The following is a 118566-nucleotide window of genomic DNA, read 5'->3' as shown; positions in this document are numbered from 1 at the left end:
TTTGCACACTGGGTTTGGGGAGAGTGAGAAGAGGTGGAAAGCATCATCCAGGGAGCAGATCCGGCAGTTCTCCAGTTTCAGATGGCCACCAATGGATCGGCTTGTTCTCAAACACAGCTTGCTCCATGCTTTTATCCCTGCTCCCTGCCACTCTCTGCAGCAAATGTGACACTTCACACCATCTCCTCACAGAAACCAGGTCAGGAGTTTCCTCTCATGAAAAACAACAATGCGCTGTCACCCTGAATAGCCCTTGCTGCAAGGGTGGATGGGTGTCACCACACCAATGCTGCAAACATATCAACCCTCTGCAGGGCCACAGACCCCAGCTGTGCACAAGCATGCAGAACCCCACCCTGCCACGTCTGGGTGGATAGCCATGTCATGCCTCTAGGGGCAGAAAAAGATTTTAAACTCTGGCATCTCTTCCTGATCAACCCACTCCGCTGCAAAGCCACAGGGTCACTATCCTGATTTGCCCTGGGCATTTCTTTTCCACCAGCATGGCACATCACTGACAGAGATGGAAGGAGTGGAGAGTTTAAACCCACATCATCACCAAAAAAATATATATTTTTTAAGCAAGGAACAGCAATGTGAAACACTTCTCACAGCTGTTAAGGCCTTCTTGTAGCATTTCAGTTTGAAAAAGCTGTTGGCATCCCAAAGTGAAATTGTGAAATCCCATTATTCTGGGCTCCAGTTGTCACCCCTGTTTCCCCAGTCAGCTGAGCAGTGCTGCTCCAGCAGGCACACTGCTGCTCTCACTCCCCTCTGCTCAGCCCCTGAGGACAGGCTGTTCCTGGGGGGCAGGTGCAGCACACACAGAGCCCACCAGCTTCTGCCTTGGCCGAGCAGGAGGTGATGCCTGCTTTCAGCCGCTCCTCCCTCTGCATCTGCTTCTGGAAATGTGCATAGACTCAGGCTTGGGATTTTCCAAATTTTCACCCTGACTGGTTCATGGGCTGCCATCCAAAGTCTGAATTCATGTCACGGCAGCTGATGGTGCTGCTAATGGATGCTGGGACCATGGGACTGATACAAAGTACTATGCCATCTCACCACGTTCTAGGTAGGCTTTTTCTTTCACTAATGTGAGTAGCTAAGATTGCAGAAGCAGCTTGTGCTGACGGAGAGTGAAAGAACCTCATGTGTCTGTGTGTGAAGTTATTTTGTTCTACAAAATCCACTAAATTATAATCACAGTAGGTGATCCATCCATTCACAGAGTTTGAAAGACTGGGGAGGGTTCAGGATGGGAACCAATTTCTCACAAGCTTCATTTCCCCCAAATGAATTTTACAAAAACCAAACAAGTGAACAAACAAACAAAATGGCCCAACAAAAAAGTGTCTTCCTGGGGAACGGGGGAGGAATAAAACCCACTTAGCTTTCCAGCAGCTGCTGTGCTTATTTCTCAGTGCTGGATGGCCATGCTGCACATTGTAATGGGCTCCTGAAAATCTGGCAGCTTCTGGAAGAGTTGCATAGGTGGATGATATACCTGTTAGTAGAGCCTGTTCACGAGCTGCAGGAAGAGGAGCTTGTTGAACTCCACAGGGAAACTGTCCCTCCCCCAAGACAGACATGAGGTAAGGAGGGAAGGAGGAAGGGCAGGCCATGAGGCCATGGGTCTTGCAGGTTCAGTTCTGTCCTTGGACCTCTTTTACCTCAGAGGTGGAAAGGCTATTGTCCCGTGGGAGAAAGCTCCTCTCCCAGTACTGTGGAGGTCAATTTGCTTGTTAGCTTGCTTTTGAGGGAGTTGACGATATCACATCCATGGGCATGATGTTCCCCTTTGGGGAGCAGCTGTGAGGCAGTAGAGCAGAACAATTCAACCCACTGCTTGCAGAAACTACAGATATTCAACATTCATTCATGTTGGCCAAGTCCCAACACAAAATCTATGCATCAAAGGAACACTGTAACAGATCAATTTTTCTGGACTCGTGGACAGACCCCCCTCTGAGGAGCTGCTAAGCTAACCTCACATTAGTATAGTACCACTGGCTTCAGTAAAATTACATTAGGAATAAACATAGCCAATTAATTTCTACCTGAAGGGTGACTATGACCCCTTTCCACTTTTTCCAGAATGCCCACAGGGAAAACAGCCCCAGGCAGGCTCAGCCCCAAGTCCCCATTGGGTCCCAGGTCCTGTGAACCAGCCTTTGGTCCCCATGCTTACCTGGCTCAGTGGAGAGCGTAGGCCCAAGTGCATCACAGGAAGCAGCAGCACCAGATAGAGATATCACTTAAACTATATTTCGTTTCTGACATTCCCTGGATCCAGATCCTATTCCTACAGACTTTATTCAAACCACTGAATACGAATGAAACACGATCAGAAGGACATATCCCAACTTGAGACTTACAGCACTCTGGTAACGTAACATCTTGGTTGTGGTGTGGCACTTCAGAGCCAGCCCCTACAGCAACTGCAGCAGAGTAGGAGCACACTGCAGCAAAGTCTGTACCCTGCAGCACCAGGCAGCACCCTGGTGACATTAGACAGCAGTACTGAAGCTGTGGTTGGAAAGGCTGGAAGGAGAGCTTAAAAGGCATAATTCATCCCACCTGCTAATCAGCAGGTGCTGTTTCACTGGCTAATTTTCTGATACCTAATTTTCTTAAACTTCCACTTAATAAATCTTTTCCTGCAGTTCTCACCCCATGGGCATCCATCAGTTATTAAACAACTCTGCAGCCTCTTGAGTGAAGAGACAACAAAGAGGGCAGGGACCAGCTGGATTTCTAATGTGCATTTTATGGGGAGCAAAAAGGAAAAGGGGGTGACAGTAGATGAACATCAGCTTCCCCAGCCTTAATAGTGTGTATTTGGCTGGAAGGCCTGGCCTTGGCCATAGGCTCAGATTTCCTCTCACCATCCTAAAGAATGCCCCTACAGCTGCTCATCCTGACAACCCTCTCTGAAACCTCCCTCCTTGGTGTGGAGTGAGACATGACACACAGAGGGCTTAAAGAAGTACCACATCGACTGGTTCTCCACAAGCAAAGTGCTAGGCACTATGTGGGAAGCTTCCACTGTGCTCAAAGATAGATAAATGGGTGCTGATGTGTCTTGATGATCAGGTAATCCAGATATTCTCACACACTTCTCTCTCTCTCTCCTTTTTTCTCTAGTTCAGAAAAGCTGGAGCACTTTTAAGTACTTGACAAGTATATTGACAACAACTAGAAAACACTAAATAGCCCAAACTAATTCTCCAGCCTTGCAGCAGTAAGGACTCGCCCTCTTCTGGGTTGCATTAGCACCATGAAGGGCCACAAAGAGGAGCTGGTAGCATTCCTGCCTCCCTCCTTCTGATATATGAGGAAAGTCTGCTGCTAAATGCAGTGCTGAGTCTGACTCTCAGCCCATGGAAAACTGCAATGTTTAAATGATGTATGGAAAAAAATAAAGCCATCTGACTGCAGAGATCCTCCTAATTACTGTCCCCATCATACTGACAACCACCCAGCTCTGAGCTTCCCAGAGGGTGATGCGTGCTGTCCTGCTTTCCCTTTGTAAGTGACCAACAACTCTGTGAGCTCCACTCACTTAGAAGAGATCTTCTGCACCAGAAATAAGGACATGGCCACCCTGACAGACCAAGGCACTGCTTGCACCTTTGGCCCTTTGTCCGGGCCAAGTTCAGAGCAGGAGTGACATACTCGCTACACAGTGAAAACTTCTACACCACCACTCAAGCCACGGTCTGGCAAGCGAGATCAAGCCTCTGGACTTGGTGAAGAGAAGGGTACAGATAACAAGCCTACTTGTGTCAGGAAGGACATGAGAAAAAGGAACAGAACCAATTAGACTCACCAGTCAATGGAGGAGAAGTAATGGGATTAAGATACAGCAGGGAGAACTCAGGTTAGATACAAGGGGTAAGGCTGTCCTGAGAGGAGCAGATTGGGCCACTGAATGACCAGCCAAAGGAGCCATCATCACCAAGGCGGACATGACAGAGAGCAGACACAAGTCTCAAGAGGAGCAGGCACCTGACCGCTGCACAGCCCAGAGCTGTGGTGGGTGATGGGTATGTGCCAGGAGACAGGACCACTCCACCATGGAGAGGCCACGTGCCAGAACAGGGACAGGCCATCTCTGGGTACCTCTGCTCGCAACCTGAGCCATAAGGAGAAGCACAGCAGCTGCACTTGGCCCAGGGCACTGCGTTTTCTTACCAACATGTCGGAGGAAACCCCTTTTGCTGGTAGTGTCCCATGCCAGCAGTAGTGCCAGGAGATGGAAGGGAGAGCCCAGTTTTCTGCTCTGAACTTTCCTGCCTGACTAGACACATCAGGACAAACCCTAGTTTCAGTTTCTCCTCTTCAGCTCCACCACTTCTCTGTCAAGCCACGAGACAGCTCCTGTCCCTGCTGCCCAGTCCTGCTCCCCTACCATGTCCAAGTGCAGCAGCCCCCTTTACTGAGCGTGAGGCATGTCTCCACCCTTGGGAGAATGGAACAGGATGGACCAGGGGGGCAGCGCTACCAGGTTCACTTGGGTAGCAGGGCCAAGAATATGAGGGATGGGATCTCTGAGAAATCCTGGCATGCAGTGGGGAACACTGCCTAGAGAGGTCCCACTTCTCAGGGTACTGTGGGTCTGGACCAACCACAGACTGTAGCACTGGGACTATAGCTGGAACCTGGCTGCAGCTGACACCATGTACATGGGGAAGGTGTTCAGCAACAGGAAGACTGTATGGATCCTGTAGGTCAGAACAGCAGCCATACCTCAAAGATCCATGTGTCCATGTGGAAGACTACCTCCAGAATAAGATTTCACAGGTGAAAATGGGGCCAGAGGAACAATGCCAGGCACTCTCATGGAAAGCCCCAGAAAGAGCCAAGGACACGGTGCCTGAAACTCTGCTGTAGGTGCTAAAAGCTGGGGGCCATAGAAACCCTGCTAATCTGTCCCTGTTGTGAAGACTGTCTTTGCCCCAGGGAGCTAAAAGGCCTGCCAAAACTTAGATAAATCCATCTGTCCAAGGCACCTTGGAAGCTGGAGATAGAAAGATGAGCCATTACAGCCTAATTTAAGCAACTGCAGATTTCAAAGAGAACATGTCAGGAAGAACAAGCAGGGACCTCATTCCTCACTAATGACCCATTGCAGCTCCACTGTCTTAATTCAGTGGGACATACAAGCACACACCATTATCTCCCTGGAGTCAGGAGGACACTCCACATTGGCCTTGGCTTACATTAGGCCCTTGGAGAGAGAAGCAGGAGTGCACAGCAAGCCAAATGTCATTACTAAGCAAGGAAATACCAGGGCTGCTTTCACCCAGTCTGAATCTATGCCAAAAATAATGAGAACAAAATGCAGCAAGGGATGGGCAGAGACTTTATGCTTCTCTGTCCTCCAAGGGACCCTCTTCTTTAAGCCAACATCTAGCTCTGGTAGTGAAAGTAAGGGCAGATGCTAAGACAGAATCATAAACAGAGTGAGATTTTGAGAGACTTCCTGTTCAAATCACTGTTGTTTGTAGCTTAGCACCCGAGATCCAGGAGGACAAGCTGACTCAAAGGACAAGAGACACTAACCAAGATATGCAGGGCACAAAGAGCAGAACAGACTGCTCGGTGGGAAATGAAAAGTGGAGTCCTACAACACCTGTAGGTGCTGACCACTCCAAGCTCGCCAGCAGGACATGACTTTCAAAATAGGACCAGTGTGGTACATGGGTGCATTTGCAGCCCCTCGAGACCTGGGAGGCAAAGCAGTACAGCAGCATGATGAGAGAGACAGACCCCTCATTAATAGCTGGCAGGAGAAGATGCCTGGAATAAATACAGTGCCTCATTGTTTGCCCTTCTATGACAGATGGGGAGGCAGACACCAACCACAAATGCCCAGGTGCCACTGAACTTGCCCTTGTCACCCATGATGTGCTGCTCTTAGCTTTCATTCTCCACAGCTGATGAGGGAAGCAGGGCAAAGCTGAGGAGTTGTGCTGTCTGGAGAAATGGCTGGCTGATTTGGCATGCACTCCCCAAAGAGCTGACTGAAAAGGAGACGGCTTTTCTGAGAACAAGGACACAAGAGATCTGAGGATGTGTTTCTGAAGGAGGAAAAACTGTGTGTCTGCATGCTGCAAACACTGTTGCAGCTTCAGTGGTATGAAGCCTCTTTACCCAATGTCACTGAGATTTGGTGACATTTCCAGCAGGGTAGAAAGGGCAGCACAAAGCTCAGAGCAAGCAAGGCAGAAGAACCCAGTAGCTAATGAGCTACACAGAAGTCACCTCACTTCTGACAGCCTGACACCTCCCTGTAAAAACCTCTGTCATGCAAAACATTTCATTTTAATCAGGTTTTCCTCTAACGTATTCCCAGCCTCTGTTCTGCAGAGCATCCCTCTTGGCAGTGCCTCCTGCACGGGTCCTGCACCTATAGTGGGGTCCCACCGAAACGGAATCCTTTTGATCCTCCTTTCACCAGCCAAAGTTCCCAATGCTCCAGCATGCTTTTGCATTTGTCTCTCCTATCCCCACAGAGCTCTCTGCCAAAATGAGGCTTCCAGGAGCCAGAAGCTCTGAGTCCACAGCCGGAGCCCAGCTGGATCTCATGCAAAATACACTTATGCAGACATGCACCAACCTGCTGCTCCATTATCAATAGGTGAACTGCAGCTGAACCTACCAGAGCCTTGATCCTTGACTGAACCAACTAAGACTCATTTCAAAGCCAGGTAGGGTCCCCAGCCACTTGATGTGCCACCTGATACCATGATGTCTGTTCCAGTGCCATCCTCTTCCCCTTCCTCAGCTCACCAGGGGCCTCCCGTTTTCTCTTTCTGGCTGAGCCCTCCTCCAGTAAACACATCAGTAGTACTGCAGATCTCTGCTCCCTGTGGATTTGCACATTCACCCCTTCCCTGGTGCTGCATGCCCAAACAAAAAACCCTTTAACAAGCTGACTCACAGCTGGCACACTGAAACTTCCTAAGGAGCTGAGCACTGGATCCTCCCGAGGCAATGCCATTCCCAGCAGTGAGAAAAAAGTAACAGTCGGAGCATGGTCTAAAAAAAAAGTGGGGAGGGTGGGGAATGGTCAGGGGGGAAGGGGAAGAGGTGGATTTGTGGCTTTCAGCCTTTGCTCTAACCTGCCATTTAGCTCCATGTGCCTGGGTACCCATGACCTTCTGTCACAGGCAGTGACACCCTGCTCTGAGGGGCCTCCTCCACTCTGTCTCCTCCACCCTGTGAGGGGTCTTGCTCCAGTGTGGCAAGCAGGGTGGGCAGAGGCGCAGCAGGGTGCTTTTTTGGTGGCTGCTGGTTCCTTGGAGCACAAGACAGCCTGGAGCCAGGGCTGGGAGCCAAAGCCACCCCCTCCATGCATCAGACCTGTCATTTTATTTCCCCATTTGATACCATGAATTATGGTTTTGCAGTTGGTTTGGTTGATTTTTTTTTTTTTTTGCATGTGGTGATTGGTCTAGAGTTCTGTGCCATGTCAGGGGGAGCATCAGCGTCCACCCCTCTGGGAGGTCAGAGCCACAGTGGGGGAAGCTTTTGCTGGCTGCCAGAGCAGGATGCCACGTCTATTCCATCCTGATGTCCTCTTAGGCTGTCCCCCTTGTGCTCCTCTCCCCAAATCCTGGGCTGGCTTGGGCCAGGCAATGGACAATGAGATCTCACCGCCTTCTGCTTTCACAGTGAGGTCTCCACGCAGGACCCATTGCGATGGAGGTGACGGTGGTCGTGGTTCAGGCAGCCTTCATTGCGGTGTACAATGAGGACAGGGAAGTAGAGAGCATCCTGATAAGGAGGGGGGTCTTCCTCCTCCACAGTCACCTGGCTGGAGAGGCGTGTCTGCTCAGTGGGGCAGCTCTGCTCGTTCAGGCTGCCACTCCGGCTCTGCCAGAGGCAGCTGCGGCGCGAGCCGTACAAGCGGCCCAGGGAGAAGCGGCTACTGCTGAAGGGAATCCTGGGACTGCCATTGCAGATGCTCAGAGCACTGCGGGAGAAGATGGAGGAGCTGCTTATAGTCCTGTGGCACCGCTCGCAGTTCTGCCGGTAGCCCCCGTAGCGGCACGCGGAGTAGCTGGTGCAGCCGGAGAGCCCCACCAAGTCCATCAGGACCGCTTCTGAGTAGCTGGGCACCAGCTGCTGGTTGGATCGTATGTGCCACTCCAGCTCGGTACTGTCCACCGTGTTGACACGGGGCATCCTCCGGCAGAAGGAGCGCTCCTCGGCCGGCGTCACTGCCACGTAATCAAACCCAAAGAGTTTTTCCACGTGGTAATGGACATAGGAGGTGCGGTACTCATTTAGCACCCGCAGGGGCCAGGATAGGGTCAGCAGAGCTGCCACCCAGAAGACATAGTGAGATACATACCAAGGCAGGTTGTCTGGGTCAGAAAAGGCCACCATGTATTCCTTGAAGTCCACATTTTTGAGGTGCATCCCCTCTCTGGCCTCCATGTAATCGTCTAGGCCCTCGTTCTCCGTGAAGAAGCGGGCTCGCTGGGTCAGATAGGAGTTCTCAGACTCCACGTTGGCAAAACTGAAACACTTGGTGAAGCGGAGCCGTGTGGCTGGGTAGCTCTCCAGGTCGATGAGGTCCTTGGATATATCCTTAACTCCACAATTGGAATAATCAAACTCGGCCTCTGCCACGTGGGTGTTGACCCGTTCATGGTACACTTGGGTGGTGGTGTAGGCGTCCCCATTGCGATAGCGGGTAACCTGCCGGGTCCTGCGGATGTAGTGGTAGCTGATGGCCTTCCACCAGATGCAGGGGGTCGCCTGTTGCATCCGCTGCACGCGCTCGTGCACGCTCTCCACATCCACTTTGTACTGCAGCTCGTTGCGCGTGTAGCAGTGCCAGCACTCCACCAGGTACACGACATAGAGCATCACCAGGAAAGCCAAGGGGATGTAGACGTAGCCGTTGGAACAGGGGCTGTCGTGGTACATCATGGACTTGCCCTTGTAAGCGCTGTCAAAGGTCAGCCGGGTCACCTTGGTGACATGGCACCAGGTCATGGCTCCCATGCAGCCGTACATGAGGAGGGACAGCAGCAGGCATTTCCAGTGGGACTCTCGGCACAGGGACTTGCTGAGAGACTGCTTCACTGGCCGCTGCTGCTCCGGGGGACCGGGGAGAAGGAGAGAGAAAACAAGAGAGGAGTCAGTAGGCTGCAGTGGCAGGGGAAGGGGAGCAGGCGGCAGGGTGCCATGGTAGCACCTATAGCTCTGCAAACAGAGACCAAACAGCAGATGCTGTGGGGCTCCTGGCCTCAGCGGGCAGGGCAGAGGCTGGGGTCTCTCACGGGATGACAGTCATGCAGTGCAGGCAACTATGACCCCTATCTCCATTTCTGGTGCTCTGCCCCTCCCTGGGAGACAGAGCCCAGCTGGACAGGGCAGAGAGTGGCCAAGTACAACTCTGTCAGCTGCACCCTGAGCATCTCCCTTCTCCAACGGGGAGTAAACCCTACCATTGCCACTTCCCAGGAAGAGCTATTGGAGCACAAGATAACAGTCTGGGTGATCTCCTCCACATTCCTCAGCTTTTGCACACACCCCACCAGCAGCTCTAACTGATGTCATCCCACCAGAACCCCTCACCACAGCTCATCCCACTGCACACAGGTCTCCCCCCACTACCCAGTAATGACCAACATTCCAATTTTTCCACCAGGGCGGCACAAGCTGCTGGTGTGCCTATAAGATGGAGAAACAGACCTTCTGCAGCTGGGAAGGTCTGTGTTTGGTAATGACAATTCCCATTACAACACTTGGCAGCCTAAGGAATTCTGAAATGCTTCTCAAGTGCTTTATAAACCATACCAATGAGAAAGTACTTTTCCACGATTGAAATGGAGCCACCTCTGGTAGGAAAGAAAGCAAATATGGAGTAACATCCTAAAAAGTATTCCGGATGGAAGGGATGAGCACCCTACCAATCTGCAGCAGCAAGGAGGGCAAGAGGCCACTCACAGCTGCTGGCAAATGTGCCTGCTTGCACTGAGATTCAGCTGTGACAGTCCACACTTCTGAAAAAAATGGTCTTAGGTCTTTCATGGTAAGGAAAAGGCAGAGCTTCAGTAACATGACTTTTTAAAGGGAGTGCACTGGTGCCTTTACCACAGTAAAGTGCAGAGTTTCACACAAATCCATGAAAAAAAACTTGGTTAAGGAAACCTCTGTCACTGCAACACTCTGAAGTCTCAAGTATTGATCCATAGTCTGTGAGATCTGACATCATCCTACCCAAAGAAAGAACAAAGTAACTATTTGCTTTCTTATACAGAAGATTTCATCCAGCAATCTCCAAAGGTGCAGCCTGAGAGAGGGGGGTCAAGAACACCAGCCTTGTGCAGATGACACCAAATTCACTCAGAGGCTTCAAGTTTTGCTCTCCCTCTGCACCTGGAGGCAGCAGCAGCTCCTGAGCTCACCTCTGCCGTGGCAGGGGCCAACACCAGCTGTAATGGCACTGTTCACAGCACTGCAGTCCATGCCTGGCTCCATTACTCTCCATTCCTGAACATGCTGTGCTGGAGAGGTCTCTCATCCAGGAATCCCAAACAACTGCATGGGCTCACACTGCTAGAAAGCAGGAGGGGCACTTTCACTCTGGCATGAAAAGGAAAATTAAAGCAAGAACCAGAAATCACAAGGCCACTGGCAGGTCTAGGACAGACCTGTGCCTCTTCTTTCCTCTAAGAAATGCATCTTGCTCTTCTGAAGAGCCCCTCATTCCTGGCTTCTTGCTTGAGAGTCCCACAGGCCAATCCTTTCTCCCCACCCTTGTCAAAGCCTGCCAGTGGGACTTTCTGTCACTGCACTCAGGGATCCTGCCCAAATCTCCAGCAGAAGTTTTTCTCCTAGAGGCATACAGCTCCCTGCCTGCCCATCCCACCAGCCAGCCCATGATGAGCAGAGCAGGATGCATGTCCAGAGAAACCACGGCTGGCAAGGGGAGTGGTGGCACATCCCACTGGCAGTCCCAGTGATCAGCAATGCTGAGCACCTCTCTTTGAAGACACTAGCTGAGAGCAGGACCTGGAGACAGAGCCCAGGGCTGGCAGGTGGGATGGTGCTGGACTGCAGGCAACTCGGAGAAGTGCAGGGTGGCACTGCTGGCAGTGCCATGGACACATTTGCAGCCCAGTCCTCCCAGTGCAACTGACCACTACAGCAGCCTCACAGTCATGGGACAAGAAGGCAACCCCAGGTAAGAGAAAAGGAATTGAGGAGAGGAAGGGGGACCCTTTCAGGACTCAGAGCAACCTGAGCTGTGCTCTTCCTCCTGCAGTTACAAGAGCCTGCTCAGACCCCTCTGTCTTTGCTTGGCTGCAGCACAGCTCTCCCATGCTGGAATACTGTACCACTACCCAGGCAGTTAGAGGCTTCCTCTCTCACTGCTGCCTTCTGCCTTGCAGCTTTCCCTGGGGTGAGGAATTGTGAGGAACTAAAGGAGCTGCTCAGCCAAAGAAGGAGCATGGGGAGGGTTTGAACAGGGCCCTTGGAGTGGTACATGACAAACCTGGGGTGTCTGTGGGGTGTGAATGCTGAGAAACAGTACCTTGTTTAGGAGGCAGATACACAAACAGAGCACAAGGAATAAAGCAAAGCATCCAGCTCATTCATTTGCCAGCTGGGGAAAGGGCACCAGAATGACAGGTCTTTGGACACATCTGTCTCAGAAAAGCAAATTCCACCTCACAGTCAGTCCCCAGCCCTTCACACTGTGCACTGCCTGTGTCACAGGAGATGGGAGATGCTGGCTGTCACCCTGCAGGGATGTAGGCAAGCCCCACTGCGGGTACCCGAGCAGGGCAGGGAGCATGATGCAGCCCAGGCTTGGTTCCAGGAACTGTGTTAGCAGGGCTCTAGTCCATGCATTAGTCTCCTCCTAGGACTACGCAGTATTTAGATACTGCGGCGCTTTTACGGGGTCACACTAACCCCTGCTGTAAACTGTTTACAACCCAGCTTTGTCCTAGGCTTTTAAGGTAAAGCACATACACCTCAGCTGCACTGGCGGGGTTTCCGAAAGCTGATCAAGTGCCAATGATGGGATGCAACCACAGCAGAGACAGAGGAGGAGCCAGATGCAGAGTCTAATTCCAGTAGGAACTGCAGCATCCTTGCTCCTCTCCTAGGCTGCAAAGGGCTCACAGGAGCAAACAATCACCTCCACAGATTCCTCCGCAGAAGCAGCTGAATAAGATTGTCTCCTTAAGCTCTTAACCAGCCTTGAATAAGTCCAGCATAGCAAACAAGCAGATAAAAAAGCTGGGGAAAGAGAAATGTGTCTCAGAACAGTGTCACTAGGAGAAGAGCAGGCACTGATATAAATGCTATCGTCATCTGCCCGCTGCAGTCTGATGGAATGAGGCAAAAGACTTGCCCTACTTCACTGCAAACAAGGTTTCCGTCCATCACCAGGAGCCTCCTTCATTGCTCAGGCTCCAGCACTGGAGACTGGTAAGCAAATCTGCTATTGCAGTGGAATGAAACATCTCTGCAGTGCTAGGGGGCAAGGCTGGCCATAGCTTAGCTGAATCTGTTTTGGGATCCCAACCAGCTCCCTTCTCTGTGCTTCAGTTCACTTTGTGGAATGCATGGGGTAACACCTAGCAGGCGCTGACTGAGACACATCTCGGGAAAGGCAAGGGGTAGGCTGCTGCCTGGGCCTCCCCTCCCAGTTGTATGGCACTGGCCTCTGACACTGCCCCTGAAGTGAACAGAGATGGAGGCCCACGCCTGCAGTTGCTGCTCGGGATGCATGGAGACGGATGAAGGGGATGGAAGGGATGACTCACAACCAGACGTGAAGCAAAAGGAGACACCCACAAAGCACAGGGCAGAGGCACTGTTTGCACTAAGCTCCTTTGAGATCTAGGGGATCCTCTTTTAAAAAAAACAGCCTCAAGGGGACAAACATGCCCAGCACCTCAGTGGCCAAGCACATGAGGCAAAATCCCTTAATCACCCCTGCAACCTTGACCCTGTAACCTTGACCCTGAAACAAGAATTAAAACCCTTCAAGTTCTTCAAGCTACTCCCAGTAACAGCCTGGCCCTGGCCCCATCCACTGTCCCCTTTTTTAACAAGTGTTTCCATGTCATTACCTCCCATGCCTCTCACCTGCCTCTCTCTGCAGATATCTCTGTGAAATCTCCGATTCACCTCCAGAAAGCGAAACCTTCATATTTCAAATCAGCCTGGGGTTGAGAGGGTTAGGTGTCTTCTAGAGACAGCCCTCTAGAGGGCTGAACAAACAATCCAAAAAGCCCCAGAGCAGCAGCCTGAAGGCCCAGGTAGCTCCCGACTGCCAGGTGGTGGCAGCAGCTTGCAGGGGACTCCAGAGGGACTCCTGAGGATCAGTTTCCATGGCTCTTCCCCAGGATTCACTTACATCATGCAAGAAATTAATAAGCCTTGATTCCTTTGACCTCAAATCCCCAGAAAAAGGGATGTAGGGAGGATCCAGTCATTTCTAGGAATTACCAAAGGCTCTGGACAAACATTGGCAACTCCTGGCCAGGATGGTCCCAGCAAATACCCACAACACACACCCATGCCTACAGCCCAGGTTCAGGAACCACCTGCCTACAAGAAAGAAGTGGCTCAGACCCAGGCTGGCAGTGTTGCCAGCTGCAGAGGACATTGGAAGGCTGAGCATTGACAAGCCAGGGAATCCTGCTGGCAGTCAGCTCCCACAGCCATACCAAGCTCTCCATTTTACACAGGACCTTGGAGGAGGATTGGTTCCTTCCATCAGATCCCACCTGAGCAGCAGGACAAGGACATGTTTTTGTTTCTTCCCAGGCTGAAGAGCTTGTCCCTTGGCTTCTCCTACCCTCCAAGTATGTACTGATGAGTGAAATTCAGTTCGCCACCACTAAGTATGGGCGTAGGGATGTGACGCCAAGATGGAACAAGGGCTCAGTCAGCTCTGGTTAGTAGCTCTTGCTACTTGCCTTGCTGGGACAAGATGAGAAGCACCTGTAGCCCTGCCTGGCTCCTAGACACAATGAGATATCAAGATGAGACACCTTCAAACAGGACACGGCAAGTTTCCCATTTTTCCAGACATCTCCTCTGGCTTCCCACTCACTCTGGCCAATAGACCCTGACATGTGGGACTGAGCCACACTGCAGGGACACTCGGCAATGTTGGTTCTGATACAAATGAGGACATTGCACAGCCATATGGCGTTACATAGGCACTAGAGGGGAGGAGGAACATTCTCCCCTCCTGGTAGTTCTGAAGACAAGAAGATTGCACTAGGTCAGTCCATGAATCCAAGCTTGCCACTGAAGTCTCTCCTCATGGCATCAGATGAGACACCAGCAAGCATGGCACCATCATGAGAGGCTGCAGCTTCCCTCTCCTCCATCAGCTGCTTCATGCAAGTCTGTGATAGGTTCTGGCCACAAGAAGCATGACCTTAGCCTAAACAGAGCAGATCATGGAATACAGTCTTTTTGCCTGCTGCCATGGAGTATTATACTGACACCCTTTTTGGCAGCCACCACAGAGTAACTGAAGCCTGGACAATCTTATAATCCCTGCAAACCAGGGGTCACTGTAGGTGAGGGAAACTCATCTGGGCACTGCCCCTACTACACTTCTTTCACTCAAACTGGCTCTTGCTCTGGCATCTCTGAAAAGTGTGCCGTCTTGAAAGTAGAAGCAGCACTGCCAGAGCAGCAGCAGCAGTAAGAGATCACACCACAGGGTACAAGCACGTCCTCATGCTAAAAAAGCGCCTCACAGTTTAGCTACCCTTGTCAGGATCTGTTTGAAGAACTGGGCTCAGATCACCAGGAGTTGTTGAATGCAGGCAGGAAGAGAGGGACACAGAGTATACAGCATTTGTATAACTTCCCAGTCCTTGGACTTCAGCATTCCTCTCCTGCAATTATTTATATCTAAATATAAGTCTGTATATATAGAATAACCGTGCATGGGCATGCATGTTCTGCCCAGCCAAGAAGGCAGAGAATACCAGGATTATGCAGTACTCACAAACTGCAGCTCCTCATCAGTAGAAGGGGAAGTGATGCACCAGCTTCTGAGTACCCCCCCCAGGCTGCCCTTTGAGCTGTGGTTTCACCAGACAGGGCAGCCCACCACATCAGGAGCATGTTGCCCTTCCTACACTACCTAGTTGCCCTCCATGGCTCAGTAGCCCCATGGCATAAAGTGAGTCCCACCAGTCAGTGCAGTTACCTTCTCTCTTCTTGGGAAGCCCAAGCTGCAAGCAGGATCTGTAGAGGCAGACAGAAGGGCTGGCACTCCTGCCTCTCATCAGTGCTCCCAAGGCACAGGGCACCCTGCTCTTGACCCTTTCTGGCATCTGCTGCCTGGACTCCAGAAAAGTCATCTGCTGAGGAAGACTGCAGCACACCTGGAGGCAAGGCTGTGCTGGTACCTGACCTGTCCCAGTCTGCACCTTTCACTTCTCTAGCTGGGACCAAACACCAGCAACAGCCCCTGGCTTTGCCATGTCCCCAAGCCCTCTTCTACCCTGCTGCCCACTGCGTCTTGCCTCACAGTGACCCAGGCAGCTGTGTCACATCCTGGATGCCCTCAGAAGCCAGCGCACAGCAAGGAGGGAGGTCTCCACGTCCACTTCTCCCAGGCATAACAAGCTCTGCCCGCGGCAGTAAGCCCAAACGGGGCCCCGCGCTTCTCGTTTGTGATTTTTTTCCCTTCCTCCTCCATCCCGGCCACGCCAGCTCCGGCCCCCGCTCCGGACGGCGCTGGCTGCAGTTTCTGTTCCAGCCCTGGAAGCTCCGCAGCGATCCCCAGGTGACTGGCGAGCGATGGAGAAGAGGTGCGCTGGGGCAGCCCATCGGCGGCGCGGACCGACGGCTGGGTATCCTCGCCCCCCAGCCCCCAACCCCCCCCGCCCCGCCGGCCCGCAGCGCATCCCCGGGGCCGGAGTGGGGCGAGAGGGGCTCCCAGCCAGCGGGTTCGTACCTGTGCGGGCAAAGCCCGGCCCAGCCCGCGGCTGGGCGGTCAGCGAACGCGCCATGCAAAGCGGGCGGGGAGGGATGGTGCTAGGGGGCAGCCCCGGGCCGGGGGCGGCCGCTCTCCTCACCTCCTCTCTGGCCCCCTCCGCCTCCTCCTCCGGAGGCACCGGCGTGCTGCTGCCTCCCTCGCTGGCGGCGGACGCCGAGGCCGGGGGGGACATGGCGGCGGGGGCGCCCCGCTGGCGGTGCCTGCGAGCTGGGCAGCTGCATTATCCTGCCCGCCGCCGGGCGCTGCCTCGCCGGGCGCCGGGCGGGCGGCGGGGCGGCGCGGCGGGCGGGCGGCGCGGCGGCATCGCCCCCAGCCGCGGCTCGGCGGCAGCGCTGGCCGCCCGCCGGCCCGGCCCCGGCCCCGCCGCAGCGCAGCGCCGCTACACGCGGCGGAGGGCGGGCAGAGCCGCGGTGGGAGGGCTGCGGCGGGGGCGGGGGGAACGGCACGGGGATGGGGATGGGGATGGGGATGGGGATGGGGATGGGGATGGGGAAGGGGATGGGGATGGGGAAGGGGATGGGGATGGGGATGGGGATGGGGATGGGGGCACGGCGGGATCCGCGGCCGCCCGAGCGGAACGGTGGATGACCTTGAGGCGCCGGCCAGCAGTAGAGAGGGAGGCAGAAGCCCCTCCCGAGCCCCACAGGAGCGGATCTGCCGCCCGGCGCTGCCGGGGAAAGCTCCTGCTCTCAGCCGCGCCGAGGGGTCTTCAGGCTGGCTTCGGTCCCAGCTGGACAGCTGATGGAGAGGTGAGGGGTCCCGTGGGTTTTCCTTCCCTCGGGATGAAGCGGGAGAACCGGGAGCACTTCGCATGCGCCCCGTCTGCTTTTCTAATCTGTGGGCACCTCAGCTGGTCGGGGAAAGTGGGGCAGTGGTGACCGTCAGTGCTGATCCTGGCATTCACGGAAATCCTTAGGCTGGGCAGGATCTTCCCTATTGTGATCTGCACCGGGCCCAAAGATTCTCACCTAGCTATTGCAGAGACAGCTGCAGCTTATTTCTCAGCAGGGAAATGCTTGATTACAGGGATGTGTGGAAAAGCCTCTTTGGACCCTCAACCTAAACTGACAGGGGGGACACACATAGAGTTTGGGAAGGGTCTGTACTTGTCAGGGTCTGGATATTGCAGGTACAGCCCAGCTTCCCTGATAGTCAGGAAATCAGGTGTCTCTGTAGGTGCTTCCCCAGATCCGTACTGGGGAGAAGCATAAGCTACAGAATTTGCTGGAAACTTCTCTTTTTCTGAACTCTGAGGCTCAGCCTTGGCTATGGGATGATTGGCATGCACTTGTCCACTGTTGCCTGGGATGAGGAAGGAACAGCATGTAGGCCTGATGGTCTCACTCAAGGAGATGCATCCAAGGGGAATTGCCAAACCCTGCTTCTTATGGGAATAGATGTGATGGCTGGGGGTGCTGCTAAAGGAGCTCATCTTCAAAAGAGGCTGGGGATGTGTTTCCTCTTGCCTTTCCCCTGTTTCCATGGGAACAGCAGCAAACAGGAGCAGCCTGCTTGGAATTTCGCTGCCTACCACTCAGACACCCCCTGCCCAGTCAACCTGTCAGACTTTGGCTCTTGAGAGTTTCAGACTCACCCTCATATGATGGATCCCATGTGTCCAAGGAAAACTCACACATGGATGTGTGTCATGGCAGAGCAAGGCAAAGAGAAACAAGCCCAGAGCTGCCACAGTTTCCTGTAGCAGCATGTTATTCCATGCACACTAATAGACAGTTGAAAATAATTTGCATTCCTATATGCATTTCTGCTTTTTATCAAATGTGACCTCAGCTAGACTAAAAAGTGCCTGGGGGATTGCCCTCCAGGAAGAGCACTTGTTTTATCTCAAAAATGTGAATATCATACAAAAAGACCAAAGCAGAAGGGTGAATAGGGGGGAAAGGTGGTACGGGTTTACGTCTTTGCATTTAATAGCCCATGGTGTTCTTTTTCTCTAAGGAATTTGTCCATTTACTTTTGAATTCATTTTAATTTTGGACTTGTCGGTGTTTCATGCATTCTGTGGCAAGGAGTTTCACAGCACACCCACAGACTCAAGGAGCTTCCTTTGATGTGCCCATTTATCCACTAAGACCAGCCCTTGGGAAGCAGGCTGCTGCCATCCTTATGGAGCTACCCTCAGTGCAATTTATTGTCCACTGGTGGAGCCAGTGGCTACTGGTGAGCTAGAGGTAGAGTTTTTTGTGTCAGGCATCCTTGATACTGGTCCTGGCAGCATATTTTGGAGACAACACGGTCAAGCACATCAACAGCTATGCTATTTTTGAGATGAGGTGGCACAAAAGAGGTTATGTGCCCTGCTTTGTCTGAACTGAAGTTGTGTATGTTCTCAGTCACTTCCTGAGGAAAACAGATATGTGGCAGATTTCAAGCCTTGGGCAGGTACCCAAAGGCATGGCTGATAATGTGTAACAAAGGACTCTCAGGAATGGGAGAAAGAAGACTATATATGATGCTTAGGCCTTTCAGAAACTAAAGCAGGATGGACAGCATCCAAGATTGTGTTCTGTGTCATCATCAGAAGGAGGACCCAGAAGTTGTAATTACAATACACTGCCTGATCCACTCAATACTTCTTTTCTTGGGGGCAAGAGACAAAAATTTGTGAGATTTCCCCCCAGTTTTTCCTGTAGGTTTCAGGATGTTCTAGTGGAAAATCATGTTGGAGAGCAGGATATTTCTGGGATGGATGCCTTTCTGATATGACAAAATGGAGGGAGGCTTTTAAGACACAGCAACTGAAGTAGAGGTGGTGCCCTTACCAATAGGTTTGTTCTTCAGAAACCCTGTACCTGCCACCCTGCAGAGACATTCATATCTGTTCCAAGCAAGCATAAAGCATGACATCATATTAGCAGGATTCATTCACTTTCCATAATGCATCAAACCACAAAAGGTCTCACTCTTCTGTCTCCAGTAGTTACAGAAAATTGCCTTTTAGTTCCTGCTTAAATATTAGTTCCTACCCATGAAGCAAATTTGCATTCAATTTCTAAAAAAAATTTGATGGAGGCTGCATTTTAAACCAGATGGCTGCCATAGATAACCTATCCTTGTGCTGGTATTTGTAGCCTAAATATAAAAATGGATTTGACAGCATCATATAGATATATATATCGTTTTGTTTAGCTTTATTTTTTCATTAGACCAAGTGTGATCAAGACTCAGTCTTTTGTTCCAAAGCAATCAGTGATTCCTAGTGGGGTGATGATTTTTGTCTCTTAAGAAGATGCGTGGCAGAGAATCCCCTTGTGTTAGGATGCAGGATTTTCTATGCTCAGAAATTAATGCCTATTCAATTTAGAAATTTCAAGGATACTTTGTGCTGGCTGCCTGAGCCTTCCAGAATGTGTCACTCCAATTAAATTACTCCTTATTAATGCAACAAGGGGAGTGTGGGTGAAGGAATGCACCTCTTGCTCCAGCTAAACAACATCCATTTGCCACTGCTGGTCAGTGGTGTTGACTGTCTGGGTGCCATCTACCTCTGAAAGCTTCGTCCTCAAGGAAATATGTGCCATTAGTTGTGTTCTCATCTGCTGCACTCAGACTTCATGTCTCCTGGGAGGAGATTCAGGTGTACTTTTTTTATTGTGGGAAGGAAACCCCCAGGTGACTGGGGAGCTCATTTCTGTTTAGCATCGCTAACAGGGGTATGCATCATGACTGCAGACCCCAAACACTCCAAATCTTGAACCTCATAAAGTAGATGGGTTTGTAGCTGCTGCTCTGGGGCACATTTGACTGAATAGAATTGCTGGCATTGAAAAGTCTTTGATCCCCATTCTGATCCATTCTTTTCCAACAGGCTGGCTGTATACAGTTTGGTTTGTTTTCCATCCAGCCTCATGAGAGTCTATTTTGTCATCATCACAGCTTTTGTGAGGCTCCACAGAGATTTCTGGGTCAGGTTAAATCACTTTCCTCTCTGCAGTAGCCCAGCAGGATACCCAGGGCCCTCCCTCACATCCCCCCTAGAAATGAGAAGTGGATTCAGCACTGCCCAGATGCTGTTTGACAGTCCTCAGGACATTTTGTCCAATATAAGTCCAGAGCAACGGCAACTGCCTCAAGTGCCTGGAAACTGAGCCAAATCCTCCCTTGCCAAATGCTTTGTTCTCACTTAAATTTTTGCCCCATCACCCCCAGAAATGAATAAACCACAGAAACTAATGTTTCAGGGAATTTAGTCTGTCTCTAGTTACGCTCCCAAGAGCCACCTCCCTAAAAGCAGAAAACAGGTTTCTGTTTGCCTTCCCCACACTGAAGGGTAGGAGTTGACATATCCTGACCTGAAGAAACATCCCTATCCCAACAAGCTCTCCCCATGGACCTGGCTGTCAGGGAAGTTGCTGTTCTAGGGAAGGGGGCTAAAACTCACTGCATGCTTAGGGGTCATTGTATAGGCCAGGTCTGTCAGTGTGGCCAAAGTCCTGGGGAATGGTTGCAATCCTACTTTCTGTGTGCCCCATCACCTGGGCAACACAGACTTGGTCATCACTTGTTCATGGTGTCAGAACTGCTCTGTCCAATGGGATGGCCACCTGCTCCTGCTCAGCACCCGAGTATTTCAAACAGCTCACTCACCCTCACCTCCCCTCCCTTCCACCCTGCTCACCCCTCTCTTCCAGCCCCTGCCTGGGCTCCTCACATGTTTTCAGTAGTACAGCTCCCCACCAGTCCAGTTCCCAACTCGCTCTGATGCAAGTGTGGAGAGACACAAGCCTTAATTCAGTCTGGCAGCCGGGAGGTTTAACTCTCCTGAAAGCAGAGCTAAGCTTGCATGAGTAATACCCAGCCACTCAGAGCACTGCTGGGAGACAAGGACTGGGCTGGTGGGGGTGCAAGGCTGCAGTGAGGGGCTGAGGTGATGCAGAAAGCAGCTCAAGCAGAATCAACTTAAAAATGAAAACCCATCCTCCCTTCTACCAGCCATCAGGTCCAGTGTGGCAATGCTGAAGCCCAGGAGCAGCACTGGAAACATCTGTCCTGTGCTCTCTGGCAAGGTGAGCTGGGGCATGCCTGGGTGGGTTGAGGTTTTTGTTTTGTCTTGGGAAGTCTCTGCCAGATGAACTGTACTTAGAGAGCCATGAATAAATTATAGCCCAGCAATGAAGCACTGTCTTCCACAGCTATTCCATGGGGAGGGAGGAGCATTCTTCATTAGAGATGTGGCCAGACAGAGGTTATCAGAGCCACCCTCTGAAGTGAGTCTGTCTCATCACTAGCTATAAAGAGAGCCCCAGGTGACAAGATTTCTCACCTAGGGCACAGATTCACCATCTATTTAAGCATGGTTTTATTATCAGTTTTCCAAGACCATCTGCCACTCCTTCCCCATTCATAATCACATCTGCCATCTCCTTTGGGAGAGCTCTGAGCACACACACACACATGAATACATAGTAAGGGCTATAAGCCATGCATTTGCCCACATGCAAGCAGAGAGCATTGCTACAGCAGCCACCAGGCTGACAGGAATTACACAAGAGGGATATAATTTAGAATGAAGTTTTGTTAAAATATCTAGGGGTTTTGTTCATTCACTTTGTAAGGTTGAGGATTTTTTGTGCATCTTTATACTGATCACTTTTTGTTTGTGGAAGTGAATGCTGTGGCCAAGAGTGGAGTGAGTTAGGTGTGATCCCCATTCAAGGGATTAACTAATCCTCTTGTCCAATTTCCTATACATCACACACACTGTGAAAGACAGAAGGAGGTAGAAATTTCCCTGTTCACTGGGACTCTGTCCAACAGTGGGAGTCTTCTCAGGAAGGGTGTTAGTTGGGCAACTTGCTGACCACCTACATGTAGACAAACCTGATCTGCTCCAGGTTGTGTCACCACAATGACACGATGGCTCCCATACATTCCAGGAGTGCACAGTGCAAGTATGAAAGGCATCCAACACAGACTACAAGGAGAAAAATTCTGGCTGGAAATAATCCCATATTGAAAAAGCAATCAGATGCCCAGAGCAGCATCCCTGGAGCGATTCAGTGACCCTGTGACTTCAGCCAGACTTACCAGGAGAGGGCAGCCAGTGCTTTCTGGGCTGACTACCCCAGAAAATGGGTAGCTGAGCAGGACCTGCTTTGAATTGCTCTGTTGGAAAGCTTGGCCTTGCTTCTGGGCATAGCATCTCAAAAAGTCATGTTCCTCCTTTCCTTTATTGGAGCAGAAAGTGAAGTGACCCAGTTTGGTGCACTACAGAACTGATTTGGTGTCAGATATGTGAAAGCACAGTCAGAGAAGAGAGTCTGCTGTCTTCCCACAAATTTCATTACTCTTCCAGGGCTTCTGCTTCCCTTGAATGTCCAGCTCACAGGCTGAGCTCTCTGAACTGGAGCTGGAGCTCCAGACGGGGGTCCAGGTTGTTGTTTGGGGTGCCCAGCAACATCTCTGGTGAGAAGAATGCAGAAGGAGCTTCCTCAAATGGGGATCTGGCACCTTTCTTATGGACTCGGCATTTCTGATTTCTGGGGATGAAGGAAAAGGGCTGCATCCCCAGGGAATGGGGCAGCTCAGTGCTCATATGGAATGAAAGTGGACAGTCTGCATAGGGGGAAGGTAGCACCAGTCACATTGCCTGGTATGAATTATTGTGGCAATAACTGCTTATTACAATTTCAGGTGACCAATATTGCTTACAGATGACAGGACCTCAGCTGGTAAAGGACCATTATATTTTCTCAGAACAGACATTGACTGGGTAAAATTTCCATGGGTATAGTTTTCCTTTCTCCATAACTCTCAGCTGCTTTTCACTTATTTTACCCAGTTAACAGCTCAGAGAGGATACTGGTGCCAGGCCAGGCCTTCATTTAATTTAGTCAGTCAGAAGGCTGTGCTTGGGAACAGGACATTATCAGGGACTCATGCCCAGGAGTCTGGGTAGCTTAGGTGTTCCTCTCCATGTCCATACTCTTACCTGATGTGCCTCGCAGCGCAGTGTGGTGGGAAAGCGCTGGTGCCTTGAACAGCGTGTGATGACACTGACCTCTAGTGGGAATAGATCCTTTCCTCTTTAGATTTTCCCTGCAGTTTTAACCATTTTAAGTGATACATATTAAAGGGAACTAGAGAGACCCAAGAACGAGAGCTTCGTTTTTTAAAATCTTCAAAACTAAATCAGAACATCAAGATTTGCCTCATATTATTTAATTATTTGTAATCCCTCTACCACTGTATTCAATACATGATAGATAGATATTTATGCATATGTATATCTCTCTGTATTTAAAGCCTCTGAAAATTATGGAAGTCAAAAACTTGCACAGCCAGGCAGAAAAGCTCTCTCTTAGGAAGACGACATGAAAGGAAGCCAAGCCTTGCAGAATGAGTAACAGAAGGCAAATAACGGGGCAAAGCAGCCAAGTTCCTCTTTCAGACTTTCCAGTAAAATTGTCTGAAAGGTTAATAGAAGCACACCCAGTCGAAGAGAGCTGGCAGAGATGGTGCCTGAGCTGGGTGTTAGTGGGTGTAGTTGAAAGGTCAGAGCAGAGAGTGGTTGGCCATGGATGCCTGGGGTGCATAGCTGATGTCAATGAGGCATGCCTGGTCTCCCCACTCAGCTGCAGTAGACCACAGCAACACAGCCCTGGCACAGCACTAGCCAGCTAAAAGAGTTCAAGACACACCATAAGCAAGCTGCAAGATCACAAACTCCAGATAAATTCCCATCAGCAGCAGAGGAAGGCCACTTCCAGGGGCTACTTGCTAACCAGAGGTGTAAGATTGGACTGTAGAGTCCCTGGTGGTGGGTCTTGAATTGCCTTTTTGCTAGAACTGGTTCAGGGCTTACTATTCCAGGTTCTGTGCTTTGGCTGAACTGTTCCTGGACATGTGCTAGTCCTGGAATCAGGATCCACACCTATTTCCCAACTGGAACAGCACATTGCAATATAATCAAGGCGTTACTGATGCCTGATGAAAAGAGAAGCTGAAACTAGTTCACAGAAAAATTAAATCTTTGTGTATCACCACACAGGTTTGTGTTGATTTGACCACTTTATCCATCGGAAAGTGCACAAGAAGCCATTCCATGATGGAGCTGCATCTAGTATGTTACTAGAGAAAATGGTAAAGGCATTCAGAAAGGCAATTGGTGGATAACCTAGTAGTAGATTCTATTAATTATGTGTGTAGATCAGGAAGAACAGCTACAGGTGGAGCTGGGATGCAGCCATCACCAGGGTGTGAGAGGGACTGACATTGATATATGGTCCAGATCCCCATACCGCACTGGATGGAGCTGACAGATGTCGGAGAAGCTCCTTTCCTTCAGTAATTGTAATCTTGCAGTGACATAGTGCCAGAGACACAACTGGAGACATTGAAATAAATCTTGAGCATGGGAAGAAAACTTGTGACTGGAAGTCATTGATGCCAAAAGAGACTTATCTGTCTCCCTGCTGCTGCCCTCACACCCCAAAACCTTTCTTCCTGCAAACCCAAAGCAACAGCTGCAGTGTGGGATAGGGAACTATTTGTTGCTCTGCATGTGGTTCCTGTGAGCCCATCCAGTATCCATCACCAAGCTCTTCCCAGGTAAGTTTCCTTGCAGGAGATTGTTCCCCTCCTGCTCAGATGAACTGGAAGAATGGGCATCCTGCACAGACAGAAAGTCATCTTGAACAATAAAAGCAAAAAGTGAAACTGATTTTAAAGCATCAGCTGTGTTCAGAGCCATCTAGTTTGTCTTTTGAGGAAAGCCCACTGCTTGGGACACTGGAAAGTAATTACATGACATCTATGCAGATCCATAGGAGTTCTGGCATTGGGAAGAGAGCGCTGAAATGCAGTGTGGTAAATCAATAACAGGCAGTAAGCTGGGCCTTCATTCGATCTTCTATTTTCAGCTTTGATCTCTATATCTTAGCTTTTATTGTGTGAGCCCTGGTAGCCACTCTGGGCTTTGAAAGGATTTCTATTTTCGACACAGAAGGGTGGTGAGTAGTAGCTGGACCAAGAGGCTTGTGCAGCCAGCTACAGTGACCTCCTGGCTTCCCCTGTAAAGGCAGAAGAGATGAGAAGGTGTCTTAGTGAGTGGAACAGTTTAATGTATACACATGGGAAAAGCAAACGCCTTGTTTGCACCTCTGCTACAAGTGACATCCACCACATTGTTTCCCACGGAGCCTTGCGGCTTCACTCGGCACCCGCACACGCACCAGCATCCTCACACACGCACCGCCGGGTGGGACAAGGTCCCGCTCCCTCCCCTAGCAGACCTTCCTGCTATTAAAGAACCCAAACCAAGCGGGCAGGTGGTAGGCAGGCCCAGGACAGACAGACAGACAGACTGCCCGGCCTAGGGAAGTGCAGCGTTACCGCCTCCCTGCCCTGCGCACCCCAGATTCCGGCCCCCGCCTACGCCGCCGCCCTCTCGCTGCTGGTGCTCTCCGCAGACAAGGAGGGCGGGGAAAAGCAGCCCCTCGTCGTGCCGGGGCGGGGCAGGGCGGCGGGGGAATCCCGGGCAGGCGGGCCGGGCGCGGCTGAGTCAGTGCGGGCAGGGGCAGGAGGAGGCGGCGGAGGCGGAGCCGTGGCGCCTTAGATTGTGCGCCGGCCGCCGCTCGGTGGCTTTCCGGCCATGAGCCCCCCGGCAGCGGGGCCGAGAGCGGGACCCGGGCCGGGGCCGGCGGACGGCGGGCGCTGAGCCATGTCGCGGGCGGCGGGCGGCGAGTGCCGCGAGGAAGCGGCGGGCTGGGAGGGCGAGGACGGGCAGTGCGACTCGGGCATCGAGTCGCTGCGCTCGCTGCCGGGCGGCAGGGAGACCCCCGCCGCGCCCGAGGGCCCCCCTGCCGCTCCCGAGGAGACCCTCGCCGAGGCCGCCGCCGCCGAGGAGCGGCTGGATTCCAGCTATAGCTCCGGCGCCCTGCCCGAGGCTCTGCCGGGGGCTCCGGGGGGCCGCCCCGAGGAGCCGCCGCCACGGCCCGAGGAGCTCGGTCGGCAGCAGCTGGCCCTCACCTACCTTTCGGAGGACGGAGACACGTGAGTGACCCTCGGGCAGCTGCGAGCGATTGCCCCCCAGCCCCGGGCTGCTCCCCTTGCAGCGGCGGGGAGCCGAGAGACAAGCCAGGCTGTGTTTGCCGTGGTCTCCAACCCTCTCCCGAGGAGCATCCGCTCAGCCGTGTTGTTAAGGTCTCCCGGGCCCCTGTCCTAAGAGCCTCCCGCCTTGCCTTAGTGTGCGTGGATGCTTGGCATTCCGGTTTGGGTGGATGACCCCCCTCACCCGCCTAAGGTATCTCAGCCACCCTGAGAGGTATCTGAGCCAGGTCCAGCTGAGTGAGCAGGAAGAGAGGCACCCCAGGCTGCCTGGCACAGAACGGACCCATCATGGGAAGCCCACCTCCACTTGCTGTGGGGCTGCTAACAACTAGAAGAAAGGGGAGAGCAAATCAGGCCTCTCCTCTGTCTCTTCCCCAGAGAATGCAACGTTTCCTCCACAATAGGGAAGGCTTGGCTGCATGAGATGGCACATAAGCAAGTCCTGAAACAAGATTAGCTGTGCAGGGCAAGACTTTGCGATGGCTGTGTTAGGCGCTGCTCAACCAAGCAACCCAAGAACTATTTGTTCTCAGGTGGGAATCGCCTTGCTTTGCCAACTTGCCCACAGAGCCATGGCTTTTGGCAGAGCTGTGACGCACACCCCAATGTGTGGCTGCCCTCCTGAGCTTCTGTGACAGAGACAAGTGTTTCTCTTAACAAGGAGGGCTTCCCACATCCGTAATGCCCTCTCAAGGGCAGAGGCATCACGATAGAGTTATTTGGTTTGGCTTCTGGTAATTACCTTCAGGTAATCACAGCATTTTTTCCTGTTGTACATTCCCTCGATGGAAGGTTTTCATCATGAGTGTGCATGCAGTGTGAGCGAAGTGTTCTCACAGCTGAGGGCAAACTTTGCCCCAAAACCAGGCTAGAGTTTAATATTGAGAAGTGGTGCAAGAGGAAGAGAAACTTAGAGGCACTGACATGATCAAGCAAATGTCTTTGATAGTGAGAGCAGCAAGAAAGCTCTGTCCTTGCCTGGCAGAGCACATCTGGGTTGAAGCTGAAGATGAGCTGGGAGACAGCCTGTGTTTACTTCCCTGTTAGGAAGGAATCTCTGCATCTGCTAATTAGTTCATTAATGCTGACTCTGGGATCTGTTCTGAGGGTTGGCTGGAAGTCTCATGGCAAGCTTAAGTTACACTAAACCCAGCCTCCCACACTCCCCAGACAGGCTTTCTAGTCCTGTCCTATCTACAGGCTGGTTCTGTGGCTCCTCAGAATGGAGGAGTTCTGCCAGTTTTCCCAGCTCTAATGCCAGAGCCAAGGTGCCCATGGAGAGAACCAGGTGTCTTTTAATCAGAGCTGTGGAAGTAATGCTTCCCACCATGTTTGTCTGTCATGGTGTGCCTGGGGCTTCTCACTGTTTTATTAGTGAGCCCCACAGATGCAGCTGGTTGGAGATGCTTTTAGTGCTTGAGGCTGTCTTGTTTGGTGCTTGAAGCCCTTTGTCTGTCAGACTTGCTTGGAGAGACCTAATGCAAACATCTTATTAACTAGGAAAATATTAATCAGTGGTGCCTTGGTTACTGTAGGCAGGAGAGGATCTCAGAGGTTGCTTTTGCTATTCTGTCTTCTCTCACTCCCAGTGCATTTCAGAATAGGAAATCTGTTAAGACGGAGGGAGGGAGCTATAGGTCTGCTGGTTGTGCAGCTCTGGGCTCACCATGGAGGCAGGCTTTCCTGGGATCTACTCCTACTGCTGGGAAAAAAAGCCCCGCTCTTGTGGTTAGAGTGGTGAGGCTGTGGATTTGTGCCTCTGCTATTCTTCTCTCTCCTCCTGACCCTGCGGCAGAGGTAGGTGGCATTTATATTTAGAAGTGCTGAACATCTACCACTCAGGTTGATGCAGATGGGAACTGTGAGCACCCAGGAACTCACTGAACTGCCACCGGTTTTGTATGTGAAGACAAGTCAGGGCTGATAGTAATGCTGAAATCTATGGTGCAATTGCTCATCCAGTGACAAAAGGTCCCCAGAGAGAAGGGATCAGATGGTCACAGGCTACATCCCTTTCATCTGGCCAGACAAACCCATCTTCATTTCTTCTTTTCATCTCTGTCAGCAATGTATTTCCTTGTGTGCCTTTTTTAAATGTCTGCCACAAAACAGCTCCAGGCAGAGAATTAAAATCATACTATCGTTATATTTCAGAAGACTTGGGGAACTACGCTTTCCTGTAATTGTAATTTTGAAAATACAAAAAAGTTCAGGGGTTTTGCCTAACTAGTTCCTGTTTGCCCAGATGCCCTGGCTGGTGCTGAGCTGAGAGGAGCACTGGGCTTACACAAAAGTGAGCTGGCAAAAGTCTTGGCTCTACGTCTGACAAAAATCTTCACTGTCCATAGCTGATTCAGGCTCACCCACCTGTGCCATCTAAAGGTGTGTCTGTGTTTGTCAGCCTGGCACTTGAAGGGTAAAAACAGGAGGTGGAGGCAGAGGTGAAGAGCACGTACTTGGGCAGTTGAAGTGTCAGCAGGATCCTCCTTGGATACTTCCCTGCCTGCCTCCAAAAGAGATGAGCATCAGAGCAAGGCAGGATAAAGCAATGGGTCTAAAACTGTCTCTCCCTGTGCCCAAAGTTAGAAGGAGTCTCACTTTGGCAGGAAGGAAATTGGCTAACAGGAAGGATGGGGGTATAATAGCCAGTGAAATGTGTGGGTGCTGTCTTCCAATAATTATTTGCCCAAATGTCATCTTCTACATGGCTCCCAAGTGCTACTGGCAGCCCCTCTACCTCAGGGAATTCAGAGCCACAGTAATAAGGCACATTAGTCCCCAGGAGAGTGTGGCTCAGCTGTGAGGGCAGGAGAAATCAAGCATGAGGAGTGGGGTGGCAAGCAGAAGATCGTGGGTGCACTTTGGACAGTGATCTGTATCCTGCTTTTTGTGTTGACAGGTAGAGAGGAAACCCTGTGCACTGAAGTTCAAATGGTCTCCTCCAAGAATCCATATTTTCCTTGTGACCTAAAACTCTAAATATCTGTCTCTTCCATGTAAACTAACGCCTTTTCTGCTGATTTGGGTCCTGATGGGACTGCTTTGTGTGGAAGTGAAGAGAGGGGCTTTCCAACTGTGGGCCTGGCTGCCTCTGAGTGGACTGCAGGCAGATTTATTGTTGTGCCCCAGCCTCCAGACCACCTCAGCCTTTGTGAGGATTCATTGAGGAAACCCTGTCCTTCCCATCTTCACCTGGCAGATGCACAGTTCCACCATCCTGGGAAAAGGATGAGTGTGGGACCAGCTCCTTTGAGGTGAAATGGGGTGTGAAGGAATCACCTTGTGTCCCAGCACAAGAGAAAACCTCCCCGTTTCCTTGGGCTGATGTCAGCCTCTGCCAACTCTGGAGAGGCAGAGTTGATTCATGAGTGTGTGAAGTTAAGCAGAGTTTCCTCTCTCTAGGACTGTGTAGTCTATGTTAAACTGCAAACCATGTTTTCCTTCCTACCCATGCTAGTCCTTGGGCCACATGCCACTTTCTGCCATTGTGCCTGATGTCATGGTGATGCAGAGGCTGGGGGCTGCACCTCTGCAGGAGAGTGACTGTCTTCTGCATGGGTCTCTGTATGCAAAGCAGTGCAGCACCTCTGTAGGGGTGAAGGTCGAGGCACCCCAGCTTAATCACAGAAGGAAGACCTAGGCCTTCTTCAGATGGAAAATGGGACTTTGTGGTTTTGGTTGGGTGTGTGTTTCAGGGAGGGAGGGGAGCAGAGGAAGCCTGACTTCCTCCTTCTACCAGAGACAAGTGGTGCCCCATCTGCTGATAAGAAATCACGTGCCAGTGACTCGTGGGCTGAAATGCCTTAACAAGGGCTTGGGGACAGCTAATCAAGTAAAATCAGGGCCCCATGGGAGCTGATGTTCTGAACTCTTCACATGATGGCGGTGAAGGGGCCTCTCTTGCCTGCACAGGTTGTTGCTGAGCATGAGGCTCATCTTCAAGGGGCCAAGAGCCACTTCTAACTATTCATTGGCTTGTGCCAATCATAACCCTCTCCAGTCATGTGGGCTTGGGCTGAAGATCTTCCCTGAGCAGGGGAATAGAGGTTGTCCCCATTCAGATTGTCTACTCCAGTTTGGCTGCTTTCCCCTGCTGTACAAGGGTGTTGCTGAACCCTTGTGCATCTGGGGGATTGCTCAGAGTGTGACAGCAAAGATAAAAGAAAGGGAAGAAAGGAAAAAGAAACAGGGGACTGGAGAGACTCAGTTTTAGGAGAAGGATTAAAGAAGTCAGATGCGGGGTTGCTGGTCAGGCTGGGAGTGGCTGGGCTGTTGCCAGCTGCCCAGCAGTGGGATGGCCATAGTTAATGGGAAGTGGGGATGCTCTTGGTTTTACTAGAGGGTCTTCAGAAACCTTGCTTAATTGTCAGGATTCAAGTCCATCCCAAGTTATTCCCTAGCATGCTGCCAATTGTGGGGCATTAGAGAAAGTGAGTCCTAACCTGGGTCTGCCAGGAGGGAGATTTTCCTGTGTCCATCTCCCTGTCCCTGAACTCTCAGCTCTTCCTCTGTGTGTGCTCAGGAGTTTGGTAAACAGGAGAGCTTGGTGTCCCTCTAAGCAAGGCCAGGCAGCTCTGCACAAGTTGCTTTGGAATGCCGCAGAAGTTTCTGGCTGCTGCAGAGGTCACACACATATAGCCTTGGCATAAAGTGGGTAAGTCCTGGCAGCCTTCTGAGATCATGCATGCAAGAGGTTTTATTCCCTGTTTGGATGACTTCAGCCTGGCCTGGAGGAAGTTTCTTCAAACTTTCCACCTCCCTAGGTTTGCCTCAGGGTTAGAGACAAACACAGGGAACTTCAGCACAGAGGAAGGGAAAGAATAGCTGGAAATTTCCATGTTTTGGGATGCAGAAGCCTGGCTGTAACAGATCAGCCAAGGCGCAGAGAGCTTCAGGTCCTTGGACTCTGCAGGTGGGCTTGACTGCTGCTGGGTCAGGGTTGGGTTTAGGTTTTTTTAGTATAATGTGAAAAAATGAGGAGTCAGACATGACTGTGTAGGAAGAGGTTCTAGGTTCTGAGCTGTGAGAGTGGTTACTACGTGCCTGTCAATGAGCTGTGTGGGATGCTCTCTGTGTCACAGAGTTGGGAAGCCCCTCTGACTGGGGCAGATCCAGAGCTGAAGGGGGGCCCTGAGGTATCTTAGACTCACAGCTCATGCCTCATTAAAAGAAAATCCTAAGACAGTGAGGATATCTGTGGGGTTGTAAATGATTGCTAGGGTGTGTTGTACAGGCTCTGGCAAAGTCCAGGTGCTTTCCTCTTCTGACCTCACGATATCTCTTTTTGTACAGAAACTGTAGAATGTATTTGCCTCTTAAGGAGTCAGTTGTGAGTTTGATCTGTTTGAAATGGACTGTCCACAGTCAGTGGACTTTTTGGGATGTTTACTGTTTTTACTGTAATTGTTCATCATGCTTCTCTGATGGTGATTGGCCCCTGCTTGGGTGGGCTGACCTGTTTTCTGATTTGGCCCATCTGTGCCTAGATAGTAGCAAACAGGCCCCTTGTTTGCAGGGAACAGCCCACATGCATCTGATGCTTAGTGCTTCTGCAATCCCAGAGCCACCATCTGCTCAGAAATGGAGCAAAATTCTCAAATATGTGGGTGCAGAATCTAGAGGCTGGGAGGTCAGGGTACCTTCTCATCCCCAGCTCACTGAAAAATGAGGTGTCCAGCGCCCTTCTGCCTCTCCTGCCAGTCAGCCTCCAGCTGCCCTCATTCTCAAGCACTCAGACCAGACCCTCTGCAGAGCACCCCAAGAAAGGTGAGACTGTCTCCTCTGCTCACCTGTCAGTTCCCACCCCTCACTGTGGTCCCAGGAGCAGCAGGCTGGGAAGCAGCTGCTGCCCAGACTGGAGATTAGCAATGCTGAACCCAACGTGGCTGAAAGGGCTTTGCATCCCTCTAGCTGCAGCCTCCCTCCAGTCCCATCCCAACTCCCCTCTCCACTCAAATTCAAGCTGTGCCTTTCCCAGAAAAAGGCTGATGAAACCTACAGTGCAGGAACACAGAACATGGGATAAGGCAGCTGAGATCCACTGTTCTCTTGGAGCTGCCAGAGGGCAGCTGGAACAGCTTTATGGAGCTGGGCAGCATTGCATTGGTATGTGGGGAGGAAGGAGGGGAGCCAGGCTGGGATGGTTCAGGGCTACAGGGCAGGATAAGCTGTGCTTGCTAAGCCGGCTGGCAGAGGTTCATGCTGGTGGCTGAGGAAGCGGTTAGCAGTGCAGGTTACAGGGCTGGAGCAGGAGAGCAGGGTAAGTGTGGAATTCCCCTGCTGTTTTCCTCCTCCCTTGCTCTCTTTTCTATTGCTGCTGGGGCCATTTCCTCCCCTGAACAGGTTTCTCTTGTGTAAATTGCTTGCATGATCTACTGCTCCACTCAGCCAAAACAAGGAGCTGGGAATGAGCTGTTCCTGCTGCAGGCAGAGACCTTATCTAGAGGGAAAAAAATTGTCAAAGCAAATTCAATTGAATGCTGGATACCCTGATTTAAGGTGCTTCTGGGGTGATATGGTTAAGGGAAAGGCTGCTTTGTGGACAAGGTGTCTTGCTCTACAGATGGGGGAATCTGCATGGTCAGCTCCTTTTCTAAAGAGATGGGAAAGGATAGCCAGAGAACTGGTGAGACTTCATCAGTTCTGCTTGTGTGTCAGAGCTTGGTGTCACCCCTTACCCTGTTCTCGTGCCTCCAGTCCTCATGTGTGGGAACTTTTCCTACTGGACACTTAAGGTCACTCAGAAGTTGGAGATGGACAGCACTGTGGAAATGGATGCTCTCCTGTGCTTAAGCTAGGACCACTTTCGGCATGGCATGTTCATTCCCTGGGATATCCCCAGGGATAGCCCCAGCCTCTCTGCTCCAGGGATTTTATCTCTCTGATGATGGGTGGAACACTGGGGCCACAGTGAGGGGCGGGAACCGACAGGTGAGCAGAGGAGACAGGTGCCAGGTATGTCCTATGCCTTGGAGATTCAGAGTGTTGAGTCCCCTTATGCTGGGACAGCTGGTGAGCAAGTGGAAAAGCTGAGAATGAACCCAGAAGTCTGTACTCCTGCTGTGTTTCCCTTGCTCACAGCTCCTCATCCCATGCCCTTTTCAAAACTCCCTGTTGCCCTTTCTGACAGTTCCACCCCTGTGGCTGCAGCCAGAAGCACTGCAGGCAAGAGGATGGGGAGGGAGGGAGCAGGCAAGTGTAGGAAAGCAGAGGAGAGATGTGTAGGCAGCCCAGGATGGGCAAGGATCTGAGTATGGCAGGGCAGAGGGCTTGTTCTGGCAAGGGCACACTGCTGTGGCTGAGCAAGAAGAGGTTCTGGCAGCGAGTGGGTGTCTCTCCCTCACCATGAGCTAGCTCTGGCACACGACGTGCCAGCATGCAGCAGCCCATCAGCAGCTGGACTGTGCGACTGTTGTGACACAGAGAGTGGTGTGCTTGTAGCCTCGGTGGAAAAAAGTGAAGATTGGTACAATGCCTGCACTTCAGGTTTCCTGAGTTAGGAGACAGTCCCAGTTCCTGGCTGGCAGCACTGCAGTGGCACAGAATGCCTCAGTGCTCATGTGCTCATGGTGGGCTCCTCCCAGCCCACTGGCCATGTGATGATTCTCCCAAGTAGCTCAGGTTCTTGCAGCCATTTCAGGAAGTTGAGGGCTGATAATGAGGAAAGGCAGGAACGAATGCAGAAATGAAAGCCCAGGAGGAGGCTGCATCCGGGTGGAGAAAGAAGGGGGAGGGTGGAAAGCTATCCTTCAAAGCAGGCATATCCCAGCTGAGAGGAGAAAGCCAGAGCTTTTCAGGAAAATGGCCATCCCTGTTGCCTGTGCAGCATGGGTGCCCAAACTAACTCAGTGTCAGCCCAGCCCCGAGTGGGTCCGCTGCCTTGTTGAGCTGCAAAGGCAGCCAAGCCAGGAAAAGTGAGATACTGGCTGTGGCAGAGGGCTGCTCGGGAGTTTCCATCTCCCCCGGGTGACTGCCCCACTCGTCCCTATATGATAGTGCCGTGTGGTGTGGGTAGTGACAGAGGGGCCCGGGGGATTCCTGGGGCACAAGGGCTGTCTGCCGTGGGACACAACCATGAGCACTGCTCTCTCCCCTGGGAGCCCAGCATGGCTCTGGAAAGCGAAAGCACCAGCGGTTTAAAGTTCAAGCTGAATTGCTGTGGAAAGTCCCTTATTTGAGCAGTCTTAACTCTGTTGTATCTGAAAAAGTCAGATCCTTGCAGCCTCTTCCCTCACTTGGTGCCTGGGAGCAAGTTTGGAGAAACAGGGGCTGTCCCTGCAAGTGTGCAAAGGACACCTCAGCTAAGGTGCTGCCCAAGGGATTGATGCAAAACCCAGCAGGGAACCTCCCTACTGAGATCATGCCTAAGCTAGGGTTCCTAAAAGCCTGATCAGGGGAGGGCTGTCCTTACAGCTGGTTGCCTTGTTCCTGGGCTGGGCCCCTTGGCTGTGCCTCTGCCTCATGGTCCATGGAGGGTGGCCAGACCCTGTCCATGGGTCTGCATGGCCCCTGCAGCTCTCTCCCCTGCTCTGGGAGTGCTGGCAGTGAGGGGGCACCCCATGGCTGTGCAGAGGCAAGCAAGTGTGGGTGGCCTCCCCCTTCCAGTGGGGAATTCCCTGCTGCAACATAACCTGGGGCTTCCCCGGGGACAAAGCCTCTCCTGTTGGGCACAGCTTGTCCCTGGCAGCAGGGTGGAGAGGAACTGGCCCTGTTTTGCCTTCAAAATCAGATTTCAACTGAAGATGCCTGGGGTCCCAGATGCTGTCTTGATCTTCAAGTAGGACTTAGGAGGAGGTCAATAAAAGACATTCTTGGGGACTGGTCTCTGACCTTCTCAGCAAATTTATGTCCCAGTGCAACTGGCAAAAAGACAATCCCAATCCCACTTCTTGTCTGCAATGCTTTAAGGCCAGGTGTTGTTCTCCTGCCTGTGGAGGGATGTTCTCTATGCCCCACATTGCTGGTGGCATCCCAAAGCTGGGCTGTCTGGAGAACAGAGTGTCTTGCCAGGGCTGGCACAGCTCTCACCCTCCATCTCTTCACCCTCTCAGTCTCCATCAAAGTAGCATAGATGGCAGAGCCCAGCCTTCAGTTTGGAACTGGTTCCTTTCAGAGACAGAGGCCACCCAGGGCCTCTAGTGTAGTGGTGAGGGGTCAGGGGGCTGAGCTCATGTCTGCCCTGCTGTGCAGAGTAGGAGATGCTGCCTGCTGACCATGGTAGCCAGGTTTGGCCTGTGGGGGCTGCCCTGTGGTGGGAGGATGGGCCCTTCAGTGCAGGGGGCGTGGGAGACAGGAGGTTGGCAGAGGGGACTGGAAATTCCCTCTCAGCACTGCCTCTGTTGTGCTCTCGCTTCTCTTCTGACTGTGCCGGGGCCTGGAAATTAGACCAGTCCTTGGGCTGGGGGACTCGGGTGCCTGGCCACCCTATGGCTGTGGGGACCACAGTCCTGAGGACCAGAGTTCCCTGCTTGCCACCAAGCTCTGACAGATGCATCTCAGGTGTCCTTTGTGCTTGTGGGCTGTGTGCCAGCCCTGCCATGACAGTGCTAAAAGGGAAGGATGTGGGGAAGAGAAGAGGAAATCGGTGTGGGACTGGCAGATCAGCTGGTATAGGGACTGTGCCATGCAGGTGATCTTGGACCAGCACTGGGCTGCTGCCCAGCTTTGACTGTTTGCCTTTGTGGAGGGGAAAGCAGAAGTACAATGTGCAGCTGGCAGTAAGGAACTGGAACTCCCCAGGTAGCTGCCATAGCCCAGACATCTCTCCACAGCCACCAAACCCCGCTCCTGAACTTTGGGAAAGACATCCCAGGCCCTTTGGACCTACACCAGTTGGAGGCCTGGCTTTGGGCAGTACCACATTGAAACCCTACACATCTGTGAGGTGTGAGGGAGGACCCTGTGTTGCTTAGCAGGGACAAGAGGATCTGTTCCCCGTGAGGATCAGAGTGAAGGACTGCCCTGTGGAGCCTGAGACCATGTTCCTGCCTTGGCCCTCTGCTGAGCTTCCCAAGGGAAAGGGCAAGATGCAGGACCTCTAAGCTGGAGGGAAGGAGACTGGAAGAAGCAGGGAAATTTTTCTTCCCTGCTCCTTCATGCAGCAGGGAAGGATCTCTACTCCTGGGCATGGCTGATTTTTCTTTCTTTTCTCTCCTGTCACCATTAACCCCTTGTAGGTTGGTTCATCTGGCTATTATCCACTGTGTCCCAGCTGTAGCACTCTGCTGCATCGCTCAGCTACCCAGGGAGGTGCTGGAGATCCAAAATGATCTTTTCCAGGTATGTTGTTGTAATAGACAGAAGATGGGAGAAAGAGAAATGCCATAGGCGGTTCCCTGGATAGCTGCTCAATCCATCTGCCCCTTCCCCAGAATCCCACACCTGCTTCCCCCAGAGCATGTGAAGGTCCTGTGTGTGTGTAGTCTCTTTGCACGGAGGGGAATAAGAGAGGTGGAGATACCTGAGAGAGAAGTGTGACAGCTCCCAGCACTGTGGGGTGAAGAGCTTCTTTGCAAGGCCCCAGGACATTGCAGACAGCCATGGAAGAGGCATGGCTTAAATTTGGCAGGGTAGATAACTTGGGAGAATGAGATGTCTCCATGGGTGATTCATGAGCTGAGGTGCAGGGGAACAGCAAGCCACGTGACCACACCAGTGTCAGCCACATGTAACGTCACAACAGGGATGGGGGTGTCCCACGTGGCGGTCAGCTCTTGCTGCCAGGCTCACTCCTGGAGACTGGTGGGGCTCATCATACCTGGTGTCCTACGGGGCATCTTCCCCTCTCCTAATTTCTCTCCAGACCCCGCTCCACCTTGCTGTGTACCTGGAGCAGCCCAGCGTGATCCAGGCACTGATCCACAAGGGAGTGAACCCTGGGCTGCAGGACCGTAACGGCAACACCCCGCTGCACTTGGCCTGTGAGCAGCAGTACCTGCAGTGTGCCCAGCAGCTGCTGAAGGGCCCAGCCACACCAGATGACACAACTCAGCCCCGTGGGTACTACCAGGACCTGCAGCTCCAGAACTGGCAAGGTGAGACATGGGGACAGTGCAGTGGCAGAGTTGGTGGCCAGATTAGGGCAAAGACCATGAGATGTGTATGCAGGGATCCAGGAGCACAGCAGAATGGGAATGCGGATGGGATTGGTGTGCCCCAGGGTGGTCTGGGCTGACAGTGACTCTCTCTTCTGCCCCCTCATCACAGGCTTGGCCTGTCTGCACATCAGTACTTTGAAAGGGAACATCCCAATGATGTCTCTGCTGCTGGAGAGCGGCGCCAACATTGATGTTCGGGTAAGACTGGGCATGGTGTGATGTTTTGTAAAGGCTGGGATGGTGGGTCTTTCCTTTTGGCATTCCCTTCAGCCCTGGGGCAGGCACTGCTGTGAGGCTTGAGAGCACTAAATTTTGAGGGAGCAGAGTGTAAAGATCCTTGAGAGGTTGTTGGGTGCTGTGACAGAAATCAGGGTGGGGACTGCCCTCTGCACCCAGTCAAAGGGGTGTGGGTGGGTGCTGCAGGGCCCAGCTGAGGGGGCCCCCCACCCACAGCCTTGTGATCTGTGGGTTGCAGGAGGGCACGAGCGGGAAGACCCCATTGCACCTGGCTGTGGAGTGCCACAACTGTAGGGCTGTCCAGTTTCTGCTGCGCAATGGGGCGTACGTGGATGCCCAGATGTACAACGGGTGCACTCCGCTCCACCTGGCCGTGGGCCGCAAGGATGCTGCCATCGCTGCCATCCTCTCACACTCTGGGGCTGACACCCTGCTGAGGAACATGGAGAATGAGACAGCTCAGGACCTGGCTGATGGCAATGATGATGTGAGTCTCTATGGGGGGAAGCCTGTGGCTCTGCAAGTATGTCAGGAAGTTCAGGAGTTAGATGATTAGATGGACCCTCCTAGAAGGAGTTTCTAGCTGTTCCTATCCTTCCCGATGTATTGTAAGCATTGGCTCTGTGATGTGTGTGATAACTGCCTTTTGCCTTGAGCCCTAGGAATAGCCTAAATAGGGCTTCTTGGTACTTCCCTGGGGATGTGGGAGGCTGGAGGACTGGGTAGGGGGAAGATTTGGGCCCCTACACTCCCTGGTGGAGACACAACCCTGGTTGCTTACATGTCTATACCCTTGATCTTTGCAGCTCCTTGCCTTGCTGCCCTTCGATGACCTGAAGATCTCAGGGAAGCCTGTTGTGTGCTCTGAATGAGCAGATGGACTCCTTTGGCCCATTGGGCTGCCTCCTTCCTCGGTGCTGCTGCCCTGCTGCCCACTGGATGTCGCCTGTCTGCAGTTCAGTGGGAGCAGAGACACTTTGGGAGACTTATCCCACTGCCCCTCCCCTTTTTGGAAAAGTTTTGTTTGCCTCAGGCTGCCTTCCCAGATGGAAGAAGGTGGCATTATGAGCACTACATAGGGGAGGCTTTTCTTTTAGAATCTGTGTACTGCAGCAGGACTGAATTTCCCCTCCCTGCCATGAGTCTGACTTGTGGGGATCTCCAGCATACACAGGGAAGGAGTGGAAGAGGACTAATTTTCACATTGTAGGCTGGACAGAGCATTGTCTGGCACCCCATCAGAATAAGTGTGGGGTGAGGAGAGTCAACACTCACTCTAATAAATGTTTGTTGTTGCTATGGGCACCAGAGGTCTCATGTGATCTCACCCACCCCACAGTGTCAGGAGGCTGTGGATCACTAGAGGGGCTTAGAGATGTGAGGGCTACAGGGGTTTTTCCAGTCTGCCTGCTCCCTCAGGTCCTTCACACTGCACAAGGTGAGTGGGAGCACAGCACCTTCCCGACTTGCAGAGCCTTTCTAGTGCTCAAGGCCAAGGCTGCGGATCCTAGTAAGGTGCTCTATTCCCATGCTGTCTTGCCAAACATCTGGCTGTAGGGCTGGAGAAAGAGCATAGGAGATGCGGAAGACCAGGTTGTAGATCCCTGCTTCTGCCATTGTGACTGACACCTTGCTGCTTTACTGTGCTGTGGTTTCCTCTTTCACAGAGGACAGGAAGATCCTGCCCCCTCTCCTGCCTTGGGAGGGGGTTAAAAAGCTTAGGGTATGAGTCTTCCCTGGGTTTTACATCCTCCCAGGCTGAAAGTGGAAGAGGTGGCAGCATTATCTTCCCATCCCTCCTGTTGTTCAGGCTCACCACCCTTCCCTGCCATTTACTTCTCCAGCCAGAGGAGCACATGCAGTGCATTAGGAAATTAGCCAAAGGTGCTGTGGGAATGGAGGCACAGATGTCATACGCCATCTCAGCCAGGAAAATTCCTCACTTGTTGCGTGGGAGCAGCTGCTATTGTTTAGGACAAATACTGGATGGTGCAATCTACCAGGGTGCTCTGGAGTGAGCTCGTCTTCATCCTCCCTTCTTGTAAGGGAATAGTGCCAGGAAAGCAGCATAAGGACACCCCCTCCCCCCGCCCCCCCACCCCCCACCAGGCCTCTGGACTTTGCCTTGTTTCCTCAGCAGTCCCAAGCTGGATTGCTCTGTTTCTTCTAAATCTTTGCCTCACCTTCTGGCAGGGCCTCAACCCTGCTGCAAACCCATGGGGCTGTTTTGAGGACATCTTTCACAGGTGACATGAGGCACTTCCAGGCTGCTCGAAGAAGCAGTGACGTGCTGCATGGCAGCGTGGAATGGTGTGGCCAGGGCTGTAGCTGGGAGCAAAGGGAAAAGGCAGAAACAAGTGATCTGCACGTTTTTGTTTGTTTTGTTACTTTAAAATAAAACTCTTTGTTTTAAAAAGATGTCTTGTAAAATGTCACTGAGTGGCCACATGCTGGCTCCAGCCAGCCCTGCAGCCACGCCTGTGGCTGGGATAGGGGATTCAGGACTGGGGCTGCAGTAGGTGTCATACTGACCTGCAGCCCCTGGGCAGCACCTGCCTCAGGGACCAGCTGTGGCTGTGCTCAGTGCAGGGCTGGCACCTCGGAGGGTTAACCTGAGACAGGGGCCAGGGATGGAGCCAGGAGTTAGCTTTGAAGGCTTTTAGCTTGAATCAAGAATAGTGTGACCATCAGGACTAGGGAAGTCATTGCCCCTCTTCATTTGTGAGGCCTCCCATCGTGTCTTGTGGCCAGTTCTAGGCCCCTCACTTCAAGAGGGTGCTGGAGCACATCTAGAGAAGAGCAACAGAGCTGGTGAAGGAAGGGTTTGGAGCAAAAGCCCTATGACGAGCTGCTCAGGGAGCTGGGAGTATTTAGCCTGGAGAAAAGGAGGCTTAGGGGAGACCTTGTCACTCTTTACACCTCCCTGAAAGGTGGGTGTAGCCAGGTGGGGATCAGCCTTTTTTCCCAGGCAACTAGTTCCAGGACAAGAGGACATAACCTCAAGCTGTGCCAGGAAAGATTTTGGTTGGATGGTAGGAGGAATTTCTCTACAGAAAGGCTGATGAGACAGTTGGAATAGACAGGCCAAGGACGGTGGTGGAGTCACCTTCGCTGGAGGTGTTTAAGGAGAGATCGGTTTCAGTGCTATGGTCTGGTTGAGCCGGTGGTGTTCGGTCATAGGTTGGGCTCGATGACCGCAGGTCTCTTCCAGCCGGATTGGTTCCGTGCTCCGGTGATCACGGCCCCCGCCGCCGCTCTCCCTCCGGGGCGGCGGGGGCGCTGTGGGGCGCGGAGCGCGCCCGCCGGGCGGGGTTCCGCCGCGGCGCCGGGAGCGGAGCTGAGGGGAGCTGGCCAAGCGCGGGCCGGGCCGGTCTGCAGGTGGGTAGCGAGGCCAGAGCGGGCGCGGCGAGCGGCCGGCCCGCGGGCGGCAGCTGCCCTGCTCGCTGAGGGCGGACGAAGGCCGCCCCGCGCTGCCGGCCCGCTCGCTGCGAACGCGGCCGCCGGGCAGGGAGGCGGCGCCGGGGCCGCGCTCGTCCCGCAGCCGGCCGTGCGCTGCTTCTCCCGCGGGGCCGCTGGAGCCTCGGGCACAGAAGCGGCGGAGCGGCAGGCGTAGGGCTCTCCCCGCCGGGAGCCCCGCGCCGTGCCGCGGCCGGCGGGGAGCGGCAGCCCCGCGCCTCTGCTCGTGGCCCCTGGGCAGCGGCAGCGGTCGGCCCGGGGGGACGGTGGCAGGCACCCCCTGCGACCCGGCTGCGTGAAGGGACAGGGAGCAGACACGAGATCCCGAGATGGCAGTATCGACCTTTCAGCTCCGAGCTTGCATTTGGCCTCAGCTCTTCCAGGCGCTGGAGGCGCGCTGGAGAGTATTAGGACTGTAGGCAGGGATGGCAGGGATCTTTTTCAGAGTCGGGACCCAATTGTCCATCCCAGTTCGAGGGCTGGATGCCAGCCCGGCTCTGAAGCGGTGCCTTTGAGAGCTGCCCTTGCAGTGCCCAGGAGAGCAGTGTCTCGACTCCTGGACTGCTTCGTAGACTAAGGCTCCTTTCATGCCTCAGCATGTTGCCGGCTCAGCCCCCCCCCCCCCCCCCCCCCGCTTTCTACCTGTAACACTGGGGTCCCTGTTCCTTCCCAGCCTCGGCAGAGAGGGCAGGGCTGCTGCACTGAGTCAGCTCTTGGGGCCTGGGAATTGCTAGCGCAGGCATAGAGAACCATTGTCCCTCCATAGCCTCCTCTTCACGGTCGCTGTGGGAGAGCGGAGCTGATTCTCCTCCCATGGTAGTGCTGCAGGAACTGGCGGGGTAACAGCAGGCGCAGTCGTGCTGAACAGAGATTGCAGTCCCTCTCAAGTTGCAAATGTGGCAACAGACCCAGTCATTTATATCTGACTTCTCCAAAAGAGAATGGTATTTCTGCACCCCACTGTCAGCCACAGTTACTTACTATGGACAAACCCAGGAGCACATGGGCAGCTTCAGCCCCAGGTGCGAGCACCGAGCCCTGTTTGTGCATCCCACAGCACCTGTACAGCTTGTGATGATGCCCCTGCAGCAGGACAGATTGAGTGGAGGTGTCAGACTGTCTTTTCCAGGAGAGGGGGGAGACAGAGGAGTCAGAAGAATGCAAAGAAAGCCACCCCTAGCTATGCGAGTATTGTGCACCTCTCCCTCGTCTGGGAATTTCTACGTCTTTAAAGTCACAGAAGGGAGTTTTCTGGGTGAAACACAACCTCAGCTTTGGTCAGCCCCAGGAACTCCAAGGGCCTAGCCACAGTAGCTGAGAATTAGAAAAGTCCCTGAGGTCTTTCCCAAGGGGACAAGAGGTTGGTGGAAGTGCTTGTTCATGAAATGGCAGGGGACTTTTTTGCCTTTAAAGTCCTTAAGTTTGTAAATCTCTGAGTTTTGTGTGGAGGCTACTAGAGGTCACAGTTATACAACATTGGGGCCAGGTACACTTATAAATAGGGCTTAAATTCCTCAACTCACTTGTTTCAGGGGGAGGAGGAATTAACATCTTTCAGTCACAGGAGCTTTTCTGGTACATGTTTATATAGCCAGCCCACAGCACTCTCACCCAAGGCAAGTGGGAGGCTTTTTCAGCTGAGGGATGTAGCATGGACCAGGGAAACCTTCTACCCTGATGCAGGAAGCTGTAGCTTGCTTTGTGAGGGGAGGATACAGGCGGCCTTGGGTGTAGGAAGTTCTTGCCTGGTTTCTCATTCTGTTGAGTACTGTGAATATTGCAGGTTTGCCTCTGTGACAGAGAGGACTGTGAAGGGAAGAATTCCTTCATGAACTTTTAAAGCTGGTTAGATCGCTTCCTACCGCTACAGCTGAAGAATATCACCTATACTTCATTGCATAGTCCTGGTAAAATCCCAACCAGACAGTTGGTAGGAAAGTTCCTTTCCAGCCTTGCTTTCTCACTGTATTTTGCCAAGCTGGTGAACCCTGGTAATTTCCTCTGATCTGTGAGGAATGCCTTGGCACACTTCCAGGGCTGCATGGGAAGGTGGGTGAGGCTGGCAGCCCTAAACCCTGCCTCTCCTCCACTCATCTAGTGTAGCTGGAGGGGAAAGCTCTGAACTGTTTGCTTCCAGAGGTAGGTTGCTCATTGCCACAGGCTTGAAACATGAGCTTCTAAGTAGGAGTCAGTTCTGTTCAGTGACCTTTTCCTTTTCCACCCAAAAGCTGTGCTAAAGTTTAACTTTAAAAGGTGAGGTGTGAGGTGCTTCTTGTATTTGGAGTAAGAATGTAATCAAAACCAGATGGTTACATCAGTGTTCTCTCTAATCCTGGGAATCCAAAGTTGTAAGTCCACATGTTCCAGAGCAACCACCTTTAACAGAAGCAAATATAGATGTCTGGCCTGTGCTTTTCAGCTCCAGAGGACTCTTCCTACTCTGTGTGCTGCCAGTATCACTGTTCTTGCTGCAGTGGGGTCTAGGTGGCCATGTTACAGGTGATGAGGATCAGGCTGGAGGGTGGGTATTACAGGCATGTGGAGTGCCGATGTACCAGTAGCCCACCACCTGCCTCTTTCTCTCTCCACAGATTTTACATTCCCCTCCTGCTGGCTTCTCTCCCTACCATGGCTACAGGTGAAGAGATCGCCCCTGCCCTGCAGGACTCCTGGGGGGACTTCTGGCTCTTCCGTTTCTTTGTTAATGCTGCTGGCTATGCAAGTATTGTGGTACCAGGCTTCCTTCTCATCCAGTACTTCAAGAGAAGGAACTACTTGGAGACAGGTAGGAGCGGGAGCTTCCCTTCTTCAACCTGCATTGTCATGTCTGAGCCACTCACAGATCTGTGTCCCAGTGCTTTCCAGCTGCTATCCTGAAACAAATTTCTCTGAGGCCCCCATGCTAGCAGATCTGGAGGCTAGTGAGGAGGGAGGTTTCACCTCTCAAGCTGGTGCAGCATGTGGTGCCCAGGCTTTGGGTAACTGTGTCTCCATCTTTTCTTACCCTGTTCAGGCAGAGGCATTTGCTTCCCTGTCATCAAATCATGTGTGTTTGGCTCTGAGGTGAAGTCTGTACATCAGGACGATGGCTCCCTGCCACCCCGAGCAGAGCCCACAGAGTCCTCCACAGCCCGACAGGTCTTCAAGCTGCTCTTCTGTGCTGCTGGTCTACAGGTAGGGGTCCTGTGCATGTCTGGCTGTTCCGTTCTGGAAGGAGGAAGTGGCCAGTAGGTTAGTGACTGTCAGATCCTTGGAAGACCAAGCATGCAGTGCTGTCCTTGATCAAGGCAGGGATGGAGGCTGGGACAGTCCACCTCCAAGAGCTGTGGAGGTCCATTTTGCTTTTGTCATTTGGGTTGGAGGATCCTGTCTGTCTGATCAGCCTCTAGAGCTTCTGAAAATTCTGTGATTCAGCAGATTGTTAAGGCTGCTTTTGTTCTGGCTCTGATGTCAGATCAGCAGATATTTTGAACCCTCTTTTATCCCAGGCTCTCCCATGGGTCACTGTCTGGGGCTGATGCATTCTGCCTTGATGGATTGAATTTGAGTACTGGAGAGAAAATACTTAATTCACCTACAGATAAACAGGGATTTAAAATCCTAGATTCCCCAATTCTCAGCTACAGCCTGAGCATCATTAGGAATGGCAACTTTTTTGATCTATGAGGACAAAAAATAGCAATGTGAGCACCGAGATAGAAAAACCCAGGTATCCTGCAGCCAGGAAACAACTCACTCTCTGGCTTACTCCCCCAGCCTATTCAGACATGCTGTGGGCCACTAAATTATTCCATCTCTCTGTGTCTTACTTTCTTGGGGGATGTGTGATGAGAGGAAGTTATTTCTGTGAGGCACTTGGTGTTGTTGCACCAAAAGTAGTGGACATGACAACCAGAACAGTGATCATCCCTCGTGGACAATTTTGTCTGCTGGTTTTGAAACTAGAATTGATTTGGATGCAAAAACCAGGCCTAGGGAGCTGGAAGTGAAAACCAGTGCAGTGGCCACTGGGAAAACTGCCAGGACCTGCCGCAGGGAGCTAGCAACAAAACCACAGCTGTGTATCAGTAATGTTCCCTGATTCAGTCAGTCTGGTTCCACAGCCTTAAAGTAGCTCAAAGCATAACTGCTCGCTCTCACCAGGATGTTTACATTGTGGGCTTTTCTCCCCGGTCCGCTGAGCAGGTGTGCTTTGGAATAGGATGTTCCTGGTTGTAACCACATGGATCAGCGCATTCCCCCAGATGGGTGGAGTGGAGGGTGGTCCCATCTCCCAGTGTCTTAGGGAAGCATTGCCATGTAGAGGATGAGCAACACTGGGGAGACCAAGGTTCTCCTGGGGTCTGTTCTGCCTGTTGTTACTGGCAATTGCTGTTATAGGTCCTAACTTCTCCCTGTGCTCCTGCTGCTTTGCAGGCTTCCTACCTCACATGGGGTGTCCTCCAGGAGCGTGTGATGACAAGAACATACGGTGCCACTGAAGCAGACCCTGGAGAGAAGTTCAAGGACTCCCAGTTCCTCGTGTTCATGAACCGCATCCTGGCCTTCACTGTGGCTGGTCTGTACTGTGCCCTGACCAAGCAGCCACGCCATGGGGCTCCTATGTACAAATACTCCTTTGCCTCCCTCTCCAACATCCTCAGCAGCTGGTGTCAGTATGAGGCACTCAAATACATCAGTTTCCCCACCCAAGTGCTGGCCAAGGCCTCCAAAGTGATCCCAGTGATGATGATGGGCAAACTGGTGTCGCGCAAAAGTTATGAGTACTGGGAGTACCTGACTGCTGCCCTCATCTCCGTGGGGGTCAGCATGTTCCTGCTCTCCAGCGCTCCTAACAGGACGGTGTCCACTGTCACCACCTTCTCTGGCATAGTGCTCCTGGCTGGCTACATAATCTTTGACAGCTTCACCTCCAACTGGCAGGATGCTCTCTTCACCTACAAGATGTCTCCCGTGCAGATGATGTTTGGTGTCAATGTCTTCTCCTGCCTTTTCACAGTGGGCTCGCTCGTGGAGCAGGGTGCCTTGCTAGAGTCGCTGCGCTTCATGGCCCGCCACTCGGAGTTCACCGCCCATGCCGTGCTGCTCTCCGTGTGCTCTGCCTGTGGCCAGCTCTTCATCTTCTACACCATCAACCAGTTTGGGGCAGCTGTCTTCACCATCATCATGACACTCCGACAGGCCTTTGCCATTCTCCTCTCCTGCCTCATCTATGGCCACACTGTCACTGTTGTGGGTGGGCTGGGCATTGCCGTTGTCTTCATGGCCCTCTTTCTCCGTGTCTATGCCCGCAGCCGCATGAAGAAGCACAGTAAGAAGCTCCCACTGGGCGAGACCCCTGTTCAAAAGGTCTAAGGAAGCTGAGGCCATGGCATTTAAGCCATGCCCACTGTCCTGCCTCCACTTGAGGGTATTTGCTGGATTTCTCAGAACCAACTGAGAAGAGTGGGATATGGATAGACAGGACCAGTGACTCAGTTTTCCATCTACTTTTCCTGGGAAAGGGGCTGGAACAAGCCCAGGAAATGCTCTGGGCTGACGCAGCTCCAAACCTTTCTATTTGCCTTAATGGGTCAAAGACTTACAGCCAAGGCACAGGCCTGGGGAAACACCAGCATGGGGCTGCTGGTATTCCTGCCCCACCTCTGGTTTGTGGCTTCTCTCCAAAGTCACTGAAGAAAAAGGGAACACTTCCTTGGCACTCTCTTGCCTCTGGCTAATGCTCCTCCATTTCTGTTAGTACTACAGAGCATGCCAAGAGGAAAGGGCAAGCAAAACACTAGGTTTTTTTTTGAAACACCTCTGAGTGAGACAAGTTCCAAGCTGAGGCCGTTGAAGGGTAGGGACTGCTTTTTCTCCATTTCAGGAGGGGCTCTGGGTCAGGCAGAGGTGATTACAGGCACAGCCAGGAGAAGGATACCCAGCCTGTCCTACCCCAGGCCTGGGATCTCTGGGAGGGCACTGCAGTGAAAGCCAGTACCTCCCAGTTTGGTTTTACAGATTCTTTACACCTGCTCCAGGACACTTTCTTTGCCCCCCTCAGCCCAGGCTGATTTTTATGCAGTACTTGAGCTGGGCAGTTCCCAAGGCTTGCTGAGTCCTTCAAGGTTAATTTTGGTTACATCTGCTGCTGTTACAGGCCAAAGCCTGCGCTGCCCAGAAGCCCCAGCACCACCTCGGGGTCCCTCAGTGCCATGGGTTCTGGGCTTTGCAGTTGCCATTCAGACAAGCACAAACAACTCCTCTTTTTCCTGCCACCTAGAGGCACTGGCCCTGGTTTTCCCAGGGGCTGGCCAGAGTCTGTGCCTGGAGGGTTGGGACATGGGGCAGAGCCCGCTTGCGGTGCCTTGTTCCTGCTCCACAGACAGCAGGGGATGGAGCAGTGAAAGCTGTTCTTCCCCAGAAGCCTGGCTTTTATTGGTCAATCCTTTTCTCGTCAACACAACCTGACTGACAAACAAGCAGGTTTTGGTACTTTTGCAAGGCATTTTTTTTCTCTTTTTATTTTATTAAATTAAAAATATGCTGCATATAGTGCAATGGGTAGAAATGTGGGTTTGGTTTTATGTTTTTGTGTTATTGTTTGGTTTTTGTTTGTTTGTGTTTGTTTTTGTTTTGTTTTGCTTTGTTGGTTGGGTGTTTTTTTCCATGTACCTGGAAGGTGGGAAGAGATTTCCAACTCTTCCTGTGTCCCTGGTCTCTCTGGGACAGCAAAGTTATCTTTCCAAATACAGGTGCCTCTCTCTGTCTTTGCCAAGGCTGGTATCTACCAGGGTTGCACTCAAAAGCTACAAGGCCTGAGAGGAGATCCTTGCACACACAGCTGGGGAGCACAGCCAGGTTTGGAATGCTGCTTACGCTGGTGGGCAGGTGAAGGAGCCATTAGCCTGAGCCTAGTTTGGCTCCTAAGTTCTCTGCATGGTGTAGCTTAAGGAATTCCCAGTGGGTGTAGCTACCAAGAAGTGATACAGAGGCCTGCTGAGCACCTGCCAGCCAGGGCCACCGGTGCTATAGCACTTTGTGGGGCATACTGCAGCAGCCAGAGCCAGGAGAGGCTTGAGGGGTGGATGGTATACATCCACCCCTCATATCATACATCCTGGTATGTGCGGGAGGCCTGGTGAAAATCCAGGCAAGAGTGAGTCTGAGGTCAGAGACAGGACTGGGACCTAACACAGCTAGGGAAAGGGGACACTCGGGTGAGGGTCACAAGAAGAACAGAGGAGGAGACTAGGGACAGTGGTGACTTAGCTGAGCCTGGAGGAATATCAGAGCTGGTGCTGAGCACAGCCCAGGCTTCAGAGCATTTGGCTTCCCAGCAGTTTTACCAGGGCTCCTTTTCTATCTCTGAGAGTTTGGAGGTGCCTGTGCAACCTCACAGCTTTTCATCTTGCCCTACAAATTTGCCCAAATATCTGCACTCAACATCGCTGACAGACTGAAAATGGAATGTGATTTCCTTTGATTAAAAACAAAACAACAAAAATCCACATTTCCAGTTTAGGAATGGAATACAGTAGGATAACTTTTCTAATTTAAATGTAGATTTAAACAAAACATTAGTGGAAAAAGAAAACCCAGGACATTAACTTAAAAGGTTAATTTTTATTGATTCACTATTTGGCAACACTTACCTATTGAGAGGGAAATCCTACTTTTAAACAATTTGCTAGCTCAGCTGCACCACTGCCCCAGCAGGCTCTACCTCTCTGTTAAAGATGGATACTGGCTAGAGTCCATTCTGTTTTGTGCCTGTGGCAGTTGGCATGTGGGCAGCAAGAGAACTTAATGCTGGTGTCACTTTTCTCTGACAAACCTGAAGGGCCATTGTGGCCAAGGGTGACAAACCTCAGAGTGAGCTCAGTGCAAGGGGCAGTTCAGTCAGAGGTGATGTCCCGCTTCACATCTAGGACACAGATGGAAAGAAGCCAGATACTGCTCAACATCCAATGGCTGCAGAAAGACAGAAAGGGCAGGCTGGAGGTGGGAGGAAAGGAGTTGAGTCTTTGGCCCAAAAACTGAAGAGAAGCAGGTTGACTGCAGTCGTAAACTGTCGCTCCACACTGCAGTGGAACAAAGCAGATGGCTCCTGCCACTGTTGTGCCCCAGAGGTGCTCAGATCTAACCAGCCAGCAGCAGCTCAGGCCCTGGCACAGCTCACCCAGCTGACCCACACAGATTGGAAATTTGCTCCCAGGCTGGGGAGCATGCAGCTCTCCAGGTGGAGAATGACTGCTCATTGGAGATGACTCCACCTGCACAGCAAGTCATGTGTTCCTTCCACCCACTTCATCTTGCCAAGGCATGGAAGAGATAAAGATCTCCTAAAGCAGGGCTCAGAAAAGCAGTCAAGGCACAGGGGACACCTACACAGCAGAGTCCAGTGCCCTCAGGCGCAGGCTGAGACATTTTCCTCAGAAGAGCAGGCATGGAACACAAGGGACCCCACCATGTAAATCATCAATTCTTTAATTCCAGTACAACAAACCCCAGAAAAATAATCAAACAAAACCCAACCAAAAATACATTATACTATCCTGGGGCTTCAGGGAGGCAGCAGTTTGGAGGAAGGGCTCTCTCACCCCAATGGAGTAAGGATCGTTTTTGATGCCTACTGGTAATGTGGGACACTCCATGAGGGGGAGAGAGGGGAAGCCTGATGCCTCCTCACACCTCCACTCCCCATCAGCTGTTCCTACAGCAGTAAGCAGTAAGACACAGAAGAGATGGGCCTCAGGCTACCTGAATCACTACTAACAAATAGGGCATCATGCCCTCCTGCACCTGCCAAAAACAACCCCAACCAAACTGAGCCAAAAGAATAGACACCACCAAGAAGTCAGTAGCAGCTGGTGGGAGCAGACCATCTTCTAAGCAAACATGACAGAGCAGAGGTCTAGCAGGTGAAGGAAGAACCTTCCTCCTTTAGTCTACCTCTGCCATGCAGGATGTATCTTCATCTCCCTCCAGAGGGGGGATTTCCTCAAGAACAGCTGCACTGGGCTCCTCTGCAGCCACCTCATCTTCATCTATGCCTGGGAGAGGGGAGAAAAGGAAGAGATAAGGCCTCCAAATGACACCTAATCCCAGATGCACAGCCTCTCCCAGAGTAAACCTGGCTCCTGGCTCCTTGCCCCCAGCCTGAGGAATCGGGCTATTAGTATCCAATAGTTCACAGGATCATAGAATATTCTGATATGGAAGGGACCCACAAAGATCACTGAAGTCCTACTCCTGGCTCTACTACACAGGACAGCCCCAAGAATCACACTATGTGCTTCAGAGTGTTGTCGAAGCACTTCTTGAATGCTGGCAGGCTTGGCGCTGTGACCACTTCCCTGGGGAGTCTGTTCCTTGGCCAACCACTCTCTGGGTAAGAAACCTTTAACTAATATCCAACCTAAACCTCTCCTGACAAAGCTTCATGACATTCCCTCAGGTCCTGTCACTGGTCATCACAGAGAAGACACCAATGCAGGCCCCTCTGCTTCCCCTGGTGAGGAAGCTGTACAATGCAATGAGGTCATCCCTCAGTCTCCTTTCCTCCAGGCTAAAAACTAATAATTGCAAGTCAACATTGCTACAAGTTATAGTCAGCTCCAGCACTAATCCTGAAGCAGTACATCTTCCCAGTAACATCTACACTAGTATATGGATACTACCTATGCCATTAGAGTGCGCTCCTTAACCAATTTATATTAACTACAAAAGATTTGTCACCCAGCACCACAAAACCTGGAGTTTAAGCCAGGAGGATGTGGTTTGAACAGCATGAACATTTCTCTTGAGAAAAATGCAGTAAATCCAGTCAAGTCACAACTAAAGCAGTTGCAAGACTCTAGCTCATCAGTTTCCAACCCTGCAGGTTGCTGTTTCAGTGTAACTCTGAACAGAAAATTGTACTACCATACAGTCCCCTTACCTGCAATTTGACTAACAGAACATCCTACTCCTACTGAGAGGAGTAGAGGCAGCACAGAGTTACTAACTTAGTTGTGCCAAGCCGCAGCACCTTCCGATTTACATTTTTAGTTAAACAGTGAATTTGGAGGAAGAGGCCATGTGTAAGCACAAGCTGTTTCTCCAGATGGGTCACATAACCCATGACAGACTTTCACATTTACTCTGAAGGAATAAAAAGCCTCTGCTTGTCATCTGAACATCCTGGTGGTGACTCCTGGTCACCACCCAGAGTCCTGAGCCCTCCTGAAGTACCTTGTTCCAGGTTTACACTTTCTCCTGGTCACCCTATGTACAGAGCCACTTCACAGTACATCATAGCAGCCATGGCTCCCTTACTGGCCTCCCCCTGCCTCAAGACACTAGGCCTGACCAGTTAACCTGCTTTCAGACCTGCTTCAGGCTTGAGAAGTTGCATGGATGCTCACCAAGCCCGAGTTTGATCATCCTGTAGGTGCGGTTGGAGTGGGTCTGGGGATCTTCCAGGGAGAAACCAGAGGACAGCAGAGCAGTCTCAAAGAGTAGCACCACCAGATCTTCAACAGCTTTATCATTCTTGTCAGCATCAGCCTTCTGGCGAAGGGTTTCTACAATTGGGTGGTCAGGGCTGATCTTCAGGTGCTTCTTGGCCATCATATAGCCCATGGTAGAGCTGTCCCGCAGTGCCTGAGCCTTCATGATGTGCTCCATGTTGGCTGTCCAACCATAGGTGCTGGTGACGATGCAGCAGGGAGACGAGACCAACTGGTTTGAGATTGTGACCTGCCAACATAGCCAAGGGTTAGCTGAGCAAGGCCCCCATAAGCCCTGGACTAGGCCCAGCCACAGCATACTACAGCCCAAGTCTTTGACCCTGGTTCACCTGGGGACACCCCAAAGCAAGCAGAGATGCTCCAAGCAGCTCCAGGACTGCTGCAGACTAATTTGTACAGCTCAGCCAGCACTTAAGAGCACCCACTCCATGTTTGCCACACTTAACCTCTCTCATCAATGCATGTATTTGGGTCAGTGCCCCTTACTTGCAGCCTGGCTGCTTAGAGCAAGATGGTGCATGCTGGGCCCTCCAGTCTCCTTTAGCAGCTCCTCTGCAGGAGATGAGAGGCATGCATTGAGCAGGAGCTCTCACCTGCAGCAAAGAGGACCCAGCTCTCCTCTCTCCAGCACAGGGCTAAGCTCCCTGCCCACCTCACCTTCTCCACATTCTCGTCCAGGATTTCCTTCGTAAGTTTGCAGAGGTTCTCAAACTTGGCCTTGCTCTCCTCCATCTTTTTTTTCACTTCCTCATCCTCAGGCAGCTTCAGCCCCTCTTTCGTGACTGATACCAGGGTCTTGCCATCAAACTCCTTGAGCTGTTGCACGCAATACTCATCGATGGGCTCTGTCATGTACATCACCTCAAAGCCACGCTTCCGTGCACACTCCACAAAGGCTGAGTTAGCAACCTGCTCCTTATTCTCCCCTGTGTTTGTGGAAGGTAGAAATGAAACATCACCAAGATGTAAGAGCTGGTTACAGCAGGACAAACACCATCAGTCACTTGGGACCCCTAACATAAAACTGGCAGAGCAGCCAGGGTTCTAGGCCTGGTGGCCTTTCCCCAGCACCCAGGAATGAGCTGTAATTCAGCAGGGATGACCTGCTGTAGGCAGCAGGAAATGTTTTAAATTATGGTTCATATGCAGGTTACCTGCCTCCACCTTGCTAGGCTCAGAGGAGCTCTGGCTCACCTGTGATGTAGATACTCTTCTGGTTCTCCTTCATATGGGACATGTATTCAGAAAGCAAAGTCATCTCATCACCTGACTGGGATGTGTGATACCGCAGCAGCTCCAAAAGGCACTTTCAGTTGGTGGAATCCTCATGGATGCCCAACTGGGGGCAGAAGAGATGCATGAAGTCTCCAGGACAGGACTTGGATGCACTTGGCCGCCCCTGAGGCACAGCCATCTGCCCAGCTGTTGATCATTTGAGTGTTTGACCTAGAGCAGCCAGAGGGGACAGGTGCCCACAAAGGCACTCCTTCACACATTCACAAGACATGAATCCTAGCATCCATGCAGAGGAGACACAGCATAGGAAGAACATTGCTCCTCAGGCAGATAGGTCATGGGCCCTTCCCTCCTCCAGGTGCAGGGTGCCCAACTCACCTTGAGATTCTTGGAAAAAGCTTCATAAAATTTCTTGTAGTTCTCTTTGTCTTCTGCCAGCTCAGAAAAGAGCTCCAAGCATTTCTTCACAATGTTTTTGCAGATCACAGAGGATCTTGCTCTGCTGGACATCTCACGAGAAATGTTCAGAGGAAGGTCCTCTTGAGTCCACAACATCCCGGATGAAGTCTGCATAGGGAGAATGAAAATAGATGTCAGGTTAAGGATTTTGAGCTTCAGCACAGAAAGAAAAGAGCTAAAACACTGATTGCTGTGCACCCACACCAGCTAACACCTCATCCAGTCCCTCTGTTCTGGAAGTGGTACCACAGGCTGTGGGGATCCCAGCTCTGCACTGGGAGACTGTGGTGGGGGGCTCTTACTTAGGTATTCAGGGACAAGCTCGTCACAGCTGTCCATGATGAAGGCCTGCTTCACATACAGCTTAATGTTGTTCTTCTTCTTCTTGTTCTCAAAGAGGTCAAAAGGGGCACGGCATGGGATGAAAAGCAAGGCCCTGAACTCCAGCTGCCCTTCCACAGAGAAGTGCTGTGGAACCAGGAAAAAAAAAACAGCTGCTGTGGTGTTTCACTTCTCCTTTCCCCAGCTCTCACAGCAGGGAGGCTGAACTGCTACTCCTCAGCACTGGGGCTGGCAAAGGGGCACAGCAACATCTCTAGCATCCAAGCAGCCTGTACTTCCTTCTGCTCAGACCCACTATCCCCTATGTGCCAAGGTCCTCTGGCATACAGCAGGCTTGGATAGAGAAGTCAGTGCTCCTCTGAAACCCCACATCCTCCTGTCTTGCTTATGGACTGGCACTGCCAATCCTTCCACCTGCATGAGAGTCACAGTGCAGGTTGCTCCATCACCAAGTGGCCTGAGAGTGCTCAGTCCCACAGAGGCACATCTATGTGGTGACTCTGGATAAGGGCTGGAAAGGGGCCCTCTGCTTCTCCCTGGAAGGCAGGGTAGCCCAGCACCCACCTTGACAACCAAATGGTCCTCCCAGTCATTGGTGAGGCACTTGTAGAACTCGCCATACTGCCCCTGGGTGATGTCATCAGGGTTGTGGGTCCAAATTGATTTGGTCTTGTTCAGCTCCTCCTGGTCAATATATTTCTTCTGATTTTCTTGGTCTTTTTCTTTTTGCCTTTGTCTCCCTCCTCTTCCTCCACATCAGAGCCCACATCCTCGATTTTGGGTTTCTCTTCATCTTTGGACACTGACTCTTCCTCCTTCTCATCCTTTTCCTCTTCTGCTTCATCATCACTGATCTTTTTCACATTCTTTCTCCAGCTGTGGAGAAACAAACAAGCAATAGCTAGGTTTAGTCTGAAGTTACCAAGAATCCTTTAGCTCCAGATGAGAAAAATGGTATCTTCCAAGTCCAAACAAATGCATCATCTGGAATCAAAGCTCTTGGAACCAGTCCTCAAAAGCCCCTCATCATGCAATCAAAAGCTGTGTCTGAGAAAAGTGGCAGGAACCCTCCTTTTTCTATGGCTGATTTAAGATGATCTTCAGCTATAGAGATCAAAGGCTTTAGTGTGACTGGATATCCACCTTCTTCACCTCCAGTAAGCCCTCAGCCTCAAACCACCTTCGGCCACAGAAGCTGAGAGCACCACTGCTCAGTACCCAGCAGCCAGGAACTACAGAAGGGACCATACAATGGGCTCCTGTTTCTAACACCACCACCCCTGCCTCCAGCTTTCCAGTTGGTCCACAACAACTGTGGTAGTCATTTCCGTATGTACGTAGAGTGTCGTGGGGTAGCCAATGAACTGGGAGTGCTTCTTCACCACCTCTTTCACACGACGCTCCTCCAACTACTCAGTCCGGTCTTCCTTCAAGTACAGGATCACTTTGGTGCCACGTCCAATGGGCTCACCTGCAGTGTGGGAAGAGAAACATCAGTACTTCAGGGCAGACAGCAAGTGTGACCAGCTCCTCGACCCTAAATGTTACGTGATACCCAACATTAACCAGTGTGACTGACAGCCAGCACGGCTCTAAGGAGCACCAGCGAAAGGGGTACTTCTGGCAGGAAAACATGCTTGGTTTTTTGTACAATACACACCATGGTCAGTTCGGACAGTGAACGAGCCCCCAGCTGATGACTCCCAAGCATACTGCTCATCATCATTGTGCTTGGTAATGACAGCCACCTTCTCAGCCACCAGACAGGTGGAATAGAAACCCACACCAACCTGCCCGATCATGGAGATGTCTGCGCCAGCCTGTGAAAGCAGAGAGCAGCTGCTAAGACCAGTGTACAGGCAGAAAATGTCTGTGACTGATTCACAGCAGCAAAGAACCGGGTCAAGCACACAGAGAAAAACATGCAAGTGTCAACAGGCAACCAGCTCTATGCTCAGCTCCTCCTTGGTGTTGGAAAGATGGGGAAAGCAAACTTGAGTAGGCCAACATTTCCCACAGGAAGCAAGGCGGCAGGGCCTTTCTATTGTTTATTTATTATTTGTACATTCAGTGCCAGCCTGTGACCCAGGTGTTGGGAAACCCATGCAGCCAAAGGCAGCCCACCTGCAGTGCTTCCATGAAGGCTTTGGTCCCAGATTTGGCAATGGTGCCCAGGTTGTTGATGAGCTCTGCTTTTGTCATCCCAATGCCAGTGTCCACCAGAGTCAGTTTGCAGTCCCAGGGTTGGGGATGATATCAGTTTTCAGGTCTTTCCCACTGTCCAGCTTGGAGGGATTGGTCAGGCTCTCATAGCGGATCTTATCCAGGGCCTAGGGGGAGAGGGATGCTTGACACAACCTCCCTACTCATGAGCCTTCTCCATCCCTGCCCTGCACAAGCCTTCCCAGAGAGCTAGGAGTCTGCCTCTTCCCAGGCACCCCTGGAAGGACACCAGCCCGACTCCAAGCCTGCAGGCAGAGGAAAGAGCCCACTCCCACCCGGGCTCACGTCAGAGGCATTGGAGATGAGCTCCCGTGGGAACATCTCCTTATTGGAATAGAAGGTGTTGATAATGAGTGATATGAGCTGGGCAATCTCCGCCTGGAAGGCGAAGGTCTCCACATCCTCCTCCTCGTGCTGCACTTTCTCCGGCGTCTACAAGACAAACATGTGAAAAATGCCAATCACCTGGTTTTTAAAATTTTAAAAGTTTAATAATAATAAAATGGTTAAAAAAATAATAATACAATTAGAGTAATAAAGTTTAGAGTTAGGACAATTACAAGACAATAAAAAGCAAAGAATTATGGACGTCCGGATGCTCTCGGACACTAAGTCACAAAAAGCATGCCTTGTGAACAAAGGAATCACCCTTAAACCAATACACTTGTTGCATATTCATACATCCTTCATGGTTATGCATACATTCTATTCTAAACAAGAAACTGCTGTATGTCAACTGTTTCCTTTAATCCCCTGGCCTCTTGGAATCTGAGCAAGGACTGAAGAAATTAGCTTCTTCTGATAAGAAGCCATAAATTCCTCTCCTGTGGAAGATTTAGGTGTTCCTCAAAGCAAGTATCTCATTCCTAAAAAGAAAACTCCCCCCACATACATAGTCTTTATTTTAACATTATGTTGTAACCTAAAACTACACTTAACACAATACGTAAGAGAATTAATACAGCATAACTTTCTAACATGACACATATAATATTCATTGCAACATTTGCGAAAAGCCACTCATAAATATGCATTTTTCACAAACACATGCCTATTTTCAGTACATTTTCAGGGCAAGAGACCCAGAGAGTGGGTGATGGGGGCATCAGGCCCAGCCCCACGTCCCGCTCCGACCCTACCGTCCCGGGCGTAAGGGAGCGGCGAAAGCGCTTAATTGACCCCCGGCTGCTTTTTATAGGCACGGGACGAGGGGGCAGGCTCAGGGCGCACCGTGTCCTTCCGCTTTAAAGGCGTCTCGCTCAGGGAACCGAGATCGATGGTGTACGGGAGGCACCGGCGTTGCCGTTTAGCGGCGGCCGTGGCGGGGGCGGGCGTGCAACAAACGCTCAGCTCCGCGCTACCGCTCTGCCAGCCGCGGCTCCCCGCCGCCCTCGGCCCCGGGACCTCCTAGCGCCGCGCCGGGGAGCCCCGGCCAGGAGGAATACAGCTGCGGCTGGAAAACCACTGCCCGAGTACCCCACCGCGGCGGCACCGCTTCGGCTCCACGGCTGGGGCGCGGAACCGGGGATCCGCACCGCCCCAGCTTCACCCGGCGGCTCCCCTCGAGGCCGGGAGCCGCGTAGTTCTGCTGGCCTGAGGCTGCGTGAAACTGAAGCACAGCGGCTGCAGGGGCGGGGACAGAAGGTGTCAGTGCCGCAGTGTACGGGCGGCCTGTGTCGCGGTTGCAAAACCGCGTTTGGAGACGTCGTCCTTTCAGTGTCAATCAGTCTTAAGCCTTACCATTCCAGTATCTGCAGTACTCTGTCCATTTCTGAGCTTCTCAGTAAAAGAGAGACATGGAGCCCCTGGAGTCTGTCCAGCAGAGGGTAAAAAAGATGATTAAGGGACAGGAGCATTTCTCTTAAGAGGAAAGGATGAGGGAGCTGGGCCTGTTCCGCCTTGAGATGACTGAGAAGGGAGCTCATCAATGTCTATAAGTATCTCAAAGAAGGTGTCGAGGATAGAGCCAGGCTCTGCTTGGTGCTGCCAAGCAATAGGACAAGAGGCAGAAACCACAAACTGATACACAGGAAATTCTGCCTGAAAATACATAAGAACTTACTTACTGTGTTAGTGATTGCCCACAGAGACTGTGGAGACTCCATCACTGGAGATGCTCAAGAACAGTCTGGACACAATTCTGTGCCCTGTGCTCTAGGATGACCCTGCTTAGGCAGAGATGGTGGACCTAATTATTCACTGTGGTCCCTTCCAACCTGACCCATTCTGTGATTCTGTGTTGAAGCTGTCGGTACAAAAGCCCTGACGAGCAAAAGGAAGTTGGAAGTGGGATGAGGGGACCCAAGCTCCCACACAGGTTTTGCTGCTTGGTGGTGCAAAGAGGTGATGGCTGTGAATCAATGATGTGGGACAGAGGGAGGGGGATTCCCGCTGGCAGGCTGGTGTAGTTCACCCCAGCAGCAGGAGGTGGCACTCTGTTTTCTCCCAGGCACAAGGAAAGCTGCCAGGTGCTGTGCTGCAGGGCACTGCACCTCCAAGTATGAAGGTGCATCTGCTCTTCATCAAAGGTGTCAGTATTCCCTTGGTGTACCTCGAGGGCAGCATCCCTGGGGTGCTAGTGGATGAGAGGCTTCACCATGTGCGCCCACAGCTCAAAAAGACAGTGGTGTCCTGGGTTGCATCCAAAGCAGCACAGCCAGCAGGGCAAGGGACAGTTTACTGCCCCTGCTCTGGTGAGAACCCACCTGCAGTGCTGCATCCAGCTCTGGGGTCCCCTGCACAGGAAGGACTTGCACCTGTTCGAGATAGTCCATAGGAGGAGCAGCAACATGATCAGAGGGATGGTGCACTTCTCCTGCAAGGGATGTCTCAGAGAATTTTTGTTCAGCCTGGAGAAAGCTTTGGTGTGATCTAATTGTGGCCTTCCAGTACCTGAAGGGGACCTACAATAAAGATGGATAGGGACAAAGAGTATGTAGTTACAGAACAAGGGGGAATGGTTTCAAACAGAGGGAAGTTTTAGATATTGGGCAAGAAATGTATTACTCTGAGGGTGAAGAGGCACTGGAACAGGTTGCCCAGAGAAGCTGTGGATGCCCCAACCCCCCAAAGTCTTCAGGGCCAGGCTGTATGGGACTGCAAGTAACCTGGTGAAGTGGAAATTGTCACAGCCCATGTCAGGGGGTTTGGAACTGGATGATCTTCAAGGTCCTGAACCATTCTGATTTTATAGTTCTACGATCCCCTTCCCACACTGGCTGTGTCATAGCTGGGCCTGGCTGTGCAGGGCATGCACACACCATTCCCACCATTTCTGATGCTGGTTGCAGGGGGCTACAGGATATTAAAGAAATGCCAGTGCCTTCTCAGTTCAACCCTTGACCCTCCACAGCCCCTCTCCCCTGTGGCGACAGAGACAAAAACACATACCCAAAGGAGCTTTTTGTTCTTTTTATAGAAAATGGCAACTGTATAGACACATTTACACAACAAGGGACAGGAAAGCCAAGGGAGAGGTGAGGCCTTCCCTTGTAGCACACATGGGTAGGGAAGGCAGCTTTGTTGGGAAGGGAGTTGCTGCCTTTCCTCTTGTAACCCACAATAGAACCTCCTGTCACACAACCAGGAGGCTGAAAAAAAAACAATGTCAGAGTCACCAAAAAAAAAAAAAAAAAAAAAAGAGAAGCAAGGAGAGGGGGAGAAGGTGGGGTGTGGAGACCTCCTCCTCCCTCAGGCTACCACAGTGTTGGCTCTTCCTGTGGCTGGGACACAGATGTCTACACTTTTGGGAAACCACTGGGCAGGAGGATGTGCGTATAGCAGAGAGCAGGGATGGTGAGGCCAGCTGGTGCTCTCCTCCCCCTCCACATGTCTACCAGCAGGAGGAGGGATGTGGGGTATTTCCAGGCCTCCTAGGAGGAGAGGAGAGAATCTCCTAGATGCTTTGGAGACAAGGGCAAGAGAAAGAGTAACACTAGTTATGAGCCTTTCACTCTCTCAGAGAGAAAAAGGCTGAAAATGGCTTTTGGCCTTGAGCCAGAAAAGTTATGCAGCATGGGAGGCAGCTGGACATCTTGGAGATCCTGGGGGGGTCTTACAACACACACAGCATAGGGAAGGAGAAGGCACATAGGCCTGAAGGCATCACACAGCTGAGCATGGCAGGAACCAGGCCAACCCTGCAGGAGTGGAACCGTCCCTGGGTGTAATGTCTGCTGTGGCAGTGTGATTTGGCAGGAATGGGTGGAAGCTGTTATTTCCCCACAGTGCTGAGGAGTCCAGGGCCTCAGTGGAGGATGCGGAGCCATCTCTTGGTGTCCTGCACCCTCTGTGTGCCTCTGCTAGATGAGAATTCGGACCAGAAAGGAGACAGCAGCTCCTAGAGCCAAGCCCAGTGACAGGAAAAACGCCATGACAGCTCCAGCTGTCTCTGCTTCGTGCACAAGCACTTTCCTAGGGGAAAAACAGGTATCAGATCCATACTCAAGATGCGTGTCCAGTGCCCTGCTGTTCAGTGGACCTGGGAAGCTTGTCTGCAGCAGAGGAGTGGCAAGAAGAAATCCCCCTTGGCTTCCAGAGCCACAAGAGCTCCAAGTCTCCATACTGTTGGTTCATAAAGTGCATCAGACAGGCCACCCTGAAGCTCCTGGCACCAGGGACATCCCTCTTTGACTCCTGTGGGGCTCCTTGTGCTGCCTGTGCTGGGGCAAGGCTGCTCACCCTACTGTGGGTGCTTTGCCATGCTTTGCTCCCCTCCAGATCCCCGCTGCATCCAGCCCCTTCCCAATGTGGCAGGTGGGGAAAATGGATAGCCCAGATAGCTTCCTCATCCCTAGGATTGGAGGCACAAGCCTGGGAGATGGGACACTGTGGATAGCGACAATTCCCTTCTGTGCCTGCGGCCTCTTCTCCCGATGCCAGAGCTGGGCAGAGCTAGATTCCACAAATCATTCCAGGGCTGGCATCTGGGGGCATAACCAACCCTTCCCTTGTCCCCAGCTCACACTCACTTTGGCCCGAAGCACATGCAAAGGCTGGCCAGGTAGCCATTGGAGATGGAGAAGAAGATCATGAAGACGATGTACCAGGCATCATGAGAGAACACAACAGGCAGGTAGTAACGGGGTGTCACGTTGCACAGCATGAAAAGAGGGACAAAGATGACACGGAGGACCACCATCACTGGCAGGAGGCAGCTGTCCATCCCGGGCTAGGAGAAAAACACAGATCACTGAGCCACTGAGAACTGGACATTCCCCATCCCATGGCATGCTGGCAGAGGCTCTACAGAGGCTGTCCCTACTGCGCCAGGGCTGTAGAGGACCCACAGAGATGGCAAAGCTGCTGAGAGACTTCCTCGGTTTCAACAAATCTCAGCATCACCATCTGCAGTCATAAGTAGGTTCTAGGTCTGAAAGCCCTGTCACAGGTGACTTGAAGCAGCACTAGAGCCAAAATACTGAGCCAGGCTTGTGGGCAACTGTTAAGCCCTTGCTGGCAATAGACAGGCAGGCAAGAGAGCTTTGTGCACACTCATGCAGTGAGCCAGCATGCAGAACATGGGTGGCTGAGGTAAATCCCCTCTGGCACCTCAGTGGTGCCAGGACTGGGCTTTAGCCAGCTCTTCACCATCCTACGCCATCCTCCAACAAGCAGGGCAAGATCCAGAAATCTGAGAAAGGGATTATGCTGAGCTTGTTTTGGAATGTGCTGGGAAAAGCATGGACCAAGTTACAGTCTCCTTAGATCCTACTAGAGTTCCTGAGCAATTAAGGCTGGGACAAAGAAGGAGGTACCATCCCCCTGTGTTGTCCCTGCAGCTGGGACTATGGCAGCCCCTGGACCGAGACAGGCCTCATCCCCTCAGTGAGGTGCCAGGTTCACAAATGACAGGGTCCACTGGTCTGAGGCAAGGAGAGACCCACAGCTGTCTTGGGAGCTGCTGGGCTGGCATGACCACAGGAAACTCCATGAACACAGGAGGAAACTGAGGTTAGGCCAGCTGCCGTGTCTATGGGGCAAACTGGAGACAGCAGCTGCCTCTCCTACTTGAGGAGCACAAGAGTGAGCGGGGCCCCAACCAGGGAAATGTGGCCCAAACCACATGCAGTCAGACTTTCCACGCTGCCTTGTTTTGGAAACATCTCCTGCTGGGTCATCCCATCATGGAGGCTGTGGCCTGAACAACAGACAAGGCGGCTCATGGCCAAGACTGAAGGCAACAAGCAGTGATGGCCAGCGGAGAAGCAGCTCCAGGCCGTGGGGAAGGCAGGCCCAGGCAGACCCCATGCAGCATGTGGTCCTGAGGAGCTTCTCTAAACAAACAGCCTGAACAATACAGGGGGAAACAGTGTTTGGGCAGTGGGTGAAGAGGCAGGAAGAGACCCAGACAAGAAAGCCCCTTTCCTTGCCCATCCTGGGGAGATAAGAGCAAGGGGATGTGGCAGGGGACAGTACTGTGATCCACATGGCATGGCCCTGCCCTGCTCTCAGGACAAGGGTCTTTGAAGCAGCTGTGTCCTGTGCCAAGGCCAGAAGTTTATTTTGGGCTGCCCTGTCTTTCACCCTCTTTCCCTGTCGCCATCCTGTCTCGTCGTTTGCATAGCTGGAGTGAAGGTTTATTTACAGAGAAGCTAAAATGGAGGAGGCAGCTTCATCCAAGCCATGTTGAAAGAGAGGTGGGAGGACAGGACAACACTGTGGTTTTCGGCTCTGACCCATAATCTGCGCTTAGAACTTAAAGCAGGAGTTATCTCTGCACCTCCTTCCTTATCCAAGCCATGGATAGCAGCCCCAGTGACAGCTGTGGCTGAAAGAGCTAAGGATAGACACTGCCTGGCATCTGCTCCCTGCCCCATACTTACCCATGTGAAGAGGGCAGTGAGACTCCGTCCTGTCCAGTCAAAGACGTTAAAGAGCAGGAAGCAGGAGACAGGAATGAAGTAGAGACCTGAAGAAGGGGATGGTCAGTGAGAATCCAAGTGTGTTCCAATCCTTCATACCCACTGCCCAGAGATTGACTGTCTTTCAGGTCTAGTTTCCCACTAAGGCCTGGAATGGTCTCCCAGCCGGGCTGGCGTCCACATCCAAACGCACAGTGGTTCCCTCTTTCCTTCCAGCATTCTGTATTGGGTTTGTGTGGCAAGGTTTCAGTAACAGGGTGGGCTACAGGACAGCTTCTGAGAGAAGCTGCTAGAAGCACTCCTAAGTCTAACAGAGCTAATGTCAGATGGCTCCAAGACAGATCCACCACTGGCGAAGGCCACCAGTGATAGCGGTAGGGCCTATGGGATGACATATTAAAAAGGGGAAAAAAAATCGCAACATGTGCAATTGCACCCAGAGAGAGAAGTGAGAATATGTGACAAAAACAGCTCTGCAGACACCAAAACCAGTGGAAAAGGAGGGGGAGAAGGCACTCCAGATGTCAGAGTAAAAATTCCCCTACAGCATGCAGTGAAGACCATGGTGAGGCAGACTGCCCTCCTGAAGCTCAAGGAGGTCCACAGTGAGTCAATATCCACCTACTGCCTGTGAAGACTACCCTACTGTGAAGCAGGTTTGCCAGCAGGATTTACGACCCTGCAGGAGACCCACACTGGAACAGTCTGTTTCTGCAGGACTGTGTCCCATGGAAGGGACCCAGGCTGAAGCAGTTCATGAAAAACTGCAGCCTGTGGGAAGCACTCACATTGGACTTCAAGGAGGACTGCCTCCCATGAGAGGGTCCCAATGCTGGAGGAGGGAAAGAGTAGGAAGTGTTCTCCCCCTGAGAAAGAAGCAGTGGCAGAGGAAATGTGTGAAGAACTGACTGCAACCCTCATTCCCCAACCTCCTGCACTACTGCAGAGGGAAGAGATAAAGAAATTGTAAATAAACTTAAGCCTGGGAAGAAGGGAGGGGTGAGTAGAAGTTGTTTAATGATTCAATTTTTATTTCTTATTATACTACTGTGATTTGACTGGTAAATAAATTAAATTAATTTTCCCCACGTTGAGTCTGTTTTGCCTGTGACAGTAATTAATGAGTGATCTCTCACTGTCCTTATCTCAACCCAAAAGCCTTTTGTCACATTTTATCTCTCCTGTCCAGCTGGAGTGGCTTTGGTGTGCACCTGGCATCCAGACAGGGTTACCCCACCATACATACCCTCAAGCCCCACCTTCTTTTCTCCCATTTACCTTGTTCTCAGGTTTTTCCTACCTCACCTCCATCCCTGGCACACTTACCCCATTTATTTCCCTCTCCAAGGACAGTGGACACTTTAGCTGTGATGGCAGGGAAGACGCCAATGGTGACAGTGAAGACGAAGCAGACAGACAGAGCCAAGACCCAGAGCTAGGCAGATGAAAGAAAAATGCTGGTACCAAACACAGGACAAGAGACCAGTGCAGGGCTGGTCTCCTCTCCCCATGCTCTCCTACACCTGTGCCCATCCCGAAAGGAAGGGCAGGACAAGGCTTGCTGAAACTCACAGACCTTCTTAAAAATAGCAATGACAGAGGGCTGCTCATCAGGGTTGTGGACAGGGATGATCTTTGAGTTATTCTGCTCCATCCCGTTCTCGTCTGCAGGGAGAGACACAAGTAGGGCATAGCAGACCCCAAAAAGCCAAGATCTAACTCAGTCCTTCTATCTCATTCTTTCTTTAAGCTCTTTCTCTTTCCCTTTTCCTTCTCTCAGCCCCTCACCTTTCTTAATCAGGTCTCTCTTGGTTTCCAGCTCTGCATTGTACACGTGGTACTCTGTCTTGTCCTTCATGGAGTAGTATCGGAAGAAATCCTGCAGAGAGACAGCAGGGAGGAGTCATCCATGCGTGCAGAAAGAAGGCTGCCAGGGGCTGTGTGACAACGGCAGATATGGGCAAAGTATTCCTTCCAATTATGTCCAATACTGATGCTTTCCTGCTTACCCAGGGACTCAGATACCCCAAATATAAAGGTATCTGTGGTGGGAAGTATCCCAGAGTGCTCCCTTGGGACACAGGAGAACCTGCCCTGACACAAGAGGTGGAAGCTGCTAGTGGGCCATGGTTCTTGCATTGGGATGTGCCAAGGTCCGATGTCCCCAAGCCCTTCCCTACCAGGACAGCAGTCTCACCATGTGAGGCAGAACTACATAGGAGACGATTGCCAGCACGATCGTCACACAGGCGGTGGTGAAGTAACCGATGAAGCTCTCGGGTTGCTGGGCACCAACTGATAGCACAGGAAGGGAGAGGAAAGGAAGATGATGGCAGCTGAGAGGAGCAAGGCCCCGCTACCATCTTCCACACAGCATGACCTCGGCAGATGCTGTGACAGCAGTGATCTGGGAAGGCCCTGTCATGTGCAAGGCAGGGATTACTCACTGGCAATACTGAAGATCATTGCCAAAGCAGCGAAGGTGCCTGCCAAGCCCTGCCCGCTCATGATGGGGGCTGTGTAGCTGACAGGCAGGAGCCCTGCCAGCCCAAACAGGCTGCTCTGGAGAATGGCACCGAAGGCTGCAAAGGGGAAAGAGGAGCAGAAATGAGAAAGCAAAGACAAGGATGGACTGCACCTCTGCAGGGAGCCAAGACCCCTGCCCTGCTAAGTTAGGCAAGTCCCCCTCCCCCCTTGCCTCTCCCACAGTGAGGTTCATGCTTTTCTCCCAGAGGGTTCAGCCCTAGCCATTGGACTGTGTCCTTCTCCTTCCCCCACTGCTTCACTCACAGTTGATGAAGACAATGCTGATCATGGTAAAGATGAAGAAGGGAAGAGGGTCCATGGGGACTTTCACCATGATCGCGGTGACTAAAAACACCAGCCCAATCGCCACCAGGCTGCCTGAGATGCGGATCTGCTGGGGAATCCTACAAAAGAAGGTCTCGGTGAGAAAAACTCAACCCCCTAAAAACCTGGGGCTGGGACCAAGCTCTAACCAAGCCAAACCCTCAAACAGGATACCAGTGTTTTGCCTTTGACTTGACCGAATGGGCTGTAGCTTGGTTTAGTGCTGGGACAGGAGAACAGGCCAGGGCTGGGCAGCCCTATGGGGGCTGGCAGGCACAAGGACAGAGCAAGGCTCACCGCTGGTGGATGAAGGAGTTGAGGCAGGTGAAGATAAGGAGGGGCACCATGGCGCAGAGAGTCATGAAGTTGTCAAACACGGACTGCAGGTACGAGGGTGTGAAGGTGGCCTTGCCAGTCTGGTTCCTGACGTGGCTTGTCTCCTCTGGATCCTTAAGGCGACTGATGAAATACTGCAAAGGAAGGAGCCTGGTGGGGCTGAGATTCTGTGAGGCCTTCCAAGGCCACCCTTATTCTTTTTCCAGACCCATGCCCATCCCTCCTGCTGCCTCAGTGCCACTCATCACACCCAGGTCACGCATGCTTGTGGTCCTCTGCATGCTGTGCCATGCTGCCACAACTACACCATGGTCCCTAGATATGACGGGGGACAATTGCTGTCATGGACAACAACAGGTAGAAGCCCTCACCTCCCTGGCAGTCATGAAGAAATTCCATGGCAGCAGCGTTCCCAGGCCGAGGATGAAGAAGATCAGCCAGACAGCCTTGTACCTGTGCAGGGGACAGAGTGGGGTTTGGAGCAGAAGTTGTATATTGCTTCTGACTGTCCCCGACCCTGCAGCGGGAAGCACCAGACAATATTGTCCTGCTCCACAGCCCTTGCTAGTCTGGGCTACCAGAGATGTGGCACTGCAGAGGGGCTGTGGGAGGCGCTCCCCAGGAGGCTATAAAGGCAGGGAGAGGCTGGCTGCTCCTCAACATGTGCAGTATCCATCACCAGATCTGGGAGGGGGTTAGGCTCCCCAGGCATGTTTATAGGGGACTGTTTACAGTTCCAGCCCATTTGCTATGGAAAAGCTGAGAAAGAAGGGACAGCTTGGTAGCCCAATTAGCATGCAGGAGAGGGGGTCTCCCAGATGCCAGGTCCTCGTGTGCTGTCTCACCTCCTGGTATCCTGGATGTGCCCCCACAGCTACATCAGAACCATCATTACCTATCCTGGGGCCCGTCTCTTGCTGTCATCTTGTGTGGCGAGAGTCAGCACAGGTCCCAGCAAGTCTTATGGCTGCTCTCCGTCTGGAAAGCAAACAGAAGATTTTATGGGAAAGTGAGAGACACATGCCAGGCAGGAGCAGCACTGGTTTTAACCCCAACCCATGCTGCCAGTAAGCGTTCCACAGTACTGAGAGCCAAACACCAACCCGGAAAATGACAAGAGGACAGTGCAGGAGCTTTGGAAACCTGCAGCTCAGAGTCCTTAAGCCAAGGGGTCGTGACACATTCTGCTGGCCAGGCACAGCAAGCCCTCCCTCCGAAAGGAAACTGCTTTCCTGAGATACCCAGGCTGTTCATGCTGGCTGCCCAGCAGCTTGCAGCAGGCTCTTAAAGGATTTGTGAGCCTAAAGCTCTCTGTCTCCAATCCTGGGCCTGTGAGTGAAGCATGTGCACAGTGGGCTGTGTCTGCCCCCGCTGCCCGCCCCAGCTCCCTCCAATGCCCCAGGCTCGGTGGCACAAAAGACACATTTAATTCAGCCGCCTCTCCGGCCAGAACCAGCAAATCTCCCGTTTTCAATTCCACTTTCCTGGGGCTCTAACAGCCCTTTCCTGGGTCACCTTGAAAAGCCAAGGGCGCCCCTGGCACTGCCGTTCCCTCCCGGGCACCACCGCTCCTTTTTTCCGTCACCACCTGGCCAGCCGCTGCACCGCTCAGGCATCGCTCTGAGAGCCCCAGAGACGAAGCCTCCAGAGCCCCGAGAAGGGACTTTCCCTCCCCGGTCACCCCCTCTTCCCTGGCCAGAGTGGGATTAGCCTCCAGGAGGAACCGCAGGCCTGCCTTGTCCTTTTCCAGTCGGGGCGGCGCAGCATGGGGTGCTCCGGAACTCCTCCCAGGGCTTCACCTGCAGCAGGGCTGCCGGCACCGTGCCCCCGGCACCCCCGGGACATGCCCCGCGGGCGCCGGCTCCAACGCCGCCCGCAGCATCCCTGCCTGCGCCCTGCCAAGTAGGGCGGAGCGGGCGGAGGAGGAGGAGGCAGCAGCATGCTGGGATCTGTAGTCTCTGCCAGCACCGACACGCACTGAAGGCAGCGCAGCCCGTCCCTGGCGCAGGTGCCTGGGGGGCTCTGCACAGAGCTTGCCTCCTCCTCCAGTGGAATCCTGCAGGCTGGGGATCCTGAGCTAGAATGGAGCCGAAACATAGCTGGTGGGATGTGGAGAGAGATTCTGGAAGCCCCTTGGACTGCTTGGGAAAGACAGAGCAGGATAACAGTATGCCTGCAAAGGATCAAAGGCTTTGCCAACCCGGCAGGTGCCACCCTATTCATATTGGAGCCATCTGCAGCACCGCTCACCTGTGTTCCCACACCGAGATCTCAGGGGCATGACAGCTCCTACCTTGCCCTTGTAAGCTATTCGGGCTTCCAGAGAAAACATCCCAAAATCCCCTCCTGGCAGCCTGCCAGTGCCTCTGTGGGGAGAAGACATCTTCACGGGGGATTAGCAGAGGGATCTGCAAACACAACTGCCATCCCCTCGCACACAGAGACCCCACTGGGGCCACTGCTTGTCTCCAAGCAAACTGATCTCAACCTAAAACAGGCAAAAGAACCTCAGCTTCCCCCATGGGTCCCCAGCAAGTCCCAACATGCTTCCTCTTGCCAGCCAAGCCACTGATCCCCCTTCCAGCCCCCACCAGGTCACATCGCTGTCCCTAGAAATAGAGGCAGGGACTGACCCCATAGACATACCTGGGAGAGAGGACAGAGCCAGGGTGAGCCCTGTGTTTGGAGTATTTGAAGGCAGTGTGTCCCCCTGCTTCCACACCTCTCGCCCTTGGGGGTGAGTGGCAGGCCCTGGATCAAGTCACAGGCTGGAGCCCTGTGGGTCTAGCGGCACCCGCGGAGGAGGAGAAGAGGTATCGGGTACCAGAGCTGGCACGCAGCCCAGGTCCTGCTGCCCAACCATCCAGGGAGGAGAGGAACAGAAGGCTGCTGAGGAGGAGATGGCAGAAGCTGGTGGTGTTGGGAAGGAGGTGGGGAGGGTCGGGAGTAGGACTCTGGGGGTGCTGGGGCAGGGCGCTCCACCATGCTGCTTTCCCACCACCTCCTGCTTCCGTCCGGAGAGTGCCCACATCCCTGTGTCAGGAGCCCAGCCTCCTTGGCAGGCACTGCCCAGCCGCAGTCCCCTGCCTGTTCTGTTTGTTTTCTGTCTCACTTAGCTAAATGCCTCCTAATTTTTTCCACAAAGAGACGGTGCCTGCCAAGGTCAGCAGTCATTACAGCAGGAAACACTTCCAGCTGCTGGCTGTTACAAAGAACCCTACAACAAACAGAAAAGGTTCTGTAAACCAACACCAGCAACAGGTGGCAACCCTGCTCCCGCTTGGGAAGAGCTGCCCTACCTGATGGGACATGGGAAGAGATGCCACTCTTGCAGCTGGCACAGCACAGCTCCAACTGCCCCCCACAGGAGTCTGCTGATGTTCAGCTCAGCCACCAGTGTGGTGGCTGCACAGGTGGGACACAGGAAATAAGGAGTGATGTAGCACCTTGGCATAAGGACATCCCTTTTCTTCCTGGGCATAGAGCAGTCTGTCTGAACTCCATGGAAGTGATGTGTAAGTAGAAGAAGCAAGGTCACAAAGAGTGGGCTTAACAAACCATAAGCTAGAACATTTGAGCAGGTACAAACAAGAGATGGCACAATTTTAATTGCCCATTCAGGACACTCAAAGACTGTGACAAATGCTGAGTGACACCCTTGGTGGCCATGTGCAGCCCTATTGCCAGCGGAGCCCTGGGAGATGATGGCAGGGCCAGCTGTCACCAAAATTGCTTAATCTCTACAAAAAACCCAAACTGCAGGACAGCCACACCTGCAGGCAGCCATTTGTCACCTGGCTTTGGATACTTCCCTACCTCTCCCTTTCCCCACATTACCTTTTCCTCTGCTCCTGCTGCTTTCACCAAGCGTGAGCACAATGCATGCTTAGTTTCCCGCTTGAGCAATTCCCTGGTGCCATGTAGGCATGCTATAGCACCATAGAATTATACCCAGAAACACCCAATTTTTAAAAAAAAGCCGTTTACACCACACCAAGCGTAGAAATGTCCTGGCGGTCCATAGCCAAGGGGTTACCAGCAAATTCACCAGCAAGCACCTTGTGTCCTCCTGACACCACTTGTCAGGGGATCATTTTGCAGGGATAATGTCAGTACTTCCTCCAAGCATGGCCAAGATGGGACAGGACCAGTTGCCCCACCAGCCTTTCACCCCATCCCCTATGTGTGCTTGCCCACTGGGTGACACCAGAGTTCTCCCACGTGGAAGGCTGATCCAGGGGCCCCTCAAGTTTATCTGCAGGCACGGAACAAGCCTGCAGGTATGCAAGTCACATGAAACCTTGGTGGCCAGGACTCAGCTGGAAGATAGGAAACACAGACTGCCCCTTTAATGAGATTTCATATGCATGCCTGAACTCTGATCATGGTGCTTGTGGGTCCTCCTACCTTGTGCTGGAGTGCAGGGAATTCCACCTCCACCTTCAGGACAGACGCTTGTATTTCACAAGACAGATGAGTGTGCACAGTTGCGCACCACTGCTGTGGTGGTGAGCCAAAAACAAGCCCTCCCAAAACAAGGGCAGGCAGGTGCCTTGAGTCAAAGCAGAGGCTGGTCCAGCTCAAGGGCTGGTCTCTATCAGAGGGCAACAGCAGATTCTAGGAAATAGTAAATGTGTCTTGGTTGTGGAGTAACTGCCCAATTGTTTCCCAGCTTCCAGCCTCCGAGCTGGAAGGGACATGATGTTCTTATGTTTTGTAGCCATGGTGGGTTTCACTTCTGTGAAATCCTGCTTCCCCCTTCAACTCAGGAGCTCCTGAGAGGGGGTAGGAGGTCTCCCCACATATAGGGCCTCACCAGGGCTCCCTTGCCTTCAACATCAAAGGGTGGATGAACATTGGAGTGGCTGCTTTACAGACCTGGATTGTATCCACCCAACAGCACATTTTTCAAACAGAAATTCTAGCTCACTTAGTCATTCAGGCATAGCTCCATGCCTTCAAGTCCTCCTTGTTGCTTTTCTCCAAATCTTCCCTGGCTCCTCCCGATCCTTAAAGAGATGCTGGTGCTGGGGGCACAGAGAGACTGTGGGGGTGAGACACCAATTTGAAGAATGGCACAAAGCTTTCCTGCTTTGTTTCTGCTTTGTAACTGGGAAAGATAATTCAGTGTGTGTTTTCATGCACACTGAGCTATGTGAAATAGCCCCCGGCTTTGCTTTGCTGTGAGTGGCCAGCTCATGGCTGGCTCAGTGCATAATCTTGTTTGTGGATTTGGGCTTCTTCCCTTCCCCCCTTGTCTATCACTTGATATTTATCTAAACTGAATTTCAGTTGCCTGGTGTAATGGTTATCAGTGCTCCTCCTAGCTGGCACTTGTCCCCATGAACCTGAGTAATCCAATCACCTCAGCAAAGCCCTGTCATCTCATTGCTCATTCTCTTTTCCAGGTCACTCATAAATGTGTTGAAAAAACATGTGACAAATGCAAAGATCTCTTTTCTCTGGAAAAACTGACTGCTGACTCCTACATACTCCCTCCTGTTTTCATACTAGTTATGGAGCCGAGTAAGGACTTTCCCTCTTGACCAACAAGCTCCCTTAAAAAACTGGGCTGAAAGCTGACTGGGATTTTTTGAAGGAAGCAGTGTGGGCACTCTGAGCCCAGACTCCCTAGGAAGTGCTCCTCCAGTCCTGAGGGCCCTTCCATAGGAGCCTCCCCACCTGCCACAGGCCCTGTCCCTGCAGACACTTAGGACATTCAGCAGATTCAGAAGTCGGTTTTTCCCTGAAGTTCCTTCAGCCCTTCTTAGAAAATAACGTCATATCTTTCCCTCCATCCAGTCCCTGGGGGCTGGAGCAGTTGCAAATGAATGACTAGAGGTCACAGTCACAACCAGCCACTTCACCCTCCCTTTCCTTCTGGGGAACATTGCCTGGCCCAAACACTTTCTGCCGTTTACCTTTGTTTTCTAACCTTTCCTCTGCTCTGAGGAGCTCCCCAAAGGAAGGTGGAAAAAAATGCACAGACTCTTGTAGAACTAACAGAGAGGTAAAAGTTTCATCTGCCCTCTCTGCTGTGGCCTCTCTTATTCTGATCCCTCATCCATCCAACATCCTAAAGCAGGTTTCCTAGTCCTGGAGTGCTTTGTGAGCTGTTTCCATCAGCAAACTGATAATATTTCCTATTCTTCTTCTTCTCTCTGCCTCTCAGTAAACAGCCTTGTAATGCCCTCTGCTCTTCCAGCACTACTCGGTGCCTCCGTCTAGAGAGCTTAGCAGGGGAGCAGGAGGGAGCAGGTATTTCTGCTTTCTCCCTTGATTCGCTGTCTGCAGACCAAGTCCTCTGCTTTGCCAGCACTTGGACAGCAGAAAAAACCTCTTCCAAGGTGCTCTGTGCAGCACTCTCACCCCACAGAATGAGGATCCCTGAGCAATGTTTCCATTTCACCCACGCCCTCCACTCCTCCATGAGAAAAAGAAGAGGCACCTCTATACCCCTTTTGAGCTAGCTGCACTAGCAGCCAACCACAAACTCCTCACAAAGCAGCAGCTGTGGATACTGACCCTTCTCCCAGCACTTGCTGTTATCTCAGATGCCGGGTGGTGCAGCCCTGGTGTGTTTTGAACTGTGTAGACCAACCGGGCTGAAGTTCCTTATCTGGACAGTTCAAGGAGCCCTGAGAGGCTCCCTGGGGGCCCCTGCCCCAGGCAGGTAAAGTGACCTGGCTGGGCAGCAAATTCCTCAGGGACTCCAGCATTCTCCCTGAAGGGCTTCCCACCAGGTAGAGGGCAGAGAACAGCGATAGGACAGAGCCAGCCTTAAAACTATCCCAGGTGGCACAGCTGGGACTATCCCACCCATTACTGAGTCCCAGGAAGCCCTGGACATCCATCTCTCCAGCAGGGCAGCTGAGTGGGTTCCCAGCCCTGACTAATGCTGGTAAAATGCCATTGATGGCATCCCCAGGATGAACTCGCCCACCTCTGTCCTCAGCACATGGTGAGTGCCCAAGCCCAGGTGCAATTTGGTCCTTGGCCAGAGAAACCTCCCCCAGGAGCAGAGATGGGTGCTCCTGCCCAGCATCCCATCAAACACTGCAGAGGGACACCGCAATGTCACTGCAACAAGCTTACCAGAAGGGCAGAGCGGTCCCAGCCCCTTGATCCTTGTCACTTCAAACCACAGGACGATGCAGGGACAATGCAGCCTTGGAGAGGTAGGAAAAGCCCCACAAATATTGGAGCCGTTGCCTTCTCCAGGGCCGGCGGTTTGGGGATGCGGGAGGAGATACAAGTGCCTGGGGAAGGGCAGGAGCAGGGGGAAAACGTCATTTATGAGCAGGCGTCAGAGGAGGAGAGATAAGCTGATCTCAGGAGACTGTTTGCAGAGACAGGATTCTTCCAAGAAGCTGGTTTCTCTGATGGCACCCACTTAGGCTGCTTGCCCCAGGGAAAAGACTGTCCTCTCCAAGCCACAACCCCAACCTGCTTCTTGGGAGGCTGTGGAAGGAGACATGTTTTTCCAGGGCTAGGTTCAGTCTCCATTTGTGGAAACTTAGAAAAATAAATACCTTTTCTCCCAAGGGCAGAGGGAGGGATTTGCTCAAGGCTTCACTCAATGCAACTGCAGAAGCCTCCAAGCCCAGGCAGAAACCATCTGAATGGTGCTTCCAGGCAGCATTCAGCACCTCCAGGAGCTGTAAGGAGGTGGGAAGGGGCACAGAGTGGGCATGCATGGGCATACTATGGGCATGCACAGCTCACGACACCTGACCATGGCTTCTTGATGGACCACCATGGGTTTGGGGAGACCCTGGGGATGCCTTGCCCCAGACCTTCATCCTCATCTAGCAATCCTCTGCAGCTGGCAGACCCTTACAGCCCATATCTGCAGGGCTGGTCCAAATCCCCAGGGATGCCAGGATGGCCAGTGGAGGTACTGCTTGGGGGTCATGGGGAGGGGAAGTGCTGTGGGAAGGGGTACTTCCCTCTAATCGATCTGGGGGTTGCAGCAGGAAGAAGCACAATGGCAGGAAACCATGTTTCCGCTTCCAAATGGAGAAAATCTTACATGACACCTGGGCAGAACAACCAGATATCATTAATATAAAATTCAGCTGGGAGCACAAGGAGCAGCCAGAGGCAGCCCTGAGCTGGAGCTGGTCCTCCTTGCATGGAGAAGCCTTGGTCTTGATGCATGAGTGGCACAGGCCACCACATGCAGGGCAGCCATGCACAAAGGACAAAGGCAATCCCAAATATGTACAACACATAGCACAGTTATAGCTCTTTCCTGCCCACAGGCAGGTCCTTATTTCCACAGTGAGGTGGGAGGAGGGATGCTCCCTGGTGGGCTGGGACAGCACTTAAGTAAGACCCCGTGGGATCTGGCTGCCAGATGCGCCTCTTTCGGATTATCAGCCTTCTCCCTGATTTCATGCTTGCTCAAGAAGAATCCCTGCCTCTGCACCACGGTATCTTGGTTGGCCACACCTTGGGCAGCAGCTAGGCAGGTCAGAGGGATGGGCTGAGCCTACAGGACCATGTCCCACTTCCCCCTCCTGTCTGCAGCTGAGGAGAGCAAAGGTGAAACACAGAAAGAGGAGCCCATAGCAAAACAGCTCTTAGCCAGACAAGTATGAAGATAAGGACTCACTGAATGTGTGGGAGGAAACCCAGTAGATAGAATCCCACAGCTGAGGAATGAAAGAGGGGTAAAATGAATTTTTCCATAGCCTGCCATCTCCTGGGCTTGGTAGGGCCATGTTTACCAACAACACATGGCTACCCCAAGGTCACGGCTTGGGGAGCAGTACCAGAGGGGAAGAGCAGGACTGCAGGAGGCCACCTGCCACTGGCACCCCTAGGGTGCAGGGATGTAGAGTGGAGATGATTCCCCCTTAATTCCTTCATGTTGCTGGCTTACAGGACTGAGCTCAGAGCTGGCAGACCCAGGAAGGAGTCAGGCCAGGAACAACATAAGGAAGCTGAGCATGGAGAAACCTGCAGTGAGGGTCTGGAGGAGAAGGATGGGGACAGCTTACATTCTGTTTGAGAGGTCCTCAAAACAGTACTACTGTGAGGGGCAAGGCAAAAGTGGCTTGGAGGGTTCAGCTCAAGCACTCTCCCACCACAAAGCCACCCTGTACTTTACAGGAACTTCCTTCCCAAGGTGAGTCTGAGCCCTCTCTCACTTGTCCCCAAAACAGGGATGCTTCTAGAAGAGCAGGAAAAGCCAGTAGCCAACCAGCAGTGAGAGCACCTGCCTGCAGCAACCCCCTGCCCACTGCCACCTGGCCACCTCCTGCACCCCACGGCACCTCCAGCGCCCAGGAGAGAGGCTGCCCTTCCAGCTCTGGCTCCTTCCTTTGTGGAGCCAGATTCAAAGGCGCAGAACTGGCAGGAACCTCAGCAGGCAAGAGCTGCCCAAGCCCAGTGGGAGCTGCTGAGCTGCTGCCCCCCGAGGAGGTGGGAGAGCATCCCCAGGGCTGGGCAAAGTGAACCTTGCTGTTGCACTGGACAGCCCAGAAGAAGGCTGCAAGTCCTGTTTGGGGCCCAGGAGCAGAGATTATTTTTCTCCACCTCAGCAGTTTTTTGGAGGCTGGTCTGGGCTGCACAGCTGTTTCCAATTTAGTGGAGGACAGAGAAACTAAACCAGAGCCAGAACAACACAATCTTCCTTTGGTGTCACCATCTCCACAGCTTCCAAAATTCAGAGAGGAAATTCCTCCCCACTGAGCAGCAGCCCCCTTGGCAGAGGATGGGACAGACATGCAAGAGCCAACCACCACTGGCCTGTGGTGAGTTGAGGCTGGCTCTGTCCTCTGCATGTCCCAGTGTCCAGGACAGAAATACACGGGCTATTTTGGGTCCCCACAGACCAAAGGGGCCTTTTGCTTGCAGGCCAGCTCAGAATGAGGGCCCTGGCTGACCACTGCTTTTGGCATTAAATGTCTCAGCCCTACTGAGAAAAGGGATGGTGAGCACAGAAGCAGGTTTTGGGACTTGTCAGGCTCCTGTGCAGTCTGTCTGTCAGCCACCCGTCCTGCCAAGTTCCTGCACACTGACCGGACAGCCACAGCATCTTACAAATCCCAAACGGGCTTCAGATGCTAAATGCAACTATTTCACAGTGGCTCTACTTCAAGAGACAGGAAGTGTCTATCATGCCCTCACCTCAAAAACCCACTTTGTGCCAGCCAAGGGGCATCCCACAATCCCCAGAAACAAAAGAAGGGATGGATGCCCTGTCTGTGTCTGCTTGTGCTAGATCCACTCACTTCCAAAGCTGCAGCCATTTCCAAAGAGTGGGGCAAAGCTGTCCCCACAAGTCCCAGGAGCTGAAGGGACTGGAGGAGCCACATATGCCTGCACACTTCCCAGCAGGGAATATGCTGCCTGCTGGGAGCTGGGTTTGCCATATCCCTGTTCTGTGGCAGACACAAAAGAGCTGTGTGTGCAACACATGATCTGTAGACCAAGGAGTGGAAAGCCAAGGAGGCAGCGTGCTGTCGGTGGTGTGGTGCAAGCAAAGGAGTTGGAGCAAGAGCCAGGGCAGAAGCACCATCTCTGGCACTCTCTTCCCTGAATAATTCAGCTTCCCCAAATAGCCTGGCAGGACTGAGGTCTCACATGAGGAGTCAAAGCAAGACTTGAGGCAGACACCTCCTTTGGAGCAAATAAGTCAGAGCCCAAACCTCCCACCCTTGGCTCTGGCCTTCGCTGACCAGTGGCAAACAGGAAAATCTTTATGCAAGTAGGATCAGGCAGGGAGAGTAAACAGGAGGTGGGGACTGCTGTGTCTGCCCAAATGCCATCAAAACAGAATCTCACACACAACCAACAATAATAAGCCCAGCCACAAGCTAGGAAAGAGCTCGTCACATCCCCTCCGAATCCCAGCCTGTGCTGCAACATCGGTGAAAACAGCCACCACCCAGTGTGCCACAGCCATGGTATCACAGCCTGTCTGGCACCCTCGAACATCCTCAGGATGTCTCAGGGAAGCACAAAAAACTCTGGATGAGAGCCACTGCATGCTCTGCTCTTGAGGAAATGTCACTTTGCAGCCACTGGCATTGGCTGGCAGGCTCCAGAAGCCTCTCAGTCTCCCCAAATTAATGTGAGGAGCAGAGAAGATGAAGGCAGCTCTAGACACCCTTCTGGGAGACCCAAGTTTACAGCCACCTCCACTGAGGTGAGCTGGCCATCTGGCAAGGTGTCCTGTCAGGGCTTGCCTGAGTGGATGCTGATGTACCTCCACAGCGGTGCCAGGTGATGGGGAGCCCAGGGCCTGAGCCTTGCTGAAGCAGTCCCTTCTGACACATTGCATCCCCTTCACAGCCACAGGGAAGGAGGGGATGCAGTGTGAAGCAGACTTGTGTGTTGAGTATTGACTGGCAGGCTATTTATTGATGCTGGGTTTTGTTTCTGCTCAAAGGCTCCACTTTTGGAGCAAGCCCAGCTGCAGAGCCCAGGCAGGGAGAATGCAGTGCTCTTCAGCACCTTCCTCTGCAAGGCATGGATTCTGGCCCACATCACGTGGCCACCCCACAGCTGCTGCCCCCAGCCCTATTCAGAAACACGCTAGCAGATCAGTGTCCTGATGTGGTTCACCACACAGACACGCCAACCTTGTACTGCCACGAGGAGTGGGTGTGAAGACGGGAAGGAGAAACTGCAGGGTAGGGTGGATCACTTCATAATACCCTGGCTGTGTTGCCATTGGTCTGCATCCACTTATGGATAACCCTCCTGCTCTTGCCAGGATGCCATGAAGACCCACCCAGCCCTGCCATCTTCAGCCACAGCCCAACATCTACAAACCCTGATGGGATGAAAGAACCGCGCATTATGTGCACCCTGCAGCAGTGGGCTCCCTGTGGGGGCTGAAGTCCAGTCCAGAGCAAATACCATCAGGGAGCTGAGGGTAGAGCACTGAGGGAGGATAAAAAATGGAACTGCCTCCAACTTGGTCCTGAGGCTAGGAAATTACACCGCCTGGCATGGGCAGAGCAGGCAAGACATATAAGGCTGGCATCTCCTTCAATCCTGAGCCTTGGGCAGGACTGAGAAGCCAGATCTGTCACCAGTCCTTCCTGCCTCCCTGGTTGTTCTCCAGGAGTCATCCCCAAGCTTAAAACAGGAGAGTTTCTTTCAGAGGATTTACCATGACTATGAACGAAACCTCTAGCAAAACTCCAAAGCCCTCACGGGCTCAAGCCAGGTGAACAGGCCCTCAGCCACAGGTGTAAACTGTGTCCATGGTTGGAAGTGCTGGGGAAAATGAACCAGGCAGGGATGAGGACCACATTTGGAGCTACAGCTTGGGCAGCAGAGAAGATGCCAACCAGGGCAAGCCAGGAAAGACACCCTTCTCCCCAGCAGCTGTGCAGGTGGCTGGAGCCACTTGCATGTCAGTCTAGGGGCACAGATACACATTCAGGTGGATGGCACAGCACAGCTGATGACAGTCCTGCTGCTGTGACTGAACCTCAGTACATGACCAGAGCAGGCTGCTCAGCAGGTGGGATGCTGATGGCACAACCCTCCAGTCCCACTACTGCTGCCCACCCAGTCACGTCCCTCCAAGCCCTGCTCCCCACCTCCAGCCCTTGCCTCCCTCCTCCCTCTGCAGCTTCCTGGTCTGCTTACTCCATGCATTTCCAGCTGGAAATCTCACAGCGAGGTGCCTTCCTATCAGACTAGTCCTAAAGGATATGAACTCAAGCGAGTTGCACTGGCAGTCGAGTGATGGGGAAGAAGGAAGAAGTCTCTGCAGAAATCTGCCTGACTTCCTGCTGACAGCTTCTGCACGAGCCACCAGGTAGGCAATAGGTCTCTGCTCCACTTTGGCCCCAAGGAAAGTCGGTCTCCTGGAGATGAAGCCTGACTGTGCTCACCCACAGCTTAATTAAGACCCTGAAAGAGAGCCTTGAGCACTGCACCCAGAATGCCAGGCTCACCAATTTGTGTCACAGTTAGTGCATGACAGCCACACACATAGAGCGTTGAGCTTCTCCTTTCTTAGGAAGTGGCAAGACCAGGAAAATGTCTGCTCTAAGCCAGAGCAGGACCAAAAGTTCACAACAGGGACATTTTTCACACCACTACCATCAGCAACGAAATTACAAAGAACTTATTAGTGTTATTCCTGTGCAACAGCTTCTCTTGTCTTACAGGAACAACAATCCTCAGATGCATTCCTCATGCAGCATCACAGCTCCTCTCCCACACAGGGACCCCAGAGCCCATGTACAGCCTCCCCTCACCCATGTACATCTAGGTCCATGCAATCTGGAGTGGAAGATGTGGTCGAGTACTGTGCTGCAGCCTCAGCTGGAGAACTGAGTCCCTCCACACAACATATTCTGATGTAACCAAACTCATCCAGGCTCTGGCCCTGCTCTCCACACTTCTTTCCCCAACCCACACCTTTGCACATTCTTAACCTAAGAAGCAATTAGTCTTTATAGCACTGCTTAATCAAATCAAGATATCTGTGTGGCTAGCAAAACCCTGACTCTTGCCCAGATGCAAATGCCTGTAGCTCATTTTGCATAGTGCTTTGGGCCTCAGTTTGTTGGCAGCTGAGTACAAGTTAGCATGGAGATGAGACTCTGAGAGGGCAGTCCTGCAGCCCCAGTGCTGGGCTGGCATGGGTCTCAGACAGAGCTTGGTGTTGGGAAGACTTAGGAAGGTAAGTGGGTCACTGTTACACTGTTGGGTCAGTACAGAGCTGGCAAGGACAGCAAGCAAACAGAATTCCGTGGATGAGAGCAGGCCTTGCAACTTCTGCAACACTTGCCAAGGGCCTGGAAGTTACACTGAACAAAAACAACCAAGGTCTACACCTGCCCCATGGAAACCACCAGAAGCTGTTTCCTGGCTTCCTAAAGGCAGTGGTTGGTGCCTTCCCATTTGGACAGGCACAACGGTGGTACTGGGCTCCCTCTATCCCAATGGGCTGGTCCCTAAGCCCTGCCTCTGCCAGGAGAAGTAGGAATGAGGAAGGTGCAGCAGGGGAGCGGGTGAACGCCTGCCTTGTCCTCCTCCGCACCCTGGCATACCCCCATTCCACAACAAGGAATAAGACAGGTCAGGCCAGGGCAACAACAAAGCCCATGGCTCATCTTTAAAGAGGAAGAAGCTCGTTAACACTTCCCAGCCCAAGATAATGAGAGCAGTCATGCCATGCTGGGAAATTTATGCCAGTAGTTAATTATGCAGCTTGGTGAGGAATGGAGAAGGGGCACAGCTGCAGGATGGAGGTACCATACTGTCCTGCGTGCTGGTGCTGCATCTCCTGATTTAAGCTGAAGTGAATTTCTTCAGCCTCCTCACTCCAGGTATCTGGTACAGCCTCTACCTGTTGTCTGCACTAGTTGTGGACAGACGAGTCATCCTGCAAAGCATCTTTTGGGGCTGATGTTGCAGCCCTTGGTGCTGAAAAGAAAGTGCCTTTGCTCTTTGAAAAGGTTCTTGGTGAGCTAAGACCAAGCCTACCTGTCTTTTCCAGGAGCAAAAAACAATGGCAGGAGTGCTTTGGAGGGTATATATGTGGTGTTAGCACTGGACTGACACTATCAATGGCCCATGAGCTGCACAAAGACAACAAGTGAACCCAAGGGAAAAGCATCCCTGCATAGTCACATCCTGAGACAGCTTTGTAGAGAAGGCAAGCTCGAGGGAGCCTGAGACTGTCCAGAAGGTGATGGTGAGTGGGAACAATGTCACCAAGCCAGGATGCAGTACAGAAGGAGAGTGGGATTTCCCATGTCGGCACTCACAGAAGTCCCTCAACTATGTCTGCTCACAACAGGCAACTGAGGGGCCGTTGGGCTGTTTTCTGTTTTTGAGCAATCGGGAAGTGCATCCAGCTGTGGCCAACAGCTGCACAAATTCCTCTTGGAGCCCCTAGCCCTGGAATCGAGGACAGAGGCTTCACTTGTCTGCGATCCCACAGCTCAAGGGCTTAGCTGCTGCTGCCTTCCCACACAGTCTGCAATTCCACAGCCCATTCCCGAGAGGCAGATGGGAGCGCTGCTGAGTACAGGCAGGGACTGTGTTGGTCTGGCAGTATTAGCATCTAGCAGGGGTGTGAGGCACAGATTTAACTACAGAGGTGAGGACAGCACAAAAGGGCTCCACAGGGCTCTTGGCACTTCTGCCTGGACCTGCTCTCCATTAACGCTGACGGTTAACTCAGGAATGGAAAGAAACACTCACTGAAATCATCCACAACATCCCACAGCCAACCGGGAGAATTTTCTTGAGCGGGACCTGGAGCAACCTCGACCCAGCAATTTTTCTGCCAGCCAAGGGGACTCTGCCTCACTTCTCGCACAGCAGCACATGGCACCCTGCCCACGCACCTGCTAGCGGGTCCCCCCTAGAGCCGCGGCTGAGGCAGGGTGGCAGACACTGCCGTGCACACGCGGCACTCGGCAGGGTGTGCACCTCTGCAGCCGGAGGAGCGCGGCACAAGCCCCTCGATGAAGTCCTGCATCCCAAGTATCAGAGCATCACTAAGCTTTGCATCCTCAGAGCCACGTGCTGGCTGCGCCGCTCTGCATCCCCAAAACGACATGCTCTCCGCGCGGCAGTAACTATGAAAGCGGATGTGTAGTTGCCGTGCAAGGTAGCAAGGAAGCCCCCCCCAACCCCAGCCCCGGAAAGCAGCGTCTATGCATCACACACCCCCCCCGCCCGGCCGCCTAAGCCACGACTCGCACGCCGCCTCTCCTCACGCCGTGGCGCCGAATCCTGAGCTTGGGGAATCCTCCGGCTCCCTCTGAAGGCTCCCCGCACCACCGGCAGCTTTGAAACGCCGCGCGGAGCCTCGGAGGGAGCCGGGGTGGCCAAAAGCTCTGGCGACTTGGAGCCAGTACCTGGAACTCAAGGGCCCACCGCTGCCTGCCTTCTCCTTGTCCCCGCGGCGCGGATGGAGACCTGCCTCCTCCGAACCGCCCGCTAAATTCCGCTTCTTGCCGCCTTCAGTGCCACGCGGTTTCCCCGTGGGAGAGGCGGAGGGTTTTCCGGCTCCCTGCCCGCTCCCCGTCCCCCGGGAGTGAAAAGGGGTGAGAGCAGCCGTCCCCGCTCGGCGGGCAGCCGTGCGCCCCGCAGGGCGAACCCACCTGCGCCGCGCTCCGCCGCGCTCCGCCGCCGGCCCGAGCCCGCCCGCCCGGCCCCGGCTCCCCCCGTTTCCGCGCCTGCCCTTCTCCACGCCCCGCGCCCGGCGGGAAAGCCTCCCGCCCGCCCGCCCGCCGCCCTGCCTCCTGCGGGACGGCGCGCACAGCCAGCCGCTCAACTCCGCGGCCGTGCCCAGCGCCGGGCTTCCCTTCGTGTCCCTGCGTTGGTGGGTATTGCAGCTCTAAAAGGAGCTGTGCATTAAATGACGGCTCGAAATGGAGTGTGAACTGGCCCCTAGTTCTCTATGTTCCTCACTTGCCCCCCGTGCTGCATTCTAATTCAGACAAAAACGCTCTGCTGGCAGTCACCACATAAGGGTGTAATATGCATACGTTTACATATATACGGATGTGTATATATATGTACACACAAATATACACATGCATGTGTATACACACATATATATACAAAGGCACTTTCTTTTCGGCACCAAGGGCTGTAACATCAGCCCCAGAAGATGCATTGCACACATGTATATGCGTTTGTGCATATATATATATACATATATATATAAACTTTCTTGAATTAGTGATCTAGTAGGTGTCATCCCTGCCCATGGCAGGAGGATGGAAATGTAATGAACCTTAAGACCCCTTTCAACTCAAACCATTTACAATTCTATAAGTCACCAAGAGGATTAAAGACAGCTTGTTGCACTGTGTATTCCAGGTGGTGCTACCCAGGATGGCAGGCAACCTACAGAGCCCTGTGCACCTTAGCAATCCCCCCATATTTGGAGGATATAAGTACCGTATGTATTCAGTATCCAAAGGGCAGGCACAAACTCTAAGATTAGTTTTTCTCTGGTTGCCACCTCCAAGTTCCTATCTCTCCAGAACTGATATCTACTCTGCTGTGATCAACACATGTTGCTCTGCTGAAGTGCAGACGTGGAGGATTCCTTAGGTACTTTGTCCCCCAGCAGAGGGGAGTGCACCTGAATTTAACCTTATATCCGTGCAGTTAAACAGTTACAGAAATATTTTTTTTTTTTATGTAGCTGGGTGTTTAAAGGAAAACTGGGCCCTCCTTCTCTCTCCATTCACTGTGCTGTGCAGGCAGAGGCAGTGGCACCAGAAAATCCCTGAAGCAGCTTTGACCATTAAAACATTTGTTCCATTAATAAACAGCCTCAGAAAATTCTTTGCAGATCGTGATCAGTTTGGGTTAGAAATTAAAACCAGAAGTTAAAACACCCCCAAAAGTTCTGGCAGATTCTCATTCTCACACTCTCTCAGCAAGATGATCTCTAACACACATCTTCCTGCAGAATCCAAGTATCAAGCTTGTATTTTAAGACAGACCTAAAACATTTCCAGATAAGCAAAAAGTCCTCAAAGCCCAAGAAAAAGTCAGTGGTAACAAGTCTGAGACAGCTACTGGTGCTTTCTGATCTGCAACAATGACACTGTGAGTCTCATCCTAAGGAAAAGATCTCTTTACTGATCTGCTCAGTAGCAGCTTCCACAGCTGGATCTCTCCTTCTGCACTGGCCATGGATATTTTTCATGGTTATGGGCTTCTGGGGGCAGATTAGTAGGGTGCACTAACAACATGAGGAGAGCAGCAGACAATGCTGCCAGATAGTACAACAGGAGGCTCTTTTCTTAAATTTAAGATCCATATCAGATCAGATTAAATTTAAAAGCTCTCATCTCCAATTAAAGCTCACAGGCTGCATCTCCCAGGCAATGACAGATCCAGGCCTTGGGTCTGCCTTTCCTCAGCCCCCTTTCTGTAAGCAATTCTGATCTGGAAGGTCTTCTGGGTAAGATGCAACACAGACAAGACTGCTGCTCTCCCTACCTTGCCTCATCTTTTCTCTCCTCTTCTATCTCCTCTCTTCTCTACAAAATCCAAACAAAACAGAAAAGCAAGGTCACCTGCTTGGGATGTCTTATGTCACCTCCTCTCTAGCTTTGAGATGTGCCATTTTCTCACTCACGGAGGCCCACAAGCCCCCCTTGGTAGTCCCTGGAACATGGATGCAACAGCAGCTTGGGCAGTGTGGTTCTCCTTGTGATATCCACACTTGCTGCTCAGCAGCATGAGCTAAAATTTGAGCATCTCTACAATTTTGTCTTTCTATATAAACTCCACCTTTAGCACAGACTAAAAGCTGTGAGAACCAATTCCCCCAGAAACTTGAGCATAGGGTCCAGACTGGCACTGCCCAGCCAAATGGACACTTGTGCTTCCAGATGCCAGGACAAGGCTCTCAGCCTCAATCATTATAACCTCAGACCCCCTCGGGTGGAGAAACACCACAAAATTTACCTTTGAGTGGATATTCCAGGAAGTTTCTCCTTCAGGACAGGGCGGGTGTAGCCACTGCCTCACCCCAGGCTTTCAGCAGCAGGGTGTGCAGCACTTACTGTCACCAACGCAGGATTAAATGTTCTCTCATTTGCAGCTCTGGTCCTGTCTGCACAGCCACTCCCCGCTCACTGGAATCAAACATCTCTCCATAGAGACATCTCTCACTGGAGATAGGGGATGAAATCCATTAGCTCTGAAGAGCATCCCAGCCACTGGTGACCGCAGGCAGACAGGAGGCCAGCAGACAGACCCAAGGGGAGGCATGGAGAAAGGCAGCTTCCAGCTCCTAAGCACAGCACCGGCTGCTTCCCTGCACAGACCTGTGCCCCCACCCATCACTAGCTTGCAGAACAGGGTCTGATGATGTCTTCTCTTGTGCAGGCAGAAGACCCGGAGCAAGCAAGACACCGTGGGGTGAAGAAGGCTAAGTCTGGGAGGGAGTGAGTGTCCTTCAAAGTCCAGCCCTGGCTGCTGCAGGACAGGAGACATTTTGCTCAGAGTTCTCTTCTCTGTAGAGGCCCTTTAGCCCCTTAGGGAGCTCAGATGCTCCCAAGAGCAATGCAAGTCCTTGGGTTGTGTAATGTCAATGGCAGCATGCAGTTTCAGAGGGGTGACATCTCCTCTACGGTGCATGGGAAGATAACAAATTGCACAGCCAATGACAACTCATTTATTGCCCCACAAACATGAGCTCTTGCTGCAGGGCCAAGCAGCCTTGCTTCATCTTGGCAAAGGTGTCGCATTTAAAGAGCCCTCTGCTCCCTAGTGACGCTCGTGTTATCATCTTCACCTCTGTGTGCACAATAACAAACCTCCTAGAAATAGCAAACAGCTACGAAAATTGTCTCTGCTCCACAATGGAAACAGCTGAGCTTTGCCCATCACTAGTACTGGGCCCACTACTGTATGACCCGCAGAGCTGGATGTTTCTCCCCTATGTAATTCGGGCAAGGAGAAAAGGCAGCCTCGAGTGGGGCCCAGGGGCTTGCTGTGTTCCCACCCTCTCCATCCCCAAAGCAGCAGCACAGTGCCAGAACATGCTGCTGCTGTTGGCAGATTGCTGCACTCCCCAGAGCAAAGGGAGAAAGCAAGGGAGGAAGGCAGCCAGCAAAGCCTCTCCCTTACATAAGGCTGAGAGTCCCATGGATATGCTTCCCAGAACATGCTGGTGGGGCTGAAGCTGACCAGCCCTTTGAGTTTTCTTTCTGAAAACTCAAACATGCACTGCAGGCATTAAGATGCCATCACCTGGAGCCCAATCTGTACGCTCTGCTCACAGCTAGTTTGTGACAGGCAGAACAAACAGGCAAAGTGCTCTCCCTTCAGTGACGCTTGCTGCCAAACCTTTCACAAAAGCTGCTTTTTTCTTTTCCCCTCCTCCCTTATAGCTTTAACTCCCTGCTTTAACTAAAGCTGTGAAATCCAAAAAGGGGAAAACAAGCAAACAGCTGGTTTGGAAAGCAAGAGCAAAAAGGGATTTATTCCAGGCAGTGGATATTGCATCATAGGAGCTAAAGGAATATTTTTAGTGCCTCTTGGACAATATCAGAGTTTTAGGGCCTGAGGGGCTAGGCAGTATTTGCAGGCACATAATGTTTCCTTTACACTTGGCACCCACATGGACCGTTTTTCTTGGAGATTTGCAAGCACTTTGCAAGCATACATTAATTAACCCACCGGCAATGAGATTTTCCTTTCCCTGTAATGTGCCTGTGCTAGGGACAGAGTAAACTGAGGCATGGCAAGGCCATCAGCCTGCAGCAGAGCTGAGGCCAGGGAGCTGCATGTCATCCAGCTCTTCTTTCCATTGCAAAACCACCCTTCCCTTTGTGAGCATGACCCACACTGACTGTGTTTCCCTCCATTGGATGCTGCCTGCCCCATTCCAGTGGAAGGCATGGGCAGGTCAGCTCATAGAGCCTCTGCGCTGGCCCTTGGTGCCACAGAGCAGAGAAACAGAGAGCCAGTATGTCTGAAAAGCAGAGCAGGCAGGCAGGAGTAGAATAGCAAACAGATTAGCAGCTGCATGTGCCTGCATGTATGACAAGGCAGCTGTACAGGGAAAGGGGGAAAGGGGAAAATCAGTCACATGAACGGAAACATAGAAAATGCTGAACCTCTGTCAAGTGCCAGCAGGTTATGAATCTATTAGCTAATGGGGGCAAAAAAAACCTGCTACAGGCTCCTGAGAATCAAACTATAACAAGACTGCAGTGATCACAGATGCTTTGATAGCCAACAAAGCATCTCAGCCTGTTGCTGAGGTCAGCAAATGGCTCAGGGACTGATCATTTTAGTTTTGCTATTCCCTTGCTGGTCCTGGCTGACCCTGGAACAGGATCCTGGCTGCAGAACTGCTGGCAGACCCTTTTTGGGGTAGGAGATCTCCAGTCATTGCTTGCAGGACTCCTGATGGTGATCTCTGGGCTCTTGGTGCCCTGCCTTGTATTTTGGGATGAGGTGGTAGGACAGAGGTCATGCTCACCTGATGGCCTGAGTCTTGTTGGGATGAGGTGGGGAAGGAGTGGGCTGTGATACCCTCCTGAATTATGCTTGTGGCACAGAGATCCAGCTGGCATATCACCGCTTACAGGGAGCCATGCAGACCTCCAGCATCCTGTTGTCCCTCTGCTTCCTTGCACGACTTGACCTGCAGGGATAAAGTCAGGCAGCTGCCTGTGACTTCTTCACTAGTATGCTGAGGGTAGCAGGACCTGGCTGCCAGCAGCAGAGCAGCCCTGGGTGAAACCCTGCAAGGAAAGGCAAGGGAGACAGAGGCCCTTGCTGCCAATCACCACCTCCCCATGCTAAGCATTACCCTTTGCTGGTAGCACTGGGATGCAATATGGTGACACAACTACCCCCAAAGCACTCACAGCCCCGGTGAGCAAACGGTCTGCAGACATGACAAGGAAGGGCCTCCACACACCTCCAGCCCAGTGGCAGGGCCATGGGTATTTTCCAGCTGGGCAAACAGGAACAAATCCCATTGTCTGCTGATTGGTCACAGCTCAGCAAGGGGCCCGTGGTGCCCACAGGGCTCCTGGGACCTGGCATGGACATTGGGGTCCAGTCAAGCTCCAGCCCCATCTCAGGCTGCTGGAGGTGGGGGCAGCCTGCCCCAGTGGAACAGCAGCATCTCTGGGACACAGGACATCTCCCTGCTGTCAGGCTGGAGGACACAAGCCCCTCTGCCCAAGCCACTTCTGAGGGTCTCTCATTCTCACCATCTCCTGGGCACAATCCTTCCAGGAGCAATCCCTCCCTCTTCCATTCCCATCCCCAACCCCATCCCTCTGCCTCCCTCCCTGCACTGCTGCTGCCCTCTCCTGAGCTCCAGCTGCCCATTTGCTTTCTTCTGCAAGCATTAAGAGAGTAAATACTGGCTAATGGTACCAATTAGCAGCTGAGCTGCTGGGTTCTAGTTACTGAGTGACAGCTGTGCCGCCAGGGCCAAGGGTGAAATGTTACCTCACTGCAGGCAGTCTCCACTGCCAGGGCCCAAGCTGAGACTTGGATAAACTCAAGACACACAGTTCAGGCTCCCACTTGTACCAGAGGAAACAGGGTTAACCCCTGGGTCAGCAGCAGGCAGGAGCACCCTGTGGCATTCAGGGCACAGACCACTCCAAGCACCCTGTCATGGTGTCACTCCAGGTCTCCTTGGCTGAGGATGGAGCTGGTGCTGGCAGAGGGAGCCACTCTATAGCCAAGGTCATCTGGCCCATTGAAGCAGTGCCGGGGGCATATCCTCCTTAACTGGCAGCACCAGTCTCCCACGATGGAGCACAGTCATTAAGAAGTTGGCGGGCACACAGCCACAATTGTAAAACACCGCAGGGGAGCTGTGGGCTGCTGGGAACCAGGGAACCTGGAGAGAGGAAGAGGGGTGGCAGCTGCTGTGTGGTCCCGTTCCCCCCTTGATAAAGTCCATCCACAGCCCAGTGGAGCAAGGTACCCAGTGACTCCCAGAGTCTCCAAGAACCATCCACAAGGCAGAAGGTGGCTTTCTGAAGCAATGGCTCCCCATCAGCCTTCCCGGAGCACCTTGGTGGCAGCAGACAGCCATGCTCCAGCTCTCTGGGAATGCTGCTGCAGCCAGAGTCTGCCCACCCTGCATGGTAGGGCAGAGCCCAGGTCCCTACCTATTCTCCCAGCCAGCCTGCTCCCTGGGCACTGTGGTCACTGGCACCACGGGGACCATGGCACATCGCCACTTGCAGAGACGAGGGCTCTAAACACAGGTCCAGGAACTCTCAAAGCCATGCCAGCCCTGATCTGTGCCTGGCCCAACATTTGCTGGCTGACGTGGAGGAATTCCACTCTGTGCAAATGTCTGGCAAGGCTGACTAAATCCTGTCTGGAGACTAAGTCCATCCAGTCATGCTTTCCCCTTTGGGCAAATCAGCAGCGGAGCTGCGGCTGAATGCTCCTAAACATCCCCCAGGGAGGTCTCCAGGACGGCCCTTTCCCACAGCTTCCAACAGTACCAGCCGTTCATCATTTCTTCTCCTTGCCAGTCATGCTTCCGCAGGTTCCCAAGCTGAAACGAGGCCCCCCAGGCCACCCAGTGGAGCACAAACGTGGGACATCAAAAGAAGGGCAGGCCAAACACATGACCAGCAGCCCGGCTGCCAGGGTACCACTGGGGCTGCCTTCTCCCCCTTCCTCAGCCCCTCTGCAAAGCTGAGTGTCCACCGGTGGGCAGAGGATGCTCTAACACGGATCAGGGAGGAGGGAACCCTCGGGGGTCCCGCACCCCTCACACGAGGGGCTGGGGTACGCGGCTGGGAGCCTGCAGTGCCCCACGGCCATGCTGCCGGGCCGGGGGAGCGCGGCAGAGTTTGCCTGTCCCTGGGGGAGGCGCTGGCCCCCGGCCCCGTGCCGCCGCCACGCCGCGGGCTCCGGGGCCGCCCCGCTCGGCCGGAGCCCCGCACGCAGCGGCGGGCGCGGCCGGCGCTGCCCCCTGGCGGGCCCGGAGCACGGGCGGCGCAGGGCGGGGAGTCAGCCGGGCACGGGCGGGAGCGGCTCCGCGGAGTGCGGGAGCCAGGCTGGGCAGCAGCGTGCGGGGTGCGCAGCGGTGGCGAGCTGCTGGCTGGTGGGAGAGGGTCTGGCATTCCAGGGTGGGGAGGCATCCCAAGCCACCCCTCGGGCATAGGGAAGCGTAGGCACGGCCCCGAGCGCTGGGGTCACCGTGAGGATGAGGAGGCGGTGAGCGGCAGCAAGGAGATGGGGGAACAAACAGCACTGGGAGCCAAGTGCACAAAGTGGGACAGGGCACCCCGAAGTGCGGGCTTGTTGTGTGTGCTGTGCTAACCTGTAGAGGGACTGGGATGAGTGGGAGCTGGGAAATCTGGGAGTAAGCAGGGAAGTCTGAGGGCAGAAGCAGGGGCTTTTTGTTTGAAGGTGGTTTAAAGAAACAGAGTTTGTCTATAGATAACACACTGGGCAAAAGGACAGGGATAGTGTTAGGAAGCTGATTTCAGGGTCAGGATGGATGACAGTCACCCTGAACACAGTAGCTGTCCTGCAGGGCTGTGCTTGCTGCTCAGCTGCTGGCCACAGAGGAAGGAGTCCTGGCTGGTCCCCTGAGAACCCCAAGTTCCACAGGAATGGGATGGGAAAAGGCTTGAAGTGCACCTCCTCAGCATAGGTTACTTCTCAAAAGGCAGCTTGCCTGCTTCTCTCCTTGGTCCTGGGCTGTGAGGCATCCAGGAGCACCCTTGGGCCAGAGACCCAGTGCCTCAGGGACAAGAGGGGATCCTGGCACTACCCTTCCAGGGACTTGGGGCCTCAGGCTTTATTCTGTACATCCATACTCAGCTGACAGGGACTCAGTCTCCAGGGAAACAGCCTGCTCTTCTAACACTGCTGCCCAGACCCAGTAAATCTCTTTTCTGGCAAGCCAGATGACAAAAGTCAGCCTGGATAACAGTGGTGGCTGGCTTCCCACAAAGATCCCTCTTCTGAGGAGGAGCTGCCAGACATCACCAACCCCCTGTCTCTCTCCACTCTCCACAAAGGATCTGCCATCTCCAGAGGATGCAAGCAAGTGGGAAAGTCTCACCTGACTTTTGCTAGGGCTGTGTTCTGGGATGATAGAGTTGGGAAGATTCGCAGCAGAGCTGAGCTGCTATGCAGTGCCCAGCAGTGCTGCTGCTGGCCCAGCTTTGCATCTTCAGTCATGGAGGTACTGGGTTCCCTGTGAAAAAGCAGGCTTCTCAAGAAGGAAAAGAGCTCCACAAACCCCTAGCTTTCTGGAGAGCCCTGGAGGGTCTTGTTGCTGGCAGTAGCTCAGGACAGGGGTGTCTACTCTGATGGAGGACAGGCTTCTCTGCCACTGCTGCCTGGTCTCTCCCATCCTACTGGTCCCAGTGACATCCAGCTTGCCTTCAGGGATGCTCTGGGCATTCCTGGCAGGGAACAGCAGGACTTCTTTTACGTCTGTGCATAAAACAGGGCAGCACAGCTGGTGCTCCTCCACCACATCCTCCATTACCTTCCCTGCACAAGCCTGAGGACCGTTAACAAATTTCACTATCTCTTACCACCCAGCTGTGCCAGCTTCTCTCACATCCTATAATTTCTGATCCATTTCAGCCCCTAAAGCACTTGCTCACTCCTTTCCCAGGACAGCACCAGGCACTGAAGAGATAAGGACAAAAAGCAGCAGTGGGGACCCTGTTTTCTAACGTCCTGCACTAAGACCTTTACTGGGGCAGCAGAGCAGTGCCCTGACCTTGAGAGGCACCACTGATTTGGACAGATTTGAGTCAAGGGCCATGCTACAAACCCTGCTCTGTCTGTAGCTTCACCTCTCTTCTGCCTGCACGCGAGGTCAGGCTCCTGCAAACAAGCCTTGGGCCATGCCTTGGACTCAGAATGCAGCCAGGACCTCTGTGCTGGGCCAAATCACAACGAGGGCAGCCAGGGAATGGTGCCTGGGAGAAAGGACCTGCATGGAGAATGGTGCAAGGGGGAGGGCAAGCTCCCAGCGGTCAGCCTACAAATAGAAAGGGTCATGGGAGAGTGCCCAGCTACTGGGACAAAGGGCCTGCAAGAGGTGAATGGGGTTGTAGTTGTTCTGGCAGGGAGGTGAACGGTGGCAGAGGCCCAGGAACCCCAAGAACGGGGAGGGCTCCCTGGAGGTGTTTCCTGTGGTACAGGCAGCCCCGAGACCATACAGGCATACAGGAACATGCCACTGGTGGGGCAGGGAGGGAGCCCGCACTCAGAGAAGGCTGGGACTGACACAGGAAGGTGACGAGGACAGTAAGTGGTAGCCGCGTCAGCGGTCGGGTGGCATCTCCACGGGCAGGGTAACCAAACGCCGTCCCCAGCTGGCTGTTTCGGGGGGTGGCGAAAGGGGAAGCGTTTCTTGCCCCGTGGTACTCTGTTCCCGGGGCCGGCTCCCTGGCCCCGCGGCGGTCCTGTAGAGGAAGGGGAAGGGAAGGCAGCAGCACCCAGCCGCGGCAGGAGCGGGGCCGAGCGCGCAGGGTGGGAGCCCCAGTCGGACAGCCGGCCGCCCCCGCAGCCCCGGCCGCTCCGCACGGCCGCGGAACGGCTGCCGGGGCTTCCCCCAGCGGTGCCGCCGCCGCTGCCGGGGTCCCCGCTCCGCCCCAGCACCCACACACACCCGAGGCAGCCGGGGCACCGCCGCGTTGCTTACACGTTTCCCCGGGGGCTGCGGCTCCTTCCCGCGGCGCCGCCGCCTGCAGGATACGGTCCCGTCCCGCAGCGCCCGGTGCCAGCAGTGCCGGCCGCGGCAGGCCGGGTCCTAGCGCTTCCCGCCGCGCCAAGGGCACGGCGCCACCGAGCTGGGACAGCCCTCGGCTCCGCGGCCGCCGGACAGCAGCCCGCTGCCGCCACCTCTCGCACCCCGCTTTGACCCCGCGACTCCCCAGCTCCATCGGCCGCACCTGAGAGCGGGGAGGGTGCTGGGGTCGCCCCGCTACCGCAGCTCCGGCACAGGAATGTCCAATGCTCTGGCTTTTCCCCAGTGTCTCCTCTCTTCCTGGAACAGACGGCTGGCCCTACTACCCCGGGAGGGGGGCATAGCCGTGCTGTCCTTTTGCCTAGGCAAGGAGGGCAGGGTGCCGGCAGGCAGCCCCTCCACTGCTCCTCCAGCTGCTCCCCGCTTTCACATTCCCCTGGGCCGGGGTCAGGCTCCGAGACCTGCTTGGGGCCCCTCAGTGTGCGATAGCCCCAGAGCTCAGCATAGGCTCCCGGCTGCAGGGTGACCTTGAACAGGACTGCCGAGCCGCCAAAATAGGTGACAAGACCTTGGCTCAGTGGAGGAGGCTGGAACCAGACCCTCTCCTTAGTGCCTGGCAGAACAAAGCACAGCAGCGACAGTGCTTACTCTGGTCACCTCCCTGCTTGCAGCCTGCCCTTACCTTGATAGCTCAGCTCTTCTGGCGCTGGATGATGCTGCCTGCAGACTCCTCACTGCCCGGTACCAAGAGGACTGGGATTTCCCACGGCAGCAGGACCAGGCTGCAAAGGCTCCGCCACCCTACAGGCTCCGCAGCCGGAGTGGGTTTTAGAGCCCTGGCACTGGCTGGGGCTGGCTGAGCATGGCTTCCGCTGGCTCAGCAGGTGGAGGCTGCGTGCACGGGCAGATTAGTGGCGGGGCAGGGAGGGAGGAATTGGCTTCTGCCATAGGAACTACAGACGGGATTCGTCAGCGGGTTGCCGTGGGGCCAAGTGCCAGCACAGGGGAGGAGGGGAGGCTCTGGGTGGGCAACCACCTCAGGGGGACAATGAAGCCTGCACAACGGGGGTACCGAAAATGGTGCTGCAGGTGCCAGCATTGTCCCTGGGATGGTGTTATCTCTCGAGTGGCACGTGTCACCCCGTGCTCCTGTGCTGGACTTGGGCCATGATGGGACACTTGTTGAGCTCCTGCCCCATCATGGGTCAGCATCAAGCCCTAGGACTAGCAGGGGGGCCCTTAGTAAAGCCCCGTGCACCCACTGCCCCTCTGCCGGGCCCCGCAGCTGCTCAGGAATGAATTGGCAGCAGCCCACCAGCTGCTCTCCTGGTATGTGCAGCCGGAGCCAGAATGCTGTACCTTGACCTCCTCACTGGTCTGGACAAGCCTGGCCCCTGCCCAGGGCATCTCCCCTCCCAGCCTTACTATCCTGCTTGTCTTTTCCCATTAAGGAAGTGCAGGCAGCTGAGCTTTGGTGCTGGAGGAAAACAGGTATCAGAGCCAAGAGTGATAGAGCCAAGTGGAGGGTGGTAAGACACAGGGGAAGCTCAGAAAGCACACCCCCGCCCACACCGGGGCATTCCCCACCCCTTGCTGGGAACCTGGAGAAAGTCCATCTGCTGGTGACCCTGGTGTCCCCACCTCCACCTCACTGCCTGTCTCCAGCCCCAGGAATACTGCAGGAGGGAGATGGGGTGGCAGGAGAATTTCTGTTCTCCCAGCCCTTACTGCAGAGCTGGGCTGCAGCCAACACTTCTATTTTAAGCCCCACAATGTGTTTGAGGAGGCAAGTGGTGTGCACAGTTGAGCCTCACGGCTTGACAGGGAGAGGCCCTGCTACCTAAGTCCCTGGAAACTTCCCCTTCTTCCTCTAGGGCTGGTACAGACTCTGGACAGGTTGGATCAGCTGCTTTTTCCCCCTTCCCAGTACAAGTGGCAATTGGGGCAGTTGAAACTGGCATGGTCTGGTGAAGTTACTGCAAAAATATCTGGGCTGTAGGAATGGGGGGGGGTCTATCCACACACCACTACCCCCATCTGTGTCAGGCCGCATTCACCTGCTGTGACCTAGGCTGGCAGCCATCCTGGGAGAGAACGAGGCTGGGCAGGCTTGGCAGGGCTGTACAGGCAGGAGTATTTACTCTGTAGGTAGTGACTTCCTTGCTAAGCTCCCAGGGCAGGGAAAAGGGGCCCAGATAGCCTGTGGGATTAGCTGGGCTGAGTGCAGGCAGAGAGGAAGCATGGGACAAAGCATCCTTGTGAAGCATCCTTGAAAGGCACCAAACAGCTTGAGCTTCCCCCCACAAGCAGGACTGAACCTCACTGCAGGGCCCTCCTCATCTGAAGCTCCCCTTACTCCTTAGCAAGGACCACCTTGCAGAGAGCTCCTTTCCTTCTGTGCTGATGGATGCTGCTGGACAAAAAAGCTCCCACACTGTCTATTTATCTTTTAATAAAAACCATCATCCACACCTTCTGCTTGTGCTGTGTGTCATTAGGATGCCTGGGGAGCCAGCAGCACCCAGGGAGAGCACTGGGCAGGAGGGGTGCTCAGCACCAGGCTGAGGCTGGGGGCTGCAGTGCCTGGGGCACAGGGCAGACCTGGGGCTGGCTGAAGCAGAGCCACTTGGCACAGCCTCTTGCCCCTGGGGAGGCAGTAAGCCATGAACTGGTGCTGGGAGTAGAGATCAAGCCAGAATGGCCCAAGAGGAGGATAAGAGGCAGGTTAGGGCATTTTCTCCATTTGTCTGGGGCTCACTCTTTTTTCCCAAAGAACTTCTTGAAGACAGATTTGTTCTTGGTGCGAGGGGGGCTAGTGGTCTTCTCCCCTCGTGTGTCCCGAGGGCTCCCTGTTTGGGCCACGAAGGAGTGACAGCGTGCCCGGGGCATGGCTGACACCTGCTCCCCTATGTACAGTGTGACGGAGTAACTGCTCCCGGCCTCCACCGGCTCCTTGGGCACTGCCAGCGGGGTGATCTTCTGGTAGGTGGCTGCAAGAAGGAGCAGTCAGTGGAAGGGGCAGGGTGCCAGCAGGCCCTGGCAGCCCTCTAGAGCCCTCCCCAAATGGGGGCTACACACAAGAGCACAGGTATGTGGAACCAGGTGCGTGCTGGAGTAGCATCGCATCTGTCCTTGGCTGTCTGCGGGGACAGAGGCAGTGGTGCCACCTCCTGGCGGTGACAGCAAAATCAGGACTGTACCTGAGGTGAAGGAGTAGGACCTCCTCTTGTTGGCCACCAGCCCATAGTCATCCTCTGGGCAGATGTTATCCCACAGCCCGGGGGACGCCCTGGATGACCACTGCTGCTCCTTGTGCCCAGTCCCCTGAGCATTCTCTGAAGCAGAATGGAGACATGTCACAAGGCAAGGCAATCACAGGGCACCCCTGTGTCAGCCCCGAAGAGGGAAATGTATGACTATCTCAGGATCCCAGGAAGTGAAGAAAATGTTCCTTTCCCCACATCCCAAGCCGTGGGACTCCTAGCCCAGATACGACCAAGTTCAAGACTGACTGACAGCCTTCAGCCTCCCTCAGCTGTCTCCCATGCACCTCTCTGGGCTGGGGAGAGAAGCTGGGGGACAGTGGCAACCCAGCCAGACAGGAAAGTCACCTGCTGCTGTCACAGTCCCATCGACTGGGCCATCCTGGCTGCCCAGAGGCCGCTGCAATAGTGGGCTTGCGCAGGGTAACCCCACAATCTCCTGGCTCTTGGTGGTTGTGACCTGATGATGTCCCTGGAGGTGGGAGGTCCCAGGGCTGGAGACCTTGCTGAAACTGAAAGCAGCAGAGATTTAGCAAACCAGACTGGCCCCCCAATGTCCTGCTGGAGCAGCAAGCTCTGAGAAATGTGGGATAGAGTTATAAGAAGACCCAGCTGGTCAGCTCCTGGCTACTCACCTGCCAGTACCACCAGTGCTCTTGACACGCTGTGCTGCTGCCTGGAAGTAATCCACTTCGGGGAAACCTGGGGCACAGCAAACATCCTGCTGGATGCTGGCAGTGCACAGGACTGTCACACAGAGCCAGTCCCTGATCCCACTGCCCATACTGCATGGCTGGCTCCTCCAACCTCCTGCTATAGTACCTGCTCTTGGTCCTGACAACCAGCCTAGGATTTCATAGCAGGGCTTGAACTCCTCAGGAAGACTTCAGTACTACAGGTCTCCTTGCCTCAAGGGCAAGCAAGGCAGTTCCAAGCCCAGCGGATATGGAGGAAGACCAAGGCACAATTATAATTTTCCTGACATGGGATTTTTGCTGCTGAGGCACCGCTGACGTCAGTTGTGCTATTTCTGATTTATAGCTGTGTATGTGGTGTGAAAACAAAGCCTCCAAATTCTGCCTGGCAGAGAACTGCTGTTCCCAAGGCAAGCTAGGAGGATGCATAAATCAGAGTAAAATGCTGTGCTGCTTCTCTTCTGACCCCCCATGTATCAAAGGGCTCAGTGGGGGCTGAACAAATATGGTAACTACATAGAGCTGGGCCCCTGCTCTGCCTGCAAGGGCTGCTCACCTGAGTTTTGCTGCAGCTTTGAGACCCATTCGTTCATGAGGGGCTGGGTGGGGGCCCTCAGGAGGTATTCAGAGCCATCCTGCAGCCTGCAGGGAGAGGGGAAGAACAATGTAGGGTGCAGATACAACAGCCCCCACCAGACCAGAAAAGAAGCAGGTGAGAAAGAAGGAAGGAAATCCTCATCTAAGCAGTGTGCTGGTCCTCCCTGGGGATGTTGGTATGTGTCTGTCCCAGCAGGGACACACTTGGGAGGACTGTGGTTACTGCCCTGGATGGGGGACTCACTGAAGCCTGAAGCAGTTGGTCTTCTTGGTGTATTCAGCATCTGGGGTGCAGACTGCCCCGGAGAGATTCAGGGGAAGTGCCACCACGGAGCTCTACAGCACAAGGAAAAGCAAGGACAACAGCAGGATTGGACAGCTCTGCCTTCCCTGGCCATGGGGCCCAGAGCTATCACCCTGCTGCCAGCCCCCTCCTATGTCACCCCAATGTCCCCCACCGCACCTTGAGGCTGTCCCTGCGGTCCTGGTAGAAGCACAGTGTCTGCCTCATCAGCACAGCGTGAAAGAGGCCCCAGGCCCGGCAGCTGGCCTGCGGGACACAAGCAAGACACAGCTGTGATGCCAACAGCTTTGGAAGAAGACAGATGGTCTCATGCCACTCAAAATGCCCAGCCTCTCTGAGGCTCTGCCCTTCCAGAATGGCCAGCAGCATTGCTGTGGTAGTTCCAGGAACATCCCTGGCTGTCATGTCCCAGCACCCCTATCCCAAAGGAGCCCCACAGCCATGTCTGTACCTTTCTCCCTCCTGCCTGCAATACGTGCTTCCTTTCCAGCGTCCCCTCCATCATCTGAAATTCCATTTTAGCAGGCAGGACCTGCAAGGGCACAGAGGGTAAGCAAAAACTTCTCTGGGGCTAGTGGTGCCAGCTCAGCCTCCATGCATATGAGGTCTATATGACCCATCCCTGGTGAGCAATGCCAAAGTGGGAGTGGGATGACAATGAAGAACAACTTTTTCACCTGGGCAGGAGCTGGGCTATGCATCAGCTTTAGGGGTGAAGTGCCACTTTGCTGAAGCTAGGGGTTGGTAGTGGGTATGTATGCTGCAGGGACTGCAAATACCACACCTAGCCCTTCCCCACCAGCTGAAGAAAAGGGGCCACTGGAGTCAAGGAGTCCCCAGATACAGGTTATGTTTGCTGGAGTGGATAACCCAGCTGCTGCCTTGGCCTTGGCTGTTCTCCAGCCCCTTATCTGACCCTGAAGGAGAATCCCTGGCCTGTGGATCTTACCTTGCTGCTCTCTCTCTCCTCTTGCTGATGCCTCCGCTGATCCCAGGTACTGGAGGCATCCAAGGGGGCTACCGACACCAGCTCCTCCAAGTAGGGGGAAACCCTGAGCCCATTGGGACTGCCACTGCCACTGTGCACCACCCTGGGGCTCTTCTCTCCTGACGGGCTGTGGAGCAGCTGGGCAGCGGTGGGAAGGGTGAATTTGGCTACTAGCACATTGTTGGCTGATGACAGGATGAGGGGCCCGCCAGTAGTGGCACTGGGGCTGTGCAAGCTGCCTGCCCTGCTGCCTGTCCGGTGGCTGGCACAGCTGTCTCCTGGTGAGCTCTGTGCCTGTTGTTCATGTGCTCCATCCCAGATGGCCTGCAGCTCCTCCTCCTCTTCCTCAAACTGCCTGTGGGCAGGGTGGCAAACTTCCTCAGTTACCCGTGCAGGGCTCTGGGGATGTGGAGACCCCAGTGCCCACTCAAAGACAGAGAGCTGGCTGGGGGCGGCAGGGGAAGCTGGGGACCCTCTGGGCTGGTTGCTGCTGGCTGGCTGCTGTGTGCAGGCAGGGCTGGGGATGGCTCCAGCCCTGCCTGGGGTGCTGGCAGGGGATGATCCAAGCTCTAGCCAAGCAGCTCTGAGATGCCTGGCCCTGCCAGTGGCAGTGGGGCTGTCATCCTGGCCATCCCCCATGCCAACATGGGATGGCTGGCTCGACCTCAAGTCCAGAAGGTCTTTACTGGTGCTGCTGGGGTGTTGCAGGTTCCAGTGCTCCTTCCCAGCACAGTGTGCTCTTTGTTGGCTGTAGCTTGGGTTGAAGCTCACCTCCTTGAACCATGTTTCTTGCTTGCTCTTGGGTGACATCCCCGGCCTCTTGCTGGGACCCCAGGGATCGTTCCCATCTTCCTGCCATCTAACTCCATGTGTGCCTGTGGGCTTCCAAGGCCTCACCCCTTCATCCTGCCTCTGCTCCTGCCCCTCTGCCTCCTGCTGGCGTGCCGCAGCCCCTTGGTGGCACCCCAAGACCACTGCATCCCGTGGCAGCTCCAGGCTGAGCACAGAGCCCAGGGAAACACGGGGGCATGTGATTTTTGGGTTAGGGAGGCAGGGATTCTGAGGGGCTGCCCCGCACTCGGCATCGATGTCCTGCACCAGCGGGTTCCTGACATAGAGGAGCAGCTCCCCAAGCTGAGGTCCAGCAGCAGCTGCCCCTGACCCCCCCTTCCTCCAACCACACTTGTGAGGCCAGGTGTTGCTGGGGCCACAGCATTTCTCAGGCGTGGGCTGCAGGGAGCTGTCACCCATGATGCCCCGGAGAGTCAGCAGCTGCGCCTGCTCTGCCCTGGCCTGCTCCCGCCGCTGCAGGCTGTTGAAGAGACAGCCAGCCCCTGCCTTGGGCAGGGTGTGGGACACAGCCGGCATGCCGCCGCTGGATGCTGGAGGGCGGCGGACAACAGCGGGCAGCCGCTTTGCGCTGCAGGTTTTCCTGGCCTCCACCTGCACCTGAGGAAACAGAGGAGGGAGGTGTGATCCCCATCGCTGGAGCTTCCGCCACCCTGTGCCCACTGTTCCCTTTCCATGCTGCATCTGGGAAAGCAGGGAGCTGCAAGGGCAGGCAGACAAAAACACTCACCAGCAGCACATGCAGTGCTGGGAATGACAGAGCTTCGCCTCAGTTCCCTGAGGGCTGCTCCCACACTGGTGCAGGCAGGGCAGAAGCAGACAAGGAGGGTAGAGGCAGACAAGGGAATCTTCCCATGATGGAGTCCCCCAGGTGTGGTACAGCTGGGGCTGACTGCTATACAGCTTTTCCCTGGCACTGCTGACCTCCAAGCCATCACTTTTGGGTGGCTACTGAGACAGCAGTCACTGCTGTCCATGCCTGCCAGCCCTGTATGCTCCAGGCAGTAGAGCAATGAATGTGAGAGCAGGGACTGAGTGCAGACCCTGCCCCTCCTGTTCCTTGCAGACCCTCTCCTGGGCTTGCAGACAGCTGCAAGAGTCTGCAGGAGCTGGAGTAGTGTTCTCCTGTATCCATTAGGCCGGATGGCACCCATTACCAAAACCCTCCTAGCAGCCCAGCAGCCCCTCACCCTACCTCAACACCCTCCAGCCTCTCTGTCCTGCCCTTTCCTTTGGCTACTGAGCCTGGCTGCCCTTGGGGCTCCTCACACACAGACTTTTTTGCACAGGCTCTGGAGCAACAAAGAGATGTGAGCCCCTACAAATTCCCAAACTCAGAGATATAAGCCAACCATCCTGGAGTGAGATCCCCACCCCAGCAAAATGTGCCCCTCACACAGCCCCAGCCACCTTTGTCCCCTTCAGCTGGCTACAAAAGGAACTGCTGCTGCTCCCCAGCAATGGAGCAGGGAGGCTCTCCCACTGGCCACCAGGTAGCCATATCTCCCATGGCCACCAAAACTACTTGAATGGGGGGCCAAACTGCAGCAAGCCCTGCCTGAGTCCCCTCCTCCCACGTCCCAGCACCCACACTCTGGACCCACATCCCCAGCAGGGTTTTCCCTCTCCCAATGAACCACTGCCACCAGGGCACCGTGGCATGGCCGGGAGGGTTGGTGGCAGGCAGGTTCACACCATGCAGCCACTCTGCCCAGCATGCAGCCTCCCCCAGGATGTTACCTCTTCCACCAGCTGGTGACGTGGCTGGTGGGGTGGCTTTCTTTTTTGCTTTAAGCTATCCCAAGTGTTTCCTAAAAGCCCCTGGCAACGCTTCCAAAAGGTTTTACAGCCTGAGTGTATAGTGGTGGGGAGCTGAGCAAGGGGAGAGAAAGAGACACACAGAGAGGACGGAGTGGGCAAGGAGCTAGGAGCTGCTGCAGGAGAGCACAGGCAAAGTGGGTGGCACAAGCCGGTCTCAGCCCTAAGGCATCACGCAGCATCAGCACGGCCGAAGGTCCCTCTTCAGAGACCCACAGAGTCCCAGCGGCTCACTAAGAAATGGCCTAGAGGGGTTTCAGCTTGGGGATTACCCCACAGCCCTTGCAGCCTCCCAGTCTGCTTGTGGCACAGCTCCAGAGAGCTGCTCTGGCTGTGTGGCTGCTGCCCATGGCTCTGCCAAAGCTGCCCACCATCGCCCGTACCGTTGGCAGTGCCTCCTCCCATGGCTGCTTGCTGCTGGCCAGCAGCTGTGCCTTCTTCTTCTCGCCCTTCTTGCCAATGCTGAGGATGAGGCTGACTGTCCCCCCGAGACCACAGGGGCCCCGTGGTGGCAGCAGCAGCGTGGAAGTCTCAGCAGGATCCCAGGTGGCAGCCTGCTGGGATTCCGCATCATGGGGTGTTTTGCTGCTGGGCTCCCCCCAGCTCTGCTCCACTCCTGATGGGGCATCTGAGAGGGGTGATGTGGGTGGGGAGATGGCTGTTTTCTCTGGAAGCTTTGGCTCTAATCTTTGCACAGGTTCGAGGAGGGAGGAGGGCATGAACTTCACTGGGCTGTGGATGCTTTCCAGGTGGGGTGGAACATGTGAGGCATGCTGCTCCTGGGGAGCAAGACAAGAGAGGGAACATGAAGGAAGGGCTGTTGGAGCCAGGCATTTTCTCAGGATAGCCTTCCCTTTGCCCTGCCTGAACCCCAGAGACTCTCACAGGTATTGGCACACATCCCTCCCCACCTTCTGCACCACGCACTCCATCCAGTGCCTCTGCTACCCTCAGCCTCAAGGCTGGTCATTCTCTCTGAGTCTCAGCATGTCTGGGTACTCACTTGACCAGTGGGGGATGTGCTTGAGAGGTTCTCCAGCTCCCTCTTGTCCTCCTGTCTGCTCCCCAGATCTTGCTGCTGATGCCTCTGTGCTCGCCACCGCACCAGCACCCAGCCCAGCATGCTCTGCAGCTCTTCCAAGCGCTCCTTTATCTGATGGAGGAGAAATGCTGGGCAGCCTGCAAGGACTCCTGGCCCAGGGACACTGGCCCTACCAGGATATCTCACAACAGAGCAGTTAGGAGGTTTTTGTGAGTGCGATACAGTCACAGCCACATCAACTCAGAGCTCAGGATCCACTGGATGAAACTTCTTCCTGCCCTGAGCAGCCCCAGGGATGCATAGCTGTCCCCATCCCACTTACTGGGGCTCTGGACCCACACCTTGCTTTTCTTTCATGGTCTGTCCCCAGAGGACTTCAGGGAGTGCTGAGAATTTGCCCCCAACCCTATTTCCCCTGTCCTTACTGTTGCACTCAGGTAGTGCTCCTCAGACACCAGCTGCTGCCCTGCTGCTGCTAGTGCCTCAAATTCCTTGAGTTTCTCTTCAATTCTGCTCTCCAGTTCCTCACATGGAGTCTCCGGGATACTGGAGCTGCTTGGGCTTTCAGAGAAGATCTGAGCCCGTGTGTCCTCAGTCCAGGAGCTGTGAGCACATGAAAGACAGGTTGAGGAATGACCCAAACCTTCTCCAGCCCTGCAGGCCCCAGGGAAGCCATTCCCATGCTCAGGGATAGCTGGAAGCAGCTCATTAGCGTTGTGGCAAGACTGTTGAGGCAGGACAAGATGCTGCAGGGCTGCCTCACAACAGACAGCTGTGGTACAACCCTGCATTCCAGGCTCCCCATGATCATGCCTGGCTGCAGCTCCAGCACTGCCCACATAGTTGCCAATGCCATGCTCTCACCAGCTCCCCCTCAGCCACCACAGAAGCAACCCCAACAGGTCACTGCCACTTACATCATGGCTAAATAATCCTTGAAGAAGTGCCGGAGCTGGCTGGCCTGCTGCACGCGGAGCCGGGTCTCCCGCAGCAGCTCTCGCAGCCCTGCCCAGGCCCACAGAGTCTCCTGCAGCTTCCAGCTGATGGGGCACTGCCGAGCAGGGCACAGCTCTTGCACACGGGCAGCTGTCCTCTCCAGCTCCTCCAGCTGCCCTTGCAGGGTCTGTGACACTGCTTGCTAAAGATCACAAGGCAGGAAAGGTTCAAGATGCATCCAAACCCTCTGAACTCAGGCTGGATTCCCCTGCATTCTGGGATGCAGGGACAGAGGAGAGGATGCTGGTACATGGGCTGCAGAGAGTGGGCAGAGCTAGCCTCCATGGGGAGCACAGGAAGAGCACAGAACTGCCTGGCTTCCCTGCCCTGGGTGCATGAGTCGCTTCCCCACCAGAGGGAAGATAAGTGAGGTGCTGGCAGCTGGGTGTTGGCACATGTGAGCTGATGCAAGCTCTATCCCCTTGCCTGGCCTGTGCTATCAGAGGGGATCAGAGCAGGCAAGTCTCAGCTCCACTGGAAAATTCCAGCCCGCCTCGCCACAGTGTGCCAAAGTTTACAACACCTGGGCCCCCAGACAGGGGTCAGCGCCTCACTGGGACAGCCCCAGCCAGCTGGAGCACCTCCCTGGCAGTGCTCCCCTGACTCACCTCCATCTCCTGCTGGCAGCTTAGCAAGCCCTGCAGCCCTTGCAGGTCCTTCTCACTCTTCACCGTGGTGAAGCTCTTCTCTGCTAGGACAATGTCTTGAGACAGAGTCTTGGCTCTGCACTGAAGGGCCTCCAGCTGTGGGGATATCTTCGCCACCTGGATAGACAGGAGGAGACATGGAGGGAGATTAGCCCCAGGGTGGAAGACCCTGTGCTACCACCTGCTACACAGCCCCAAGCCCACCCTGGCCTGGGGACACCCTGCCATGCAGCTGCAAAAGGGCAGGTGCCAGCCATGGGAGAGAAAAGGATACCAGCCTCACACAGAGTGGTCCCCATGAATCCCAATGTCCTTGTGTCCCACTGAGGACAGCTGAAGTGCATCCCCTGTCCAGTGAGCCAGCATGTCCAGCTGCAGATGAAGCACCTGCTTGCATCCCCAGGCTCCCAGCCTCCATTCCCTACCAAACGCTCCAGGCTCTCCGTCTCTGCTGCCACCTCCATGACCCTCTCCCGCTCCTTCGCTGCATCATTCAGCATCTCCACGGCCTCCTGCAGCTCTCCCAAGGGGCGCCTCATCTCCTCACTGCTTGGAGACTTCTCAGTCTGGGCTGAGAGCAGGGCAAAACACCCCTGCGAGCCACAACGCCCACTCCCTGCCTGAAGCCAGCAGAAACACCAAATGTAAGAGATGGGGAATGACACCCAGGCAGCTGGGATGGAGGGGAGCACCCAATAGGGGCCCCTTGCCAACCACAGATCAACCCTTAGTCTAATCCCAGGTGCTGTGTGACCCCAAGGGATGCTTGGCCACATTGCTCACCACTGCAGATCCCTGCTGGCTCCCTGCCTCCTCCTCTTGCAGGTCCTGCAGGAACTCAGACAGCACCAGGGAGTCCCACAGAGCTGCTGCCCGGTGCCGTAGGGCCGCCTGCACATGTGCCAGCCTGTGGGGAGAGGTGCTCATCAGAGGTGCTGGCAGCTTCTGCACCTCCTCAGGGACAACATCCTCCTCCCCATCCAACCTGGGGACCAGAGAAGAGGCACTTGCCTCCAGGACTCACTTCTCCTCCACCATCTCCACTTTCCTCTGCATCTTCCTTGCCCCCTCGTGCTCAGTGGGCGACTCGCCTGCTGCTTCTTCCCGCAGTGCCTGCAGCTTGAGGCCACAGAGCAGGAGCTGCTTCTCCAGCTGGCTCATTTCTTCCAGGTCCCGGCGCAGCTCTGCTGAGCTTCTCATGGCGACTGATTCCAAGAGTGACCCAGCCACGTCTTGCAGCCACCGCTCAGCCTGGTCCAGCTCTCCCACAAGCCTCAGTGCCTTCAGGGAGAGCAGGTTACCCATCAGCCTGGCTCTGAGCCAGCCAGAGGAGGCAGGAGCCATGCTGGCATCCCACTGGAGGTACCTGGGGCACAGGCAGCACAGTGGGAGAAGTGTGCCATCTGCAAGGCCAGCCAGAGACATCAGTGCCAGTGTTGCAGCTCCAGGCCCCAGAGGTGCCAGCCTCACTTGGTGATCCCCAGCAAGCTGCTCCAATTGGGGCATGCCCTGTGCTCACCCTACCCCTGACACCACATACCTTATCGATTTCTTGCAGCACTACGCCGTTCTCCTGATGCCTCCTCTGCAGGTCCTCCCATAACTCTCCCAATTCCCACAGCATGGCCTCCACCTGAGGGCTCCTGGGAGGCCTTCCTCGTGCTGGTTCCTCCTGGGAGGCAGGGAGGGCAGTTAGGATGGGTCCCACCTGGTGTCCTGCCCGCACCTCATATCCAAGCAGGCTCACCAGGAGCACAGCCCTGGTACTGGAGCTGGGGGACAGGGGCTCTTGCTGAATCCTTGCTGCCTCCGGGCTTGCCACTGGACATGAGGGGACTCCCATACCCATACTCTCCTTGTATGGGGACAGAGTCTGCCAAGGAGCAGGAGACATGCTGGGTTAGTGCCCAGACCAGGCATGTAGGCACAAGCCTTCATGCCCACGAGCAGCAGGAGGAGGTTAGGGAAGTGACTCCCTGTCTCCTCTTGGATGGGCAGGGAGCAAAGGGGACTCTTGGGGAGACATTACCTGGCAGACATCCTGCACTTGGGTCTCCAGCTGCTGCAGCCCCCACTCAGCCTCTTCCTCTCTCGTCCTCCAGCAGAGAGAGAAGGACAGTCAGGACTGCAAGTTCCCCCTTGCACAGAGGAACCCCATCCCCATCCCGTTTGATTATGTCCTACTCCCACAGCCACCTCCACAAGCTGGTACCTTTTGTTGTCCCCTCCATGAGGGGTCTGTCCCACTGCTGGGGAGCCAGGGTTGCTCTCCTCTCCTTTCTTGTGCTCTGCCATCTTCTCCAGCACATCTTTTGGTACCTGTGGCACAAAGATTCCCATTCCTCCTTGGCCAGCACAAAGCATATACCTGCTTTGTCCCGGGCCTGGCACTTATCACCTCCCACAAATGGTGGGACCAGATCCAGGAGTGTTCAGCTTGGATTCTGCCCAACACCTGAACCCCTTTCCCAAAGGCTCCCTTGTCTTCTGGAAGCAGAGGAGCTGCAGATGCCTGGAGGGAGATAGTGCTTACCATGCTGCCAAGTCCTCTTGTCCACTTGGCTGCTGCTTCCTTACCCACAGCCCCATGTCTGCTATCGTCAACTCGGGGCTCAGCATTTGGAGCTGCAGCTTTGCCCCCTGGGGAACTGTCTGCCCGTGCTGGAACCTTCCCTGTCCTGGGAAAGGAAGGCAAGGGAAGCCCAGGGGAGCAGAGGATAAAGAGAGACCTTGAGTGAAGCCCCAGAGACAGCCTCCTGGGGGCTAACCCAGGTCTTTCCCAAGCCTCTGGCTCCAGTGCTGGGAGGTCAGGGTTGGGACCCTGGTGCTCCTGCACAGCTATGCTCTACCTCAGTGCCTGTTGGAGCTGTGCCCAGCTCTCCTTTACGTCTCGGTGCTTTGAGGTGACTTGGGCTGCCAGGCTGGGCTGTAAGTTTAGGAGCTGGGACACTGTCACATCCAGCATCTGGAGAAGAGAGAGCAGCTGGGAAGTGATGGAGACAGAGTTCAAGAGTGATAAACCACAATGGCCATGGGGAGGGTGCGTGATGACAACCAGTCCTCTGAGGACAGAAGAAGCAGTGAGTGCCTATCCAAGTCCTTGTCTGCCCCCGGGGAGATTCCCCCATCCATCACACAGCCTCAGCCACCAACATAGTGGGGGGTGCTGGCAGAGCCCACAGCGCTGCTGGTGGCAGAGCTGGCCTGGGAAGGCTCACATTCCCCCCTGTCAGGATGTTCCCCAGGGCTCAGAGGACAAAGCAGAGCATCACACTCACCATCACCTGGCTGGCTATGTCCCTGATATCCCGATCCTGGCATGGCTCGCCCTCCCCTGGCTTCTCTGTACTGCAGATGCTGCTCTGCTGTAAGGAGAGGCCACGGTCAGCAGTGGGAGGAGGACAGGGCCCTGCTCCCAGCTTCAGCAGAAAGAAACAGTGCAAAGCTGCACTTGCCAACCTGGCTCCCTTTCTCCATCCCCTGGTTCTCTCCCCACAGCCCAGGCTGAGAGTGCTGGGACCACAGGAGCTTCCATGCAGGGGACAAGAGCGAGATACTGCCCACCATGTTTCATTCAGGCCATGCAACAGCCCCACATACTAGGGTGAACCTGGATGAAGTGCAGATACCTTTGCATGGATGACCCCCAGCAGGATATCTGCTTGCTGGAGGAAGGAGGCCACCTCCAGGGCCAGCTGCAGAGCCTTGTGGTGCTCCTTCAGGGTCCCCTGCAGCCGAAGCCACCTGAGCAGGTGAAAGGGGAAAGGTGAATGGCAGCCTGTGCCTGTCTGGGGAGCTGTGCAGAGCTAGGCCAGGAAGTCTGGGTGGGTTCTGCTTCCCAGTCAGTCAGCTCATGGTGCCTGGCTCAGCCCTGCTCAGCCCATGTGTCCTCCACTCACGATCTGTTGAGTTGCTTGCGCCGGGCTGAGACGTTTCTGCTCTCATTTTTGCCTTGTTTCTCCAGCTTCTGGGCCAGGCTGTTCAGCTCTTTGTGCAGACTCTGGAACTGCTGCTCCTCCTGGCCCAAGCAGAGAGGAAAGACATCAGCATCCCTCCTCAGGGACCTGTACCATGCCCCAGCCTCAAGGTATTTGAGGTCCCTGAAAGGTCAGCAATCCCCCAGCAGTATCTCACCTGCTTCAAGTCAAGGATGCGGCGAGTAAGCTGGATCTTATCCGGGCTTTCCTGCAGGAGGGCTGCCAGAGAGGGCCTATCCTCCTGGGCCAGGCAAGGGTGTGAGAAGGTGGGGGACAACCAGGCTGTCCCCTTCCCCAGACCATGCTTCCCATCCCCCAAACCTTGTCCTTGATCCACGTCTCCAGCCGCTCAGCTTTCCTGTTAAAGTCCTGCAGACCCCGCAGCCCCCCGAGGGCTTTGCTCTGGCTGGCAGCCGTCTGCTTCAGGAGCTGCCACTGGTCCTGCAGGGCCAGCAGCTGCCTCTGCACGGCCTCAGCACTGGGGCTTGCCCTCCACATCAGCTGCTCACCCATCTGTGGGGCCAAGCAACCCACTCAGCATCAGAGGTTCCCAGGATCCTCTGCTGCAGAGAACCCAGAGACATGTGCTGTGAGTAACGGGATCCATGCCATGCTATGGTCTGCCTGGCCCCACCTGATTGAGCTTTATCAGTGTGTTCTCAAAATCCTTCATGTCCCGCTGCAAGGTCTGAGCCACCTCCTCACAATCCTGGAGATCACAGCCGTCCTTCAGGTCCCGCAGCTTGCCTCGCACCCAGGTCTCTGCCTGCAACATACAAAGAGCCACGTGGCTGGGGGCCCCCACCAGAGCCTCAAGGACACGGCTTTGGGGACCTGAGCCCAAACCTTCCCAAAGCTGTGACAGGGACTGGAGTGCACCCTTTCAGCTGAAAACACGTTTGCTCTGGGAATCAACGGGCCAGCACTCAGGACAGCATCTGTGGCAATGGGGATGTGAAGGTGTGCAGCACCTCACTTCTGTCCATCGTCTGCCTCAGCCCAGCAGGAGAAACTGGGCTTGCCCAAGCAGGCGGGTCTGCACAGAACATCCCTGCACAAAGCATCTCTCCTCGCTGCACCCTGCTCCCCAGTGCAAACACCCATGCATTCTTCCCACCATGGCATGGAAGCAGCCCTCCCACCATCTCAGTTCCCATGCTGCTGGGGAGGGACAGGGCCTGAGAGGAGGAAGAGAATGGGGCACAGGAGGAGCATGCGCACACAGAGAGGAAGCAGGGCCCTGGTGTGGGCTGACCCCCTCTCCCTAGGGCTGACAGCCAGGGAGAGGCAGCCAAACATGATCTCATGCCACAACCATGGCTTTGCTCAGGCTGGGAGTTCAACCCTCCCTGCTGCACACCCCACCCCACAGCTCTCAAGAAAGGCTGCCGGTGGCCCTCCATTCCACTTCCTATGCAGACCCTTGGGAGGGGGCCTCAGCTGGCCTCACCTGCAGCATCTCCCGGTTGAACTTGGCTATCAGAGGACTCAGGTCCAGGAGAGGGGCTGCTTCCACACCACTTCGCCCACTGCATCTTGGTGCTGCAGCAGACTCCTTGCCCTTAGGGCTCTCTTTCTGGGGTGATGACACCGGGGATCCTGCCAGCTGGGGGGAGCAGAGGCAGGGTTGGGAGTGTCAGTGTGCTGCCCCAGGGAGCCCTCCCTGTTACCTCCCAGGAGCATTTTAGAAACCCAAATGAAGGAGGTCAGCATGCCTTATTCTTAATGCCACTCTTTCACTGACATATTTGGGGTTCTCCTCCCGCACACTGAGGTACCACTTCCCTCTACCAAGGCTACATTGGTGGCTTTTGCAACCCCAGCAGGGGGTTGCTGGGCTGTCCTTCAAGTGAGTCACTCTCTAGGTCATTCCAGGCTGTTGGGAGGGCATCCTGCACCTGGACTGGTCCTAGCACCCACACTGGAGATGGATGCAGTGCTTGCTGCCCCTCCAGCCTCAGGCAGTGCATCCCTGTGAGGAGCATTCATTTCTTTAGCATCTGTTTGGTGTCATGCAGGGGGATGATGCCAGGGGATGGGATGGAGGGACCATGAGGCAGGTTCCTGGTAAGCCCCACCACTCCTTTGGTGGCACCCAAAACTCCCATCCCCAGTGAGTGGTTGGAGGGGGCAGAGAGACAGCATCTCCCTTGGGATTTGGCCTTGTGGACAGTTGATGCTGATGAAACTCTCTGTCAGGGTTCCAGCTCTGCCAGGGGTGACAGCAAAGGTCAGCCAATGAAAGTGCTGGCCCTTCTCCAAACTCAGCCCTGGACCCAGCTGCACGCAGCCCAGGGGATAGCACTGTCATCCGGGCACTTGCTTCCCACCCTTCTGTCCAGGGATGGGGATCTGACTGCATATTAACTGGTGGCAAACAGGAAACTGAGAATTTTCAGGAGGAACCCAAAGGTGCAAGGCTTGCTGCCTCCTCTCAGCAGGCAGAAATTGCTCCTGGCCTAGCCTGGGACAGCCCTTCCTTCTTGAGAGGGCTGGGTGTGAGCTGCCTCACAGGGTCTTAGCTGCACCGGAGCCTCCCAGCGAGCAATTTTCCAGGACCCTGTGAAGCAGTGAGGTTCAGGCAACTGTTTCTGGCTCTCTAAGCACTTTGGCATGTGGTGCCCTGCTGACACCATGGGAGTCACTTTCCAATGCCTGTTCTACTTAACCACAAGAACTACAGAAATCCTCTTTTTTTTTTTTTTTTTTTTTTTTTTTTTTTTTTAATAGCAACACAGATTCTCAGGCCCTCTTATGACTCTACGACCTTTAGTCTCTTGACTCAGCCATGGCCGGAGGAGCCCATAATCTGGCCCTTGGAAGCAATAAAGCCTCTGGGTGCTGCCTGGGGGGCTGATTCCTTGCCCCATCATGCCCAGCTTGTTCCAGCACTGATTGGAAGAGGCAAGGCTCCATCCACACCTGGGCACACCACCAGTGACCAGCCTCATTACTCAGCTCCAAGCTGCATATCATGCCCCGCTAATGTTGAGGGCAGGGGGACATACCGCATAGAAGGGAGAGCATCTGCCCACTGGAGAGCAGAAAACACTGGCCTGAACACTCCCAGGCTCCTGCTGCTTGTTGTCTGCATCCACATCCTTCCTGAGGAAGACCTAGAGGCAGGAAGGCACAGCTGTAAGCCTGGTAGTGCTTAACTGTCCTGGCAGCCAAGGAGACAGAGGAGCACTCACCCACCTCCCCCTGCCCTGGGCCAGAGGCAGCTGCTGGTAGTACCCAGACGCTGCTTGGCTGCGCTCTTGCCCATCCCTCCCTATGCATCTAGGCCAGTCTTCTCTGAGCAGCATCCACAGCTCCCACTATGTATCCAGCAAGTGGCAAGAACTCCTAAGGTTGCTTTGCTCACAACCTCCTTCATTTTAGCTCCCAGTACCCCAGACAATCTTTTCTCTCCTTGAATTGATTCCAAAGCCAGCAGAAATCAATTAATGATCACCACTGGTTCCAGGTCATCTAAGGATGTTCAGAGTGAGACTCCCCTGCCCTCTTCCAGGACAGTAGGGCAGAGGCATGAGGGTACAGGATGACATCAACTCCAGCATCATGAACTTGAATCCTCTCAGCTGCTGATTCCTGATCTCAGTCTAGCTGGGAGATGAGTTAAGGGGGCAGCTGGTTTGCAGAGAAGGGCTTCCAAAGGACAGGGGTGAGTGTGGAACATGAGAGGCAGAAGGAAGAAAGTCCAGGAAGTTCAGCCAGGCACAGAGAGGATGTGCAGGATGAACTCCACATTACCTTATCCTTGATGCAGCACAGCCCCAGGAGGAGAGGTGCGTGGGATTGTTTGGATCATGCCCAAGGGCATTAAGCCTCATCCTCTACAGATGGATCTTTTCTTGGGCTGTTGGATATAACAGGCTAACTTAGGGACCTCCTTCCAATTCCTTCCTGGGGCCACCTTGCTGTCTCTGTAGCAGCCATCCAAGTGGGCACAGGGCAACAGAAACAGGGTGGTGGACAATGTGTGCTGCCCTGACAACCCCTCCTCCGAGACAGCTGCAAACGCGGCACTGGATCAGCCAGAGCCGGCCTACCGCTCCTCAGGCCACTCCAAACTGAGGACACTGTCCAAGGGAAACAAACCTAGGCAAATTAGAACTCCCTTCTTGCACAGCACATTGCTTCCCACCATCTCTCCAGCACTGCAGAAGAGTCCTGACATGAACAGCAGCCCCCAGCATAGAGCTGCTGCCACCAAAAAGTCTCAGATCCCTACAAGCGGCCCAATAGCTCTACAACTTCTAGGAGAGCAGCACCACTGGACCTTTCCAAGGGCTTGCAAAGCTTGGCCCAGGGCTGCAGAGGACAGACTGCTGCCACATGCCACAGCATCCCATCCCAAACAGAGTACAAGGCTGAATCACAGCTTAGCATGCACAGTGAGAACTCAGCAGGAGGGTATTAGAAGGAAAAGGAAACTCCTTGCCTGACCACAGAGCTGAGAGTTTTGGCTGCCTATTTAGGGAATGATAGGGAGCTAAATGTGAAGTGCCTGTGAGGCATAAGACCCTAGAAAGCTTTATGCAGTAACATCTCAGGCTGGCCTCCAATGCTCAGCCGTGGGAGACAAGCCTGCAGGTGACACGGGAGCTTTATTTAAAGTCCCTGTCTCACGATCCGTCAGCCGCAGGAAAACAGGGCTGCCAGCACAACGATGACTTCATCCTTCCTGCAGAGCTGCTCCACCGGGACTACCCCCCCTTCTCGGTCCCTCTGGCTGGAGCTGGGTCCTCGATCGGGCAAAACAACAAACTCTCTCAGCAAACAAAGTCCGGGAGAAGGAGCTGAGCCTGCCTCATCATCCATGAGGTGCTGTGCTAAATGCTCCCTAGCAGGACACCAGGCTTCATGACATGAGCAAAGCCACACGTGAAATGAGCGCAGCAGCCTCAGCTGCCACCTCTGCAAACACTTTTTCCCCCTCTAAAAGCAAAATTAACACGGCACATATGCTTGCCGCATTCCCATAAGAATAGGTGCCAGTGACTTCCCACGAACAAGACGAGTGGGACCAGACCCTCCTAGGCAGAACTGTGCTCATCCCGGAGAAGCCCCTCATTCCTATGGGGCGGCAGTGAAGGGCAAATCAAAGGGCTGCGGGGTACACTCAGGAAGGCATTACCGTGCTCTGTGCGGGAGATAGTGTCCCTCCTCTCCTCCAGCTGCCATCCCACATGTTCTCCCCTGCCTGTCAGCTCCCTCTTTCTCCCAAAGCTCCATCTTGCAGCCTGCCCACCTCTTTCAGCTCCACATGCTTATGCTGGACAGGGAGGAGGGGCTGATCCTGGCAGCCTCCCGAGAGTCCCACACCACCGTGCCCAGCACGTGTCCCTACCTTATATGAAAGAGGGGAGCCCTCATGCCCATGCCCTTTGGGCTGCGCAGACTCTGGCCGCCCAGCGAGGAGCTGATTGCGTGCTGGAGGAAGCGGCACCTCTTGCGAGGCTGTGCCTGGCCTTTATTGGCAATGAAGATGAGGGTTTTGGCAGTGGGATGCGCGGTTCTCCCTAGTACTATTCTGCCGGAAAACCAGCTCTTGCAGGTCAGGGTTAATTCCCAAGGAGTTCCTGCCTGCTCTTGCCAGAAACTGCGACGTCTCCGAGATGCCTCCCCCCCGTCAGGGGGTCTCCTGAGCTCTGGCACTGTTGAATTCGTACCTCTGCGCCTGCTAGCGCTCAGACTTGGAAGGCGGGGTGCCGAGAGCCCTGGGTCCTGATCCTAACCTTGTCCCAGCTTTGCCTGGCTGTGTGGCCCTTCATGAGTCACTTCCCTTCTCCCAGCCTCCGTTTCCCCTCTGGTAAATGAGAGAGTGAGTTCCCAGCTCCCCGCACTCAACTGCAGCATCACAGGCATCTCGAAAGCTGAGCCCTCCATAGCCAGGCTCCAGGGCAGGGCTTTTCTGACTCATCTCAGCCCCGGGGAAAGCTCATCTCCGCTCACCCGCGAAGACTTCCCGCCCGCCAGCCTGATGTGACAGAGAAGTGCGTGGGGGGCACACGGGAGGAAAAGCAACTACTCCAGGAGCCCGGCAACGACTGCTACCTGGACGGCATGGGGATAAGGCAACAGGGATGGGCGCAGCCTCCCCAGGACCTATCCATCCCTTGGCAGCGAGGAATGGGGAATTGCAGGGAAAACGGGGCGAGGACAGGGCACAGAGTACCGGGATCGCTTACCTTGAATTGAGCTTTCCCCGTCCTGCTGTTGTTATTGTTGTGGTTCCTTTCGCTGCTGGCGCGGGCAGGGTCCCCGGGTCCCCCTGCCTCTCCCGTGCCAGCGTCCCCGTACCAGTTGGACAGCGTGATCTTCTTAATGGAGCGGGCTAGGGAGCTGCGGTTCAGCCGGTCCTCCTCGAGGCCCCCGTCCTCACCGGGGCTGGGGCTGCGGGGCTGCCCCGCGTGGGCGGCGGGACCGGCCCGGGCGTGGGCCAGGTAGAGGGAGATGCGCTCGTTGATGCTGCGACGGAGGCCGCGGTGGCTGTCCAGCGCGGAGGCGAGGGCGATGCCGGGGCAGGCGTCTCTGGGGAAGTCCGCGGCACACTTGGGCACCGAGAGCCTGGTGCTGATGGTGAAGGGCTGCACCTTCCTCGCCGTGCTGCCCGACATTCTCGCCCTTCCCGCTGCCCGCTGCGGGCAGTGGGAGTCCCGGCCCGGGCACCGTGGAGTGAAGAGGCAGTGCGGGGGCCCCCACCGCCCGGGAGAGCGGGCGATGGAGATCGCCCGGGCAGCGCCGGCTCCTTCCCCGGGGCGGGCAGGGGCGCTCAGCGGCGGGGCGGCCCCGCGGAGGGGGGAAGCGGGGCGGGGGGCGGCCCAGCAACCATGGCCGGAGCGGAGAGACGCGGGCAGCCCTCCGGCCTCGGCTGCCTGGGCGGGCCCTCCGCCCCCGCCGGGGCGCGTCCCCTCCCCTGCCCAGTCCCTCCTCCTGCAGCGGGCCGGACAGGCGGGGGGAGGCGCCGCGCCTTGCCGGGTCCGTCCCGTCCCGTCCCTGCCCGTGGCCGGCCGGCTTCAGTCGTCCGCCTTCTTGCGCAGGTTGAGGAGGCAGAGCAGGCAGGTGAGCAGGGCCTGGCGGCTCTCCCGGGAGCGCAGCCGGCGCCCCAGGCGGCGGAGCGGCGGCAGCAGGCGCCGGCGGGCCAGCGGCAGCAGGCGGGCGAGCAGGGCGCGCAGCAGCGAGGCGGCCAGCGGCGGGGCGGGCATGCTGCCCCGAGCCCGCGGGCACGGCGGCGCACCCCCGGCTGACCTGCGGGAGCGGGGGTGCTCGGCAGCTCCTCGCGTTTTGGAACGTCTGAGCTGAGCGGGAAGTCCCCTGAGAGCGGGGACTGCCTGGGGCAGGCTCGAGGTTGGAGCACTGGAAGGGGCTCCTTCCCGTCTCTTGCCCGGGTTACTCTTACCCTCTTTGGGATCCTTGCTGCCCCGGGACACCACTCAGCTCTTTCTCCCGGAGTAGCCTGGACTGCTCAGCCTCCCCAGCGTGAACCTGCCACCAGCCCTAATGGCAGGAACAGCTCCAGAGCAAGGGACAACAAAAAGCCCCCCAGCTGTTAATTTAAATGGCCCCTCCTCCCAGGCCCGACACAGCTCCCTGAAAGGTCGCAGTCGGGGCCCCATTTGTCGGGGTGGCAGGGTAGGGGACATAACGGGGGCAAGGGAGGATCAACATCTGCCCACCACAGGAATGTGGGCTGTCAGGGTGGGGTTCTGTTTCACTGCAAGGCTTTGCCGTAGCCCTTGAGCAGGCAGCTGAGTCCAAAATATGCTTTTTTGTCATTCCCTGCCAGTGCCACCAATTGTCACCCTGCTCCTATAAGGGTCAGGAATGCAGATCAGGTGAGCCAACAAGGAAAGTACACAGGGCTGGCCCAAGGCATAACATACTCATGTGAAGTTGTGTACTCCCTTGAGAAAGAGCTTTAATTTGGCTCCATGGGTGGCTCAAGAGCAGGATAGTAATGAGTATCCTGCACGTTCCAGCTGTGTTCCAGTGTTCCCAAGCTGAGTTAGCTTGCAGCAAGCAGCCAGGAGAGCACAAGCTAGCCAGACTGAGCATGCAGGCAGGAAAGTCCATGGTCATGTCTGTGCCCTTCCACTTCCCTCCCGTGCCAAACCTTTGTTTTGTTCCTTGGATGTCTGTTTTTGTTTCCTCCCCTTGTTTCCTTCCAAAACCCTGCCAAGGCCCTACTTTTGGCTCTCGCTCAAGAAGAATTTAGGAGAACGAACAGACACAAGGGACCAAAAGCTACTGTTCCATTTCCCTGCCTGCCTGCTGTAAGCTGTCCCTTGCCCAGTAAGTCCCATCCAAGGGTGGTTAGTTCAGCCAGGGTGACCTTTCCCAGCCCCACAGATTCTTCCCAGGGAGCCAACCATGGATGAGGAAAGCAGGCTGGCCATGCCTCGTCACAGGGACACCATGTGCTGAAAGCAGAAACAGAGAAACAGCTCCCCGATGGTCCCAGAGCTTCAAGGACTGGGGTTGATGTCAGCCCCTTGGGACTGGACTCCTGGAGGCTCCCGGGCTCTGGGTCTGCCGTGGTCAGAGGCCGTGCCGCAGGCGCAGGGCTCTGCTGCGCCTGCCGCCAGCTCTGCACTGGGAGCAGGAAGAGCTCAGAGGAAGGAAGTGGGAGCCAAAGCTTTGCTGCAGCTATGTCAGGGTTTGCGTTTCCCCAGGAGGGAGCATCTCCCCTTCGATCAGGGAGGCAGCAGGTGCAGTCCTTGGCCTGCTCTTGAGACTTCTGGGTTTACTGTGCTGCAGGCGATCCTGGATAAGCCTTACTTAGTGCCTTATTTTCCCCAGCAGTACAGCTCCATTGGGAATATCGTCTCCTTGTGCAGAGGGCATTTGCAGCATCCTATCTCTGAGGTGGCTGAGGACCACTGGGATGAAAATGCAGCATCCTAGGTCAGTGTTAGTCATGATAGTAATAGAGGAGAGTGGACATCTTATTCCCCAGGGAGCCTTTTCCTAGGAAAAGCCTTGCCTGAGCTGGGGGAACTGATCTACCTGCCATCCTTACCGGAGGAATCCTGTCCTCCAGTCCTACCAGAAAAGAGGTGCTGACCAGGTGCAGAGATGCTGCAGCACATTCCTGGGAGCATTGCCTCTTGAGTGGATGGAAAATTCTTTGGGAACAAAGGGGTGTTGGCCCTGATTCTTAAGATTTTCTGAAGCCTTCTGAGTTTACATTCTTGTAGAGAACTTTCTCTCACAGCTTTCTGTAAACCATCTATTGTTTTGCATTCCTCCATAGAGGCAGAGAAATTTGATGTACTAGTAGTTTGTCCAATGTCAGTGGAGAGGTGGCACATTCACCCTCCAATCCACTGTCACCTTTGGAAAAGTATAAATGCTGGAGTCAGAAAATAAACTTCCTCTTTTTCACCTTTGCAGTAGCAGCGGGTCGTGTCATGCTTTCACATGTGTGTAGTGACAAAGGGGCTGTAGTGTGGCCTCTGCAGAAACCTGCTCCTTCCTGGGGAGGGAGCACAAAAGGCTCTCACCCTGCTTTGAGAGCCAGATGCTTGCAACATCCCAGCACTGGGAAGAAAGTGGGGCAAGGCTTAATTGCCAAGCTCTTGGGACTCATAGAAAAGCAGATTTTTGTCTCTTGCCAAACATTCAGAGATCTTGCCAAGTTATTTCCCCATCTGGAAGGTATGGGTCTTTAGCCTCCAAGTGGGCAAAAGTACAGCCCACGGAGATGAAGGGATGTAAACTTGCTCCTCTGTTGAGTAATGCCCAAGAGAAAATGCAACCTTGAAAGAAAACAAAATCACATCAGTATCTACTTCAAAATGAAAGATTTAGGGCAGCAGAGTTGTGCCCATGTGTTTCCTAGGCCAAGGCATGTAGAGCTTTGCTGTAACTTCTGTGATCCATGGAGGGCTTTCTGGTCCTGCAATCACTGCTCTGTCTCTCAACACTTTTTACTTGTCTGTATTTCATCCCTCTCCACCAAGGGACTCAAAATTCCTCACCAGATGATTGGCTTATGTTTTGCAGGGTATGTGTCAAGACCACTTCCTTTCAGGCATCCGTTTGCTTTATTGTACCACCTATTAACTGATGGGAAGGGCTGAGATCCACTGGGGCTGGAGCCAGCCAGTACCTCCATCTCCTCTGTGAGAGGATGGACCCATTGGGAGGCCACCTCAGAGGAGGCACGGCTGTAGGGTCATGGGTGTGTGACATGTCAGTATCTGGGCAGGAGATGGCTGTGCTACCTCCTAGTACAACTCCCCTTGGTTGCTGCTGCCCTTCTGTGGAGGGAATGTCTTCTGAGCAGTCCTGTGCCCCGTCACGCAGCAGGCAAATCTGGCACTGGCACCACTCAGCCTGCTCCCACAACAGCATCTCTGCTCTGGGGGAGGGCAAGACCCTCATGCCATCTCAGAGGCAGGGGACAGAGCAATCATGGGCAATAGGCTGTTTTATGATAAAACCTCCAAAGGATTCAGCAGGGATCATGGGAAGAAGGGCATCTTCACCATCTGTATGAGATTCGCTGCAAGTTTTGCTCTGGGCAGCACTGGGAACTCTCAAAAGTGGCAGGGGAGGAAGATGAGAGTCAGGAAGGTCAAGAATATTTTGTTTTAGGAAGCCTCACCCTTCTGGCAGGGATCCCAGAGGGTGATGGGGACAGTGGTGGCACTCAAGCACCTAGCCCCATGCAGGAGGAGCACAGGCCGTTCCTACTGATGAGGGACACAAGTGCTATAAATAGGTTGTTTAATGCACTGTGGGCAGGCCTTGGAAAACCCCAGCCCATGCTCATTCCCTGCTGCTGGCACTGAGACAGCAGCTGTTGAAAAAGGCTGAATCCGGCAGCTGCTGGCTGGCACTCCTGGCCCCTGCCCCAAGTCCCAGGCCTCCTGCTCCCTTTGTGGGGTGGCTGAGAACTTAGCATCCCTTGGCACAGGCGCTGAGGCTCGGTACTGGTGTTGGTGCTGCTTCCTCAGCCAGCAGTGACTGCAGGATGCTGCTGGTGCTGGAGGGACAAGGAGGATGAGGGCTTTCCTGCCTTGATATCCCTCGCAGTAGTGGGGAGACTGCCGTGCCTGGCTGGGAGCTGTGGGGCCATACCAGAGTCAGCTGCTGCCCACCCACGAGCCCTCAGCTGTGGCTGTCCCCAGCCCCAGCTTGAGATGCTGGGCTGGGCCCCCACACCCTGTCTCTGTTCACACAAAGGCCCCTTGTGCCCACGGGAATGGGGCGGAGTGAAGCATAGCCAAGGGGGAGATGCCAGAGCCCAGCTGCTGGGGCAGCTGGTGGGCCAGCTGGGGATGGGCTGCGGTCCTGGCCCACTCCTGTGCCTCGGGAATGGACACGAGCAGCTGGTGGGAGAAGGGGAACCCCCAGGGAGGGCAGGCAGCTCTGGGCTGTGGGAGACAGGGCCAAATGAGGTGCAGGAAATTCTGGGATGTTGGGGAGCAGGAGCAGTGGTGCTGTGCATCCATGGTCGCTGCTGGCCCACCCAGCACAGATCTATGGGATAGGTGTGGGAAAGGCAGAAGTGC

The 118566-nt window shown here is 54.1% G+C and overlaps 7 protein-coding genes across 28 annotated transcripts; 2 read left to right on the top strand and 5 right to left on the bottom strand.

Moving 5' to 3' along the window:
* Window positions 1-7401: 7401 nt before the first annotated feature.
* On the bottom strand, window positions 7402-16285 carry TMEM151B (transmembrane protein 151B). Its single transcript, XM_021550457.3, has 2 exons — window positions 16095-16285; window positions 7402-9111 (listed from the first exon to the last, which is right to left on the bottom strand). The coding sequence occupies exons 1-2, from the start codon at window positions 16185-16187 to the stop codon at window positions 7675-7677; spliced, it is 1530 nt and encodes a 509-aa protein (XP_021406132.1). The 5' UTR covers window positions 16188-16285; the 3' UTR covers window positions 7402-7674.
* Window positions 16286-25540: 9255 nt separating this feature from the next.
* NFKBIE (NFKB inhibitor epsilon) lies at window positions 25541-38724 on the top strand. Of its 2 annotated transcripts, XM_021550447.3 has the most exons (6): window positions 25541-26029; window positions 36262-36364; window positions 36888-37119; window positions 37292-37380; window positions 37658-37906; window positions 38226-38724. In XM_021550447.3, exons 1-6 carry the CDS (start codon window positions 25698-25700, stop codon window positions 38289-38291), a joined length of 1071 nt encoding a protein of 356 aa, XP_021406122.1. In that variant the 5' UTR covers window positions 25541-25697; the 3' UTR covers window positions 38292-38724. The 2 variants fall into 2 exon arrangements, with proteins under 2 accessions (XP_021406122.1, XP_085431716.1); XM_085575590.1 differs by lacking the exon at window positions 38226-38724 and having other exon boundaries at window positions 37658-38216.
* On the top strand, window positions 38720-47624 carry SLC35B2 (solute carrier family 35 member B2). Of its 2 annotated transcripts, none has more exons than XM_077782030.2 (4): window positions 38720-38857; window positions 43467-43660; window positions 43889-44049; window positions 45292-47624. In XM_077782030.2, the coding sequence occupies exons 2-4, from the start codon at window positions 43504-43506 to the stop codon at window positions 46228-46230; spliced, it is 1257 nt and encodes a 418-aa protein (XP_077638156.1). In that variant the 5' UTR covers window positions 38720-38857; window positions 43467-43503; the 3' UTR covers window positions 46231-47624. The 2 variants fall into 2 exon arrangements, with proteins under 2 accessions (XP_077638156.1, XP_021406139.1); XM_021550464.3 differs by lacking the exon at window positions 38720-38857 and adding an exon at window positions 40728-40797.
* Window positions 47625-49326: 1702 nt separating this feature from the next.
* On the bottom strand, window positions 49327-58402 carry HSP90AB1 (heat shock protein 90 alpha family class B member 1). Its single transcript, XM_085576221.1, is given in 15 exon segments — window positions 49327-49910; window positions 51264-51597; window positions 52026-52294; window positions 52563-52707; window positions 52983-53144; window positions 53146-53171; window positions 53366-53531; window positions 53970-54106; window positions 54109-54335; window positions 54684-54876; window positions 55066-55225; window positions 55530-55645; window positions 55648-55735; window positions 55914-56060; window positions 58334-58402. Coding segments are annotated over 15 exon segments (2349 nt in total). The 3' UTR covers window positions 49327-49800.
* Window positions 58403-59024: 622 nt separating this feature from the next.
* Window positions 59025-92748, bottom strand: SLC29A1 (solute carrier family 29 member 1 (Augustine blood group)). Of its 14 annotated transcripts, none has more exons than XM_085575581.1 (15): window positions 92545-92748; window positions 86634-86798; window positions 72773-72936; window positions 66573-66655; window positions 66049-66130; window positions 65639-65811; window positions 65282-65421; window positions 64939-65073; window positions 64689-64786; window positions 64280-64370; window positions 64068-64156; window positions 63818-63926; window positions 62453-62538; window positions 60599-60798; window positions 59025-60041 (listed from the first exon to the last, which is right to left on the bottom strand). In XM_085575581.1, exons 4-15 carry the CDS (start codon window positions 66599-66601, stop codon window positions 59930-59932), a joined length of 1344 nt encoding a protein of 447 aa, XP_085431707.1. In that variant the 5' UTR covers window positions 66602-66655; window positions 72773-72936; window positions 86634-86798; window positions 92545-92748; the 3' UTR covers window positions 59025-59929. The 14 variants fall into 14 exon arrangements, with proteins under 14 accessions (XP_085431707.1, XP_085431708.1, XP_085431709.1 ...); XM_085575582.1 differs by lacking the exon at window positions 92545-92748 and adding an exon at window positions 92068-92396; XM_085575583.1 differs by lacking the exon at window positions 92545-92748 and adding an exon at window positions 91818-91948.
* Window positions 92749-94297: 1549 nt separating this feature from the next.
* Window positions 94298-113911, bottom strand: LOC110481690 (uncharacterized). 7 transcript variants are annotated; one of them, XM_085575559.1, is made up of 33 exons: window positions 113236-113809; window positions 110047-110154; window positions 108489-108644; window positions 107673-107804; window positions 107360-107551; window positions 107196-107279; window positions 106961-107079; window positions 106691-106805; window positions 106340-106426; window positions 105911-106026; window positions 105595-105739; window positions 105274-105380; window positions 105091-105157; window positions 104809-104934; window positions 104602-104733; window positions 104086-104342; window positions 103845-103968; window positions 103487-103681; window positions 103023-103178; window positions 102336-102556; window positions 101844-102021; window positions 101380-101529; window positions 100760-101155; window positions 100299-100430; window positions 97671-99158; window positions 97173-97253; window positions 96881-96967; window positions 96662-96753; window positions 96377-96462; window positions 95761-95827; window positions 95474-95637; window positions 95063-95197; window positions 94298-94852 (listed from the first exon to the last, which is right to left on the bottom strand). In XM_085575559.1, exons 1-33 carry the CDS (start codon window positions 113662-113664, stop codon window positions 94617-94619), a joined length of 6360 nt encoding a protein of 2119 aa, XP_085431685.1. In that variant the 5' UTR covers window positions 113665-113809; the 3' UTR covers window positions 94298-94616. The 7 variants fall into 7 exon arrangements, with proteins under 7 accessions (XP_085431685.1, XP_085431684.1, XP_085431686.1 ...); XM_085575558.1 differs by having other exon boundaries at window positions 105091-105161; window positions 105275-105380; XM_085575560.1 differs by having other exon boundaries at window positions 105091-105161; window positions 105275-105380; window positions 106340-106423.
* A 149-nt stretch (window positions 113912-114060) lies between these two features.
* Window positions 114061-114477, bottom strand: MYMX (myomixer, myoblast fusion factor). Its single transcript, XM_085575596.1, has one exon. It carries the CDS (start codon window positions 114250-114252, stop codon window positions 114064-114066), a length of 189 nt encoding a protein of 62 aa, XP_085431722.1. The 5' UTR covers window positions 114253-114477; the 3' UTR covers window positions 114061-114063.
* Window positions 114478-118566: the final 4089 nt, after the last annotated feature.

Source organism: Lonchura striata, chromosome 3 (genome assembly GCF_050655825.1).
Source record: "Lonchura striata isolate lonStrDom1 chromosome 3, ASM5065582v1, whole genome shotgun sequence".
Lineage (NCBI taxonomy): Eukaryota > Metazoa > Chordata > Aves > Passeriformes > Estrildidae > Lonchura > Lonchura striata.
The sequence above is the reverse complement of the archived record's forward strand: the minus strand, read 5'-3'. Positions and strand labels throughout refer to the sequence as shown.

Bases quoted from the DNA above. Each gene is read 5' to 3' on its own strand.
- TMEM151B (XM_021550457.3), bottom strand. From the start codon at position 16,187: ATGTCCCCCCCGGCCTCGGCGTCCGCCGCCAGCGAGGGAGGCAGCAGC. The intron at 9,112-16,094 runs GTGAGGAGAGCG...CCCCCGGAGCAG, and splicing joins CGGAGGGGGCCAGAGAGGAG to CAGCGGCCAGTGAAGCAGTC.
- NFKBIE (XM_085575590.1), top strand. From the start codon at position 25,698: ATGTCGCGGGCGGCGGGCGGCGAGTGCCGCGAGGAAGCGGCGGGCTGG. The intron at 26,030-36,261 runs GTGAGTGACCCT...AACCCCTTGTAG, and splicing joins CTTTCGGAGGACGGAGACAC to GTTGGTTCATCTGGCTATTA. The intron at 36,365-36,887 runs GTATGTTGTTGT...ATTTCTCTCCAG, and splicing joins TCCAAAATGATCTTTTCCAG to ACCCCGCTCCACCTTGCTGT.
- SLC35B2 (XM_077782030.2), top strand. From the start codon at position 43,504: ATGGCTACAGGTGAAGAGATCGCCCCTGCCCTGCAGGACTCCTGGGGG. The intron at 43,661-43,888 runs GTAGGAGCGGGA...TACCCTGTTCAG, and splicing joins AAGGAACTACTTGGAGACAG to GCAGAGGCATTTGCTTCCCT. The intron at 44,050-45,291 runs GTAGGGGTCCTG...GCTGCTTTGCAG, and splicing joins TCTGTGCTGCTGGTCTACAG to GCTTCCTACCTCACATGGGG.
- SLC29A1 (XM_085575581.1), bottom strand. From the start codon at position 66,601: ATGACAGCAAGAGACGGGCCCCAGGATAG. The intron at 65,812-66,048 runs GTGAGGGCTTCT...CTTCCTTTGCAG, and splicing joins TCTTCATGACTGCCAGGGAG to TATTTCATCAGTCGCCTTAA. The intron at 63,927-64,067 runs GTCTGTGAGTTT...TCATCTGCCTAG, and splicing joins TCATTGCTATTTTTAAGAAG to CTCTGGGTCTTGGCTCTGTC.
- LOC110481690 (XM_085575558.1), bottom strand. From the start codon at position 113,664: ATGTCGGGCAGCACGGCGAGGAAGGTGCAGCCCTTCACCATCAGCACC. The intron at 102,557-103,022 runs GTGAGTCAGGGG...TGTGATCTTTAG, and splicing joins GCTGCCAGCAGGAGATGGAG to CAAGCAGTGTCACAGACCCT. The intron at 95,638-95,760 runs GTGAGTAGCCAG...TGCTGCTTTCAG, and splicing joins AGCACTGGTGGTACTGGCAG to TTTCAGCAAGGTCTCCAGCC.
- MYMX (XM_085575596.1), bottom strand. From the start codon at position 114,252: ATGCCCGCCCCGCCGCTGGCCGCCTCGCTGCTGCGCGCCCTGCTCGCC.